We start from the raw sequence: 115260 nt of genomic DNA, 5'->3' as shown, positions 1-115260 counted from the left end.
TATCCAAGCCAGCATATTACAGTTCAGGGCAACCCTATCCTATACACTTTGAATCAATCAAGCATGTGTCTTGTAATCCATGAATGTAGGGTGTAAAGTGAACATACTCAAAATTCACCCATGTCCACGTGGTGCCCCTTTTTTTAAACTATAGGATCGTTCCACAAAATAAGTCCCTTTTTGAGTAGTGTAACTTGATCAACTTAATAAAAAACACATTTTCCAATCTCAATGGGTGAAATGAAAGAAATTACTATAGTAATTGCCTATTAAGTGCCAAATAAGTATCTTAGATCAGCCATACATCCCCTTGTGACAGGGGGAATTAGAAGCTTATTGTGTGCAAACAGGGAGGGACAATTGAATGCAAAAATGTAATTGTCATAACTTTCTAGCCTGTCTGACTATGGGTTACAGGGTTGACGACGTGTTATGCTCAACCCACTCAGTTTTCCAACACAAAACACCAGAAAATGGCCAAAAGAAGTAGAAGCAGGTCACCTGCTATTAGACTATGATTTGACTGATAATGTTTAATGTTCCTTTTGAAAAAGGAATAGTTTTCCTATATTAAAACGAGAGTTCAGTTCATGTAACAGGGTTGACCTTAAACTGAGGGACAGGTTGTTGTTTTTTTTACTTTAAAATGAATCACTAAAATGAATCACTAAACACTGTGGCTTTACAATGGTGAAAATGTATATATTTTGGGGTTCTAATTCACAGAGAAGTCACATAGAGGCACTAAGAGACATGTCAAAATGCTTTAGCAAGTCTTTATTCATATTAAAAAACATATTTATGGAATTTCCATGTGGTCTATATTAAAAGGCACTTAATTTACCGTTTTTTTACAATCGCTAGGACTCATTTCTCAATACTTAGGTCACTTTTTCAAAACTCTGCACACAGTGAGCACAACAGCAGTCTGATGGCTAATCTGTGGATCATGTTACATTGCTTTGGCGCAAAATGCATTCAATGACTATATCTTTCAAATTTCATGAATTCTTTTCTCACTCATACACAACCGCCACCAAAAATCTTATGTACCTACAGGCCAATTTGCACATGTTTACATACTCAATTCAAAACTCTTACATTTAAGTTCAAAACCTAACATAACACAAAATTGAATAAGAAAGCAATTTGCTACATTTATACAGTAATACCGTATTGAAATATATTCCAAATCTAAAAAATGAAATACTATCAAAACAATTTGACCAACCACAGCTGATTCCCATTGTAGCTGAACACCTACCCAGGTGTTGGTCTTTCAATATCATTACCATCTATACAGAAGGGGACATCTTAGGAATAATACTGTACTGCAATATAAACATGGACTCAGCCAGAGATAGAGAAGTGGCTGACAGAGGAAGAGTGGCTGGGAGAGGGAGAGAGGTACAGAAGAAGACTGAGAGGAAGATCAAGAGCTGTAGTCTCAGATGAGATTAGGGCTACTATAACTGATCCTGTAATAAATCATGGTCTATCAATGAGAGAGGCTGGTCTGAGAGTGCAGCCAATGCTCAACAGTGCCATCTATTGTAAGACATTTCCAGCAAAACAACAGGTAAAATGTGCATTCTGCAAGGCCATCTGACTGAACTGCACATTACAGAACTAAATTGAGCAAAGCCTCCAAACCCACTTGGGTGTAATTGTTTTTGTATTTCTGCTTAGGACCCAATGGTTATCTCCCACAGGCAGGAGAGGTAGGATGTTCACTGCTATGCAGGAAACTGCAATCGTTGATATGATCATTAGAAGCAATGGCATAAAACTCACAGGGATTCGGGACAGAGTGTTGGCAACCAACATTACATTTAGAAATATTCACAATGTAAGCATAACTATTTCTAGAGTCCTGAAACAACATCAAGTCAGGATGAAGCAGTTGTACACTGTCCTCTTTGAGAGGAACTCTGAACGAGTCAAGCAACTCAGGAACCAATATGTCCAGGTAAGATGACTATAAAATACAGACCTGGTTTTGAACAAAACCAAACAGAGCAGAGGCACACAATGGCATGTTTTTAGGTATAATGTAAACTACCGTAATAGCCTTACTCTTATATTGCCTTATGTTGCCTTATTTTAGAGAGTCATAGAGATTGAAGCCAGGCAAACACGCCACATATACATCTTTGTGGATGAGGCTGGTTTCAACTTGGCCAAAACACGGCGGAGAGGAAGGAATGTGATTGGGGAAAGAGACACTGTGGATGTCCCGGGCCAGAGGGGTGCCAACATCACAATGTGTGCAGCAATATCCTCTGATGGATTGCTGTTACACAAACCGCAAATTGGGCCATACAACACTGAGCGTCTCATTTCATTCCTGGATGACCTTTATGGAAGGCAATTACAAACGGTTCCTGAGTTGCTTGTGCCAGGTGAGGAAAGGGTTGCAGTGAGGTGAAATCGGCCAACGTTTGTAATTTTATGGGACAATGTGGCATTTCACCAGTCCCGTGCAGTCACAGAGTGGTTTTCAGCCCATCCCAGGATGGTGTCACTTTTCCTCCCACCTTACTCTCCATTCCTCAAACCCATAGAGGAATTTAAGGTTTATGACCACCATCCACATGATCAAATGTCCCTCCTGGACACAATGAACGCTGGATGCCTGAACATATCTGCAGAAGATTGCCCGGGATGGACCAGGCATGCCAAAATATTATTTCCTAGGTGTATTGCCCAAGATGACATAAGATGTGATGTGGATGAGAACCTGTGGCTAAATGCAGAAGACAGGGTTGACTAGCATTGCTACTGTATCTGTATCTGTAGATGGTGTATATACAAATTCTTGATTTTGGAATCATTCAATGCCAAAAAATGACATAAAACATATTGAAGCATATTGCATCATGTCTGATACATTCCTGTAACATATACTGCAGTGAATTCTAAACAGTAGAGAGGTGTCATTCTTGTTTTGTAATGAAAACATTGTGTAATGCTACCTGTTGTTTAGGTCATTGTTTTATGAGTGACAAAGTGTGCTTGTTGGGTGACAGCCTTTGCTAGTGTTATGGAAGAATGAGTTGATTTGAGACATGTATGAAGTGTTTTGGTAGTTTTAGTGCATTTTGGGTGTGAAATGAACTGCTGTGCCAAGCTGAAAGTTGGTTAGGAGAACTGTGTGAAGAGTTTTGAAAAAGTGACCTAAGTATTGAGAAATGGGTTCTAGCGATTGTAAAACACTGTAATATAACAGGCACAATTTCTACTTAAACTATCAAAGGCATGCGAAGGGAACTCATTTCGTGGAACGACCCTCTAACCTGAAGCTTTGGACGATTTCTTGCGGACGATCAAATAAACAAAAGGGATACTCCAGGTTCTCGAACTCAGGTCCTGTGAATACATAATTTATACTTGTGTGCTGTAGATGTCATGTAATGTATATTAAACGTTGTACATATTGACTCTTTATTTCTCAAATACAGACAAGACATATGCAAATACACAACTCACTTCATACACGCACACTATTCCACAAGTCCAGAGATACACTACATGACCAAAAGTATGTGGACACCTTCTTATCAAACATCTCATTCCAAAAACATGGGTATTAATATGGAGTTGGTCAGCCTCCAATCTTCTGGGAATGCTTTCCACTAGATGTTGGAACATTGCTGTGGGGACTTGCTTCCATTCAGCCACAAGAGGCCTGGTTAGACCTGGTTTGCAGTTGGTGTGCCAATATATACCAAAGGTGTTCGATGAGGTTGAGTTCAGGGCTATGTGCAGGCCAGTCAAGTTCTTCCACACTGATCTCAACAAACCATTTCTGTATGGACCTCACTTTGTGCATGGGGGCATAGACATGCTGAAAAAGGAAAGGGCCTTCCACAAACTGTTGCCACAAAGTTGGAAGCACAGAATTGTCTAAAATGTAATTTCATGTTGTAGTGTTACTGGAACTAAGGGGCCTAGTCTGAACCATGAAACACAGCCCCAGACCATTATTCCTCCTCCACCAAACTTCACAGTTGGCACTATGCATTGGGGCAGGTAGCGTTTTATTGGCATCCGCCAAACCCAGATTCGGACTGCCAGATGTTGAAGCTTGATTCATCACTCCAGAGAACATGTTTCCACTGCTCCAGAGTCCAATGGCGGCGAGCTTTATACCACTCCCGCCGACGCTTGACTTTGCGCATGGTGATCTTAGGCTTGTGTGCGGCTGCTCGGCCTGACAAACAGTTCTTGTGCTGACTTCCAGAGGCAGTTTGGAACTCGGCAGTGAGTGTTGCAACCGAGGACAGATTATTTTCACATGCTATGCGCTTCAGAACTCTGCAGTCCCATTCTGTGAGCTTGTGTGGCTGAGCTGTTGTTGCTTCTAGACATTTCCATGTCACAATAACAGCATTTACAGCTGACCGGGGAAGTTCTAGCAGGACAGAAAGTTGACGAACTGACTTGTTCACCGTTGAAAGTCACTGAGCTCTTCAGTAAGGCCTTTCTACTGCCAATGTTTGTCTATGAAGATTGCATGTCTGTGTGCTCAATTTTATACACCTGTCAGCAACAGGTGTGGCTGAAATAGCAGTATCCACTAATTTGAAGGGATATCCACAGGGCTACTGGAGGCGTTACTGGCTAGCTACAGTGGCTAGTTCATGCTGAGTTCAAAACTACTGGGAACTCGGAAATCAACGACTTCCGACTTCAGTGTGTTCAAAACAACTGGGAACGCAATTTATTTCTTTTTTAAATATACGGGAACGTTTTTGTTCCAACTCGGAATGCTAAGTTGGAAACGTTGTCTTCTTTCTAGAGCTCCCGACTTTCCGACTTGAAGATTGACGTCATGATTTGAATTAGTTTTCCCAGTTGTATTGAAAGCACCATTAGCTGACAAACTAGATATTTCAGTCATGACCAGAATGAAACCCCATTTGTGTTAGAAAATGTAGAAAGAGGTGGCACCGTTTTTCATACCCAAAGTTGACTTTCAATAGTAATGGTGTGGAAGAACTCAAATGGCCCTGACTTCAACCCCATCAAACAACTTTGGGATGAATTGGCACACCAACATCAGTGCCCGACCTCACTAAGGCTCGTGGCTGAAGGGACATAAGTCCCCTCAACAATGTTCCAACATCTAGTGGAAAGCCTTCCCAGAAGAGTGGAGGCTGTTATAGCAGTAAAGAGGCGACCAACTCCATATTAATGCCCATGGAGCAGGTGTCCACATGCTTTTGGTCATGTAGTGTATCTCTAAGGATAATAATGAATAAGATTATCTGGTCAGATCCTAGATCAGTACTCCTACTCTGAGATGCTTTGTAGATACTGGCCCAGGATTCAAACAAACTACAATACAGACATCGCATTTAACTTTTAAAAAGGTTATGTTTGACTAAATGCAATTTCTGCACAGTGCTGTTTGTTTTAATCCCGGGCTGTGCAGTTATTGCTCTACCCATTATACACAAATCAATTACTTAATTCATTGTGTTCAGCAAGAGTGAAGACAAAATATGTATTAGTGCACACTGCAGTAAATAAAGACATAGCACATACATCTCCACTTTAATTTTCTGTTTTCTACATCAAGCTGCACCAGTGTCCAAAATGAACACATTCATACTGCGCTGTAAAAATGTTTGTTTTTTGTTGTTGCTACAATATGTTTTCATTACAAGTTCATATACAGAGGGGGATTTTTTTTGGGGGATCCATCTATTCTCAAATGGTCATTAAAAAGCTCCATGAATCACACAACAGAAAGATGGTTGGGGGGGAGTGGAAGATTTAATAGCGAATATGTGGTTTTTTTTTTATTTGACAGTCAGTGCCAAACAGTTAGTCCAAAGCCCCTCTCAGAAGTTTATGAAATGGGGGGGCCTTGTGGTACAGTAGTAAATGTACTGTGCCTGTAAAACACACAAGTAATTATCCCAGACAAGTCAAGAAACTAAATTAGCATTGCAGGGCACTCATCAGTATACACACACACACACCAGTGCTGTATTCAGATCCTCAGATTTAAAAATTAAATACTTAATTCATAGGTGTAAATTAAATAAATCAAGCCTTGGAATATAAAGAATGCAAATTTACAGTAAATGACACAAAACATGTTTGTTTTTTAAAGTTTTTTTTACAGGCACATTGAGGACAAAAGACCGTTTACCATGTCCTCATGTCTTCACCGAATCATCCAAGCCGTGAAAGATGGCCAAACATCGCAGTGCACTTCAAATGACAAGATTCGAAGCCGGCCATCCTCTGTGCCACGAAGCAGCAGAGAACAATGTGACAGAAACACAAATGTGTAGATATTAACCAGTGCAAAACATTATATATATATTTTTACAGACCAGGTGTGTGTAATCATGGCTCTCCGGGATACCAAAAACAAACTATTCTGCCTCAAAAAGATATCCACAGGTAAAAAAATGAAAGACAGTCACAACCGAAAAATTACCTAAAAGAAAAAAACATGAAGTGTATCATCCCCCACCATCATTTCCCTAGCTCTAATATCCCCTCCATCTTTCAGGACTTTAATCTTCACAAAAACTTACTCAAAACCATTTCTTCATCACAATACCTGTGATAACACCTCAACAAAATAAAAAATAAAAATGGGTCCGTTTGGTATTTATTGTCTAGTTTAGCGGTAGAAACCGGCCTCTTGTGAAGAGATTTTGTGGTGAGAGAAGGCTGTTGCCTCTCCCCGGCTGACAAGTTTGGCGCTATGGCTGCGTCAGGCAGAACTGGGCGGTGGGGGCCCATCACTCGTCTGAACCAGCAGAGCGCTTCTGTGTCCGCTTGCGGGGAGATCGTCTGGGGGAAGCCTTGTCTGGGGAAACGACAGGAGAGGTTTAGGGAAGGTTTGCAGGTGGTGTCCTTTTTAGATGTCACTTTTTGCATCAGATTCTTTTTGCATAGGCACTTTCTACAATCAACACCTAGCAGCTTGTAGATCTGTAAGAATTGGATGAGTTATGGTAGAACTCCACATAAGCAAATATGGCGATGAGGTCTATATCAAATTGACCCTTTCAGACCTATGAGGAGTGTCTCTAGGGACTGACGTCAGTGACCATAGCCAATTGACTGACCATAGATGCTACAACAGAGAATAACATGAATCAATGATTGAGATATCAGTGCTTCTGAATATGCTAATTTAATTCACTGTTGAGTCGAAAAGATGCGTTCTTTAGGACTACAACTAGAGCAAACTTAACATTTAGCTAAACTACTACCGCTCACTCCTGATAGAAAGGGAAGCCTCACCTCGCCGACTCTGCACTGAAGACGCAAGGAAAGAGGGAGAGAGAGAAAAGAGAATGAACCCATGCCCAGAAAGAGAACAGGTAGTTTTGAAACACCAGACAAACAGAGAGAATTCTAGAATAGTTAAATATCCCCAAAGTTGACAACAGGCATCTATGGAAACATTGCAACTTACAAAGCTGACAGCAGTTGGTGAACTAGAGGGGATTGCACAATAGAGGAGCATGTAGGCTGTAGAAAGAGGACCACAGCAAGGACGGGGCATAGCAGCTAGGATGTGCTTACACTTCAGTCATCTTAAAAGCATTTCATTTGACACTGTAGCTTAAAAAAAAAAAAATCCATGCAGCCCAATCTAAGATATACCCATATATTTCACTTTATACTGTTAGTAACCTAGGCTCAGCTGTTGCTGGCACCCCGGTGGCTAATGGCTAGCATAAACAGCTTGCTCCCCTATGGTTACTAGCTAGCATAATGACCTGTGGCTAATGGCTAGCATAAACAGCTTGCTCCCCTACGGTTACTAGCTAGCATAATGACCTGTGGCTAATGGCTAGCATAAACAGCTTGCTCCCCTATGGTTACTGGCTAGCATAAACAGCTTGCTCCCCTATGGTTACTAGCTAGCACAATGACCTGTGGCTAATGGCTAGCATAAACAGCTTGCTCCCTAGCTAGCACAATGACCTGTGGCTAATGGTTATAAACAGCTTGCTCCCCTATGGTTACTAGCTAGCACAATGACCTGTGGCTAATGGCTAGCATAAACAGCTTGCTCCCCATAATGACCTATGGTTACTAGCTAGCATAATGACCTGTGGCTAATGGCTAGCATAAACAGCTTGCTCCCCTATGGTTACTAGCTAGCATAATGACCTGTGGCTAATGGCTAGCATAAACAGCTTGCTCCCCTATGGTTACTAGCTAGCATAATGACCTGTGGCTAATGGCTAGCATAAACAGCTTGCTCCCCTATGGTTACTGGACCTGTGGCTAATGCTATAAACAGCTTGCTCCCCTATGGTTACTAGCTAGCACAATGACCTGTGGCTAATGACCTGCTAGCATAAACAGCTTGCTCCCCTATGGTTACTGGCTAGCATAAACAGCTTGCTCCCCTATGGTTACTAGCTAGCACAATGACCTGTGGCTAATGGCTAGCATAAACAGCTTGCTCCCCTATGGTTACTAGCTAGCACAATGACCTGTGGCTAATGGCTAGCATAAACAGCTTGCTCCCCTATGGTTACTAGCTAGCACAATGACCTGTGGCTAATGGCTAGCATAAACAGCTTGCTCCCCTATGGTTACTAGCTAGCATAATGACCTGTGGCTAATGGCTAGCATTAACAGCTTGCTCCCCTATGGTTACTAGCTAGCATAATGTCCTGTGGCTAATGGCTAACAAACAGCTTGCTCCCCTATGGCTACTAGCTAGCATAATGTCCTGTGGCTAATGGCTAGCATAAAACAGTTAGCTCCCCTGTGGCTACTAGCTAGCATAATGTTGAATGAGTGAGTGGTGAGGACTTACTGATCTGGTTAAGGGTCTCCTGGGGAATCCAGCTCATGTCCACATCATTGTGGCTAGAAGTGCCCATCTCCACCTTGGCAGCTGGCCGCCTCCTCTGCACGGGGTGGGGGAGAACACAAGAGTGACCGAACCGTTGAGGAAGCCACAAAACTTATACTCACTAGACTTCTACATAAACAAAACCCTAAAATTGTCTTTAACTCTTTATCCCCCTCAGTCTTCTGAAATGTTCTAGTGTGGGTTACACTTGAACTTTATCAATACAACATTGAAACAATCTCCAAAACCCATCTTCCACACCCTTTTCAACATTGTTCCCCTAGTCCTTATACTTTAATTCATTTCCTAGTAGTAGTGATGGTGGAGCATACATACATTTTGCCCTCATTCTTGCTTTTCAACAAAATAGCTAAAACCGAACAAGCCTCTTTCCCTATCTACCTCCATGTTCCTCAGAAAAGTAGTGGTACTAGCTCGAATCCTTTTCTGACTCTCACTGTGTTCAACCTGAAAAAAGGACATTGACTCATCAACTGACAATCATCTGAACTGGGAGAATCCCACTGATGAATGTGAAGAGGCATCTCCTAATTCCTCTCTCTCTGGACTGCTCATCTACCAACATTCTATGTAAATCAGGTCATGGTGCATTGCTTCAGCAAAGCTATCGAAAGTACATATCTTTCGGTCTTCGTATCACTCTCGGAAAAACGAGGAAAGCACACAAAGGAAAAATATGCTTAAAAGTTGCACTACGCAGAAATAGCTCCGCAACTTCATGGTAGCTAAAATTCTAATAGTTCAAGGAATTCCAGTTAGTGACAAAAAAAGCAAGTTTAGTGTTGAGAATCATTGTACCATCTAAACCACTGTGAAATACATTAACCATAACCAAAAATATTGTATTTTCAGCTGGTGTTCAAAACAGAAAGTAGAAGACGCAAAAACAAAACTTAAGAATGGGAAGCATAGAGAAAGTGCACATACAACAGATCTACCGCTTCTTAGACCTGCTTTCAATGAGAATGACAGAACTACAACTAATTTCTATCTGAATTTGGTCAGGTCACCCAAAAAGTTACATAGCGCAGCTTTAATCTATTATTCTTCTGCATTCAGTGGCGTCGGCTTTGTAGCTTTACCTTTCTGGACTCTAGCAGCTGATGAAGGCCTACCACCACCAGCAGACCCAAACCAGACAGGAACACATACATGAAGATCCTAGAGATACAGAAGACAGAGAGGAGTTAAGACACCTGGTGTGGCGGCTGTTTGTTTGGCAGCCATCCCCAATAGAGTGGTTTCATTTAGCCCTTCTGAAAGTCTTCCAACACAGGGCTAGCCCATCTAGTCTCACTTACGTCTCTCCATCCAGTCCGTCCTCTCTCTCGGTGATGGTCACTGTCTGGTTGAACACAGCATCCTGGAACAAGTTACCCTGAGAGAGGCGGAAGGGAGAGGCTCAGATATCACCTCCAGCTAGTGAACTATCATTCATCTTTCCCCATTTCATATGAAAGTGCAACCTCACAAGCAAAGGAAAGACGTCAGCCACACACCACTATATAAAATGAATGAAAGAAGCTTCACAGCTATAAGTTATATCTCAACACTTGCCAAGAAAAAGGAAACTGAAAAACAACACCCATGACCATTCTTGATAGTCTTTTTCACTAATGATTGCCAATCAAGAATGGCTGACTAATCACAGACAAGAGCCGAGGCCCACTTACGTTGCTGTCCTTGTAGTTGAGGTTGATAACCAGGCCGAAGGGGCGCCCGCCCATGGGCTCGGCAGGGATGAAAGAGTACTCAAATGTGGCCTGGCGCCCGGCAGGCACCACTATGCCCAGCTGCAGGGCTGTGAAGTTCTGGATGTAAAACTGGAAGTCCTGCGGGTAGCGGAAGGATGCGTCCAGCGACTCCACCACAAAGTTGTCGCTGCCTTTGTTGGTGAAGCCCATCAGGAACTTCACAATGTCGTTAGCTGGGAAGTCTGAAGGAAAAAGACAGGAGAAAGAGCAACAGAAGAGTAGGAGTGGTGGCTTTAAGGTGAATTTGAAGCCCACAGGCTTGTCAGAATCAGATGAATTCCTTTTCATTCAAGTAATTGAGCAGACATTTGTTCAGTGTAATGTGCAATGAATGCACCAACAAATGAGGTTGAAACATGTATCTTAAGCATCGTAGCTAAGTCAACCCATCTACAAATACAAGTCAGTCTTAAAATTGAAGTGAAAACAAGCAGTTCAAAACAATCATGAGGAAATTATGTGCAAAATTCAACATGCAGATGTTGAGACGAGCCATAGTCTGTGCCCATTCTCCTACCATCTCCCTTGACGAAGAGGATGGTGGTGTCAGCATTGGGGGAGGCTTTCACATCTCCTCCTACGGCTTCCTCCTCCTCTTCCTCTTTTTCTTCTGTCTAAAATATACAAAAGAGACATTGCGTTTGTTTATTTTTACACAAAAAAAGCCTAGGGAGGTAGACAAAAGTAGCCTAATCTCTTACCAATTCCGTATTTTCATCATCTTCAACTTCGGCCTCGTCATCCTCATCCTCTGCGTTCACGTCAACATCATCCACAGCATCTTCATCAGCTGCCTCCTCGTCCTCAGTAGCATCCTGGGCTGCCACCAATGGCCCTGCATTGATTGTAAGGAAATAAATCAAACTTAAAATCTCACAAAATCAAATTTTGTGAAAACTAACTTGAGTTAGAGAAGTCATGTTCACATGTTCACATCACCAGACCTACCATGGCTGCAGCAAGGGCGTTTAGCTACATAGCGAATATCTTAACAAGGGACTAAAACTGAGGTTTAACAAATCTTGTGTTCATTACAGTCACAGGTTTTAGGCCTAGCAAAAGTCATTGAATTATCAAATTACTCATATCGCAAGCTTCTAACATTGAACCACTCAAGCAAAACACTGCTGGCTACAATGTCAGAACAACAGATACGATTTTCAGGCTTTGACAAAAATAGAGGGCTGCTTGTCCCATGTTGAAATCATGGTTTTTGATGTGAATTGAGTGACAGGAGATGATGACTAGGCATAGAATGGTGAAGAGGAGGAGTCTACAGTGTCTAGAAGCGACTTCACTATACATTTTTTGGATTCAGGTTCACTCAAACATCGTTTTAAGAGTAGTTTTACTATTGGCAAACACAGCTGATTTTGGGTTTATATATGGATTCGCTCTCAAATATTTGTCATCTGATGTATTAGTTTCCATCGTTTAATTAAAACTTTGCTGCCAGATCCTGATATCAGGGCATAAAAACTATAATCGGTGTCCTGAATTAGTCTAGTGTTCATGTGCGTCCAGCTATATTCTGTCAGAGTTTGTTTTCCCTGGATAAACTAGCTGAACTATGCTAGCTTTTCATCCTCATTGCCAAACTTCATAAATACTGCACCCTCAACTTCAAAACTCCTTTGCTAGTTATACAATCATGTAAATAAGACATTATCTAGAAAGAAACAAATGATTTGTTTGTGGAATAGTCATGACTGGTTCAAGCCATCTGTCGTGTCGTCAGACAATGGTGGCGAAGGATATCATTGCTACTTAAGTTCAGTTTGGAGATGCACCAGCGTCATTGGCGCCGGGTTAGCTGGAAGTTTCTGACTGGTCTTGGAACTGTGAAAACGGGCAGCCTTTCCCCTCTTGGCTCGATGGGATATATAGTGATTTTGTCAACATAGCCAGATATGTACCTTTAACCTTTTTAATCTGACTACCCAATTTGTTGATTAAATCAGACTATTAATATACTGAACAATTTTTTTTTTAAAATGCAACATGTAAAGTGTTGGTCCACTTTTGTCCACAAAGGCAGAAAAAGCTAATTTCTCTCAAATTTGGTGCACAAATTGATTTACATCCCTGTTAATGAGCATTTCTCCTTTGCCAAAATAATCCATCCATTTGTCAGGTGTGGCATATGGCATATCAAGAAGCTCATGAAACAGCAGAATCATTACACGGGTGCACCTTGCTCTAGGGACAATAAAAGCAACTAAAATGTGCAATTGGGTCACCCAACGACACAGATGTCTCAAGTTAAGGGAGTGTGCAATTGGCATGCTGACTGCAGGAACGTCCACCAGAGCTGTCGCCAGAGAACGTACTGTTCGTTTAAGAGAATTTGGTAGTACGTCCAACTGGCCTCACAACCGCAGATCACGTGTATGGTGTTGCGTGGGCAAGCAGTTTGCTTATGTGAACGTTGGTGGCAATATGGTTATTGGATGGGCAGGCATAAGCTATGGACAACGAACACAATTGCATTTTATCGATGGCAATTTGAATGCACAGAGATACCGTGACGAGATCCTGAGGCCCATTGTCATGGCATTCATCTGCCGCCATCACCTCATGTTTCAGAATGATAAGGCTCGTCCCCATGTCGCAAGGAACTGTACACAATTCCTGGAAGCTGAAAATGTTGCAGTTCTTCCATGGCCTGCATACTCAGATATGTCACCCATTGAGCATGTTTGGGATGCTCTGTATCAACATTTAAGACCGAGTGTTCCAGTTCCCAACAATATCCAGTAATTTAGCACAGCCAATGAAGTGGGACAACATTCCACAGGCCACAATCAACAGCCTGATCAAATCTAAGTGAAGGAGATGTGTCGCGCTGCATGAGGCAAATGGTGGTCACACCAGATACTGACTGGTTCTGAGCCATGCCCTCCCTACTGTTTTTTAAAGGTATATGTGACCAACGGATGCATATCGGTATTCCCATGTGAAATCCATAGATTAGGGCCTAATTTAATGTATTTCAATTGACTTATTGCCTTATATTAACTAACTCATTGAAACCTTTGAAAATGTTGCGTTTCTAATTTTGTTCATTATCGACAACGTTAACTGCTAGCTAGTAGTACTAGCTAGACACATTCCACCAAAGTGCACACGTACAGATTGTTAGCTAGATTAAACAGACAATCAGCACAACAGAAATAAACTTAACTAGGTGATGGTGTAGATACAAATTAGCAACTTATTTAGTAAACCGAGATAGCTGGCTACATGAATGACTGGTTGGCTGGTAAGGACACGTCAGTCTACCTACTGTAGTTACCGTAGCTTCCACTTTTGACTGAGCAAGAATCTATTAAATTACATTTGAAACGAATAGGTACTAAAACACGTAGCCAGTATCGAAAGCGATAAAAACTTATTTGAGAAGGACAGTAGTTACAATGCCGTACTAGCAGAAAATAATATTTGCATATGTCAAAATGCGCATGGGACACTGTCAGACAGTGGCCTTCCATAAAGCTAACGTTAGCTGTAATAACCAAAGCTATTTCAATTCAGCTAGTCAACCTAATTCCAGTTCGATAGACTCACCTTTCATGATAATCGTTGCTGGGAAAGCTAGTAATACTAGCAAAAGCAGTTTAGGTAGAAATGTCATCATTTTGATGTGAAATCAGTAAGCCTCCTTCACTATGAAACGTAGTGATTCCCTGAAGCCTAGCTGCTACTTCTTCTTCGATTAGGTTTAACAGCGGTTGACGTCCAATAAACGTTGCATTACTGCCACCTACTAGACTCGAGTACAACTCCCTTACACTTTTATTGAAAAAATAAATAAACAAACAAATACCCTACCATCTAACACTACACTCACCCCCAAAAAATATTCCACTATTTAAATATATTTAGTCCTACCTCAGGCCATCAACCTGAAAGGATGGGGCACCACTACCACCCGAGTGGCGCAGTGGTCTAAGGCAATGCATCTCAGTGCTAGAGGTGTCACTACAGACCCTGGTTTGATTCCAGGCTGTATTACAACCAGTCAGGATTGGGAGTCCCATAGGGCGGCGCACAATTGGCCCAGCATCGTTAGGGTTTGGCCGGGGTAGGCCATCATTGTAAATAAGAATTTGTTCTTAACTGACTTGCCTGGTTAAAAAAAGAAAACTCTGTCAAGTCTCACACACCCAAATACCTCTCTGCAGCTGCCACCACAACCTCAATTTTCTGCGACTTATGTTCCATCCCTGCAGTACAGTTGATAACCATTGCTACAAATGGTAAAAATCCAATTTTACTGAAACATAAACTCAGCAAAAAAAGAAAGGTCCTTTTTTCAGGACCCTGTCTTTCAAAGATAATTTGTAAAAATGTCAAAATAACTTCACAGATCTTCATTGTAAAGGGTTTGAACACTGTTTCCCATGCTTGTTCAATGAACCATAAACAATTAATGAACATGCACCTGTGGAACGGTTGTTAAGACACTAACAGCTTACGGATGGTAGGCAATTAAGGTCACAGTTATGAAAACTTAGGACACTAAAGAGGCCTTTCTACTGACTCTGAAAAACACCAAAAGAAAGATGCCTAGGGTCCCTGCTCATCTACGTGAACGTGATTTAGGCATGCTGCAAGGAGACATTCGGACTGCAGATGTGGCCAGGGCAATAAATTGCAATGTCTGTACTGTGAGATGCTAAGACAGCGCTACAGGGAGACAGGACGGACAGCTGATCGTCCTCACTGTGGCAGACCACGTGTAACAACACCTGCACAGGATCGGTACATCTGAACATCACACCTGCGGAACAGGTACAGGATGGCAACAACAACTGCCCGAGTTACACCAGGAACGCACAATCCCTCCATCGGTGCTCAGACTGTCTGTAATAAGCTGAGAGCGGCTGGACTGAGGGCATGTAGGCCTGTTGTAAGGCAGGTCCTCACCAGACATCACCGGCAACAACGTTGCCTATGGGCACAAACTCACAGTCGCTGGACCCGACAGGACTGGAAAACAGTGCTCTTCACTGATGAGTCGTGGTTTTGTCTCACCAGGGGTGATGGTCGGATTTGCGTTTATCGTCGAAGGAATGACCGTTACACCGAGGCCTGTACTCTGAAGCGGGATCGATTTGGAGGTGGAGGGTCCGTCATGGTCTGGGGCGGTGTGTCACAGCATCATCGGACTGAGCTTGTTGTCATTGCAGGCAATCTCAACGCTGTGCGTTACAGGGAAGACATCCTCCTCCCTCATGTGGTACCCTTCCTGCAGGCTCATCCTGACATGACCCTCCAGCATGACAATGCCACCAGCCATACTGCATGGCTACCACAGTATTCTGAGTGATACACCATCCCGGCTGGTTTGTGCTTAGTGGGAGTATCATTTGTTTTTCAACAGGACAATGACCCAACACACCTCCAGGCTGTGTAAGGGTTATTTGACCAAGAAGGAGAGTGCTGGAGTGCTGCATCAGATGACCTGGCCTCCACAATCACCCGACCTCAACCCAATTGAGATGGTTTTGGAGGAGTTGGACTGCAGAGTGAAGGAAAAGCAGCCAACAAGTGCTCAGCATATGTGGGAACTCCTTCAAGACTGTTGGAAAAGCATTCCAGGGGAAGCGGTTTGAGAGAATGCCAAGAGTGTGCAAAGTTGTCATCAAGGCAAAGGGTGGCTACTTTGAAGAATCTCAGATATTTGTTTGACACTTTTTTAGTTATTACATGATTCCATATGTGTTATTTCATAGTTTTGATGTCTTCACCATTATTCTACAATATGGATAATAGTAAAAAATAAAGAAAAACCCTTGAATGAGTAGGTTTTTCCAAACTTTTGACTGGTACTGTATACACATCATCATCACATCTGAAGGGATTTACCTGAATTTACTTTTTGTGAGAGGAAGTGGATAGATATCTTCATTTTGTAAGCCTATATTTCTTTAAAACAAATGAAATTACAAATTACAAATTACATTTCCCATCAAATAGTACACAGAGGCATTTAGATGTGTGACTTGACCTTTATTGTACACTCCCGGGTTATAAAGTGGAAGTGAAGTCAGATGGTGTTCAAAGGAGAATGAGTCAAGAAATACATATTTCTCTGCATGTCTTCAAAAACAGTCATTTCTGCAGTCACAGTGTTTCACAGCTGTCGTCCACTTAAACAGCCTATGGAGAAAGAAGATGTAGTGAGAGATGGATCATTTGCTCAAACGTATGATGGGAGGGATAATGGATGAATGAATATGCCTACAGACCTCAACAAAGTCCTCTTCAATGAATTCAGACTCCTCAAGTTCTTCTGCTTCTTCCTCCATACTGTCTTTAGTGCATGGAGAGCCTTTCTGATCATCCTTAATCACATATTCCACTTCATCGTCTATCTCTCCTCCTTTCAATGTTTTATGCAATTTCTCCAGGCTGGCACCAAAGTTCCAGATGGCTTGGTTCCTGCTTGCATCAGTCTTACCCGGACTGTAGACTTCGGTCTCTAGTTGTCTTAGAAGAAGGCACACTTGAGCCACACCTGGCCCCTCTGAACTCAATGGAAGCTGCATCTCAAAGCACGGATCCCCGCCGCTTCTTTTGAGGTGTAGGTAAAGACTGTAGTCTGCTATAGAGTTGCTGTAGAGCTTCACCTTCTCACCCACCCCCTTCTCGTGCAGAGAGCCATTCTCCTCCACCGATTTTGGAGGCTGCATAGCACATTCCTCACTTTCCTCACCTCCCTTATTTCCATGGCCCAGCAATGACCTCCTCTCCCCTTCCTCCACAAACGGTAGCATTCTCCCAGGCTTCCAACTCCGCTTGTTCTGGCAATCCACCAGACACCTATCCTTCTCCCGGCAGGCCTTTCTCAGCCTGTCGGTGGTGAGAGCCAGGACCCAGTTGGCCTCTCTCAGGTCGTGGATCTCCTGGTCCTTGTGGCGGCGGCTCTCCCTGGCCAGCCTGAGGCCTCTCTCACTGACCTCGGCCCTCTCTAGCAAGTCCGACTCCATGTTCCTCAGCTGGGAATTCTCCAACTCCAGCCGAGTCAGCACCCGTTCGTACTCGGCCAGACAGTGGCTCACCTGGCGCAGGTGGGCGATTTCGTCCGACACGTACAGAAGCTCACTCCACAGAAAATGTTTGGATTGGTCATTGCCAGGGACAGGGGTGGGGTCATGAGCAGGGGCATGGCAAACCAAATCTGTCACAGTCGTTTGCATCTGTGGACAGTTTATGGGGTTGAAAGATATAAAGACCTACTTATCTAGGCTATTGAGGAATGATCACTTTCTAGCTCATGAAGTAAATCAGGTGATTAGACGGATGAGAAAACAAAATGACTGAGTACATACAGAAAATGAAAAGGAACTTTTGCTATTGAACAAGTCAAGGTAGTTCCTCCCTGTTTCAGGTTTTCTTCTGTTTGACGCCTAAACACAACCAGGGTGTATTATACCACTAACCCTAGCTTCCGGTCCACATCCCGGTTCAACCCTAACCCTAACTTCATCCACAACTCTAACCCTAGCTCCATCCACAACCCTGACCCTAGCTCCATCCACAACTCTAACCCTAGCTCCCGGTCCACATCTCGGTTCAACCCTAACCCTAACTTCATGCCCACATCCCGGTTCAACTCTAACCCTAGCTCCATCCACAACTCTAACCCTAACTCCATCCACAACTCTAACCCTAGCTCCATCCACAACCCTAGCTTCATGTCCACATACTGGTTCAACGCTAACCCTAGCTCCAACCACAACCCTGACCCTAGCTTCAGGTCCACATCATGGTTCAACTCTAACCTTAGCTCCAACCACAACCCTGACCCTAGCTTCAGGTCCACATCCCGGTACAACCCTAACTCTCAACCACAACCTAGCTTCATAGCTTCTACCCCCAGACCATCAGGCTGCAGAATAGTCACTAGGCTCTTCCTGTCCTGAATAGTCACTATTCTCTTCCTGTCCACCTCCTGCCCCGACTTCCTACCCCCCCCCTCCCACACACAATTACATGTGCATCCCTGTACATGTGACTAATAAACTATCTATCTATCTATGACCACATCCTGGTTTAACCCTAAACCTAGCCTCATCCACAACCAAATCAAAATCCAACCACATCAAATCACCACAACCCTCACCCTAGCCCCATGTCCACATCCTGGTACAATCAATATGGTTCCTATATAACCTATAAACTTACGGGTGAGGATGAAGCCATCTCAGGTTGTGTTTGAGTAGTAACAGCGTGATTCCCATTTATTGGAATGTTCCGCCCCCGGTGGACACATTGTGAGTCTGTGATTAGTTCATTTGGAGGTGCTGATGATACGTGCTCTGATGATAGGTGCTCTGATGATAGGTGCTGGCCTAGGTAGTCCACAGGATCTGTTTGGTCTAGGTCCATTCCGTTATACTGTTCAATGACAAGTGTATCAGGGCATTTTACGTGTTAGTCCAATTACACACTGATTCCCTCACTCACTGTCCTTTTAGACCTGATGAGAGTCCACCCAAAATTACCTGATACATAAGGCATGATTCATTCTGGATATTTTCATGTAACATTTGTATGGATTTTTTAAAACCAGAATTGATTGAAACATTAGGTGAATATTACAATTATTGCTGAGATGATCAAATGGGGCAGGTGAGTTGTGCTATATTTATGGAAAATAAACATGCAGTATTTAATCATCTAAACAAGTAATGAATTCAGGTTGTGAATTTTTGGGATAATAAATCCTTACAACTTGGCCTATCCTTGACATGATATCATCATAACTGTCATCTCTATTTTTCTACAGTAGTAGTGCATTTCCTACCTGTTGCTCCCATGTACATAAACGTATGGCCTAGAAATGATGCAATGTGGATGGATGTCATTGTGATGCGTCAATTATGATGCATCATCAGTGCCTGCTGTGATCTTTTGCACTTAGCTGTCAATATACTAGACATAGTAAGATATATAATAAGTCACGCTACAACCAACATTTATGCACAATAACCTTAAACAAACGGTGGTATTGTTAAATGTAATACACTGACCATGTATAATCCTCCGTAGCTTGTCAAAAGGTGTTTAAATTAACCAATTACAAAATCATTGTCGACAAAGATTTTTATTTTTCTCTCGTGACACACTGCAATTAATGATCCCCCAAAAATGTAACAAATGGTTAACTGAGGAAAAAGTGACACCTCGATAAAACTCGGTGTTGGTGTACAAACTGAGTAAACATTTTTTTAGAGAGACATAAAAAAAATAAAAAAATGGAACTACTAGAAGCAAAAACCTTTGGACAAAAATGGCTTTATGAATTGAATAAGCAACACACCAAGCTTGAGGTTTCTTGCTGTTCCGTTATTGTCTCTTAAAGGCCAATAAATATTAGCATTTCACAACATTTTAATTTGTTACCACTTTCAGTAATAAAATGTAATGTACAAAACCACAGTAAAGAGAGAATCCCCAGCTACCATGTACCCAGAAATGAAGTCCTTGAATGGTCACAATGGTGTGCATGGATTTTGCATGCCTTAGGATATTATAAACCATTTATAACATGCATACTCTTAGAAGAAAAGGTGCTATCTAGAACCAATAAGGGTTATTTGGCTGTCCCCATAGGAGAACCCTTTGAAGAACCCTTTTTGGTTCGAGGTAGAACCCTTTCCACAGTGGGTTCTACACAGAACCCAAAAGAGTTCTGCCTGAAACCAAAAAAGGGTTCTACCTGGAACCAAAAAAGTGTTCTACCTGGAACCAAAAAAGGGTTATCCTATTGGGAAAGCCAAAGAACCCTTTTGAAGCCCTTTTTCCAAGAGTGTACTGTCATTAGTGTTTTTCTTATAGGGGCTTATGAATCAAGTGTTCACAATAGTTTAGAAATCTTAAGATTTACAATCCAACTTCATATACCATTCTTACTTGACACTGTTTAGATGGCAACATATGACAACCATGTTGCTAGTTAGCGCGAAGAGGACATAATCTAATTAAAACCTGTGTGAGGCTAAACTGGTATTTGAGATGTAAACACTCCACTGAACTCAAAGCAAGAGGTGAGATGGTGTGACTCAATTAGAGTTTGTATCAACTATATTTACTTGTGGAGCTGGTTTAAACCTTTATGTCATCAGACCGAAACGGAATGAAGCTGCGTGTTAATGATATAACATACAGTGCCTTGCGAAAGTATTCGGCCCCCTTGAACTTTGCGACCTTTTGCCACATTTCAGGCTTCAAACATAAAGATATAAAACTGTATTTTTTGTGAAGAATAAACAACAAGTGGGACACAATCATGAAGTGGAACGACATTTATTGGATATTTCAAACTTTTTTAACAAATCAAAAACTGAAAAATTGGGCGTGCAAAATTATTCAGCCCCTTTACTTTCAGTGCAGCAAACTCTCTCCAGAAGTTCAGTGAGGATCTCTGAATGATCCAATGTTGACCTAAATGACTAATGATGATAAATACAATCCACCTGTGTGTAATCAAGTCTCCGTATAAATGCACCTGCACTCTGATAGTCTCAGAGGTCCGTTAAAAGCGCAGAGAGCATCATGAAGAACAAGGAACACACCAGGCAGGTCCGAGATACTGTTGTGAAGAAGTGTAAAGCCGGATTTGGATACAAAAAGATTTCCCAAGCTTTAAACATCCCAAGGAGCACTGTGCAAGCGATAATATTGAAATGGAAGGAGTATCAGACCACTGCAAATCTACCAAGACCTGGCCGTCCCTCTAAACTTTCAGCTCATACAAGGAGAAGACTGATCAGAGATGCAGCCAAGAGGCCCATGATCACTCTGGATGAACTGCAGAGATCTACAGCTGAGGTGGGAGACTCTGTCCATAGGACAACAATCAGTCGTATATTGCACAAATCTGGCCTTTATGGAAGAGTGGCAAGAAGAAAGCCATTTCTTAAAGATATCCATAAAAAGTGTCGTTTAAAGTTTGCCACAAGCCACCTGGGAGACACACCAAACATGTGGAAGAAGGTGCTCTGGTCAGATGAAACCAAAATGGAACTTTTTGGCAACAATGCAAAACGTTATGTTTGGCGTAAAAGCAACACAGCTCATCACCCTGAACACACCATCCCCACTGTCAAACATGGTGGTGGCAGCATCATGGTTTGGGCCTGCTTTTCTTCAGCAGGGACAGGGAAGATGGTTAAAATTGATGGGAAGATGGATGGAGCCAAATACAGGACCATTCTGGAAGAAAACCTGATGGAGTCTGCAAAAGACCTGAGACTGGGACGGAGATTTGTCTTCCAATAAGACAATGATCCAATACATAAAGCAAAATCTACAATGGAATGGTTCAAAAATAAACATATCCAGGTGTTAGAATGGCCAAGTCAAAGTCCAGACCTGAATCCAATTGAGATTCTGTGGAAAGAACTGAAAACTGCTGTTCACAAATGCTCTCCATCCAACCTCACTGAGCTCGAGCTGTTTTGCAAGGAGGAATGGGAAAAAATTTCAGTCTCTCGATGTGCAAAACTGATAGACATACCCCAAGCGACTTACAGCTGTAATCGTAGCAAAAGGTGGCGCTACAAAGTATTACCTTAAGGGGGCTGAATAATTTTGCACGCCCAATTTTTCAGTTTTTGATTTGTTAAAAAAGTTTGAAATATCCAATAAATGTCGTTCCACTTCATGATTGTGTCCCACTTGTTGTTGATTCTTCACAAAAAAATACAGTTTTATATCTTTATGTTTGAAGCCTGAAATGTGGCAAAAGGTCGCAAAGTTCAAGGGGGCCGAATACTTTCGCAAGGCACTGTAAGTTAAACAGCTGACTGTCTGGCAATCACTCAGGATTGTCCTGAAAATGTCATTTCTCCTTCACTCCCTCTCCCCTAATTTGTACATGAAACAAAGTTAGTATTGATGTCCAAATGCTAAATATAATAATTGAAATACAAAGGAGTACAAGAAGAAAGCGGGTCCCTCCCTATTCCGGGGCTGGAGGACTGGGTTGGGCGCTATTCAAGCAAACCCATTAACCACTTTTCCAGGATAAGTCGAAAACATTATTGATCTTGTGCTGCAAGAATGCACGTTTGGAATCATGAAGTCAACACAACGTTTGTGTGAAAAAATTTGAAACTGCTTAACGAATTCAAATGTGGTTTCAAGTGTGGGAATCATGATGTTTTCGACTTCTCCCAGAAAGTGGTAAATGTATTCCATTGAATAGGTCATTTTTTTGTCAGCTAAATGTTGTCTATTTGAGGGTTACAATTCTCTGATTGAATTATATATATTTTTTCATTAACTGTTCACGTGGGACAAGCCACCAATGCTTTAAATTAAATCTAAAGCAAAACGTATTATTACATGATACACTTTTCCATGACCATTTTCAGCGGGTAATGTACAGTAGCTATGATAGTTTGGGTCTGTAGTCTAGACAAGAGTAAACTGAACAACACCACCCAGTTCCTTTATCTCTGCTCATGTACAGTAGCCCTCCAGGACCAGACTTCAAACAGACACTTGGGGAGAGGACTCCACCAAACCATGGTAAGGCTAGCCCCTTGGGTGCATTTCAATAATCTAGAATGGCCTCCTTTCCTCATCTCCTCTCCTTCAACTGTCCTGAAATGAAATTAAAAGAACTGGTGGAAGTCAATTTCCCAGTAGGCATCCAGTCCGCCTTATCCCTTCCGCCTATCCAATCTTTTTGTTTTCACATCAGTGCTGATGGAGGAGAGGAGACAAGGGGAGAGGACAGGAAATCGCTTAAAGACTATTGAGATGCGGCCCTTAGTTGAAGCACTCCACGTAGTTGGCAGGGAGCATGCCTGATTTGCCGGTCCTCTGAACGGTGCCGTACATCCAGCCCTCATCGATGGGCTGAGCGTTGACGATTACATCACCGTCGCGGAAGGACACCTCGTCATGGTCCTGCGCTGCGTAGTCGTAGAGCGCCCGGTAAACTCTCTGAATGGGAGGTATGGCAACAATGTTAATCGTGTGTTTGTGTATACAAAGTTAGTTGTACAACATAAATATCAGGGCACACAAGTCATTGATTGTGTGAATTCCCAAAAACAATTGTAAACAAATGAGTGACATATTTTGGATAGTTTCCTAATTAAATTGGCCATGGCATACAAATACGATCCTGTATGAATTAACAAAACCTACTGTAGAAGAATAGACTGCTTGCGTTGGAACTCACCATGGTGACAGATGGGGGGGACTGCTGAGACCTCACAGAGGACATGCTGGTCTGGTGCATGTAGCCGTACCCCGGCTGTTGCGGCTGGGCACTCTGATGGTACGCCCCAGGTAGCACAGGAGCTGGTAGTCAAAGACAGACAGGAAGATACAAAGACATTCATGACAAATATTTAAGACCTTTCATTTAGTGCTCAAACTGTTTTTGAGCAGAAATACCATATCCTTAGAGTTTCACTGTGCATATTAGGTGATAGATAGAACATCACATCACAAAGGAATCAGAATGGAACCATGCCATCCCCTGTTGACCTGGACATGAATCAAAAGGTCACTGACTTAGGTATTTATGTGGGTAGAGAAGAGAACAGAGAGAGTTCGGGTTAAACACCACAACCATCTCCAAAACCCTTGGAGTCTTTCAAATATTGGGTTAGGGACTTCTGTATACAACATATTAGTGGGCTGTTGGTCAGGTGATAGAGAGACGGGGGAGAGGTCAGGTGGTAGAGGTCAGGTGGTAGAGGTCAGGTGGTAGAGAGACAGGGGAGAGGTCAGGTGGTAGAGGTCAGGTGGTAAAGGTCAGGTGGTAAAGGTCAGGTGGTAAAGGTCAGGTGGTAGAGAGATGGGGGATAGAGTAAGGTACTGATAGTAATGGATGAATTAATGAATATATTAATAAATTATGTCTTCTCCTTCCACCATGTGTTTTTATTTTTCTGACAGAGCTTACTACTTCTGTCCTGGGACTACAGTGAGGAGCTGCTGCTGCAAACAGACAGGCTTTTGTCCCACAGGTCAGAGGCAGAGGCCAGCGAGCTAACTGACTGGGCCTGCGAGAGCACCGACTGCTGAGATTGCTGCCGGGCACTGCCACAAGAGGGCGAAAGAGACAGTAGGAAAAATAAAAGTCAGGAAAATAACAGAGAGGCAATGGAAAGAACAAAGAGAACATGAGGAAGATGAAATTCAACTGAACGTAGAAGAGATGAGTGGCGTACTCAGGTAGAGAAATAAAGGTCTAGTTGGAGGGTGACATACAGTTGTCTAGATAAGGTGTGAGGGGAGATGAAAACATCCCGTAAAGTTTGTAGCACCAGACTGTCTCTGAAAACTTTTAGACTCAACGTTATCCTGCACAAGTTCAAAGATGGAGCCAGGGTCCGTCCACTGATCCTTAAGGTCATTGACAGGGGACATGTCATTTAGAGAGAAAAGACAGCAGGGAAAACAGGAATACGAAGGAAAGGAAACAGAAGTCATGTAGATTACATACGTCCAACTTGGAACTTCTGCCCGCAGAGTGATAAACCTGTCACAATGGATATTTTCTTTTTCCACAAATGTAACTACATTTCCCTTTTATATCAAATACAATCTTTGGTAAATAGTTATTGTAAAGTGTCCATTTGAATTATCTGGGCATCAGCATGAAAAAATTAAAACAAATCAACTAGTTCTGGGCTTGTATCAGTAGAGGCTGCTGAGGGGAGGACGGCTCATAATAATGGCTGGAACGGAACATGGAAATCATGTGTTTGATACCATTCCATTAATTCTTGCTCCAGCCATTACCACGAGTTCGTCCTCTCCAATTAAGGTACCACCAACCTCATGTGGCTTGTATCCTGACTGACACTGAACAACCCATAATTGATACACTAGACAGCAATTTCATTGTAACTTTGTTTGAAGGACATCACAAATTCTTAAAAGATGAGATGAATGAATGATCAAATTTCCCGTACTTTAAGGTCCAATCCTTTTTGAGGACGGGTGGTACCCGCCATTTTGTGTGCCACTCACCTACGATGATGCCTCCAGGTCTCCTGTCCATCTCTACCACCTGATGGTGTACTCCCTTGTAGGCTGCCTCGCTCATCATCAGGTTGTTCCGGTGGTGCATTCTCTCCATGTTTTGGTCCTCCATCACTGGGGTGCATCCTCGGCCCTTCGTCCGCTCAAAGTCCTCATGGTACTTTGCCTGCCAAAGCAAAAATGGGTGGTACACTTTTAGTATCACGATAACAACTCAGAGTTGTGTGTGGCAGCTTAATGAGAGGAACATTATTGATGTACATTTACACATTTGTGGAATCGTGTTACACCAGGCAAATCGGCTGTCAAGCACACACACACACACACAACAAACACAACACACACAACACACACACACACACAACCTTTGTGCATGTTGGTCAGAGAGCAACGGGTGTATTTTGGTCAGTATGCAAAACAATTCATCACAAGAAACCATGTAAAAATCACTTTATTAGTAACGCACACACAGACACGCTCACAGACACAGTACAGTACATTCATGATGGCTCCCTCATAACAAGGAAACAGCCATGCTGTTAACTATTTAGCTGTGTGGGTTAAAAGTGCAGCAGTCCCACATGCGGTGCGCTTCAGTTGTGTTAGATGTCGTTCTGTGACTCCCTGACACTACTCAGTCCGGGCGTGTCCAACTCGCCGCAGGATCGCCCCTTCATCTCCTTCTTCCCGCGCTGGTACTTCACCTGCAACGCACAAAAGTAGGTCGGGTTGAATCTCAATAATCTAAAATAGCTCAAAAGTAATTGGTGGTCATACTGACTAGCACACTCCCACCTAGGCCATTTCCACTACATAGTAGTGGTAGTACTTTTGGTCAGAGCTAACATATACTGTAGGTTGCCATTTCAGATGCATCCTATGTGACTTGCTGAGCTGATGTTCTCCTGGTTCTGACGGACTCTCTCCAACTCTGAGGTGACTCCCACACTGGGGGCCTGGAGCTGCTTTTTATGCTTCACCTGTGGACACACAATATTCACACAACATTAAAACACTCACAACTCAGAGTTTATCCGTCTCTGCAACCAGAAAACCAGTTTGCAACCAGAAAATGACATCATTATGACGTCCCATGAGAAATTTAGCTTGCTGGGTATCATTAGTGATTGGCATCTGGGTGAAAACAGTGTCCCGGTTAAGTCACCATGGCGCCAGAGATCCTGCCTGGGCTGCCAGGCTGGGCCCCCGTGTCCCTTCAGTCTGCTCCACTCCCTCAATGGGGGATTGTTCAGCAGGGTCCACTAATGGCTGTAATGACTTAGACTGGACCAGGGCCAGTGTGAAAGGCTGTCTGTGTCAGGCAGGACAGGACAGAGTTTCAGACCAAATTAGTGTACAAAAATCATTGTGGGCTTGTATCTTTCAGGAGTTTACATGGAATGGAGTGAATTAAAATGTTGAATTGTAAAATAACAACCCAGGATTTGACTGAATGGTTGTTCAGTGTGTCTGCGGTTTGTGATTTTTAGTTAGCTGTCGAAAATCCAAACAAACCCAGATGAAAAGGGACAGGCAGACACAACAAAGAGGCCTGTTTTCAAAACAAGCTCTTCCTGTGAGGTCAAAGGTTAGACAAGGTTTAACCTCTCACCAAGCTGATGTTCTCCTGGTTTCTGCGGACCCTCTCCATGTCAACAGTTTCCATGACTACCGTCCCGCTCCCCACCCCGTCTCTGTATTTCACCTGGACATGGAACAGAGTCGTCACACAATATTACAGTGGCCCTGTTTACGTGCTCATTGTACAAATGACACCATCACTCATCCTCTTGTTGATAGTTGAAGACCTTGTTACGATAAGAAAAATAAGTAAATTGATTTAGGTACAGCCTTTTCTGCTAGAGGCTGAACATACCCTCACAGCAACATACTGGAGTTCATCCAGCCCAACGAGTACATGTACGGTACATGGTTGTGTAGAACAATGGATCACATCTTACGTCACTGATTTTCTTTGTTCTCCCTGGCGAAGATGATTTCCGGAGTGTCGGTGACAGAAGACATCAGGCTTTTCAGCAGCTTTGAGTCCCAAGTGTACTGACACTGGAGGGGTAGAGCAAAAGGGTAACTGTGTTGACAGATAATACTGCATAAAAGTGTGTGTGTGTGTGTACTGTGTCCCTCACTGAGCTGATGTTTCTCTGGTTGTTCTTCACTCTCTCAATCTCAGGGGTGTCGAACACATATGAGCCCTTCAGTTTCTCCGCCTCATCCTTGTACTTCTTCTGCATAAAGTTGAGGGAGATTGACACACCATCCAAGCACATATCCCATTCTGTGGTGTAAAATAAAGTGCAATGCGTGGTGGGATGCTGTACTGAGAGTTATCCCTAACTGACTGTAGACAGCTTTCAGGTAGGCGGCGTGCAGTAGTTCTGATGTGTCTCGGACACTGTTCAATATGAGTTCTCCCTCAGCAGGGCTGTCTGCTTGCAGGAGGCCTGGAAGAGTCAAACACAGACTAACACGTACACTGACAGACTCAGGTCAGCTTGGCAACAACAAGACATCAAAAGGATCATGACAGAAATACTTGTTTTTGTTCCCTGTTGCAAAACGTTTTGCTACTGTGTGCCAAAGCTGAAGAACATACTCACATCCTGGTACTTTCCGGAGGTGCTGGAGTTGTAGGCAAACTCATGGAAAACAAAGGAAAACACTGCACACTGTTGCTCATTCTCCAGGTGATATTTATTTACAACAACATTTCAACGTCTAGGTCGTCATCAGGCATCCATATCCCAGGTGGTGGAAGGTCCTATATATAGGGGCAATACTCAGTGACATCACTTCCTGAAACAGGAGGTTAAAAATATATAACATAGGTTCACAATATTAACATTCAATGTATCAAAATATATGATCATACACAAGGAATGTGATCAATATTTACAGTAATATACAGTTGAAGTCGGAAGTTTACATACTAAGGTTTAAATACATTTAAACTGAGTTTAAATACATTTAAACTCAGTTTTTCACAATTCCAGACATTTAATCCTAGTAAAAATTCCCTATCTTGGGTCAGTTAGGATCACCACTTTATTTTAAGAATGTGAAATGTCAGAATAATAGTAGAGTTAATGATTTATTTCAGGTTTGATTTCTGTCATCACATTCCCAGTGGGTCAGAAGTTTATATACACTCAAATAGTATTTGGTAGCATTGCCTTTAAATTGTTTAACTTGGGTCAAACGTTTCAGGTAGCCTTCCACAAGCTTCCCACAATAAGTTGGGTGAATTTTGGCCCACTCCTCCTGACAGAGCTGGTGTAACTTAGTCAGGTTTGTAAGCCTCCTTGCTCGCACACACTTTTTCAGTTCTTCCCACAACTATTCTATAGGATTGAGGTCAGGGCTTTGTGATGGCGACACCAATACCCTGCCTTTGCTGTCCTTTGTCCTTTGAAGACCCATTTGCGACCAAGCTTTAACTTCCTTACCCATGTCTTGAGATGTTACTTCAATATATCCACATAATTTTCCAGCCTCATGATGCCATCTATTTTGTGAAGTGCACCAGTCCCTCCTGCAGCAAAGCACCCACACAACATGATGCTGCCACACCCGTGCATCACGGTTGGATGGTGTTCTTCGGCTTGCAAGCCTCCCTCTTTTTCCTCCAAATATAACAATGGTCATTATGACCAAACAGTTCTATTTTTGTTTCATCAGACCAGAGGACATTTCTCTAAAAAGTATGATCTTTGTCCCCATGTGCAGTGCGTTGGACTAGTAGCCGGAAGGTTGCAAGTTCAAACCCCCGAGCTGACAAGGTACAAATCTGTTGTTCTGCCCCTGAACAGACAGTTAACCCACTGTTCCTAGGCCGTCATTGAAAATAAGAATTTGTTCTTAACTGACTTGCCTGGTTAAATAAAGGTAAAATAAATAAAAATGACGGTTTTGGAGCAGTGGCTTCTTCCTTGCTGAGCGGCCTTTCAGGTTATGTCGATATAGTACTCGTTTTTACTGTGGAAATAGATACTTTTGTACCTGTTTCCTCCAGCATCTTCACAAGGTCCCTTTGCTGTTGTTCTGGGATTGATTTGCACTTTTTGCGCCAAAGAACGTTCATCTCTAGGAGACAGAACGCGTCTCCTTCCTGAGCGGTATGACGGCTGTGTGGTCCCATGGTGTTTATACTTGCGTACTATTGTTTGTACAAATGAACGTGGTACCTTCAGGCGTTTGGAAATTGCTCCCAAGGATGAACCAGACTTGTGGAGGTCTACAATTTTTTTTCTGAGGACTTGGCTGATTTCTTTTGATTTCCCCATGATGTCAAGCGAAGAGGCACGGAGTTTGAAGGTAGGCCTTGAAATACACTCACAGGTACACCTCCAATTGACACAAATAATGTCAATTAGCCTATCGGAAGCATCTAAAGCCATGACATCATTTTCTGTAATTTTCCAAGCTGTTTAAAGGCACAGTCATCTTAGTGTATGTAAACTTCTGACCCACTGGAATTGTGATACAGTGAATAATAAGAGAAACAATCTGTCTATAAACAATTGTTGGAAAAATTACTTGTGTCATGTACAAAGTAGATGTCCTAACAGACTTGCCAAAACTATAGTTTGTTAACAAGACATTTGTGGAGTGGTTGAAAAATGAGTTTAAATGACTTCAACCTAAGTGTATGTAAACGTCCGACTCCAACTGTATGTACATACACATGCAATATTTCTTTAGGATAAAAAACACAATCATTTGGACATTTTGAAACTATAAAAACGGTTTCAAGTCAAACTCCTTGTTAAGGCCAAGAGGAGGCAGTGTGTTCAGCCTGTGGACCCAAAAAGATTCCCTTTGAAGAAGTTTCCTCTCATTGTCTCCTCCCCTGCGTGACACCTTGACCATTTCTATTCCAATGTATCTCAGAGAACTAATAGAATGTCCAGCTAGTACAAAATGAACAAAAACTGCATGCTACTGTGTGCCCTAATGAACTTGACCAAGGTCTCAAATGAAGGCCTTGACAGAACATAGACAGGCACGTTATAGTCTCTAAAATTAATGTTTAATGAGGCGGTTTCATAAGAGAGAGATGAAGACAAGCGAAGCTTGGGCCCATCTATAAGTGATGAGGGAGGGCCATACGTAGTCTGTGAGCGTTGCTGTTGTGTAATGGAGCCCTGAGGCTGAACGGGTCCTGACAGTCCATCTGCTGCCTGTTAATTTGCCTGATTATAATGACTCTGGGCTGATTAGTATTAGTGTAAAACAGAGTGGGTGTTCTCAGATGATTTTGTTTTTCTTACAAAACAGATGTGATTCTTTAGCTGTGTGTCACATTTAAAGTACTGAGAACTTAAAATATGACAAATGTGTCTGGTTCCATTTCAGCCTCTACCCCTTTGGTGTCTCCTGTCTACATTTACTAAAGGTTTTGAATAGTAAGCACTATGATGACGGCTCTACCTAGACTCTAGTAAGACTAAGTGGCGCTTCCACTATAATGTTTTTTACCTGTGCAGTCCTCTGTGCAGAACCAAGTTATTGGGGAGAGAAAGCGAGCTGGGCCTAACAAGCAGTATCGGTTGAAACCTGCCTGGCTGGTTAACAAGCGCTAAAGGTTTGGCTCTACCTGGCTGGTTAACTAGCAGTAAGGGTTGTGCCCTACCTGGCTGGTTAACTAGCGGTATGGGTTGGGCCCTACCTGGCTGGTTAACTAGCGGTATGGATGGGGCCTACCAGGTTAGTTAACTAGCGGTAAGGGTTGGGCCCTACCTGGCTGGTTAACTAGCGCTATGGGTTGGGCCCTACCTGGCTGGTTAACTAGCGGTATGGATTGTGGCCTACCTGGTTGGTTAACTAGCGCTAAAGGTTGGGCCCTACCTGGCTGATTAACTAGCGGTATCGATTGGGCCCTACCTGGCTGGTTAACTATAGCGCTAAAGGTTGGGTTGATATTTAAGATTTTTTGGGGAATATATTTGCAAAATTTTTTTAAAAACCTGATTTTGCTCTGTCATTATGGGGAATTGTGTGTAGATTGATGAAAATAAAATGTCATCAATTTTAGAATAAGGCTGTAACGTAACAAAATGTGGAAAAAGTCAAGGGGTCTGAATACTTTCCGAATGTACTGTATGTTTTATTTTACCTTTATTTAACCAGGCAAGTCAGCTAAGAACAAATTATTCTTTTCAATGACAGCCTAGGAACAGTGGGTTAACTGCCTGTTCAGGGGCAGAACGACAGATTTGTACCTTGTCAGCTCGGGGGTTTTGAACTTGCAAACTTCTGGTTACTAGTCCAACGCTCTAACCACTAGGCTACCCTGCCGCCCCAATGTGATCTCTGCAGGGAGGTGAACCCACAACCTTGCTTATACCAACAGAGACACATAGGATCATTATCTTTAAAAAAACATCCAGTGTTTTTTAGCGGGTACTGGAGATAAAAGAAAGCACTGCTCCCATGTGGTTTATTGATATGTTTTGACCGAAAACTCCATGGGGGCATAGATCCCAGTGTCTGGATTATTCTTTTACAATACTGACCTGGCTGTGTAGTACCTCATTCTCTTGCTGTTCTGTTGTGTCCAGTGCTATATAGTAGTGTCCGTTAGACCGCTCGTACTTCTTCTTGTACTTTACCTGAAAAGACAGAGAGCACAGGTGTGTCACACTGTGATCTGTTTCACCTGTCTTTGTGATTGTCTCCACCACCCTCCAGGTGTCTCCCATCTTCTGCATTATCCCCTGTGTAGTTATACCTGTGTTCTCTGTTTGTCTGTTGCCAGTTCGTCTTGCTTGTTAACTTCATTGGGGGCAGTATTTTCACGTCCGGATGAAAAGCGTGCCCAAAGTAAACTGCCTGTTTCTCAGGCCCAGAAGCTAGGATATACATATAATTGGTAGATTTAGATAGAAAACACTCTACAGTTTCTAAAACTGTTAAAATTATGTCTGTGAGTATAACAGAACCTATTTGGAAGGCGAAATCCCGAGGACAAACCATCCAGGATTCTTTTTTTGAGGTCACTGTGTTTTCAATTGGTTTTCTATGGGAAACTATATTTATGTATATTCCGTCTTAAATTGTATTGATTATTTATTGTGAGCGGACCAAGTAATTGGGCGTCACTCTAAAGCGGGAAGGTGGAATAAACGAGTCAGGAGTAGGTTTTCTTGATTGAACACAGTTCTCTATTGAGGGCATTTGGTCAACACAAACACTCCAACATAATCAATGAAAATCTTCTAAGGAAAAACATACATCTTCTTCTCCAGATGAAACAGGAACACAATAGGATTATCTTTAAACTACAACAAAAAGTCACGGGATTGTCACCGTCTTAGTGGTTCTTCCTGGATAGCTCCTCTCTCTCGGTGGCCATCTTCCAGAGATAGTTTCCCCCCCCCATCTCTGTTGGTTCCATTCTCTCTCTTATAGGGGAAGGAGAGTATGTCATTAGTACCGTCAGCTGTGCTTAATTGCCTCTGGTTACCTTGTCTCCCATGCCTTGTTGGGCTACTATCCATGAGCCCAGCCTGCCCTCTGGTGGTCCTTCCACATACCTTCCCCCCCCCAGGACCGAACCGGAGGGTCGGGCGCCAGACGCACCGTCTTGGTCGCGTCGGGACAGCGCGTCTGCATTCCCGTTCCTCGATCCGGCCCTGTGGATGACATGGAAAGAGAACGGTTGTAAAGACAAAAACCATCTGGCTATTCTGTTGTTATTGTTTCTCTTACCAGCCATCCACGTGAGGGGCGCATGGTCAGTAACTAATGCAAACCTCCGACCCAGTAGGTAGTACCGGAGATAATCGAGGGCCCACTTGATGGCTAAGGCCTCTTTCTCTACGGTCGCATACCTCTGTTCCCGATCGCTGAGCTTCCTACTAATGAAGAGAATCGGCTTCTCTGCTTCACCTTTACCCTGAGCTAGTACGGCCCCGAGCCCTGTATCCGAGGCGTCGACCTGCACAATGAACTCGTGAGAAGTCCGGAGCCTGTAGAACGGGATGAGAACACAGGCCATCTTTTAGCAATTGAAAGGCCTCTTCCGTCTCGTCTTTCCACTCTACCTGGTTGGGCAGGTGTTTCCTGATGAGGTTTGTGAGGGGGTTGGCAATGGTTGCATATCCCGGGATAAAACGGCGATAATATCCTGTTATCCCTAAGAAGGCCTGAACGTCTCACTTGGTCCGGGGTCGAGGCCAGTCACGAATTGCCCTGGTCTTCTCTGCCTGTGGGCGTATTTTCCCATTCCCCATGGTGTACCCCAGGTATTCCGCTTCGGACAGGCCCAGGCAGCATTTATTTGGATTGGCTGTCAACCCTGTGGCTTCCAAACTCACGAGCACCGCCCGTAATCGCAGGAGGTGACTATCCCAGTCCTCGCTGTGGATGACCACATCGTCTATGTACGCCGCTGCATACTCTTGATGGGGCCGTAGAATGGCATCCATGAGGCGTTGGAAAGTTGCAGCGGCACCGTGCAGTCCGAAGGGCATCCTCACATACTGGAAAAGCCCCTCTGGGGTGGCAAAGGCAGTCTTTGGGCGATCCTCCGGAGCCACCGGCACTTGCCAATATCCCTTTGTCAAATCCAGGGTAGTGATGAACTTGGCCTTTCCTAAGCGCTCCAAGAGTTCATCCACACGGGGCATGGGATACGCATACAATGTAGAGATGGCATTCACGCCCCTAAAGTCGTTGCAGAGTCTCATACTACCATCGGATTTGGGGACCAGGACTATGGGACTGGACCACTCACTCGTCGAGGGCTCGATCACGCCCATCCTCAACATCTCCCTCACCTCTTTCTTAGCGATGACTCGGCGAGCCTCAGGAATCCTGTAAGGGCGGATATGCACCTTCTTGCCGGGTTCAGTGTGGATATGGTGGAACAGGACATCTGTTTGTCCTGGGAATGGAGAGAATATTCGACCGAAGTTCATAATCAGCTTGTCTAGCTGTCTTGACTGCTCCGGTAGGAGAGTTTGGCCACGGCGCACCTGTGGTAGAGCCTCCTCTTTTCCTTTGCCCTCCAGGGCCATCAAAGCCACCTCCTCCTCTCGTCCATGGTACGTCTTCAGCAGGTTTATGTGATAGAGTTGGACCTTCTTCCTCCTGTCAGGTTGCTTGATGAGGTAATTGACCGGTGAGACCCTTTTCATTACCTCGTAGGGCCCCCTCCACTGCGCCAGCAAGCGATGTTCGGCCGTGGGCAGAAGCACCATCACTTTCTCTCCCACGGTGAACTCACGGGGGGTCGCGGACTTATCATAGGCCCGGCCTTGGGTTCTTTGGGCCTTCTCCATATGCTCCTTGACTATAGGGCCACACTGCTGACAGGCGGTCTCTCATCAGGGTAACGTGTTCTATTGTGGATCGAAAGGGGCATGGTTGGGTCTCCCAGGTCTCCTTGGCTAAGTCGAGGATTCCTCGACAGGGTCTGCCATAGAGCAATTCAAACGGAGAGAATCCAGTGGATGCCTGGGGTACTTCTCGCAGGGCAAACATTAAGTGTGGGAGAAGCATGTCCCAGTTTTTCCCGTCTCGGGACACCACTCTTCTCAACATGCTTTTAATCGTTTTGTTCAAGCGTTCACACAACCCGCCTGTTTGAGGGTGGAATATGCTTGTACGTATCTGTTGAACCTGATATAACCGACACAAGTCCTTCATCAACCGGGACATGAACGGGGTTCCCTGATCGGTTAAGATTGTTTTTGGGAGGCCCACACGAGAGAACATCATGAATAACTCCTTGGCAATTCCCTTTGACGACATGTTACGCAGGGGTATGGCCTCCGGGAACTTGGTAGCGTAATCTATAACCACTAGGATGTACTCGTGTCCTCTGGCGGATTTTGGGAGGGGTCCTACGAGGTCCATAGCTATGTGTTCAAAGGGAGTCTCTATGATGGGGAGAGGAATCAAAGGGTTACGTAGGTGTGGCCGTGGGGCTGTACGTTGACATTGATCACACGTCCTACAATACCTGGCCACATCCCGGGTGACCCTGGGCCAATAGAATCTCTGCATAATTCTGTCAATAGTCTTGTCTCGTGCCAGGTGTCCTCCTAGGACGTGGGAATGGGCTAACTGTAGAACTGTATCCCTGTATGGCCTAGGCACCATTAGTAATTCCTGGTTTTCCCCCCTTCGTCGTGCGACCCAGTATAAGAGACCCCGCCTGATTGCATAGTAAGGAAGAGGGGGCTCACCTGATCCGTCGACGTACCTCCCGTCGATCACCTTCACCTTCCTCATGGCCTCCCTTAGGTCTGGGTCTCTATGCTGCGAGGTGCCGAACTGTCCCTTTAATTCCTGGGGCAGGTCGACCTCGGTAGAGGGATGTGGAGGATGTTCCACATCCCCATCAGGGGTGACCGAGGAGAATCCCTTCCAGGTTCCCTCCTCGGATGGAGCTTCAAATATATCCCTTAGCGCCTGGTTGCTCCTTCCTTCCTGCGTTGTGTATAACCCTTCACATGTGTCTTCCTCAGTGGTTTCCTGGAATATCTGTCGTAAACGTTGGGTCGCTATTTCTTCCTCTGCTGCAGAGGACGAGGACACGGCTACGTCTCCTTGTAGGACTACTACCTCGGGCTTGGATTTTCTCTTCTTTCCTGTCCCCCTTCTTCCCGTGCATAACGTCATCTGCCGAAGCTCCTTATATAGGGGACAGTCTCTCCCGATCAATAATGGCACCTTCAGCTGGGGCACTTTCCCTGCCCTGACTGTACACCTTCCTTTTGGAGTGAGAATAGGCAGATTCACAGTGGGGTAATAGTGGGTGTCTCCATGGATACAGGATACGGCTACTTTGTCTGGTAGCAGTGTTGCGTTGGTCACCATCTGCTCCTCTACTAACGTAACCATACTTCCCGAGTCGAGAATAGCTACCACATCTTGTCCTTCGACTCGCACCGGAATCTCTGAGGCTGGGGCTATCTCTGCTAACCAACAGTGTTGATCCTGCCCCCTCAAAACGGGATGTGTGGGGGTAGGCAGTGATGACTCCGTGACCATGGGCTCATCCTTGCTAGGACATTGTGGGGCATAATGGTTGGGAGACTGACATTTATAACACCGACCCTGCTGTGTGGTGGCTGACTTCTCCCACCTCCGGGGGCTTGGACGTTTCGGTGGCGAGTCGTGGTACGGGATTGGAAGACTCCTTCTGTTCCTCTTTGTCACTTTTTAACAACTCCCCTGTAGACCGATATGTTTCCACCGCCTGGGCTATGTCGTCGGCTGACAACGGGTTGGCTTGCCCCACAACCCTTTTTAAGTCACTGGGTAATTCTCTCAATATCTTGTCCACTACGAGAGTCTCTATCACATGTCCTACTCCCTTTCCAGGTTCTAGCCACTGTTTCGTCAGTCGTATTAATGCGAAGATCTGGGCACGGACGGGTTGATCAGCTGTATAGGTCCATTGATGGAACTTTACAGCCCTATCTCTGGCAGTCAGCTGGTACCGGGACAGGATCTCGGTTTTTAGTCGCCCATAGTCCGCAGCTTCGCGGGAATCCAGGTCAAAATAGGCTTCCTGAGCCACCCCGGTCAAAAGAGGGGCTAATGCGCTCGCCCATTCTGTGGGCGGCCACTCTTCCAAGGTGGCCGTCCTTTCGAAGGTCATGAGGAAGGCCTCAATATCATCCTCCTTGGAGAGACGAGGTAAGATGGCGTGAGCAGCCGCTCTTGGCTTAACTCTAGGTTCTTCTCGTCGGCTCAGCTGTTGTTGCAGGAGTTCTATGGTTGTCTGCTGTGCCGTGATCAATTGTTGTAGTAGGGCGTTATCCATCGTTCTTGAATGGTTCCTCCGGGTCTACTGGAAGAATCTTGATTTACTCACTTATCCTTGTGTCACTCGTCCACCTAATGCCCGCATTCTCCACCAATGTGAGCGGACCAAGTAATTGGGCCTCACTCTAAAGCGGGAAGGTGGAATAAACGAGTCAGGAGTAGGTTTTCTTGATTGAACACAGTTCTCTATTGAGGGCATTTGGTCAACACAAACACTCCAACATAATCAATGAAAATCTTCTAAGGAAAAACATACATCTTCTTCTCCAGATGAAACAGGAACACAATAGGATTATCTTTAAACTACAACAAAAAGTCACGGGATTGTCACCGTCTTAGTGGTTCTTCCTGGATAGCTCCTCTCTCTCGGTGGCCATCTTCCAGAGATAGTTTCCCCCCCATCTCTGCTGGTTCCATTCTCTCTCTTATAGGGGAAGGAGAGTATGTCATTAGTACCGTCAGCTGTGCTTAATTGCCTCTGGTTACCTTGTCTCCCATGCCTTGTTGGGCTACTATCCATGAGCCCAGCCTGCCCTCTGGTGGTCCTTCCACATTATGTTTTAGGATATTTAAGGTTGGATTAGGAAAGTTGTTTGAAATGTTTGGACCAAGTTTACAGGTAACTTATTAGATACTTTGTAGTCATGTTGGGCGAGTTGGAACCGGTGTATTTCTGAATCAAACGTGCCAAATAAATGGATATAAAGAAGGAATTTATCAAACAAAAGGACCATTTGTGATGTTTCTTCTGTGCCAACAGAAGAAGATCTTCAAAGGTAAGGCATGAATTATATCGTTATTTCTGACTTTCGTGTCGCAACTCCCTGGTTGAAAATGGTTTGTTATGCATTTGTGCGCTGTCCTCAGATAATCGCATGTTTTGCTTTCGCCATAAAACCTTTTTGAAATCTCACATGGTGGCTGGATTAACAACAAGTTAAGCTTTATTTTGATGTATTGCACTTGTGATTTTATGAAAGTGAAAGTCCTGTCTCTGAGCCTGCCTGCCTGACCACTCTGCCTGCCCCTGACCCTGCCTGCCGTCCTGTACCTTTGCCCCACCTCCGGATTACCGACCTCTGCCTGACCCGACCCTGAGCCTGCCTGCCCATTCATCGCCATTTACCCATTGTTGTTGTTGTCTTAGCTGTTTACCTGTTGATGTCTTACCCATTGTTGTCTTAGCTCTCCCAATCAACACCTGTGATTGCTTTATGCCTCTCTCTAATGTCAATATGCCTTGTATACTGTTGTTTAGGGTAGCTCTCATTGTTTTATTTTACTGCAGAGCCCCTAGTCCCGCTCAACATACCTCAGATAGCTCCTTTGTCCATCCCCCCACTCATGCGGAGACCTCACTTAGCTTAACTGGCGCCTCCAGAGATGCAACCTCTCTCATCGTCACTCAATGTCTAGGTTTACCTCCACTGTACTCGCACCCTACCATACCCTTGTCTGTACATTATGCCCTGAATCTATCCTACCACGCCAGAAATCTGCTCCTTTTATTCTCTGTTCCCAATGCACTATACGACCAGTTCTTACAGCCTTTAGCTGTACCCTCATTCTACTCCTCCTCTGTTTCCCTGGTGATGTAGAGGTTAACCCAGGCCCTGTGTGTCCCCAGGCGCTCTCATTTGTTGACTTCTGTAACCGTAAAAGCCTTGGGATCATGCATGTTAACATCAGAAATAAGTCTCTCACTGTTGCCGCTTGTTATAGACGCCCCTCAGCTCCCAGCTGTGCCCTGGACACCATATGTGAATTGATTGCCCCCCATCTATCGTTAGAGTTCGTACTGTTAGGTGACCTAAACTGGGATATGCTTAACACCCCAGCCGTCCTACAATCTAAACTAGATGCCCTCTATCTCACACAAATGATCAAGGAACCTACCAGGTACAACCCCAAATCCGTAAACATGGGCACCCTCATAGATATCATCCTGACCAACTTTCCCTCTAAATACACCTCTGCTGTTTTCAACCAGCTCCGTCTTATCTCAGTTCACTGGTCACCATAGCAACACCCACCCGTAGCACGCACTCCAGCAGGTATATTTCACCGGTCACCCCCAAAGCAAATTCCTCCTTTGGCCCCCTTTCCTTCCAGTTCCCTGCTGCCATTGACTGGAACAAATTGCAAAAATCACTGAAGTTGGAGACTTCTATCTCCCTCATTAACTTTAAGCATCATCTGTCAGAGCAGCTTACCGATCGCTGCAGCTGTACACAGCCCATCTGTAAATAGCCCATCCAACTACCTACCTCATCCCCATATTTGTTTTTGTTTTTCTGCTCTTTTGCACATCAGTATCTCTACTTGTACATCCTCATCTGCACATCTATCACTCCAGTGTTAATTGCTAAATTGTAATTAATTCACCACTATGGCCTATTTATTGCCTTACTTCCTTACTTAATTTGCACACACTGTACACAGATTTTTCTATTGTGTTATTGACTGTACGTTTGTTTATCCCATGTGTAACTCTGTGTTGTTGTTTTTGTCGCACTGCTTTGCTTTATCTTGTCCGGGTTGCAGTTGTAAATGAGAACTTGTTCTCAACTGGCCTACCTGGTTAAATAAAGGTGAAATAAATAAAATTAAAAAAGTGGTGAGGGTGGTGCGGTAGAGAGGGTGGTGCGGTCTGCCCAACGTATCACCGGGTGCAAACTACCTGCCTTCAAGGACACCTACAGCATCAGATGTCATAGGAAGGCCAAAAAGATCATCAAGGACAACAACCACCTGAGCCACTACCTGTTCACCCCGCTACCATCCAGAAGGCCAGGTCAGTAAATGTGCATCAATGCTGGGACCGAGAGACTGAAAAACAGCTTCTATCTCAAGGCCATCAGACTGTTAAATAGCCATCAGTAGCACCTAAGAGGCTGCTGCCCTATATACACAGACTTTAAATCACTGGCCACTTAAATAACGGAACACTGGTCACTTTAATAATGTTTACATATTTTGCATTACTCATCTCATATGTATATACTGTATCCTATACTATTCTACCGTATCTTATTCCGCTCCGACATTGCTCGTCCAAATATTTCTAGATTCTTAATTCCATTCCTTTACTTTGGATTTGTGTATATTGTTGTGAAATTAGATATTACTGCACTGTTGGAGCTAGAAACACAAGCATTTCGCAACAACCACAATAACATCTGCTAAATACGTGTATGTGACCAATACAATTTGATTGATTTGAAACAGAGAAGAGGTAAACATTAGGTTGCTCTGCAGCTTGGTAGCGTGTAGCGCATACTCCAGGTGCAGAAGGTTGGGCAGGTCCATGGATGCCTCAATCACCTGGTTCTGATTAGCCTTAGACTTCACCTACAGATAACGAACAAACCCAGAAAGAAACCTCTGATAAATGAGTGTTGTCCTTCACATGTGGTGGGTTGCAAGAAAAGGAGGAGGAAGCAAGGTGAGGATTCTATGAGATAAAAAATACGGCATTTACCTCACTCATCCCACAGTGGTACAACACGTTTGGGGTCGACTCCCGTTTCAATTCATGTCAATTAAAAATGGTCCTTTGTTGTTACTGTGGATATCTTCAACTCAATAAGTTCAATGTCAATCCACCTCCTGAATTGACTGAACAAAAATGTGGAATTGACCCCAACCCTGGTGAATACACTGGCGATTTGTTCTCAAGTCCTAAGACGTCTGACGTGCTTCTCATCCAAAAGGACCCCGCTTCAACTCTTTCTAGTTTACACCAAACCCTCAATTTGCCTTTAAAAGGTTCCCATGGTAACTGCTAACGCAGCAGCCTGAATTTTTAGCTAAGTGCACGTTGAGAGAAATAAAACAGAGGAAGCTCAATGGAACAAACCCCAGAGACAGGAGAGGAGCTGAGGGGGTGTAGCATTTACAGGTTGTTTTGTAGGGACATTGTAGGAGGGTGCACTGTAATACCCCACTACTGAGCCAAGCAGAGCTGAGCTGTGGCTATGGCCACTTTCAGCGGCCAAAACGTTGTTGAACGCTGCAGATAGAAAGGCCACAAATAGAATGATGTGATTCCTTATTCTACATGATTGTTCTACATAGCATACTTCTTTCTCAACACATCCTGCTGAACCCATCCACCATAATGGAGAACTGTGTTAGAAAGGACAATGTGGGGAACAAATCGGAGCCAGCACATTACAGTTTGGGTCCGTGCGATAGTGTGAAAAGGGAATAAGTGCATGTGACTGGGGTGGGGATGGACAGGACATGTTGGAGACCCACCTGGCTGGAGAGGCCAGCCTGTGTGTGTTAGAAGGACACATTCGCTAGTGGTTGTACTGGGGATTCTGACCCTTAAACTCCCTCTCAAATGTATCATTGTACTGCAGCTGGTATGTGTTATGAGTGTGTGTGTGTGCATGTGTGTGTGAGAGAGAAAGAGCAAGAGTGTGTAAGAGAGAAAGAGAGATATGTGAGTATGCACAGGGTCAGTAGAAATGATTAGATAGACACCCACATAAGGTAATCAAAGTCAAGGCCATTACTTCTTCCCCTGCCTCACCTTTCCCCTCAGCAAAATGCAAATGAATTACTTAAAAATCATACAATGTGATTTTCTGGATTTTTGTTTTAGATTCCGTCTCTCACAGTTAAAGTGTACCTATGATAAAAATCACAGACCTCTACATTCTTTGTAAGTAGGAAAACCTGCAAAATCGGCAGTGTATCAAATACTTGTTCTCCCCACTGTATATCTATCCTACCCTGCCTTTCTAAGGTCTTCGAAAGCAAAGTTAACAAACAGATTACCAACCATTTCGAATCCCACCGTACCTTCTCCGCTATGCAATCTGGTTTCAGAGCTGGTCATGGGTGTACCTCAGCCACGCTCAAGGTCCAAAATGATATCATAACCGCCATCGATAAGAGACATTACTGTGCAGCCATATTCATCGACCTGGCAAAGGCTTTCGACTCTTGTCAATCACCGTATTCTTATCGGCAGACTCAACAGCCTTAGTTTCTTTAATGACTGCCTCGCCTGGTTCACCAACTACTTCTCTGATAGAGTTCAGTGTGTCAAATCGGAGGGCCTGTTGTCCGGACCTCTGGCAGTCTCTATGGGGGTGCCACAGGGTTCAATTCTAGGGCCGACTCTCTTCTCTGTATACATCAATGATGTCGCTCTTGCTGCTGGTGATTCTCTGAATCTACCTCTACGCAGACGACACCATTCTGTATACTTCTGGCCCTTCGTTGGACACTGTGTTAACTAACCTCCAGACGAGCTTCAATGCCATACAACTCTCCTTCCGTGGCCTCCAACTGCTCTTAAATGCTAGTAAAACTAAATGCATGCTCTTCAAACGATCACTGCCCGCACCTGCCCGCCCTTCCAGCATCACCACTCTGGACGGCTCTGACTTAGAATATGTGGATAACTACAAATACCTAGGTGTCTGGTTAGACTGTAAACTCTCCTTCCAGGCTCACATAAAGCATCTCCAATCCAAAATTAAATCTAGAATCGGCATCCTATTTCGCAACAAAGCATACTTCACTCATCCCGCCAAACATACCCTCGTAAAACTGACCATCCTACCAATCCTCGACTTCGGCGATGTCATTTATAAAATAGCCTCTAACACTCTGCTCGGCAAATTGGATGCAGTCTATTACAGTGCCATCCGTTTTGTCACCAAAGCCCGATATACTACCCACCACTGCGACCTGTACACTCTCATTGGCTGGCCCTCGCTTCACTCTCGTCACCAAACCCACTGGCTCCAGGTCATCTACAAGACTCTGCTAGGTAAAGCCCCGCCTTATCTCAGCTCACTGGTCACCATAGCAGCGCCCATTCGTAGCACGCGCTCCAGCAGGTAATATCACTGGTCATCCCCAAAGCCAATTTATCATTTGGCTGCCTTTCCTTACAGTTCTCTACTGCCAATGACTGGAACGAAATGCAAAAATTTCTGAAGCTGGAGACTCACATCTCCCTCACTAGCTTTAAGCACCAGCTGTCAGAGCAGCTCACAGATCACTGCACCTGTACATAGCCAATCTGTAAACAGCCTATCCAACTACCTCATCCACATACTGTATTTATTTATTTATTTTGCTCCTTTGCACCCCAGTATCTCTACTTGCACATTCATCTTCTGCACATCTATCATTTCAGTGTTTAATTGCTATATTGTAATTACTTCGCCACCATGGCCTAGTTATTGCCTTAACTCACTTATCTTACCTCATTTGCACTCACTGTATATAGACTTTTTGTTTTCTTTTTTTCTCCTGTATTATTGACTGTATGTTTTGTTTATTCCATGTGGAACTGTGTTGTTGTATGTGTTGAACTGCTATGCTTAACTTGGCCAGGTCGCAGTTGCAAATGAGAACTTGTTCTCAACTAGCCTACCTAGTTAAATAATATATATATATATTTTTTTTAAATCTCCTTTTCATTAACAGTGACTAAAGGGGAAGGCCAGAACAGTATCGAGATGCATGGTCTTGTCCCAATACTCGTAAATCATCTCCTACCATTGTCTCCTTTCCTCATTTAATTTCCTTAATGGTTGGAGACAAGCTAATTCTCCAGTCAATGGTACAATACCTGGTTTTAAAAAGACAACAGTAGTTGACATCTTACCTGGCTAGTGAGTTTGGAAGCCACATTGGCATGCTCGATATCAAACCTTCCCAGGACATCATTGTAGATGTAATGCTTAGTTTTACTCCTATAGGCCACCTGTGAAACAGAGAAACAAGATAAGCAAAGGTATACAGGCACACACATGCATGCACGCAGGCACTCAGACACATACAGAGATCAACAACAGACCACACAATCAAAACATGACCCCAATATATGAAAAGGCTAACTTCGCTCTATTCTCTGCTACATACTGTTATGTACATGGGCCTCCCTCTAAATGATGCAGATTGTGTGTGTGTGTGTGTGAGAGAGAGAGAGAGAGCACAGCTGGGGACTGGGACTGTTGTTGTAGTGGTGGTGTTGAATGTTTTATGAATGTTACTACCCACACACACCCTCTCCTTCACACCACCAGCAAAGTTGTCTGTCCCACTGTAAACTAACTACCACTTTGAAGGCTTAATGAAGCCTTCATAAACCCTTTATAATGCCTATATACAGTGAAGGAAAAAAAGTATTTGATCCCCTGCTGATTTTGTATGTTTGCCCACTGACAAAGAAATGATCAGTCTATAATTTTAATGGTAGGTTTATTTGAACAGTGAGAGACAGAATAACAACAACAAAAAATCCAGAAAAACGCATGTCAAAAATGTTAGAAATTGATTTGCATTTTAATGAGGGAAATAAGTATTTGACCCCTCTCAATCAGAAAGATTTCTGGCTCCCAGGTGTCTTTTATACAGGTAACAAGCTGAGATTAGGAGCACACTCTTAAAGGGAGTGCTCCTAATCTCAGTTTGTTACCTGTATAAAAGACACCTGTCCACAAAAGCAATCAATCAATCAGATTCCAAACTCTCCACCATGGCCAAGACCAAAGAGCTCTCCAAGGATGTCAGGGACAAGATTGTAGACCTACACAAGGCTGGAATGGACTACAAGACCATCGCCAAGCAGCTTGGTGACCAGTGACAACAGTTGGTGCGATTATTCGCAAATGGAAGAAACACAAAGAACTGTCAATCTCCCTCGGCCTGGGGCTCCATGCAAGATCTCACCTCGTGGAGTTGCAATGATCATGAGAACGGTGAGGCATCATCCCAGAACTACATGGGAGGATCTTGTCAATGAACTCAAGGCAGCTGGGACCATAGTCACCAAGAAAAATTGGTAACACACTGCGCCGTGAAGGACTGAAATCCTGCAGCGCCCGCAAGGTCCCCCTGCTCAAGAAAGCACATATACATGCACGTCTGAAGTTTGCCAATGACCATCTGAATGATTCAGAGGACAACTGGGTGAAAGTGTTGTGGTCAGATGACACCAAAATGGAGCTCTTTGGCATTAACTCAACTCGCCGTGTTTGGAGGAGGAGGAATGCTGCCTATGACCCCAAGAACACCATCCCCACTGTCAAACATGGAGGTGGAAACATTATGCTTTGGGGGGAGGTTTCAGCTAAGGGGACAGTACAACTTCACCGCATCAAAGGGACGATGGACGGGGCCATGTACCGTCAAATCTTGGGTGAGAACCTCCTTCCTTCAGCCAGGGCATTGAAAATGGGTCGTGGATGGGTATTCCAGCATGACAATGACTCAAAACACACGACCAAGGCAACAAAGGAGTGGCTCAAGAAGAAGCACAGATCCTGGAGTGGCCTAGCCAGTCTCCAGACCTTAGTCCCATAGAAAACCTGTGGAGGGAGCTGAAGGTTCGAGTTGCCAAAAGTCAGCCTCGAAACCTTAGTGACTTGGAGAAGAGCTGCAAAGAGGAGTGAGAAAAATCCCTCCTGAGATGTGTGCAAACCTGGTGGCCAACTACAAGAAACTTCTGACCTTTGTGATTGCCAACAAGGGTTTTGCCACCAAGTACTAAGTCATGTTTTGCAGAGGGGTCAAATACTTATTTCCCTCATTAAAATGCAAATAAATGTATAAAATTTTTGACATGCTTTTTTCTGGATTTTGTTGTTGTTATTCTGTCTCTCACTCTTCAAATAAACCTACCATTAAAATTATAGACTGATAATTTCTTTGTCAGTGGGCAAACGTACAAAATCAGCAGGGGATCAAATACTTTTTTCCCTCACTGTAGATGCTACAGAAATGATTAACAAGCAAATACCTGTCGTGTCTTTGGCTATGCCGGATTAAGTGATATGACATGCTATTCTTTAAAATAATTTATCCATAATTAATATTACCTGATTGAGCTAATAATGTAAATGTAATTAACTAGAGAGTCGGGGCACCACAAAATAATATTTATAGAGCTGTTATCTTCCGAATAAACTCTTAAAGACCTAGTAATATTTTACATCAATAGCAGTCAATATTAATCGTCACCTTAATTCAGTCTCATCTGAAAGTTGTAAATTCTTGGTTATCTTCACGAACCCTGGCTAACAAGTTGAATCAGCAATGCAAAATTGTGTTTAATTATTTCTTCACTAAATACCTAACTAATCACACAGAATTACACATACACATAATTAATCATAACTTGATTACAAATTACGTCATAAAGGAAAACGTCCCTAGCAGATATGACAGCTTGTTACACAAAAAGGGTCTGGGTTTGAGTGAAGGAGCGGGAAGACTGAGAACCAAAGGAAGAAGCTGTGCTATCGTAAATACAATATTTTATGCACTCTAAATTACCGCCCATTTGGAAAAGGAAAATGCAATAAATATTTACTCTGAGCTGCGCTTCGGTAGGTTGGTGGTAGATGGAAGGCCATGTTGCCAAACCGAGTCCTTTGAAGAATGTCTCTGGTTGTCCATTGGATACATTGTAGTAACGTTATTGTGTGATAGACGGGATACTCTATCTGTTCCTTCCTAACCCTCGTTTGCAGCTGCTGTTGCTAACTCAACGGCCAGGAGGTATCACTTCTGTAGTGAATAAAAGTTAAAAGTTACCATACCATTCGCAACCAAAGCTCACGCTGATGTTAGCTTCGTTCTGTAGTTATTATCTGAACCATTCTGACATCGGACCGTCGTCCTCACATCCTCGGAACAGGAGGTTATATTGTCGTCAAAGCTTTATATAGGAAGGGAGAAAAGGGGTGTGTTTCATAGTTTACAACCTATGTCTCTTCACGTGGGCGGGCCACTGAGTCGGACCTAATTCATATTCGAACATTTAAATTGAACAACAATTCCATGTGAATCCGATAACTCTGATGTGTAGACTTTCCACTGTAGAGTTTATGTCATCTTATTATTGATGAGAATGTCTCAGAAGACAACCGAACTGACATCATATTCATTAAGTACCACCGCTTATGTTCAATTGGTCGGATTACCAGAACATAGTTAATTTCCCCCCACCTTCTGACGTTCCCAGAATCTCCATGTTAACCAAGGTGTTTGCAAATGTAACATCAGTAGGGTAGAGAGAGGAAAAGGGGGGGAAGAGGTATTTATGACTGTCATAGACCTACCCCCAACGTCATGACCTACCTTATGCTATATAAAGGGTGCTGAAAAGGTTGAAACATAACATGTAAGGATGGTTTCAGGGAGTTGTGCGTACAAGCAGATGGACAGTTCCTGCGTGTCACTTTTGTAATTTTGCTAAAGTTTTGCAAAACTCCCCACAAAATTAAGTGTTTTTTCAATATGAAAATCAAGATGAGTGAATTCAAAGAGACAAATTATTCCTATAGTAACATATTCTAAATTAATAACTACACACCAGTGGAGGCTGCTGAGGGGAGGACGGCTCATAATAATGGCTGGAACGGAGCAAATCGAATGGCATCAAACACATGGAAACCATGTTTAATGTATTTGATACCCTTCCACCATTCTGCTCCAGTCATTACCTCAAGCCCTTCCTCCCTAGTTAAGGTGCCACCAACGTCCTTGAAAATAAAAGAGAGCCGCACACTCTAGGAGCTCAGATGCAAAAATGTAATTACCAACATTTCGACAGTCAAGCTGTCTTCACCAAGGTATAATCACAAACACTGTGGGATGACTCGTTTATGTAGTGTCAAAAGACACAGGTGTCTGTAATCATGGCCAAGAGTGGCCTAATATCATTGGTTAATTATCAAATATTAAAATGGCATACAAAGAACAGCATACAAACAACAAATGGATAGCATACGATCCTAAATTCCTTTTAGACTACACAAGCTTACAAACAATTACAATGGCAAAGTCACAATAATCACAAGAATGGCTTCAGATCAAAGTCCACGTTGAAACCGAAGGGAGCAAGGGTCTTTAAGTTAAAGATCCAGGCAGCCTCTCGTTTTAACAATAAATTATCAAGGTCACCCCCTCTCCTAGGGAGGGTGACATGTTCGATGCCAATATAACGCAGAGACGAAATCGAGTGGCCTGCCTCCAAGAAGTGCGCTGCAACTGGGTGAGTAAAGTTTTTACACCTAATGGTTCTACGATGCTCTGAGATACACTTTTAATTCGCGCGCTGTTTTACCCACATAATTTTTTTACCACAAGGACAAGTTATAAGATAAATAACTGCCTTAGTGGAGCACTTAATAACACCTTTGATTGGGATCGATTTCCCTGTTTGTGGGTGTTTGAAGGATCTACATTTATAAGTGCCATTGCATTGAGCACAGCCATTACATTTGTAATTTCCATCCAATAGAGGCGCAAATAGACGTTGTTCAGGAATATCTTGGGGTGGTAAATCAGAGTGTACCAATTAGTCTCTGAGATTTCTGCCCCACGAGAATACAACCAAGGGAAGGGGTGAAAACACATCACCGAGACTATCATTGGATTTTAGAATGTGCCAATGTTTGTGAACAATTCCCTTCATTTGTTCAGAACGCTTTGAATAGCTGGTAGTTAGAACACAAGAATGTCTTTTTGCGAGACTGACCTTGAAAAAGGTCATTTCTCGTTTTGTTTTTAAATTTCACAATGGCAATATTAATCTGATAATTTTTGTAGCCCCTCTCCCTGAGCTTTCTTTGCGTCTCAGCCATATTTCTGTCGAAATCTGATTGTTTTTTTATTCGTTTTTTTATTCGACAGAATTGGCTGTAGGGCAAACTATTTTTCAAGGGAAGTGGATGACAACTATCAGCCCTCAACAAACTGTTACGATCAGTAGGCTTCCTGTAAAGATCAGTGTATAGAACATTATTTGTTATTTGGTAACATTATTATTATTTATTATAATTATTATTATAATTATTATAATTATTTATAATTAATTAATTATTATAATTATTATAATAATAATTATTATTATTTGGTAACATTTCCTTTAAATTGCTTAACTTGGGTCAAACGTTTCATGTAGCCTTCCACAAGCTTCCCACAATAAGTTGGGTGAATTTTGGCCCACTCCTCCTGACAGAGCTGGTGTAACTGAGTCAGGTTTGTAGGCCTCCTTGCTTGCACATGCTTTTTCAGTCCTGCCCACAAATGTTGTATAGGATTGAGGTCAGGGCTTTGTGATGGCCACTCCAATACCTTGACGTTGGTGTCCTTAAGCCATTTTGCCACAACTTTGGAAGTATGCTTGGGGTCAATGTCCATTTGGAAGACCCATTTGCGACTTCCTTACTCATGTCTTGAGATGTTGCTTCAATATTACCACATAATTTTTAATCAGCATGATGTCCTCTATTTTGTGAAGTGCACCAGTCCCTCCTGCAGCAAAGCACCCCCACGACATGATGCTGCCACCCCCGTGCTTCAAGGTTGCGATGGTGTTCTTCGGCTTGCAAGCCTCCCCCTTTTCCCTCCAAACATAACGATGGTCATTATGGCCAAACAGTTCTATTTTTGTTTCATCAGACCAGAGGATATTTCTCCAAAAAGTACAATCTTAGTCCCCATGTGCAGTTGCAAACCATAGTCCGGCTTTTTTATGGAGGTTTTGGAGCAGTGGCTTCTTCCTTGCTGAGCGGCCTTTCAGGTTATGTTGATATAGGACTCCTTTTACTGGATATATATACTTTTGTACCTGTTTCCTCCAGTATCTTCACAAGGTTCTTTGCTGTTGTTCTGGGATTGATTTGCACTTTTCGCACTAAAGTACGTTCATCTCTAGGAGACAGAACGCGTCTCCTTCCTGAGCGGTATGACGGCTGTGTGGTCCCATGGTGTTTATACTTGCGTACTATTGTTTGTACAGATAAACGTGGTACCTTCAGGCGTTTGGAAATTGCTCCCAAGGATGAACCAGACTTGTGGAAGTCTACAATTGATTTTCCCGTGATGTGAAGAAAAGAGGCACTGAGTTTGAAGGTAGGCCTTGAAATATATCCACAGGTACACATCCAATTGACACAAATGATGTCAATTAGCCTATCAGAAGCTTCTAAGGCCATGCCATAATTTTCCAAGCTGTTTAAAAGCACAGTCAACTTAGTGACCCACTGGAATTGTGATACAGTGAATAATAAGAGAAATAATCTGTCTGTAAACAATTGTTGGAAAAATTACTTGTGTCATGCACAAAGTAGACGTCGTAACCGACTTGCCAAAACTATAGTTTGATAACAAGACATTTGTGGAGTGGTTGAAAAACGAATTTTAATGACTCCAACCTAAGTGTATGTAAACTTCCGACTTAAAAAACTGTATATGTTATGGTAAATGTGTAAAAAATAAACTCATTGAGAGAAGCCTCTTTGGCGTGCTGGGTAAGGTGGCATAGAGAGCACAGGTTGGTGGCACCTTAATTTGGGAAGACGGGCTCGTGGTAATGGCTGGAATGATATCAAACACATGGGTTAATGCCACTCCATTAGCTCCGTTCCAGCCATTATTATGAGCCGTCCTCCCCTCAGCAGCCTCCACTTGTAGAGAGAGTCTCGCTTCTCTACTGCCTCCTTATACTTTTTCTAAAACACAAAGTTAAGTTTGTTTTGTTTCCAAGGTCTGCTACATCGTGACATTTTCCCTGAAAATATCCCATTCAAATCTTGAAAACGTTGGTTGGTACATTGGTACATGGTACATTTTACGTAGACCATCCGTCATGAGCTACATAACATTGTCACAAGCACGACACAATAGATGTTATTAACAGTCATGACAGTTGATGTCTGCTTATGAAAACTGACATTACACTGACCTACATTAGTTTGCTAATGATAGTTGAGAATAAACACTTGTGGAAAGAGTATTTTTCCCGTCTTCTTAATACTTGTTCTGATGGACGTTAAAAAAAAGACATTACACCTATACCTTTAGGTGATGTAATCACATGATGATATGGATTGCATTGGTGAAGATAAGCCTATTGTGTCAGGAAGTTGAGAATACAGCGAGGTTTAAATCTTATTTTTGCATCCCTCTTTATACTTATTCTGAAAACAGAACAAAAGAAAACTAGTGTGTCCAAAATGTTAAGCAGTACTGAATCTTGTAAAATCATATCATCAGCCAAAATAAGACATGATGCAAAAAAGCCCTGGTAGCATGTAAAGTACAGGGCCTTCAGAAAGTATTCAGACCCCTTGACTTTCACATTTTGTTAGGTTACAGCCTTGTTCTAAAATGTATTAAATTGTTTTACACACACAACTCCATAATGACAAAGCAAATGTAATTTATAAAAATATGAAAACTGGGGGGGGGGGAAATCTCATTTACATTCAGACCCTTAACTCAGTACTTTGCTGAAGCACCTCTGGCAGCGATTACAGACTCAAGTATTCTTGGGTATGATACTACAAGCTTGGCACACCTGTTTTTGGGGAGTTTCTCACATTCTTCTTTGCAGATCCTTTCAAGCTCTGTCAGGTTGGATGGGGAGCGTTGCTGTACAGCTATTTTCAGGTCTCTCCAGAGATCGGGTTCAAGTCCGGGATCTGACTGGGCCACTCAAGGACATTCAGAGACTTGTCCCGAAGCCACTCCTGCGTTGTCTTGGTTGTATGCTTAGGGTTGCTGTCCTATTTGAAGGTGAACCTTCGCCCCAGTCTGAGGTCCTGAGCGCTCTGGAGCAGGTTTTCATCAAGGATCTCTCTGTACTTTGCTCCGTTCATCTTTCCCTCGATCCTGACTAGTCTCCGAGTCCCTGACGTTGAAAAACATCCCCAAAGCATGACGCTGCCACCACCATGCTTCACCATAGGGATGGTGCCAGGTTTCCTCCAGACGTGACACTTGGCATTCAGGCCAAAGAGTTCAATCTTGGTTTCATCAGTCCAGAGAATCTTGTTTCTCATGGTCTGAGAGTCTTTAGGTGCCTTTTGGCAAACTCTAGGCGGTCTGTCGTGTACCTTTTACTGAGGCGTGGCTTATGTCTGCACCACTGTCCCCTCACCACAGATGAATTCTAGAGCTCTGTCAGAGTGACCATCGGGTTCCCTGACTAAGGCCTTCTCCCCCGATTGCTCAGTTTGGCCGGGCGGCGAGCTCTAGGAAGAGTCTTTGTGGTTCCAAACCTGATGGAGGCCACTGTGTTCTTGGGGACCTTCAATGCTGCAGAAATGTTTTGGTACCCTTCCCCAGATCTGTGCCCTGACACAATCATGTCTCGGAGCGCTAGGGAAAATTCCTTTGACTTCATGGCTTGGTTCTTGCTCTGACATGAACTGTCAACTGAGGGACCTTATATAGACAGGTGTGTGCCTTTCCAAATCATGTCCAATCAATTGAATTTACCACAGGTGGACTCCAATCAAATTGTAGAAACATCTCAAGGATGATCAATGGAAACAGGATGCACCTATTATTTTTGTAATACATTTTATAATAAAGCTGTAACGTAACAAAATGTGGAAAAGGGGTCTGAATACCTTACGAATACACATCATATGAAAACAGACCCTGTTAATCCTGACTGTGTGTGTGTGTGTGTGTGAGACTCACCACGCTCTGTAGCTGGGAGGCCTCTTTGGCGTGCTGAGTCTCCAAAGTCTCTGGAAGCTTTGAGTAGAGAGGAGTAGAGAACTGCTGCTTCCCTGCCTCCTTGTACTTGGCCTGCCGCCCACGCCTACGCACACACACACACACACACACACACACACACACACACACACACACACACAAAAAACAGTAGAGTTGAAAATGCGATGGAAGTTTTTAAATATTCACATGAAAATCTGTCACCAAATGGATGGAAACCTACAGTCGTGGCCCAAAGTTTTGAGAATGACACAAATATACATTTTCAAAGTCTGCTGCCTCAGTTTTTATGATGGAAATTTGCATATACTCCAGAATGTTACGAAGAGTGATCAGATGAATTGCCAAGTCCCTCTTTGCCATGCAAATGAACTGAATCCCCAAAAAACATTTCCACTGCATTTCAGCCCAGCCACAAAAGGACCAGCTGACATCATGTCAGTGATTCTCTCATTAACACAGGTGTGAGTGTTGACAAGGACAAGGCTGGAGATCACTCTGTCATGCTGATTGAGTTTGAATAACAGACTGGAAGCTTCAAAAGGAGGGTGGTGCTTGGAATCCATGTTCTTCCTCTGTCAGCCATGGTTACCTGCAAGGAAACACATGCCGTCATCATTGCTTTGCACAAAAAGGGCTTCACAGGCAAGGATATTGCTGCCAGTAAGATTGCACCTAAATCAACCATTTATCGGATTATCAAGAACTTCAAGGAGAGCGGTTCAATTGTTGTGAAGAAGGCTTCAGGGTGCCCAAGAAAGTACAGCAAGCGCTAGGACCGTCTCCTAAAGTTGATTCAGCTGCGGGATCGGGGCACCACCAGTATAGAGCTTGGTCAGGAATGGCAGCAGGCATGTGTGAGTGCATCTGCACGCACAGTGAGGCGAAGACTTGGAGGATGGCCTGGTGTCAAGAAGGGCAGCAAAGAAGTCACTTCTCTCCAAGAAAAACATCAGGGACAGACTGCAAAAGGTACAGGGATTGGACTGCTGAGGACTGTGGTAAAGTCATCTTCTCTGATGAATTCCCTTTCTGATTGTTTGGGGCATCCGGAAAAAAGCTTGTCCGGAGAAAACAAGGTGAGCGCTACCATCAGTCCTGTATCATGCCAACAGTAAAGCATTCTGAGACCATTCATGTTTGGGGTTGCTTCTCAGCCAAGGAAGTGGGCTCACTCACAATTTTGCCTAAGAACACAGCCATGAATAAACAATGGTAACACATCCTCCGAGAGCAACTTCTCCCAACCATCCAGGAACGGTTTGGTGACGAACAATGCCTTTTCCAGCATGATGGAGCACCTTGCCATAAGGCAAAAGTGGCTAAGTGGCTTGGGGAACAAAACATCGATATTTTGGGTCCATGGCCTGGAAACTCCCCAGACCTCAATCCCATTGAGAACTTGTGGTCAATCCTCAAGAGGCAGGTAGACAAACAAAACCCCACAAATTCTGACAAACTCCAAGCATTGATTATGCAAGAATGGGCTGCCATCAGTCAGGATGTGGCCCAGAAGTTAATTGACAGCATGCCAGGGCGGATTGCAGAGGTCTTGAAAAAGAAGGGTCAACACTACAAATATTGACTCTTTGCATCAACTTCATGTAATTGTCAATAAAAGCCTTTGACGCTTATGAAATGCTCGTAATTATACTTCAGTATTCCATAGTAATATCTGACAAAAATATCTAAAGACACTGAAGCAGCAAACTTTGTGGAAATTAATATTTGTGTCATTCTCAAAACCTTTGGCCACGGCTGTACAGTAGCTGTTGACATCAATGCATGACTACAGAAAATAAGTAGAAGTTGGGGTTCACGCCCAAGCTCTTATTTCATTAGCGGTGCTACTGATGAAACAGAGATGTCCTTTAAGTGTGATGAGTGGTGGTCAGCGCTGTAGGGCTACTGTATTGTACCTGGCTCTGGAGCTGGGAGACCGCTTGGCATGTTGGGTCTCCAGAGTCTTTCGCATCACAGAGTAGAGAGACCTTGCCTTCTTCTTCACTGCCTTCTTGTACTTCGTCTGAAAGACAATTATTGGAACCAATGTAGGGATTCAAACCAACACAGATAAATTACATAAACTATGATTGACTTCAGTCCGTATCAGAGGTGTAAACATCTTAACAGTGTAAAAATCTGTAAGCTGCTTGTCTCGCTAACATTGTCATTAAAGTAAGAACATGTATGTGAACTGTGGGTGAACTATCCCCCAAAAGAGAATGGCATACCTGCTGCTCTTTTCACCTGACTTTGCAGTTCAGACACATTTCTGACAGATTGGGTATCCATGGTATCAGCTAGACCAGATGGGAGATATTTATCTTAGATAAATAGATATACTATCTTTGTACTTGGAAGGTAGAAGAAAAGACAATGAATACATAAAGGATTTGGATACTTAATATTATAAATTGGGTGGTTCAAGCCCTGAATTCTGATTGGATGAAAGCCATGGTATATCAGACCATGTACCACGTGTATGACAAAACGTTTATAATAGCAATAAGGCTGCTCGGGGGTTTGTGATATACGGCCAAAATACCACGGCTAAGGGCTGTGTCCAGGCACTCCACATCGTGTCGTGCATAAGAACAGGCCTTAGCTGTGCTATATTTGCCATATACCACACCTCCTCGGTCCTTATTGCTTAATTATACAACCAAAAATGTGTCTGGCATGTTTGGGGATACTGTCATATATTCATAAAGATTTTATAACTAGTCATATAAAACTTGCAATGTTCCCATTAGCATTAATATTCATGTCCCCGAGGAAAATTTGTGCTCACCTTGCTCTGCGTCTTTGTGAGCGCTTGAGCTCTCTCTGTCTCTGTCTCCATCGTCTCAGGGAGTTGAGAGTAAGCCGAACCAGAGGAGACTTTCTCACCTTTGTACTTGATAAAGCAAAGAAATGGATTTGAGTTGAGGTCATCCTCTGTGGTTCAGCAAACAAAGGAGAATAGGAGGAGTGCTGCACAACAACAGAAAGAGAAATCCAAAAATAAGTCATACCCAAATAAACTTCTGACAGTGAACTAATTCATGGTAAAAAAAAAGCTTTGGATCAGTCAGATAACAAAGGCAGAGATTTGCTTCATTTTAGAAAGCTCAGACTTTATTCCATTAGATGGACAGGTACACTGACGTTTAATACTGATGTAATGAATGTATTTGTCAGTAACAAAGCGTTTCCTCTGAATTACAGTGGGTATCATAAGTATTTTGTTACAAATTTAGGATTCTGTCATTTTTTGTCAACGATCTACACAAAATAATCTGTAAATGTCAAAATGTCAAAAACATTCTAACATTTCTTACAAATTAATTATACCTTGATATACCTTGATTAGATAAGTATTCCCTCTAGTGGTGTGGGGACTGTGCTTTGGCAATGTGGGTGGGGTTATATCCTTCCTGTTTGGCCCTGTCCGGGGGTGTCCTCGGATGGGGCCACAGTGTCTCCTGACCCCTCCTGTCTCAGCCTCCAGTATTTATGCTGCAGTAGTTTGTGTCGGGGGGCTAGGGTCAGTTTGTTATATCTGGAGTACTTCTCCTGTCCTATTCGGTGTCCTGTGTGAATCTAAGTGTGCGTTCTCTAATTCTCTCCTTCTCTCTTTCTTTCTCTCTCTCGGAGGACCTGAGCCCTAGGACCATGCCCCAGGACTACCTGACATGATGACTCCTTGCTGTCCCCAGTCCACCTGGCCGTGCTGCTACTCAGTTTCAACTGTTCTGCCTTATTATTATTCGACCATGCTGGTCATTTATGAACATTTGAACATTTGTTCTGTTAACATCTCTGGCCATGTTCTGACATTATAATCTCCACTCCAGTTTCAACTGTTCTGCCTTATTATTATTCACCATGCTGGTCATTTATGAACATTTGAACATCTTGGATGTTCTGTTATAATCTCCACCCGGCACAGCCACCCCCCACATAGCCTGGTTCCTCTCTAGGTTTCTTCCTAGGTTTTGGCCTTTCTAGGGAGTTTTTCCTAGCCTAGCCACCGTGCTTCTACACCTGCATTGCTTGCTGTTTGGGGTTTTAGGCTGGGTTTCTGTACAGCACTTTGAGATATCAGCTGATGTACGAAGGGCTATATAAATAAATTAGATTTGATTTGATTTATTCACCCCCCTGAATCAATACATGTTAGAAATTACTTGGGTAAGTCTCTAAGAGCTTCGCACACCTGGATTATGCAATATTTGCCATTATTCTTTTCAGAATGCTTCAAGCTCTGTCAAGGTGTTGGGGATCATGGCTAGACAGCGATTTTCAAGTGTTACCATGGATATTCAAGCAGATTTAAGTCAAAACTGTGACTTGGCCACTTAGGAACATTCACTGGCTTCTTGGTAAGCAACTCCAGTGTAAATTTGGCCTTGTGTTGTAGGTTTTTGTCCTGCTGAAAGGTGAATTCCCCACTCAGTGTCTGGTGTAAAGCAGACTGAAGCAGGTTTTCCTCTAGGATTTTTCCTGTACTTAGCTCCATCGCGTTTCTTTTTATCCTGGAAACTCCACAGTCTTTGCCGATGACAAGCATACCCATTCCATGATGCAGTCACCACCATGCATGAAAATAAGGAGGCAGTTACTCAGTGATGTGTTGTTGGATTTGACCCAACCATAAGGCTTTGCATTTAGGCCAAAAGGTTTATTCCTTTGCCGTGTTTCCTTGTAGTATAACTTTAGTGCCTTGTTGCATACAGGATGCATGTTTTGGAATATTTTTATTCCACTGTCATTTAGGTTAGTATTGTGGAGTAACTACAATGTTGTTGATCCATCCTCAGTTTTTCTCCCATCACAGCCATTGAACTCTGTAGCTGTTTCAAAATCACCATCGGCCTCATGGTGACATGCCTGAGAAGTTTCATTCCTGTACTGCAGCTCAGTTCAGAAGGACGACTGTACCTTTGTTATGCTGAGGAATGTATTGTGTCTGTTGCTTGCCAAGGTGACAATGTGCCAGGAAGAGAGAAAAGAGAAGAGAGAGAGAGAGAGAGAGAGAGAGAGAGAGAGAGAGAGAGAGAGACAGAGAGACAGAGAGAATTATGCCAACTCACCTCAGAGATGAAAGCGCGGATGTTCTTGGAATGCTGCAACTCTTGGAATGCTGTTCTGGACCTTTGGATTTCTCATAAACCTCCCTGTACTTCACCTACAGGATAGCAGGAGAGAGTTGTTATTTTGTCTTTCTTAGGCTCACCACCACCCACCTAATTCGATGGACAACTTTATTATTTTAATAACATGGTGCCATGACAAACAGTAAAATACTGGTCAATACAAACATATTGTTTTCAACATAAGAGATATCTACACAGGCCTGAAGAAAGGCTGCTTTTCTCCTAACCCTTTACAGGTGGCTACGATCCATTACTGGACACTGCAGTGAAACCTGCCACAACCTCCCACAATAACAACAGGATGTATGTATCAGAGAACACAAGAGGATAAATCTTACTTATGTCACTTACCAGAACACTGCACCTACTGGCAAAGACAGGTTTTGTGCAAGGCGGGCTTAAGCAGCCGAGGCCTGACAGAAGAACACAGCACATAGTGTAGCTACAGTCTGCAAACAGTTAAACACCTGGAGTGTGTCAGCTGATATGTCTGGCTTCATAATGGTTCCAGATAAGCTTATCGCAATCTAATTAGGTAATGACAAATGACTAATAAGGCAATTTCTATAGGTGACTGCGCACTAAGAGCTAATTATTAAAGAATACAGTCATTTAAGCGTATGGGTCTGCTTGGCACATTGTCAGACTGTACCGGTTGTGTTACAGTGTATATTGTAGCTATAGCATAAAGGGGACAAAAGCTCAGCTAGCCAATTGTTCCTTGGGCTGATACTGCTTATCAGTGCTTTTCCATATGGACACTGACGCCAACCACTGGCATTGCATTACAATGGGGGCATATACAGTATTTGACCCTTGGCATTTTGTCAGCATCATTAGTTGGCACAGTAAAAGTCTCCAGAACAGGGGGAATAGAGATGGCCTTTCCATTTATTCAACTAGGGAACTCAGAAGCTGAAGAGAGGAAAAGAGACCCCTCTTGAACATGCAACAGAAGAAAGCTACACTGAAGTAATATAGTGTTAATCCTTTATGTCCTGCAACAATGTCTTTCATCCTGCCAAAAGTATTCAAAAAGCCAGAGTGCCTCTCCACTCTGGTGTTACATTTTATGGCCAGCAGTTGCTAAAAGTTTTATCTCCACTTAGTTGTGGGTGTCTTAATTAGGGAGCACGTTGAGACATGTCGGAATTGTTCTGCATCACAGATGGACACTTTGTAATTAAGCAGATTCATGTTGCAAACTAATTGGTCTATTATGTTGAGAGACAATGAGGAAATATTCAAACGGCCATTTGAAAACCTTTCCTGCCCCCCCCCCCACACACACACTTTTTTCTCAATAAGTTAAGAGGGGAAGTGAGGGGGATGGGGACTTCTGAATGATAAGCAACTGAAATCCAAAATAGCTGCCTACATTATACTTCTCTAGATCTCGTTCTTCTTATTTAATGGGAGGGAAGCACACACTCCTTCACTTTGACAGCCATTAAGAACATCAATAATTTAAAGCATCGTATCACGATAGTTACTCTAAACCTTCTGAGTTGGAGTAGAGGGACGGAATTATGATCTAATCTACACATTTCTATGCTCGTTTGGTTCCCAGTTGCTCTCTAGCTATAGAAGAGACAGTCCTCTACCACTGGGCAAACACTGGTTGAATCAACGTCATTTCCACGTAGGGGTGCTGAGGATGCTGCAGCACCCCCTGATAAATCAGAATGTTACATTTTTTAAAATGTTTTATTCTTCACAAAAGTAGTGCACTGGGCCTTTACTACTCCTGTATGAGCGCACCGAAGTAGCCGTCTCCATATTTTTTGGTTCACATTAGTTGACAACTGAACCAAATGCTAATCTAAACTAGATGTTGAAATTACGTCTGTGTGGGCTGTATTGCCTACAGTGTACATTTTAGGACCCCTTCAGCCTCCAGACACACCTCTCTTTGAGTTTACCTTCCAATATAAACTCTCTCTCCTAGTTGTGTTGAACACAAAATAGGGCTCACACTCATTTCAGTCCAGATGAATTATCCCCAGATTAGGCAACACGCATCTTCATCTGTGGTGCTGAGGTATAGGCATGACTAAATCCCTCAAGGGCTTTCCTCCAAACCCTTTACAGGTGGCTACATCTCATTACAGGACACTGCAGTGAATCCTGCCACAGCCTCCCACAACAACAACAGGATACATCAGAGAACACAGAGGAGGAATCCTACTTATGTCGCTTGTCAGAACACGGCACCTCCTGGAGACGTACACACTGGGTCTGCGCAAGACGTGCTTAGCAACCGAGGTCTGACAGGAAAACAAAGCACTTAGATACAGTAGGTATAATTCCCCCCGCAGCTTCATCAGAAAGACACACAGGCCGGGGCAATGCCAACCGGTGTTCTCACATCAGCTTCACCACCTGCGCCACATTCACTCAGCGCTGCATCTCCCGACAATGTTTCCTCCAACGTTCCTTCCATCAAGGTGATCGTTTCCTCTGATATTCCTTCCATCAAGGTGACCGTTTCCTCTGATGTAACTTGCATCCAGGTGACTGAAAACAAAAGTAAAACACACAAAAGCGGTGGTTTTGAGGCAGGTGATGGACATGACCAGCCTAAGAGCCTCCTTCAAAGCCTCCTTCACTCATGCTGCCAAACATACCCTCGTAAAACTGACTATCCTACCGATCCTTGACTTCGGCGATGTCATTTACAAAATAGACTCCAACACTCTACTCAGCAAATTGGATGTAGCTATCACAGTGCCATCCATTTTGTCACCAAAGCCCCATATACCACCCACCATTGCGACCTGTATGCTCTCATTGGCTAGGCCCTCGCTACATATTCGTCGCCAAACCCACTGGCTCCAGATCATCTATAAGTCTTTGCTAGGTAAAGCCCTGCCTTATCTCAGCTCACTGGTCACCATAGCAACACCCACCCGTATCACGCGCCCCAGCAGGTATATTTCACTGGTCATCCCCAAAGCCAACACCTACTTTGGCTGCCTTTCCTTACAGTTCTCTGCTGCCAATAACTGGAACGAATTGCAAAAAAGCTGGAGACTTATATCTCCCTCACTAACTTTAAGCATCAGCTGTCAGAGCAGCTTACCGATCACTGCACCTGTACACAGCCCATCTGTAAATAGCCCACCCAACTACCTCATCCCCATATTGTTATTATTATAATATTTGTTTTGCTCTTTTGCACCCCAGTATCTCTACTTGCACATCATCATCTGCACATCCATCACTCCAGTATTAATGCTAAATTGTGATTATTTCGCCACTATGGCCTATTTATTGCCTTCTTACTACATTTACATTTACATACATTTACTTCTTGCCTAATCTTACTACATTTACACACACTGTACATATATCTTTTTCTATTTCTATTGACTGTATGTTTGTTAATCCCATGTGTAACTCTGTGTTGTTGTTTTTGTCGCACTGCTTTGCTTTATCTTGGCCAGGTCGCAGTTGTAAATGAGAACTTGTTCTCAACTAGCCTACCTGGTTAAATAAAGGTGAAATAAATGTTTTAAAAAATAATAAAATTTAAAAAAAGAGTCAGAACGCTTTTATTTTCTGGCTCAACTCTCCCTCTCGACTCGATGTTGGGTACTCCTTATCACCCCTGCTCAATTCTCCCTCTCGACTCGATGTTGGGTACTCCTTATCACCCCTGCTCAACTCTCCCTCTCGATTCAATGTTGGGTACTCCTTATCACCCCTGCTCAACTCTCCCTCTCGATTCAATGTTGGGTACTCCTTATCACCCCTGCTCAACTCTCCCTCTCTCGACTCGATGTTGGGTACTCCTTATCACCCCTGCTCAACTCTCCCTCTCCCACCCCTCTCACTCCCTCTCGATGTTGGGTACTGATGGGAAATGTATCACCCCTGCTCAATTATCCCTCTTATTCATCTCATATGCATACGATGTTGGGTATCTCATGTATCACCCCTGCTTTGTTTAATTCTCTCCTCTCGACCATCTACTGATGTTGGGTACCATCACTTTCATCACCCCCCCTGCTCAATTCTCCCTCTCGATTAACATCTGCTAACCATGTGTATGTGACAAATAAAATGTGATTTGATTTGATTACTCCTTATCACCCCTGCTCAATTCTCCCTCTCGACTCGATGTTGGGTACTCCTTATCACCCCTGCTCAATTCTCCCTCTCGACTCGATGTTGGGTACTCCTTATCACCCCTGCTCAATTCTCCCTCTCGACTCGATGTTGGGTACTCCTTATCACACCTGCTCAACTCTCCCTCTCGACTCGATGTTAGGTACTCCTTTATCATCTCTGCTTTTCCGATTTAGACCCCACTTGGGGCATTATTGTTGGTGATACTGTACATGTGTATCAGAGGGCCAGTCTTAAAGGTAGGAAGTTCAGATAAGGTGTCGAACTCTGGAAGGAATATCTCAATCCAGACAACCCCTCTAAAATGTCAATCGTCACACTAGTTTTTGGTCTCAATTTTTCTTTTTTTTTACAATTTGAGATAACAAGTGCAAGTCCAAAAAGGCAACACCCTCATTAACCTTCAGCAGCCTTAGCTGGGTAACAATGACAGCATGAAGAGACCACGGGAGGGGAGTGAACTGTTGAAGTCAATAAAGCAGATTTGGAGGAGTTGGCATGAAAAGAACATGACCAGACTCCCATCCTCACACTCAAGTGTCCAAATAAGCTGTTTGGATGCAACAGGACACAAATAATGGATTTTAACATTCAATATCCCTCATTTAGACTTGACTACTATAGGGTTGCATTGGGTTCGTATGGCACAAAGAAAGCTAGATTTAACTGGATGACAGACTTATTTGGAGTCCTGACATCACAGTGAGTCTATTGAGGAAATACAATTCGGCCCAGTGACTCATGTTGCAACAAGCAACACTTGTCGTTATTATGTATCCTGCCAAGATGTAATATGAGGAAATCCACTTGTAGGTGTAAAGTCGTCAGCAATGACAATTCTCAAAAAGACAAACAAATCAAGTTGTTCTGCATTGTTCTCAGTGCCCTTGCTTTCATCCATTTAAATTACACCGAAAAGTGAAAGAGATGGCAAACGAATACAACACATGGACATTCTAATCTGAAAAAAATGCAATTGTTTCAAAACTAGATGCTGTGGGCATAACATTTAGCCAGTCAATAGCTCTAGCACAATGTCTGCACTCCCTATTGGCAAAATGAAAGTCAATGGGCAGTCAGAGGAGGCTCTATTCTTGCTGCGTGCGGCCATGTGCCTCGGCTCTTATCTCGAAGGCACTGAGCAGAGCTATGGTAGCTGATTTAGAAGACACAAAAAGGCTCAAAACAATGCAACACTGTTTGTCGAGCATGCAATGGCTATTAGTGGGGTCAATTCAAATCAAATTGTATTTGTCACATGCGCCGAATACAACAGGTGTCATTACAGTGAAATGCATACTTACGAGCCCTTAACCAACAATGCAGTTTTAAGAAAAATAACACATCTAACATATCTAATACAACCACATGCTTTCACTGTCAATTTTATAGGATACTGTTAAGGGTTAAGTTTTTCTGACTGAAATCCGTCATCACCATCAGTACCTCATGTCCACCCTCCTAACCACAACTGCTACTCTGCAATCAGCACTAGATTCTACTAAACAGCAGGAAAAGCTTTGGGCAACTCAACACAGACAAAGCCGTTACTGTGGAAAACCGTCATCACTGACAGCCAAGTGACATTGCTGGCCAATCACAGACTTTTACAATTCTGCCACAACTTCCAACAAAGGTAAATTGGGATGATATTGCAAGTTCATCAATATTCATTTACAGTTGAGTTGGGCTAAACCTCCCTCTGTCATTGACCGTTATTCATACGGCCCAGAGAAGCCAATTGAGTGGCAATACAACCATCAATCACTGTAGTTAATTGGCTGTAGTCCTATGGAGCAAAGAACATCTTAGCAGAGGAGGAACCTTATAGATCTGTGTTTCGGTTCTCCTGTGCTGTTTGGGTTCTCCTGCGACACACAACATTCCAGAGATAGATGAGCCCCACAGTGACAATCATTTATTAGACTTCTCTCCTACATTGCACTACAGGTCGCTTCGGCAGATTATATGTTGGAGGTAATGATGTTTCGGTAATGTGGCTCACAGTATGCACTGCTCTTTACAGGGTGATTTATGAAGACAATGAGATTGCACGAGAATTGGGTTCAATCAGTATTTGTTTTCTTACCAATACTTTAGCTGCACCTGATTGAGCTTGCCCGGCACAATGGAACCAGTGGAATAGTCCCAAATGTGCACTACAAACCCCATCCACCTGGCACTCCAGACAGGCTCAAAGTATTTGGAAGAAAACAAATACTATTTGAACCAGCAGGTCTGGATTGTACATTGTGGACGGAGGTTTGGGCCTTAGGAATTGTGCCTGTCAATACAGGAGCATGAACAGGGTGGCATGAGCCAAAAGGATTTGTATTAGCTTTTTAGGAGGGCATCAGATGTTGGCTAAATAGGTCAACCATCTGGCCGCAACGTTTACTCAACCATTTTATAGGGGCAACAAACAGCCAAAATCGAGAGATCAAATGTAAAAGTTTTGACCCATCATTATGTCTCATTTGAAGCTCTGTCAACATCATTTGGAGAAAAACAAAACAAAATCCCTTAGGGATGATCATGTGGTCAGTGCTGCACATTGCATTTAGTCCCATTTAACATCAGAACCATAAAAGTCTGTGCTTTCGATCACGTCAGTACTACTTACTAAGTACTGATGGTAAATGCACTGCCTTGGTCTGTTAGCAGTACATTGGGGATGGCGTATGAGAAGAGCAGGATTAAGAAATCATAGGCCCGGGGCTTGGATTTTTTTAGAGCCTAGTCTTATCGTAAAAACATGTCAATTAAATGTAAAAATGTATTACCTTTTAATGTGGCATGAACAAGACCATTATGTTTTTTAATGTTCAATGATTGTGATAGACGCATGTTTCACAGGTAGGACTACGGGGTACCCCCACTATTTATTTTGCTGGGACTCCGTATCACCCCTGGTACACTTACATCTGTGCCCTAATTGGTTAACAGCTATGATGTTTTTTCTCTCTTTTTTTCTCTAATAAATCATGCACCCAACCAAGGCAGCAGGTTCGTGGAACCCACTTGGGCCCCCTGCCTCCTCACCTCTCCCTGACTGATGATCAGCAGAGCGGCAGTAGGCTATCTACTGTCATTAAAGGCCCTTTATGTTTTCAAGTTTTCTCAGCCTCTGTAAGCCTCTGGGTTAATATGGCTCTGCGTATGAGAAGCAAGGATTTACAGCAACCAAAGTTAACCTTGTGTTTGTTTCTTGATAGTACTTGGACAACAGCTCAAATTTATTTTTATTCATAATTTATTAATCCTGTATTCACACAGGTGATCCTATTGAGATTGAAATTATATTTTAGAAGGGAGACCTGTCCTAAATGCCACACTGCAAACTAGTTGCTGGGGGTAAGAGGAGAGTTATGGGAAAGGAATGCATTTAGAGTAGCCATAGAGATCACTGAGGGGGGAAACAGGGATGGGACAACTAGTAAGACTAGCACCCATCCTATGGACAGCAGCACAATAAACAACCAATCCCAAAGCTGTTTTTGTATCTTGGTTACATTGAAGGAAAAGGAGTCCCATAAACTCAATGCAACATGAGAAGGATTTAGTTGCTAACTTGCTGTCCAGGTATGTTCAAATTAGGGATAACTCATAACAGCTACTGTATGTATGTGTATGTATGATGAAGTTGTTGTTGCATGTGTGGGTGTGGAGGGGGTGATAAATAGCCGCATTCATGTTTTCCCATGATGTTTGGGATTTGATAACAGGGTAAGACTGGTAGGCGTGGTGCTTCTAAACACAGACTGTAACAACCAAGACGTGGTTGAAATCACACCAGAGGATTCTGGACCGATTCTGGGGAGTGGATGTGTATTTTGTGTGGCCACCACTGTATTCTTAGCTTCATATTAGCCATGGTGAAGAAACAGAAGCCATTCAATCCTGTCTCAGTACCACCACAGCATTCATATTGTTACGGATACCAGTATCGTGTGTGTGTGTGTGTGTGTGTATCCTGTGTTCTTTTCTCTCCTTCTCCCCTCACAGGTGAAAATCATCACTCCCCAATCAGTCACCAATCAATCATCAATCAGAAGACACACCTCCTGTTTCCTACCCAATCACAGTTCCTTTCCCTTGGTTTAAAAACCCTGTCAGTTGTTTGCTCTAGAGCTCAATCTCTCTGTAAATGCCATGTCTGTAGGTCTCTGTGGTTCACGCTCTCGTTGTGTATTAACCTCTTTTGTTTGAGCACCTCCATAGCACTTTGTCATCACCTGTGAGTATTGTTTTTGGTTATGGTGTTTGTGTTTGATTGCTGGTGGGAAAAGGGGAAACCAAGACAAGTCGCCCATGGGCATACACTACCCGTAGGTAGACTTTGTTAAATACACTAGTTAGAACTGGGCGGACCACCCACTGTATTTTTGGTTAGTTAGCTGTTGTTAAAGTAGGCTAGTCTAGCTTAGGGGTATTTTTGAATACTTATTGTTTCTTTCCTTGGGTCCAGCTCAGCCCCTTTTCCTGCTCCCCCCCCCATTACCGTGTGTTTATTAATAAACCCTGAGTTTGACGGTAGATCTCAGTTGTCATAGTTATTTCGTTCTCACTTTTACTTTTTTTAAAAATTTGTCACAATTATAATTTGCATGAGTTATGTTATGGGTCTCATTACCATCCCCCCTAGACTGTCGGGCCAAAAGGGATTCGTAACAATATACAAGTCAACCATGTAGTTGTTCTTGTGTGAAGGGTAGGTAAATAAACTAGCATTAGCAACTAAACCTGAAGCTAATGTAGCATTAACTACTAACTAGCATTAGCAACTAAACCTGAAGCTAATGTCGCATTATCCACTAACTAGTATTAGCAGAAACAAAGATTTACTACTTCAGGCCCTGAGAACCTGCCAAGTGATAGATGACACACAAAGGTATTCAATGGATGTTGAATGAGAGCTTTATTAGGCTTGTATTTGGATTAATTATGAAATTGCCTGCTTTTAAGTTCAGCAGCATTAACATATTTGAAACCACTTTTCAGGATACCTCATCAGTGAACAACTGACAGAATTTTCTAAAGCCTCCAGAGGTAATATGAAATTTTAAAAAGTTAATTAAAATCAAACCAAACTGCCTTGAAACGTAAAATAAAATGCCACTTTGGCAATAAAAAAACCTCTGCAGACTAACATTTCATTCAATGTGACGCTCCTGCTACACAGAAACCAACCAAAATCAACTGTATTTCTCATTATTTCAATTCACAAGATAAAATTAACGCGAGCGTCAGCCATCGAACTGAACCTCTGCGATTCTTGAGCTTGGCGCTGTCGACGCAATGAGAGCAAAACAGCAGCTTTCATTGATTTCAATGCTGGACGCCCAACGCCTGTAGTGCTGCAGGGCCTTGAGACTCACTCTTCACTGATTTCTCTTCTAAGCAGCCGAAGGCAACACAGACGTCATACCAGAGTCTATGATATGGTCCTTATGAACCAGCACTTCACTGACCTAAAGGGGCCTGATTAAAAACCTCCCTCCTTTCTATCTTCCTCCCTCCTCTCTATCCACGTTTCCTTTAGTTCCTTACCTCCCGGTCAGGTGAGCCTTGTGCGAGGGCTGGCTAATAACAGAACCACACGTAGGTTTCAGATTGCCCTCCTCGCTCTCTGATGTGTTAGCTAATGAAGGAGGTAGATGTAGCTATGGTAATACCCTCCGGGTGGGTTTACACAGTGGAATAACGCCATCATGCAGTCAGGAGTTCAAATCAAACTTTATTTGTCACATGCGCCGAACACACAATGTCACATTTCACCTTACCGTGAAATGCTTATTTACAAGCCCTTAACCAACAGTGCAGTTCAAGAAGAGTTAAGAAAGTAACACAATAAAATAACAATAACGTGGAAATATACAGGGGGTACCGGTACCGAGTCAATGTGCGGGGGTACAGGTTAGTCAAGGAAATATGTACATGTAAGGTAGGGGTGAAGTGACTATGCATATATAATAAACAGTGAGTAGCAGCAGTGTAAAAATCTAATGGGGGGGTCAATGTAAATAATACGGTGGCCCTGGGCAGTGAGTGGGGCTCGCTTACCTGGTTCAGCAGTGGGTCAATGTGCCTCTGGGACGACGGCGTCCGTAGCACTCTCTTTCCCCAGAAGGACCTGTGTGCACTTAAATCAAATCGCACAGGATAAGTGAGAGCACATACAGTATGGGGAAGGTTAAGAGTGTGTTGTATTTAAAGGGATACTACACCATTCTGGCAATTCATTTTGTCTCTACGTTTTTATGTCTGCTTGCAGTATGAAGGAAGTTAGAGGCAGTTTCGCGAGCCAATGCTAACTAGCGTTAGTGCAATGACTGGACGTCTACAGGTACGCTAGCGACCCAAGACCAGCGGTGCATATCATCAGTTTAAAGCAGTGTCCTCTCCTTTGCACTGATGTGAAAACACATAACAGCAGAAAGTAACTCCCTGGTAGGAATCCACCATGTGCATTCACCCACTCTATCTTATGTAGCTGATGGAGACGAAGAGGAAGCCACATTATACTATTGAGATGCACCTGAGGTAACTGAAGCACTTGAGATTTCTCACCTGATAGAAGTGTTGAATTCGTTTAGCAACACATTTGGTCTCAGCACACTCTTGATTGGAGGGAATGGACAAGGATGTTCACTCGCACCGCTTACATGTTTTGTGTCATCTACATAAACTGATACAGGCCGTATGAAGGCCCCTCGTGCACGTACCAGTACTGTAGTGTGTGTGTCATTATGAAAAAGGTAAACAGACATTCTGTTATTGTATTATTTCAATGGAGTCTGCAATACAGAAGAGAGATTAGGAGACAATAGGAGCCGATAAGAGGAGCAAACACTGAGTGTTCAAAACATTAAGCAAAACCTGCTCTTTCCAAGACAGACTGGTCAGGTGACTCCAGGTGAAAGCTATGATCCTTATTGATGTCACCTTTTAAATCCACTTCAATCAGTATAAATGAAGGGGAGAAGACAGGTTAAAAATTATTTTTAAGCCTTAAGACAATTGCGACATGGATTGAAGTGACTTTGAACGGGGTATGGTAGTAGGTGCCAGGCACACCGGTTTGAGTGTGTCAAGAACTGTAACCATGCTGGGTTTTTCAAGCTCAACAGTTTCCCATTTGTATAAAGAATGGTCCCCCACCCAAAGAACATCCAGTCAACTTGACACAACTGTGGGAAGCATTGGAGTCAACAGCATCGCTTTCAACAGCTTGTAGAGTCCACGCCCCGACGAATTGAAGCTGTTCTTTTTTTATTTATTCATTTCTTTTTTGAACTTTAACCCCCTAATGTGGTGATATCCAATTGGTAGTTACAGTCTTGTCTCATCGCTCATCGGGAGAGCCGACGGTTGAGAGCCATGCGTCCTCCGAAACATGACCCTGCCAAGCATCACTGCTTCTTGACACACTGCTCGCTTAACCCGGAAGCCAGCCGCACCAATGCGTCGGAGGAAACACCATCCAGTAGGCAACCGAAGTCAGCTTGCTGGTGCTCAGCCCACCACAAGGAGTCTCTAAAGCGCAAAAGGAAATCCTGGCCGGCCAAACCCTCCCCTAACCTGGACGACGCTGGTCCAATTGTGCATCGCCTGATGGTTCTCCTGGTCACGACTGGCTGTGACACCGCCTGGGATCGAACCTGGTTCTGTAGTGACGCCTCAAACACTGTGATGCAGTACCTTAGACCAGTTCACTACTAGGGAGGCCCAAATTGAGATTGTTCTGAGGGCAAAAGGGAGTGCAACTCAATATTTGGACAGTGATCCTAATGATTTGTACACTCAGTGTATATTGAGTGCTTATGTGGTGAAAACCCGTGATTTCGCTCAGTGACCAAAATACACCCTCTGATTCACACACTGGTCCAGCTTTCAGGCTCCACTTCCCAGCAGGCTTTCGTTCCACACACACACTCACACACACACACTTTCCTCTCCTCCATTCCTCCACATTATGTAACATTGTAACAGACTCCCCACAGCAATACAAACAGGACACCCACACCCGGATAAGGTCAGGGGTTTGATGAGGTAACACAAGGATAGGAAGAGGAAGGAGGGGTAACCATGGTGACCAAGGGGTATAGAAAACGTGACCTCACGAAGCATACATTACTGATCTGCTCCTGTGTCTTTCTCAGTCTCTGCAGCTCTGGCGTGTCCGATACAATGCTGAAGCCTCTGCCTTTGCTATCCTCAAAGTCCTTTTTGTATTTCACCTGAAACAAGAGACAGGGATGAGGTTTGAAAACAGTGCTTATTTGTAAAACTATGCCATCTGAAAATGCTGCCTTTCGACAGTGATTCTAAACTTCAGCACAATAGTCTGGCAAGTGTTGTGATGGGAAAGTGGAGAGCCTACTGTTCTGAAGTGAAGATACCGGGGTAAAAAGAGCTTAGTCTAAAAAAAAATACATGTTTTGTTTGGAAATAAACTGGTCAATTTAAGTTTGTTCTTGGTTCCTTTTATCACTGAAGAGCAAGACAACAATTCCAACAAAATTATTATTGATTCAAAGCCTTTCATGTTGTAGAAACCCACATGCTATAGAATAGTTTTCTGTAGGGAACATATTAAACACAAATTAGACCAATCTTCATCCTTGACTAGCCTATTGGAGTTTCAAGAGCTTTAATTCTCCAACACTTTGAAGTCTCACATAAGCTCTGACATAAAGTATTAATGTTCACACCTGATCGTTATCTTAATGTGCAGAATAATTATACTTTGTCAAGGGCACACTAGGAATCATTTATACATCACTAGACTGCTATATAGGATTGTAAAGAAACTTAACATGATTATATAGCCTCAATTCACAATAACTTTTTTTGTCCCCGAAGGGCAATTTGGGTGTGGTGCAGGACACATGAAAACATTTGACATACACTCCCCCACATATATATTTTGACAGTGAAGCTAAAACTTTCATTTTGCTCTATACGGCAGCATTTTGGATGTGATCAAATGATTTCCATGAAGTGACAGTACATAATGTCACCTTTTATTTGAGGGTATTTTCATACATATCTGTTTAACCATTTAGAAATGAAAGCAATTTATCTATCTAGTCCTCCCATTTGAAGGTGTCATGAATATTTGGACAAATTCACTTCTAGTGTATTACATTTAGTCAAAAGTTGAGTATTTGGTCCCATATTCCTAGCACACAATGACTACTCTACAAACTTGTTGGCTGCATTAGTAGTTTGTTTTGGTTGTGTTTCAGGTTAGGTTGTGCACAATGTAAATAACATGTCATTTTGGAGTAATTGTTATTGTAAATAACAATAGAATATGTTTCTGGACACTTCTACATTAATGTGGATGCTACCATGGTTACGTATAATCATGAATAAAATCATGAATAATCATTAGTGAGAAAGTTCTAGAGCAATAAATATCATATCCCCCAAAAATGCTAACCTCCTGTTATTGGTAAGGGTGAAAGGTTAGCATGTTTTGGGGGCACGATATTTGTGCAACTAACTTTCTCACGGATTTCACTCCAAAGTAGCCTATCATTGGCGATATTCTGTCCTTCAGTATTAATAGTCTTTTATCCTGGTGCTTTGCTACCGTTATGTAAGGCTCAACCAGTGAGTTCTTACTCATATCATTAGCCTATCAAATTAGAGCTTGAAAAACACGGGCTGATAAATATGCCCGTCGTTCATGTCATGTCATACTGACAGCACAAGGAAACAGCTGGGACGCAGGGGCAGTTCGTTCCTCTGAGATTTCACACATAGCAGGGCTGGAGCAAAAGTCTGCATACCGACTACCAGGAGCTAGAAGCTCACATAAATACGGTCTATGTTACACATCATATGAATGAAATACGTTCTCAGGTCCTCTCATAAGATTATACCTTTATTGGTCAATTGTATCCAAGGTCCAACCGAAATTTGACTTCTGGTTTTAACCCAACCTCTCACATACACATACAGGTTTTGGAGAGGTGCGGGAGCTGCCACGCACTGGGAGCTGTTGCTGTGGGAGGTTAAGTTTCTTGCTCAAGGGCAAAATGTCATCTAGGAATTGATACCAGCAACCCTCCGGATGCCAGCTCACTTCCCGCCAGATTTGAACTGGCATCCCTCCAGTTGATGCCTCTAATCACTAGGCTACCTGCCACCCCCAGTCTTCTCAGCGCTTGCTTCTGCCAGGTGACTCACTGATACACACATTAAAATGTCACATGTACAAAACTCGTACATTGCGTAATACATCCATTATTCAGACATTTCAAAGTGTACCAGTGTGCTTTGATGGAAACAGATATAGACACTAACAGGGCATCTCAGTTGGTGTGAAGAAGCTTGTGTCTATTGGGTAGTGATGAGAAATGCTCTGCTTTGCTCCCCTGTTACAGTCAGTAAGCACAGAGAGACAGAGAGCGCGAGAGAGGAATGTAGCAGACAGACAGTGTAAGGTGTCTAGGTGTAGCAGGTAAGGCGGAGTCAGGCGCAGGACACAGAGATAAATAATTCACGTAACTTTACTCAAAACAACAACATTCCAAGAAGGAAAATAATCAAGTTCACAAATACAGACCAACTTACAAATGAACAAACACGCACAAAACCATGGGGGAGCCAGAGGGTTAAATAAGGAACCTATAATTATGGGAATGGAAACCAGGTGTGTACAATGAAGACTAAACAAATGGAAAATGAAAAGTGGATCAGTGGCGGCTAGAAAACCTGTGACGTCGAACGCTGCCCGAACAAGGAGAGGGACCAACTTCGATGGAAGTCGTGACAGACAGACAGAGAGAGAGAAGTTGTGGAGTAAAAGTAATCAAAAATATAAATTAGTAGAGTACAGATACCCCAAAAAACGACTTACATTTTTTAAATTAAGTACTTAACAGGACTGCAAACATTCCATAACAAAGCCATCACTTACAGAGAGATGAAGCTATTTGGCCCTAAACAGACCACTGTGAATGACCCAAAATGAAGGAAAGCTATGCACAGATTCTGTGAGGATAGCCTTGCTATTGAGAGAGGCCACCGTAGGCAGACCTGGATCTCAAGAGAAGACAGGCTATGTACACACTGCCCACAAAATGAGGTGGAAACTGAGCTGCACTTCCTAACCTCCTGCCAAATGTATGACCATATCAGAGATACAAACTCAGTAAAAAAAAAACATCCCTTTTTCAGGACCCTGTCTTTCAAAGATAACTTGTAAAAATGTCAAAATAACTTCACAGATCTTCATTGTAAAGGGTTTAAACACTGTTTCCCATGCTTGTTCAATGAACCATAAACAATTAATGTACGTGCACCAGTGGAACGGTTGTTAAGATACTAACAGCTTACAGACAGCAGGCAATTAAGGTCACAGTTATGAAAACTTAGGACACTAAAGGGGCCTTTCTACTGAAAACACCAAAAGAAAGATGACCAGGGTCCCTGCTCCTCTCCGTGAACATGCCTTAGGCATGCTGCAAGGAGGCATGAGGACTGCAGATGTGGCCAGGGCAATAAATTGCAATGTCCGTACTATGAGATCCGAACATCACACCTGCGGGACAAGTACAGGAGGGTAACAACAACTGAGTTACACCAGGAACGTACAATCCCTCCATCAGTGGTCAGACTGTCGGCAATAGGCTGAGAGAGGCTGGACTGAGGGCTTGTAGGCCTGTTGTAAGGCAGGTCCTATGGGCACAATCCCACCGTCGCTGGACTAGACAGGACTGGCAAAAAGTGCTCTTCACTGACGTGTCATGGTTTTATCTCACCAGGGGTGATGGTCGGATTCGCGTTTATCGTCGAAAGAATGAGCGTTACACCGAGGCCTGTACTCTGGAGCAGGTTCAATTTGGAGGTGGAGGGTCCGTCATGGTCTGGGGCGGTGTGTCACAGCATCATCGGACTGAGCTTGTCATTGCAGGCAATCTCAACGCTGTGCGTTACAGGGAAGACATCCTCCTCCCTCATGTGGTACCCTTCCTGCAGGCTCATCCTGACATGACCCTCCAGCATGACAATGCTACCAGCCATACTGCTCGTTATGTGCGTGATTTCCTGCAAGACAGGAATATCAGTGTTCTGCCATGGCCAGCGAAGAACCCGGATCTCAATCCCATTGAGCATGTCTGCGTGGGACCTGTTGGATTGGAGGGTGAGGGCTAGGGCCATTCCCCCCAGAAATGTCCAGGAACTTGCAGGTGCCTTGGTGGAAGAGTGGGGTAACATCGCACAGCAAGAACTGGCAAATCTGGTACAGTCCATGAGGAGGAGATGCACTGCGGTACTTAATGCAGCTGGTGGCCACACCAGATACTGACTGTTACTTTTGATTTTGACCCGACTTTGTTCAGGGACACATTATTAAATTTCTGTTAGTCACATTTCTGTGGAACGTGTTCAGTTTATGTCTCAGTTGTTGAATCTTGCTATGTTCATACAAATATTTACACGTTAAGTTTGATGAAAATAAACGGAGTTGACAGTGAGAGGAAATAATTTTTTTGCTGAGTTTATTTCTTTTAGATTACACAAACCCATAAATAATTATTTATTGGGTGAAAATACCACAGTGTGCCATCACAGTAGCAAGATTTGTGACCTGTTGCCACAATAAAAGGGCAAACAGTGAAGAACAAACCCCATTGTAAATATAACCCATATTTATTTTTATTTATTTTCCCTTTTGTACTTCAACTATTTGCACATTGTTACAACACTGCATATAGATATAATATGACATTTTGAAATGGAACTGTTGTGAGTATAATGTTTGCTGTTAATTTTATATTGTTTATTTCACTTTTGTTTATTATCAATTTCACTTGCTTTGGCAATGTAAAAATATGTTTCCCATGTCAATAAAGCCCTGTGAATTGAATTTAATTGAGAGAGAGAGGGAGGGAGGAAGAGAGAAAGAGAGAGAGGGAGGGAGGAAGAGAGAATGAGAGAGAGGGAGGGAGGAAGAGAGAAAGAGGCCGTTATTACCCGACACTGGTCGGTAAATGCCAATGATGGGTAATAACGGTCCCTTTTATTACTGCAACTGTGGACAGCACCGATAGAGACAGCAATAACAAACAAAGACATGGCTGCTGAGGATGCTGCTCTCCACAGAGGATGCTGTTTTACACTGTGGATGCTGCTCTCCACAGAGGATGCTGTTTTACACTGTGGATGCTGCTCTCCACTGAGGATGCTTCTCTCTACAGAGGATGCTGTTTTACACTGAGGATGCTGCTCTCCACTGAGGATGCTTCTCTCCACAGAGGATGCTGTTTTACACTGAGGCCGCGCTCGGTTGGTTTTAAGGACTGGGATCAGTATAAGTTGGTAACACTGACTGGGTTTGCAAAGAATTGTGGGCTGATTTTAGAGGGGTGGATGGCTACCTCACATGGTTTCTCTGACTCCTAGCATTTCAGATCGTCTGGTCACACAGAGTGGTCTACACAGCCATTGTGGGGGGTGCTTGGCCGCCAGACAATATGAGCAGGGGCAAATATGAGCTCAGTGACTGTGTCAGGGTCACTCATCCAGCTAGGGGACAGAGAGGGAGTATTGTCCTCGGCCAGTTAACGGACAAAAGCTGAAAGTGCACCAGGCACGATGCCAGGACAGTGTCTCCTCTCTCACATGGAGAGAGAAACGAGCGTATTTAACAGACACACTCATAGGACAAAACACACATGAAGATGAATCAATGACAGATGAACACTCAACGTGCAAGAGCTAGTTCTGAAAGTGAGAGACTGGAGTGATTGAAAGACATCTGTATTTCATGTACTAGTGTGTGTGTGTGTGTGTGTGTGTGAGTGTGTGATGCCCCTCTCCCTGGTCTGTGACATAGCTTGACTCCTTTAGGAAACGACTTAGTGGATCTCTCTCTCTCTCTCTGTGTGTGTGTGTGTGTGTGTGTGTGTGAGTCCTTCTGTCCCTCCCCTCCAGTATGCCAATAAATAAATCAAATCGTATTTGTCACACACACCGAATAAAACAGGCCAAACCGTGATTTAAAAAAAATAAGTCAGTTAAGAACAAATTCTTATTTTCAATGACGGCCTAGGAACAGTGGGGTAACTGCCTTGTTCAGGGGCAGAACGACAGATTTGTACCTTGTCAGCTTGGGGATTTGAACTTGCAACCTTGCGGTTACTAGTTCAACGCTCTAACCACTAGGTTACCCTGCCGCCCCATGATTACTGACAAGCCTGTAATTAACCAACAATGCATTTTTAAGAAAAATAAGGGTTAAAAAAATATTCACCAAATAAAGTTGAAAAAGTAAAGCAATAAAATAACAATAACGAGGCTATATATACATCGGTACCGGTATTGAGTAAATGTGCAGAGGTACAGGTTAATTGAGGTCATTTAGGTAATTTGTACACTACCGTTCAAAAGTTTGGGGTGACTTTGAAATGTCCTTGTTTTTGAAAGAAAAGCTAATGTTTTGTCCATTAAAATAATATTGAATTGATCAGAAATACAGTGTAGACATTGTTAATGTTGTAAATGACTATTGTAGCTGGAAACGGCTTTTTATGGAATATCTACATAGGTGTGCATAGGCCCATTATCAGCAACCATCACTCCTGTGTTCCAATGGCACGTTGTGTTAGCTAATCCAAGTTTATCATTTTATAAGGCTAATTGATCATTAGAAACCCTTTTGAAATTATGTTAGCACAGCTGAAAATTGTTGTTCTGCTTAAAGAAGCAATAAAACTCTCATTCTTTAGACAAGTTGAGTATCTCGAGCATCAGCATTTGTGGGTAGGATTACAGGCTCAAAATGGCCAGAAACAAAGGACATTCTTCTGAAACTCCTGAGTCTATTCTTGTTCTGAGAAATGAAGGTTATTCCATGCGCAAAGGTTTCTTGGCAAATCTTCAGGTTTCTTGGCAATTTCTCTCATGGAATAGCCTTCATTTCTCAGAACAAAAATAGACCGACGAGTTTTAGAATACGTTTTTTGTTGTTGCTTCTGGCCATTTTGAGCCTGTAATCGAACCCACAAATGCTGATGCTCCAGATACACAACTAGTCTATAGAAGGCCAGTTTTGGAACACAGGAGTGATGGTTGCTGATAATGGGCCTCTGTACACCTATGTAGATATTCCTTTTTTTTTTATCTGCCGTTTCCAGCTACAATAGTCATTTACAACATTAACAATGTCTACACTGTATTTCTGATGAATTTGATGTTATTTTAATGGACCAAAAATGTGTTTTTCTTTCAAAAACAAGGACATTTCTAAATGACCCCAAACTTTTGAACGGTAGTGTACATGTACAGTAAGAAGTGTTAAAGTTACTATGCATAGATAATAACAGCAAGTAGCAGCAGCGTAAAATAAATGCAAATAGTCCGGGCAGCCATTTGATGAACTGGGGGGGTAGAAGCTAGAGCCTTTTGGACCTAGACTTAAGCACTGCTTGCCGTGCGATAGCAGAGAGAACAGTCTATGACTAGGGTGGCTGAAGTCTGTGGCAATTTTTAGGGCCTTCTTCTGACACCGCCTGGTATAGAGGTCATGGATGGCAGGAAGCTTGGCCTCAGTGATGCACCACAGGACAGGCTGTTTTGGTGAATTTTTTTCAACTAGCGGTCACACCCAGAGAGCCTATCTTATTTCAGGCTAAAAGCTAACAGTTAGCTAACGGTCACACCCAAAGAGCCCAGCTTATTTCAGGCTAAAAGCTAACAGTCAGCTAACGGTCACACCCAGAGAACCTATCTTATTTCAGGCTAAAAGCTAACAGTCAGCTAACGGAGACACCTAGAGAGTCCAGCTTAGAGGGAGTGAGTGCTGTATGACTGTCCCCTGACATAGAAGACAACAACTTGTTCTGACAATGTCCTCTATACTACATAATCTCCCAACCCGCCCTTAATGGGCTGTCTGATGTTCTAATGTAGGCCCAAGATACAGCAAATATTATACCACATTTTTGTTACCAAATGAAGGTTGAGAAAACCTATTGGTAGAAGATGATTGATTGTAGACGGTCTCTCACAATATTGTAGTGGGGATCCTGGTTCGATCCCCTGTGAGCCCTACGCACTTCGTGCTCCCTCTACTCTGTCTCCCTACTGCTACTCCTATCCTGTCGTAATTCCGTTATCCTTTAAACAGAGAAAGAAACAGGTGTATCCAGCGACAAAGGTTGGCGTAGTTAGAAACAACATTAAAAGATTAGAATGTGATGTATAAGACTAGATGTGTATCCAGTATGCCCATCTATAGCTAGAAGCAGAAGGATAAAAAGAGATACTCCTTTCTTCAACAACTTTTGATTTTCAACATGATCTCTCTTTACACTTTGGGGCCATGTAAATAGAGCCATACGTTACTCAGGGAAATCTTCAGCGGAGCCAGAGACCCTATTGGCCCCTCAGATGAGTTACCTCAAGCTTAAATGACCTCATTACTGACGTGCCGCTGCCATTGAGAATGTGCTCCGAAAAATAGGTCAAAGAATTAATTGCTTGTGTGCGAAGCAGAGACAAGGTGTTATTATCCCATCCACACAGTGTGTGTATGTGTGTGTGCACAGCACAATTATAAACCCTGATCCACTGATAAAGTTGGATGAATGTTGACAAACAGTGAAGGGGCTGTGTATGGCTCAGATGCATGGTAATTGCAACGTCAGGATTGTGGGTTAGATTCCCTCTGGGCCACCTATACGAAAATGTATGCAGGCACTATAAGACTCTTAGGATAAAAGCCTCTGCTAATTGACACTTATTAGTAAAACAGTAAAACGTATGCTCCCAGGTTATTTAATTGACACATTAGTAAAACAGTAAAACGTATGCTCCCAGGTTATTTAATTGACACATATTAGTAAAACAGTAAAACGTATGCTCCCAGGTTATTTAATTGACACAATGTTTCGACCCGTTGGTCTTCATCCGCATCCATTTAAGTGATAACGGTGTTGTGCCAATATATCCAATATATTCTCCAAGCACCGGCTTCGAGGGCATTATCACTTTTATACAACAGGTTACCAATGATTTACATATTTTCATTAAAAACGTTTTTTTGATTAATTTATTCAAACTATTTCGTCCTTCCACAAAATATAGTCCCGACACAAATCTAGGGTTGCTACCCAAGCTGGATGGTCGTTCGTTTTGTTATGTCTTTGTTTTAAGTATGGTCAGGGTGTGAGTTGGGTGGGTTGTCTATGTTCTTTTTTCTATGATTTGGGATTTCTGTGTTTGGCCTGGTATGGTTCTCAATCAGAGGCAGCTGTCAAACGTTGTCCCTGATTGAGAACCATACTTAGGTAGCCTGGTTTCACTTTTGAGTTGTGGGTGCTTATTTCCTGTTTAGTGTTTTTGTCTTTCACCTTACGGGACTGTTCGTTTGTTATTTATTGTTTTGTTCAGTGTTCTAGTACGTCATTAAAAGCTATGAACTCTTACGACGCTGAGCATTGGTCCGATCTCTCCTACTCCTCCTCAGAGGAAGAAGACGAGTGTTACAAGTAGCTCCATTTGCTGTTTTCTAGTGACATTTATTTGGACACATCCATAACAATGATCTAATGATGCGTGGTTTCACCTGGCATTGAAAATGTGCTCTCTCGTCAGGACACTGTTGGTCGAGAGCTAGCCAACAACACAGCTAACACAATCACTTCAAACTGAAGCTGGAGAGACTGCAAACTAGCTGCACGTTTTGTTCTATATTTTTTTAATTGACATTTCTTTGTATATATCCATAACAATTATGCTGATTCATGATTTCGACTGGATGAGAAACGCTGTTTGCCTGTCTGTCTCATCCCGATATGTGTATTACTAAGGGACAGCTGGAGATCGAATTTGAATATTTAAATAATGTTGCAAATGTCGAAGAAACAGACAGCAAGGTTTATACAAATCTCTGCTGTTGAAAACTAAATGTTAGTCTAAAAGAAATGTGAGATAATGTGAGTAATGCTTTTTATAGTGGAGATCAAGTTTATAACTTGCCTGGCTGGGCTGATGAGACCGTGGATTGCTCAGTCAGATGGAACAGAGTAAATAGGCATTTTAACATCATAGATTAAGTTGGTGGTAACTTGTGGAATAGACACCGGCTGGAATGTGGTTTTAACCAATCAGCATTCAGGATGAGACCCACCCATTATATAAATCAATTATGAAAACCTAAGGGCCGAAATGTTGTATCAATAAAATCATATGGGAGCATGAACAGCAGTGTGCAGCGTTTTCATTTGTATTTATATGTATATGTAATATATATATGTAACTCCAGTACCTGCAAAATATTACCTGGATGTGTGTGTTTTCTTCAGTTTGTGTACATATTAGTAACTAACAATCATCATCTGCAGCTATAGATTACATAATTTGATCAGCAGCTATGAATACGAGCCCATATGAGAGTGGGGAAATGAAAGCAGCTGATGATTAATAAAAGTGATACAATCCCTTAGTCTGTGTAAAGAGGATGATGAGAGTGCCTTGATGATTCTGACAGTCAGAAGACTAATCATTACAGAGGAATTGCTGAGAGCCTTGTTTGTGATCAGTGATGAAACTTAAAGGTGAATGAATAAATGTAAAGCTATCTATCTGTGGATCCAGGCACAGTGTATATGACTGTAGAATGAAAGATATACAGCTCTCTGTACACCAGAGATTCAGGGTAAAGCAAACCAAACAGATTCTGTGAGTGAGCTCTCCTCCTCTCTGCAGCACTCCTACTCCTCACTCTCTTTGACGTTCCTGTCTCCTGCACTAGGCTGTGTGCTGCCCAGGGGCCCAGCATGTGGACACCCTGTGTGTGTGTGTGTGCTGTGTGTGGTGTGTGTGTGCGTGTGGTGTGTGTGTGTGCTGTATGTGGTGTGGTTTGGTGTGGTGTGGTGTGGTGTGTGTGTGCATGTGGTGTGTGTGTGTGTGCTGTGTGTGGTGTGGTGTGTGTGTGTGTGTGTGTGTGTGTGTGTGTGTGTGTGTGTGTGTGTGTGTGTGTGTGTGTGTGTGTGTGTGTGTGTGTGTGTGTGCGTGTGGTGTGTGTGTGTGTGCTGTGTGTGGTGTGTGTGTGCGCTATGTGTGGTTTGGTGTGGTGTGATGTGGTGTGTGTGTGTGTGCGTGTGGTGTGTGTGTGTGTGTGTGTGTGGTTTGGTGTGGTGTGGTGTGTGTGTGCGTGTGGTGTGTGTGTGTATCTCTGACAGATGGGCACTGGCTGCATGTCCCTGTACAGGTAATATGGGCTCTGCCTGTCAAATACAAGGAGGAAGGGAGGGATAACAAAGGAACAAAATATAGGTGTGGCTTTTCACTGGTGTGGCTACAGATGTAGGATCTATTTTGACCTATGTTGTCATAGCACAACAGGATTTGAATGTTTAGTGCATAATGTTTCTTAATCTGTGGTTAAATGTAGGCTACATGAAAAGTGAAATACTGTTAGTTTAACTGTGTGTTAGTGTGGGTTTTCAGTGAATTTATGTAAATACCAAGCTACTCTGCAAGAACATTCTCAGGAACAAGAGAGTGATCAAATTAAGATCCTACACCTGTACATATTATACTTCTGTGATGACAAAGTCTGGATCCTAGTTCCTTCGTTATTACACAATGTATCCAGCCCCTCAAAAGTGTTGTGCATTTGACGACATGTACCAAAATGCAGGGAGTCTCACCTGGCTCTGTAACTCACTCTGATGTCTCAGCCTCAGGTTCTCTGGGGTGTCAGTCACAATGGTGAAGGACTGCTTCGGGTAATGCCTGGAGTGAGAGAGAGAGAGTCATTGTATCATTGTCATCATTAGTTTTTTACAGAAGTGGATCATACAGCCCTGAAAAGTAAGAGCAACACCAAAAGCAGCTAAATGAAAACAAATGACTGCTAAGATAAGACTTTTCCTCACCTCTGCATACATTATTCACTCTTATATTCTAATGGCAAAGAATGGAGACAATTTAATGTTTACCGTCCTGATATTCAAGTAGGAAGTCACCGAATTGATTTCCAAGAGTTACGGTACCGTGTCTATCGAGTGCAAGGGTGTCTCTTACATTTGGGTTATTCACAATAATCTATAGCTTGTCAGGCCAAGAAATGACAACAACTGAGTCCTATTGGCATATGGCCAACTTTTAGAAACAATTATCAAAAATGCTCCCATGGAACAACCCCCCCCCCCATTTTTTTTATTTTTAAAACCCAAGCACTGTTTTGTGAACAGAATGGGAATGGAACGTAATAGGTGCCGATGAAACTTCCTAAAACAATGGCCTATTGAAAAGGACTAAACAAAACCTCAGGAAAGTTCAGCTATGACCCAATGACGTTTATCTCATAAAACAGACAGCATTGACAGAGGAGTCATTGAATGAATTGAACAACAGTGACAAACATATCCCTGTTTCCTGGGAAACACTATAGGTTCTTCCCACAACCTTTTGATATGAATTATGGAAAGACAACTCAACTAAGCAAACTACACACACACACACAAAATATCAGTCTTCTTGCAAGTTTGGTTCATTAAAATGTTTTAGTTGGTCTATGTAAAGTGCAAATTGGTTGAATAAAGATTATTTTAAAACAAATGTATAATGCAAATGTAATGAGGATGACAAGGGGAACTGGTTGAGCACCTGGTCGTGCTGTAAATGAGGATGTCAGGCGGAGCTGGTTGAGCACCTGGTCGTGCTGTAAATGAGGATGTCAGGAGGAGCTGGTTGAGCACCTGGTCGTGCTGTGAATGAGGATGTCAGGGGGAGCTGGTTGAGCACCTGGTCGTGCTGTGAATGAGGATGTCAGGGGGAGCTGGTTGAGTACCTGGTTGTGCTGTGAATGAGGATGTCAGGGGGAGCTGGTTGAGTACCTGGTTGTGCTGTGAATGAGGATGTCAGGGGAGCTGGTTGAGCACCTGCTCGTGCTGTGAATGAGGATGTCAGGGGGAGCTGGTTGTGGGGACCTGGTCGTGCTGTGAATGAGGATGTCAAGGGGGAGCTGGTTGAGCACCTGGTCGTGCTGTGAATGAGGATGCCAGGGGGAGCTGGTTGGGGATGGGGTGGTAGAGGTAGAACGGGAAGAGAGGGACAGATAGAGAGAGCGATTAGTTGATTGTTGTAGATGACTGAGGGAGATTAGTAGGCAGAGAGAGAGAGAGAGAGCAACCGAGAGAGAAAAAGAGAGAGACGTAGCGACAGAGAGAGAGAGAGACAGAGCAACCGAGAGAGAAAAAGTGAGAGACAGAGCGACAGAGAGAGTGAGAGAACGAGAGAGAGGGATGGAGAGAGAGAGACAGAGCGACAGAGCAACAGAGAGACAGAGACAGAGAGACAGAGCAACCGAGAGAGAAAAAGAGAGACAGAGCGACAGAGAGAGAGAGAGAGGGATGGAGAGAGAGAGACAGAGCGACAGAGACAGAGAGACAGAGCAACCGAGAGAGGAAAAGAGAGAGACAGAGCGACAGAGAGAGAGAAAATGATAAAGCGTGTATAGAACACAGGGGCGGAGCTAATAACATGGAACCCGGTGCAAATATTTGTCACGGGCCTCCCTACCCTGGCAAATGCCAAATGTTTCTTTGTGAAGTTTCAGAGAAACACAGATGAACTCTGATTCAAGGACATACCAAGCAACACTGTTGTGTGTGCATATTGTACGCAGGCAAGGCAAGATTATCTCAGGAGGGAAATGAAAAAGATGCAGAATCTTCAGAACACAAAGTTTAAAAAACCCACCTGCATCATGATCATCAGCATGTTTTCATTTCTGGCATTCACCATGACTACAAACTCTACTCTGACACGCCCTGATCTCAGAAACTCAAGAGATAAATAGATATGATCAACTAAAAGTCTTGTGACGACAGAGTCAAATATACTGGACAAAAATATAAACACAACATGCAACAATTTCAATGATTTTACTGAGTTGCAGTTCATATTAGGAAATTAGTACATTTAAATTAATTAATTAGGATTTCACATGACTGGGCAGGGGAGCAGTGTGGGGGGGGCCTGGAAGGGAGCCAGGCCCAGCCAATCAGAATTTGTTTTTCTCCAACAAAAGGGCTTTATTACAGAATAATATACTCCTCAGTTTCATCATCTGTCCAAGTGGCTGGTCACAAACATTGCACATGTGAAGAAGCCGGATGTGTAGGTCCTGGGCTGGTGTGGTTACACGTGGTCTGCGGTTGTGAGGCCGGTTGGACGTACTGCCAAATCCTCTAAAACAATGTTGGAGGTGGCTTACGGTAAAGAAATTAACATTAAATTATCTGGCAACAGCTCTGTTGGACAGTCAGCATGCCAATTGCACACTCCCTCAAAACATCTGTGGCTATCAGGAATCAAGGTAAGACCCAAGTTCAGACCGTGTGAAGTAACAATGTTTATTGTAACACCAGGGTCAGGCAAACGACAGGTCAAGGCAGGCAGGCTCAGGGTCAGGGAGAGTTCAGTGACCCAGAGGGGGAGCAAAGGTACCGGACAGCAGGCAGACTCAGGGACAGGCAGAGTTCAGTAACCCAGAGGGGGAGCAAAGGTACAGGACGGCAGGATCAGGGTCAGGGACAGGCAGATTGGTCAGACGGGTGGGTACAAGGTCAGGACAGGCAAGGGTCAAAAACCAGGAAGACAAGAAAGAGAGAGGCAGGGGAAAAGGCAGGAGCTGACAGGACGAACGCTGGTAAGCTTGACAAACAAGACGAACTGGCAACATACAAAACAGAGAACACAGGAATATGAAGAGGACTGGCCACCCCACATAGCCTGGTTCCTCTCTAGGTTTCTTCCTAGGTTTTGGCCTTTCTAGGGAGTTTTTTCCTAGCCACCGTGCTTCTACACCTGCATTGCTTGCTGTTTGGGGTTTTAGGCTGGGTTTCTGTACAGCACTTTGAGATATCAGCTGATGTATGAAGGGCTATATAAATACATTTGATTTGATTTGAAATACACAAGGGATAATGGGGAAGATGGGTGACACCTGGAGGGGGGTGGAGACAAGCACAAAGACAGGTGAAACAGATCAGGGCATGACAGTGGCATTATGTTGTGTGACAAAATTGCACATTTTAGAGTGACCTTTTATTATCCCCAGCACAAGGTGAACTTGTGTAATGATCATGTGGTTTAATCAGCTTCTTGATATGCCACACCTGTCAAGAGGATGGATTATCTTGGCAAATGAGAAATAACCACTAACAGGGATGTAAATACATTTGTGCACAACATTTTTGAGAAATAAGCTTTTTGTGCATATGGAACATTCCTGGGATCTCAGCTCATGAAACATGGGACCAACACTTTACATGTTTGCGTTTATAGATTTTTTCAGTATATAACAGAAATCACTGATATAAGATCACTGGCTTGATTGTGTGCCGACTTAAACAGAAGCAGAGACAGCAGCCGACAGATATCTAGAATGACGTCGGTCATAAAGCTCAGCATTCTACTGGCTATTCTAGTCAGGACCTTACATACCGATACGTTTCATTTTGAAGCACCAGGGAAACAATATACCTTTGACATTATTCATCATAAAAAAGACTACCGTTTGTTATTCAGTTCGACAGCTGAAGAGAGCTTGCTGCTGTGGAGCACTTCTAACAGTTCACCTGAGAATTCCCCCTGGCTGCAGGACTACGGGGCCGACTACAACTGACTACTTTATCTCCCTGGATCCAGAATCTCACTCATTCAGACTCTGGACGCTACAGTGTGCAGTGTTGGACAGATGGCAAGGTTTTTAGCAAGATCGGAGGATATTCAGCTGCTCAGTTTGACCACTCTTTTCAACCGGAGCTCTAGATGTTTTGAGGGGTGCTCCTTCCCACTCTCTTTCAGTCTCATTCCCTGCCATCTCTCTCAAAGGGTGATGCTGCCGATATACAGTACATTGCAGAATAATAGTGACGACATCAAAACTATGAAATAATACATATGGAATCATTTTGAGATTCTTCAAAGTAGCCACATAACAATCCTTTTTTGTGTTTTTCCGTCTTACACAATATAGAATTTGATGGATGTGTTGTCCTGCTACCTGTCTAAAATTCTAGACCCTTCTGATCACATGATCAAATGACCTAAGTATGACCTTAACGACCGCACAGAACACTCACTCAGCAAGAGCCAACTTGTGTTGTAATGAAACACCCCAGGCTTTGTCACTTTTTTGGGGGTTATGCCAATAGTATGTCGGTATGTAGCCTCACTATCCCCACAGCAATTACTTCCTGTAAACAATGCTAAACAATATAGGGGGAGGAGCAGGAACAAGAGGACCAGGAAGTGTATCTCTGACTCATCCTCTATTCCCATACCATTTGCACCACTGGTACTGCACATGAGAATTCAGTATTGTTCCATCCCTGGCTATTCAACTCCAGGCCTGGAGGGTCAACATTCTACTGGCTCTCTTTTCTACCACCAGTTGGTGTCCCAGGTCTGAATAAGTCCCTGACAAGAAAGGTTTGGCCCCTCAGACCTGGAGTTGAATAGCCCTGCCACGGGGCATCTAGAAGATGGCAAGAAAGACAGGTAAACCACAGTAAACAACTTGGCCCAAGTGGAACTCTTCCGGAAAACCGAACTTGTAGCTAGAGTACCTTCAAAACAAGCATTCTCTCTCTGTCACAGGAGCAGAGGCTCAGAGAAAGGTTTCATGTGGGGCTTTGGTTACCGTCTCTTGGGCTAGTTTAGCTAAAAGCCCTGGGGAGAGGAGAGAGGGGCAGTGTGTGTGTGTGTGAGAGAGTGGGCTCTGTCCCTACCTCCCCCTCTCCAGGCCTAGAGTTACACTTCAGTGGCCCCAGTCTCCATTGGCAACTCTGGACACTTTGTTCGGGCGGTGCAACCCAATCCCCTGAAACAAAGGCCCACTCTGTGGGATGTCATACACTCATTCAGCAGCCAAGGTACCTCTTCCTCAGCCAGAATAAAAATGAGAAGTAGGCCTACAATAAGCTGTTTATCCCTGGACTACACCATTAAAAGAACACTAAAAAGCCTCCTGAAATGTGAAGTCCCTCGTTTTCATCTACTTTGAGGTTCTGACAATGTCTGTTTTCTCCCCATCTGGTGGTAATATTGCTTTATTGGAGCAGAATGGAGACAAAGAAATACATGTTGGCACAACAAAATAGTCTGGATTGCAGCTGAGCACAAATCACCTCTGTTGAGGGAACAAACTGGATTTACGGACAGCAACATACAAGCACAAAGCACATCCACTCACAATGGTAACACTGTTTTTACTTCAGCACCCACTGGGCACAGACGTCAATTCAACGTCTATTCCACATAATTTCATTGAAATGACGTGGAAACAACATTGATTCAGCCAGTGTGTGCCCAGTTCCAACCACACGTTCCAACCAGACTTGTAGTTAAACCTCCCAGCATAGCTGCTGTCTCGGGAGCAAGGTGTGGATTTCAACATCAACTGCATGCTCACTATACAAAATATCATAGTAGGAATTGAACATTTGCTCCTTGTTTTGGGATGCTTCAACTAGGGCTGTGGCGGTCACAAAATGTCATCAGCTGGTGATTGTCAAGCAAATAACTGTCGGTCTCATCGTAATTGACCGTTAATTAACATAACCACATTTAGCAACTCCTGGCTTCCAGACATAGCTTACAAGCCATTTTAAAAAGTCTAATAAATCCATGTAATATAACCTACACCTTCACAATAAATCCATTATTTACTTTAGACAGTTCTAAACAAGCATGATATGAAGAAAATGTAGTCTATTTCAGAAGAAAATAATAGCATACTCTGTTACTCTGAGTTGTCCTTATGTTAGGTTCAGATGTGGCTATGCCAAATGGCTGTGGGCTACACTAGTTCAATAGCAGAAAATATTTGCTTATAATTCCGTGGCATTATTTTGTATTATTTTATAGTATGAAGAATACAATTGAACAAAGCTGAATAAAATAGAAAGGATATTTTCTCCAAATGATTTGAGGGAGTGCACACATGCAAATCTTCTGTGTAGTGTGGTTAACAGGGAAACAGGTTCTCCTATATGCTTAATTTAGAGTTATTAATGTAACTTATTTGTTCTACAACCGTTGGGCTATATGTTTTGATGTGTAATACATTGTTAGGTTGCATGATGAGACTCTAATGATGATTTGAAAAAAGTCATTTGAAAGTCATGAGCTCTGCTTCATTTTTTTTGCGCAGGCTGTACACACTTCATCAGTCTCTCATTCACAATTTGACAAGCACTTGATAATGCCTCGAATTTCATGGAGCCATTCCCTTTGTTGCCATAATGCACCTTAAAAAAAACAAATTCAACTTTATTTGTCACATGCCGGCGAATACAACAAGTGTAGGTAGACCTTACTGTGAAACGCTTACTTACAAGCCCTTAACCAACAGTGCAGTTCAAGAAGAGTTAAGAAAATATTGAAGTAAAATATAATAAGAAGTAACACAATAGCATAACACTAACTGCAGGTAGCCTAATAAGTTTGAGCGTTAGGCCAGTAACCGAAAGGTTGCTAGATCGAATCCCCAAGCTGACAAGGTAAAAATTGGTTGTTCTGCCCCTGAACAAGGCAGTTAACCTGCTGTCATTGAAAATAAGATTTTGTTCTTAGCTGATTTGCCTAGTTCAATAAAGGTTAAATAAAAAATATAAATAAATAATGAGGCTATATACAGGGGGTACCAGTACCGAGTCAGTGTGCGGTGGTACAGGTTAGTTGAGGTCATTTGTGCATGTAGGTAGGGGTGATAATAAACAGCGAGTAGCAGCAGTGTACAAATGGAAGGGGGGGGGGCAATGTAAATAGTCCAGTGGCTATTTGATTAATTGTTCAGCAGTCTTATGGCTTGGGGTAGCTGTTAAAGAGCCTATTTGGTCAGGCTCTACACCCCTTGTAAAGCTTAAAGTTATTTGGCCACTTTAGTTGTGATACAAACCTTATTAAAACATATAGGCCTATAGGCTAGGCTACATGAGGTGTGTGACTATGATTAGAACAAGTCGCAAAAAAGGCATAGTTTCTAATGCTGGGCATCATTCACAAGTGATAATATATAATTCACAAGTGATAGGCTAATATTTTCACTCATCAGACTATTCTTGATTTAATCTGGTCTTTACATATACTAAATAATACATATATGTGACATTTGTTTTGATTTTGAATGGACCATTATCATGCACCTGTATCAAAACAGGGCCAGCAGGAAAAAAATACATACCATCTATGCACTTAAATAGCGAATGGAGGATGCTTTCCCCGTGGTTCATGTTCATGCCAGCCAGGTAGGCTATTGTAAATATAAGCAATGTGCTTAATATTAGGAAAGTTGAGAAATAAATATACTAGGCCTAGCCTATAGAAAGCTGATGGGATCCTCCTCTTTTTAATAGAGGCCATCAGTCAGTTCTCACACATTTGCATAGCCTATAGAAATGTTGATTCAATTTTTGATTACATTTGTATTGATGTCAGAGTGAGTAGAGGAACAATAGAGTGCTGAGTACCAGGCAGTTAGAAGGCTTTGTTGGCTACTAATGACCATCAGCAGAATCAGAGCTTGGAGAAGCCTAATTATGGTGACTAAACGGTCACATGGAATTTGACTGCCTTCATGACTCGTGACCGCCGGTGTGGCGGTAATGGCGTCACCGCAACAGCCCTAGCTCTAACTCAGTGAATCTCTAAATTGAACTCTGTACATTGGGGGGAGTGTTATGTCGAGGGACAGGTTTACCAAGCTTGTCCAATAGAGGAAAGTACACCAAACCAAAGCTCCGTAATTTCCCGTATTTGATATATTTCAGTCCTAGGACACCTGATTCAAATCATTCAGGGCTTGATGACCTAGTCCTAGATCAAACAAGTGTAACAACAGGGTTTACTGGGGAAGTTTGGGAAACGCTACAGTATCTAATAGCGGTCTTTCAATAACAAAATCATAGGTTGTTCTTTAAAAAGAGAAAATAACTGTTCTCAATCAACTGACCTTGTCAAATAATGTCTAATGCATACTGTGTTGGCTCAGGACAGATTCAGAGAAATGGGATGGTTGCAGAGTATGGAAAGATACGATGACTTGGCTTGCTGCCCTTTACCGTGGGAGAGTTTCTTAACCACCCCAGGAAACAGCTAGTCAGTTCAATTGACGCACAAGGGCACACACATTTCATGCTGGCTTAAGCACAGACATATTGCTTACTATAGAACCATACAAATATGCACTAAGTAGCATGTCCTCTATCAGAAATTGACACACACACAGTATTATTCTGAGTGCTGCAGCCTGCATTATATTGCTTATCCACAAGGGCAGATGTGGAAGTCAACAAGGCATTAAAATGTAATTATTCCCAGGGTCTTATTTATGGTGTTTAGAAGCCAGGTTGTATGATGCTTAGTGTTCAATATTGGACTCTGCAATACATCTGCAAACCAGAGCTGGACATTCAAAATGGATCATCAGACCTTAAGGAGAACAGTCACAAATAACGATTGATTGATAATCCTGACAATGGAAGTAAAAAGGTCCTCAAAGAGAGCTTATTATCAGGGTCACTTACCAACCCAATCAATGGTCCAGATGTGAATTTGTATCAAGAGGCATACAGTACAATTGATTGTTGATTGCCGTTGTAGAAGTATACTTCTCAAATGAACACTAAGTGAAGAATGATCGGGATGAAAGTGGTCTCCGTAGCAACGGCACACACACACACGCACACACACACGCTCATGTCTCTTTCAACCCTGAGAATTAGAGTGTATCCTGAAAGGGACTATTTTAGAAGCAAGTTTATTGGGCAGGTTAGGGGTGGAGTGGATTACGTGGGGGGGTTCTAAGTCTCTCTTGTACCTCTCCACACACAATACAATATTTGCTCCTCTCAGCAGGGCAGAAAAACATGGCTGCCAGCCAGGAGAGTATCAGAAAGCCATTCCCTTCACATTCAAAATAGTCCATTTTATTTTACTGTCCAAATGAGCCTCCTAATCTTAACCTGCACAAAAGCTGGATAGGGTTGACAAGAATGAAACCTAGACGCAGGTGTGTGTGTGTGTGTGTGTGTGGGGGGGGAGTCTAATTAGAGGAGTTTGGATCAATGTGGGCTGCTGTTGACTGGGTGCTGCTCACTCCAGAGTCACTCTCTCCTAGTGTCTGTCTTTTCCTCTGTCTCGAGGTCATTCATCTATTAGGGCTGACTCATTGCTCAACTCTTGTGTGTGTGAGGGCAGTAGTGCCAAGCTGCAGTCATGAATAAGCCTGCTACTCGATATAAACCAAATTGGGCAACCCGTCTACCTCTGCCCAAAACCCAACACCTTGGGTTTGCATCTCCCCCTTCCCCTTAGAACAGCCTCAATTCATCAGGGCATGGACTCTACAAGGTGTCCAAAAGTTTCCACTGGGATGCTGGCCCACATGGACTCCAATGCTTCCCACAGTTGTGTCAAGTTGGCTGGATGTCCTTTGGGTGGTGGATCATTCTTGATACATACGGGTGTTCTTAATGTTTTCTGTACTCAGTGTATTTCTCATCTCCAACATGTAAAAACTGTGCGTCATCATAATCTACAGGTTCATTACTCTGGTTGATAATTGGCACTGGAGGGGTGTTTCAGCTAATTGCACAAAATGCACCGCTTCAATCGGATAATGTTATACATTTAGACTTCAATGCTTGCACTCATAATCCCTGGTAAATAAATAAATCAAATCAACACTGAGTAAATGAGAAAAGGCTAAATGGGTCTTTGCATCCCCCCTGGTAAGACAGAAACCGCTTGGTTTACATGACTGAAACATTTGGTTCTCACATGCGCGTCAGGCCTAAATATAACCCCCATGTATTTCCAAACAATGTTTCCAATAACACACTCGGAGACATCCTGTTCACATTGAAAGTTTCTTTGTCCTTCCGGTGAAACGGCAGAGATTTACAATGCTCTGAGGCTGCCGGATTGTGATGACCGATGTGGAGGACATTGTTTAAATGTTACTGTGGCATTATCATGCTGTCTGTGGGTGACCCTCCCAGTCTGCAGCAGCACTAGGTTGGTCCTATTCTTGGATGTTTTGTTTTGTTTTCCTGTGTGAAAGAGAAACAATGGTTGCTTTGATGTCTAGGGGTGGGGGTTCCAACTTCCTGTTCCCTTGGCCTGCTGGGAGATAACAGAGGAAGCGACAGACAGCCATCCCTCTTAATGTTCATTTTTGAACACACACACACACAAATAAATGCATGTACACCAAAACCATCATCCATACCTTGTTAAGCAATGCTGAATGAATTGAATCACTAACAGGCAAAATCTGTGCTCTCCCTCTCTTGGCTGTTCTGTGACTGTGCACGCTGAAACAGCTTATTACGATCTTAATGCTGTTATCGCATGTATGGAATATGATTTTCACATCCATCCTGACCAGTCACCCTCTGTATGCTTCCAGCGGCTGAAATAGAACCTCCCAAGGACGTGTGGTTTACTCCGGCCCGTTCAAGATGCTCTCTTTCTACTCCTCTTACAAGTGAACCCCTCTCGTCAGTTGTGTGATGCTCAGCCAAGCGGAATAAACATGGGGTCAGCTCCAAGTGTCGTTATGCTGGTTGCTGCAAAAAGCATAGAAAGACCAGAGCATCGTCTTTCCTCTCATCAGCTATCGACAAGGACTTGTAGCCCTTTCCTGCCATCACATGACCTAGTTGCCTCATGGGTGGAATACAAATCATATTTTTCATGTTTGTCACAAATAATATTATTACTATTTATAATTCTAATATGGTTGATTTTTTAACCCGCCAAAAATCCGGTGTTTCTATGTCAAACAGTTTTTCTTCTGTGATGTATATGAAGAGTAACATTGAGGTGCAAACTCAAATCTCAACTCTATATCTGACATGGTACAGGTCTTCTTTTTTGATCCCATAACCATGTGTGTGAGGTGCATACTTTTGTTTGAACGTAGATTTGTTTATGACTACCATGACCCTGATTTAGCCCACTGCTGTAAAAGGTTTTAAACTGGCAGCCGTGTAACTAACCTCAACACAAAAACGTGGACACTACAGACAGTAATCCTCCTGAATGTTATACTGCCTGAGGGGTATTTCACCAAGCAGGAATGCAGGCTAATGCTCAAAAAACACTATTGTGATAAAACCCTACATTGTCTGGTACTGTATAGGGTACATAGTAGATAGAATGGACTAAGGGAGGACTATGCCTCAGCCACACTGTAGACTGTACATTACATATAAACATGTATTATATCCCATCAGGCTTATAGCCAGCAAACGTGCCCCCCCCCCAAAGGGTGAATCCATGGCCTCTGTGTCCTTTCCCCCACAACGGAGCTGTTGAAGCTGGGCTGTATTCCCCCTGACAGGACAGGTCTACTCTGGAGCTATAGCTACTCTGTGCTGGTCCATATGTTCTACAACAGCATCTCATCCCGGCGATGACCCCCAAAACAGACATCTCAGGACCTCCACTTATACAACTGAATAAGAAAGTTGCATGCACTAATTTCTTCTTGATGTGAGTTTCTATTTGACCGTGTTGTTTGCTAAAGAGCCTTCATCAGGGTATGCACTTCCCCTTCAATATCCCTACTCCATCTATAGAGTAGATTTATGGCCATTTCAAAAACCATGTATTCCCACAGATAAAATGAGAACCTGTGGTGCATAGACAGGCTCTCTTCTCGAGGCTAACCAGGTACAGTAACGTACCCAAAAGGATAAAAACAGTTGAATGTCATTACTTTACAGAAAAGCTTTGGGGAGCCAGAGAGACCTATTATTATCTACACAGCTGCCAAGGTGATTAAAAGCTGTTTTGGGATGATTTACTCTGAGATAAGAGGTTAAAATGAAGACTTTCACCGAATAATCCATCTTGCCCTTGGTGCCTGCTGAGTACATCCTTTCCCTTACAGCACATCACAACCTCAGCAGTTGCAGAGAGAGAGAGAGAGAAAGGGGGGTTCTAAATAGGGTTCTTAGCACTTACACTGATGGAAATTATTTAAGAAATCTATTTTAAAAAGGGTCAAATTAAATTGGTATTTTATTGAGTTGGTCTTCATCTGTGATTGAAATTCACTGTATACAAAATTGTGTACTGCACACAATAAAATATATTTTTGTGTGCCTGTCACAAATTTCTAATAAGCAATTTGTGTATATTTCACAATAATCTGTGATACTGGGTTTGCTATTCATTGTTAAGATTGCATCATCATCATCATCATTAAAGGCACCTTAGCTAATACTGTTAACTGAGACTGTTGATTTGAATAAATTAATATTCAACAAAAAAATATGATATATACTTTCTATATGATGGGATTTAACATTCCAGATTCTGTACATGTTTGCCAGTGTTCCCCTTTGAAAGCAACAGAGAAGGACGTTCGCTATTCATATAGGCTTAGCCGAGAGGCTTATTCTAAATGACACTACTAGGCCTACTGGAGCAGCCAGTAAGGGTGGTGACATGACATTATCTTGGACATTCTGGGCCAAATCTTCAAATCAAATCAAATTGTATTGGTCACATACACATGGTTAGCAGATGTTAATGCGAGTGTAGCGAAATGCTTGTGCTTCTAGTTCCGACAGTGCAGTAATATCTAACAAGTAATCTAACACATTCAGAACGACTACCTGTAACGTAATTCTGATCACCTGTTCACACACCTGTATGTCATTATCACACACTATTTAGTTCAGTTCTTTGCACCCCATCATTGTGAGGAATTGTTTGTTTTGTGACACACTTCTATTCGGAGCTCTGGTTTCCCCGCAATTTATTCCTCCTGTGTATGATAGTGATGCAGGCAAAAACTAACGCCGCCTTTTGCCTATTTCCTGCCTGTACTTTATCAGATTTCCTGTTATCAACCTATTGCCTCCCGGATGACGTTACTAGCCTTTTCCCTGCCTCTACTGTTGCCTTTTTGGACCCCCTGTGTATGACCTTCTGCCTGCCCCTGGACCCAGCTACCTGCCTCCTCCTGTGATCCTTTACAATAAACATCTGCTGCGCCCTGTCTTGAAACCAGCTCTCTGTCTCCCATCGTGTTCATTACACTACCTTACACACACAAATGTAAAGGGATGAATAAGAATATGTACATATAAATACATGGATGAGCGATGGCAAGTGTGGCATAGGCAAGACACAGTAGATGGTATAGAATACAATATATACTGTTGACATAAGTAATGTAGGATATGTAGACATTATTGTGGCGTTATTTAAAATGACTAGTGATAAATGTAATAAATTGATTTAAAAAAGGTATTTAAGTGGCCAGAGATTTGAGTCTGCATGTTAGCAGCAGCCACTCAATGTTAGTGATGGCTGTTTAACAGTCTGATGGCCTTGAGATAGAAGTTGTTTTTCAGTCTCTCGATCTGAGCTTTGATGCACCTGTACTGACCTTGCCTTCTGGATGATAGCGGGGTGAACAGGCAGTGGCTCGAGTGCTTGTTGTCCTTGATGATCTTTTTGGGCCTTCCTGTGACATTGGGTGCTGTGGGTGTCCTGGAGGGCAGTTAGTTTGCCCCCCGGTGATGCGTTGTGCAGAACGCACAACCCTCTGGAGAGCATTGAGCTTGTGGGCGGAGCAGTTGCTGTACCAGGCGGTCATACAGCCCGACAGGATGCTCTCGATTGTGCATCTTTAAGGGTTTGTGAGTGTTTTAGGTGACAAGCCAAATTTATTCAGCCTCCTGAGGTTGTCCTTCTTCACCACGCTGTCTGTGTGGGTGGACCATTACAGTTTGTCTGTGATATGTATGCCGAGGAACTTAAAACTTTCCACCTTCTTCACTACTGTCTCGTCGATGTGGATGGGGGGGATGCTCCCTCTGCTGTTTCCTGAAGTCCACGATCATCTCCTTTGTTTTGTTGATTTTGAGTGAGAGGTTATTTTCCTGACACCACCCTCCCCTCACCTCCTCCCTGTAGGCCGTCTCGTCGTTGTTGGTAATCAAGCCTACCACTGTAGTGTCGTCTGCAAACTCGATGATTGAGTTGGAGGCGTGCATGGCCACAAAGTCATGGGTGAACAGGGAGTACAGGAGAGGGCTGAAAACACACCCTTGTGGGGTCCCAGTGTTGAGGATCAGTGGGGTGGAGATGTTGTTTCCTACCCTCACCACCTGGGGGAGACCCGTCAGAAAGTCCAGGACCCAGTTGCATAGGGCGGGAACGAGACCCAGGGTCTCGAGTTTAATTACGAGTTTGGAGGGTACTATGGTATTAAATGCTGAGCTGTAGTCAATGAACAGCATTCTTACATAGTTATTCCTCTTGTCCAGATGGGATAGTGCAGTGTGCAGTGTGATGGCGATTGTGTTGCATTTCCCCAATAGGTCTGTGGACCTATTGGGGCGATAATAAAATTGGAGTGGGTCTAGGGGTTCAGGTAGGGTGGAGGTGACATGGTCCTTGACTAGTCTCTCAAAGCACTTCATGATGACAGAAGTGACATCTACAGGGCGATAGCTTAGGTAACTGAACTAAATGACTATCTTGGGAATAGGAACAATGGTGGCCATCTTGAAACACGTGGGCACAGCAGACTGGGATAAGGATTGATTGAATATGTCCGTGAACACACCAGCCAGCTGGTCTGGGCATGCTCTGAGGACGCGGCTAGGGATGCCGTCTGGACCGGCAGCCTTGCGAGGGTGAGATCTGCACTTACTTAATTCATTGACACACAACTCTTACTGCCGGGGCCTCCCGATTGGTGCAGTGGTCTAAGGCACTGCATCGCAGTGCTAACTGTGCCACTAGAGATTTGGGGTTTGAGTCCAGGCTCTGTTGCAGCCGGCCGCGACCGGGAGACCCATGGGGCGGCACACAATTAGCCCAGCTTTGTCCGAGTTAGGGGAGGGTTTGGCTGGCAGGAATGTCCGTGTCTCATTGTGGCGGGCCGGGCACAGTGCACGCTGGCACGGTGGCCAGGTGTACAGAGTTTCCTCCGTCACATTGGTGCGGCTGGCTTCAGGGTTAAGTGGGCATTGTGTCAAGAAGCAGTGCGGCTTGGTTGGGTTGTGTTTCAGAGTACGCACAGCTCGACCTTCACCTCTCCCGAGTCCATACGGGAGTTGCAGCAATGAGACAAGACTGTAACTACCAATTGGATACCATGAAGTTGGGGAGAAAAAGGGTACAAAAAAAAGAAGAAATATCATAAATAAAAACAACTCTCACTGCCATTAATGCAAGATTTACCTGCAAGTTTGACATTTGGTTCCTTCTCCCTTAAGACATTAGCTTAGACATTTAGACCTGCGGTCAGCAGAATAAATTAACATAACATTAAATGAACTAATCTTTCCCATCAGAAACAAGCTGCAATGTTAAATCCAATCATACAGTTGTAGTATCTTAATTTGATCACTCTGTTGAAGGAAATTTCCTGCACAGCAAGAAATGCAACCTTGTACTGTATTCAAGGTTCAAAACGGCTTCTAAATGTTTTCATTTTATTTTACTAGGTAAGTCAGTTAAGAACAAATTCTTATTTTCAATGACGGCCTAGGAACAGTGGGTTAACTGCCTTGTTCAGGGGTAGAAAAACAGATTTTTTTTTTTTACCTTGTCAGCTCAGGGATTCAATCTTGCAACCTTCCGGTTACTAGTCCAACGCTCTAACCACTTGGCTACATGCCATTTGTAATTTCCACTTTTAAATGTCAGACTTGATTTGCCCAAACAAAAAATATAATCAACCAATGTTACGGCTTTCTTCCGTCGAAGGAGAGTCGGACCAAAATGCAGCATGGTTAGTTTGATACATGTTTAATGAATGAATAAACACGACAAATACAAGAAATGGAACGTGAAAACCTATACAGCCTATTTGGTGAAAACAAACACACTGAGACAGGAACAATCACCTACAAACACACAGTGAAACCCGGGCTACCTAAATATGGTTCCCAATCAGAGACAACGAGAATCACCTGACTCTGATTGAGAACCGCCATAGATTCTGCTAGAAAACCCCACTAAGCCACAATCCCAAAACCTACGAAAAAACCCCATACATAAACACAACACAAAATAAACCCATGTCACACCCTGGCCTGACCAAATAAATATAGAAAACACAAAATACTAAGACCAGGGCGTGACAATACAATACAAAAATGTCCATTATTATCCACAAAATAATTCACATTTCCTGACACTGCAGGATTATTTTCATGCTGTGAGAAACTGGTCAAATTAAGATTATACATATGTAGATTAAAAAAACTCATTTTCAAACCCTTGCGGCAAAGCCCCTATGCCTTCCTTTTCAATGGCTCGCTTGTCACCTGTTTTCTCAAATTTCACACAGATAGGAAAGCGCTGAGCCTGCGTCTCTGATGTTTTCTGGGCTGTTGGATGGTTTTGCGTTAGGTGTTGCTTTAATGAGCTCAGGCCTCAGTAATCCAAATGAACGATACAGCACTCTATTATATAGACTCTCTGATCATTGAGCTCAGCCATCAAGTGAGCCACTTCACTGGTACTTCTTTTAGTCCCCAGGTGTTTCTCAATTGTCTTAAGTGGCTTTCTCTCCTCGTCTCCTTTCCTTCATCTTTGCTGATCTGAAAAGATAGTTGTATAGCAATATGGAGGATGCTAGAATGGAATGACCTGGAAATTGCTTTCACCTGTCTCATTCTTTGATGTTATAATATATAATAATAATAATAATATATATTCCATTTAGCAGCATGTTAGTTTAATAAGTAGAGGAAAAGAGATGAGGTGAGGATGACTCTTTTGACTATTGAGATGCACCCGTTGTGCAGCAGGAAAGCTTTCTGACAGAGATTGGGGGGATAATATCAAATAAATAAAGAGCAACTTGGCTGTATTTGATCAAATACCTAATTGGGTCAGAATCACATACTTTGATGCAACACATAACTAATGGCTTTGCTTTCATTTGTTCAACTATTCATGCATAACATTCTGGAGCGTATCTTCTCTAAAAAAGATCTCTGCCTTTTCACAGCTTTTCAGTTCTGGGTTCTCTCCTAAAAGATTAGTCAGAGAGTTACATAAGTTTCCCTCATATCTCTTGTCTGTATGACAAATGGCATTGTCAACTCCTGTATGTGTGGTGAACAATGACATTTGAAATGCTACTTTTGGGGCATTTGTCATATCCCTCAATGGCAGTAGTTGAAAATCACTAATGTCATCATCACCATTCTCATACAATTGATATTACATTATCACTGGCTCATATGGTAGAGTTATGGTGTACTGTAGGCATTAAATAAAAAATATATTATGGAAATACAATATTTGGTTTGGTTTAAAACTATAAGGCACAGTACACCAGACAGACTCGGAAATGGGATTCATCTTTGCATCACCACTTTCTATTGAGAAGTCAGATTACATAACATGATCTAATTATTCTAACTTAAAAAGAGATGTTAATTTAATATAAATATTTTATAGAGAAATTTGCATTTAAAAGATGGAATTGGCATGACTGAACATAAGCCTTCCTCTACACTGCAATAATGCTATGCAGGAGTGGATGCTTAAATATGAATGATGAACTGGGAACTCAGTGTCACACAGCTTCATTTAAAAGAGCCATGAATGGCCGATGATACATTTTCTCATCCCCTGACATGTAATTAACCTCGCAGTATTCCTTGACCTACGCTTAAGCGGAGGTGAACGCTGGAGTGAGTGACTCCTGGGTCTCATACCAACCCAGGACTGACTGTTAGTCACTCAGTATGAGACTAAAATATGCCAAAAATGTAAATGCAATGCACAACCTGTAAGATTTGAGAGTTTATTACAGCCCATCATGACCTAAAACGGGACAAACAGATGCATGCATATAGGGAGATACTAGAGAAACCAAGGGCTTATAATACCTAGACACAGAGGAAGCCAGTGGGAAAAGCATCCACTCTTGCAATTTAGTAGATTCTGTCCCGAGACTCTTGAAGAGAAGCTTTACCCTGGACGTCAAAGGCTAAGTAGCATTACTTTTTCCCAAAAGTTTGAGAGAGAGTGAAAGAGTGAGTAAAAGAGAAAGAGAGAGAGAGCAAGAGAGCGAGAGTCCCAAGAACCTTGGCTATTATAAGAACCTTTAAGGTACTGACCCAAGGTTTGAAAACCGTGGGGGTGATGCTTAAAAGAGTGAACCACTCCAACATATTGAGTAACAGCTTCATTTCACTGACACTAATCACCATGACAAAGTGTGTCATGCACAGACATACACAACATTTGTTTGTTTTCAGGCACAGTTCAACATCCGTTGCTATGATCTTTCTATTGGCCACGTCACGTAGGGAATATAGTCAGAACACTAAAGGCTTCTAGAGGCTATGGAGAGGTATCATAATTAAATAGGTGGGCTTGGGTGAAACAAAGTATTAGTCTCCCCCACTGGGAGAAGAAACAGCTTTATGGCCCTAAAAGTCAGAGTCATTTTCACCCAAAGCAGCCATAAAGTAAATGCTATTGGGTGTGTGAGGAGGGTAGGACAAAGTGTGTTCTGTTTGCAGACTTAGAGGCTGTGTTTCAGTACACTCACCTGTATGGCTCTATAACACAGTATTTTCTTGGGGACTTCTCTAAACAAATATGTTGAAATGACATAAAACAAGACTTTGATGAAAAACAGTTTGGGCATTTCTAATGCAGCAAATATATATTGTCTATGCCGTATATATTGTTCAAATGAAGGCTACAATGAATCTGCTCATTGGCAAGAGTGGTATGGACCACCTTTACACACAACCCTATCAATGACAACACAAGGATAGCAGATTAAATTCACTTTAAAATGTTATTATTGAAATGCTGGAGGTGTTCTTCTTGAACAAACTGCACTATACATCCACACTTCCACACTAGCACCAGAATCTGACCCTTAATCTCACCCACACTTGTTCAGCTAAGTGGGCGTGCATACTCCCCTTCCCTGCAGTTTGGAACAAGACCTTGGTAGAGGTAACCCTGCAGTTCTGAACCACAGCTTGGTAGAGGTAACCCTGCAGTTCTGAACCACAGCTTGGTAGAGGTAAACCTGCAGTTCTGAACCACAGCTTGGTAGAGGTAACCCTGTAGTTCTGAACCACAGCTTGGTAGAGGTAACCCTGCAGTTCTGAACTTGAACCACTGAGACTTGGTAGAGGTAACCCTGCAGTTCTGAACCACAGCTTGGTAGAGGTAACCCTGCAGTTCTGAACCACAGCTTGGTAGAGGTAACCCTGCAGTTCTGAACCACAGCTTGGTAGAGGTAACCCTGCAGTTCTGAACCACAGCTTGGTAGAGGTAACCCTGCAGTTCTGAACCACAGCTTGGTAGAGGTAACCCTGCAGTTCTGAACCACAGCTTGGTAGAGGTAACCCTGCAGTTCTGAACCACAGCTTGGTAGAGGTAACCCTGCAGTTCTGAACCACAGCTTGGTAGAGGTAACCTTGCAGTTCTGAACAAGAGCTTGGTAGAGGTAACCCTGCAGTTCTGAACAAGAGCTTGGTATAGGTAACCAAGCACATGGGCTGTGCTTTATATAGAAAGAAGAAACAGTAATTGCACTCCTGTAATTGTGTGTATATCCATCCATCCATCCCTCTATCCATCCCTCTTTCCCTCCCTACCATCCATCTATCCCTCCCTCCATCTATCCCTCCCTTTCTTGCCTCCATCCCTCTCTCCCTCCCTGTGTTTGAATCGTGTGCTACAAGAGCCTGTTATAAGCCAGGGGCTGTTTTTCTGAATGGTAAAGAGAAACACAAAGCAGAAAACTAGGCAGAAGCATTGGCTCTCCATCTCCTTTCATGCTGGGGGACTGAAATAGACTTGTTGTGCTCTCTGATAGAAGGACCTAGTTTCCATGTTGTTCTATGCAACAGGCCAATCTCCAGCCTACTCTTTTATTTCTCATCTGAGAGCTTTGCCCTAAAGAAGAGCCAGGGAAAACCAGACACATCATGTGTGTGTTTCAGATGTAACAAGCCTGAGATTACTGGTAGATCACCCAGGCTTTGGAGACGAGGACAGGGCCTTTTCTCTCACATGCATGAACTATCTCTCCTGTACTGTAACACTGACTTTTTTAGGATATTCTCATCTGGACTCGCCTCCATTTTCTATGTTCATGTGTAACTGGTGGGAATTGAACCTGGGTTTCAAGCTCACCAACCCAACGCCTTAACTATTAGACCAAGAGGACACCCTCAGCATCTGAGGGCGACAAAGTGTCAGGCAGGCCCACCTCATTCCGAGAGCATGATTCCAAATCACCTACACTATACATGCATTGCCCATTAATTCCCATGTGTCCATATGCTACATCTACCACTTAATCAACAAAACTATTTAAGACCCCTGACAAGCCCAGAAACCAAAGCAAATAATTAGCTATAGCAACAACACTCACGCATTGCAGTAGGGCTTCTTATCGTAGCCTTTGTAGTTCTTCATGTTCAGAGTCATCTTACACACCTCGCAGTGGAAGCATCCTTTATGCCAATTCTGGAAAAGAAAACACAAATTATATTTCAAGTCAGTTTGACCTTGCACTTGTGCTCAAATCTGATCATTGTGAATGAATAATGGCTTTTATTTTAACTAGGCAAGTCAGTTAAGAACAAATTCTTATTTACAAAGACCGTCTAGGAACAGTGGGTTAACTGCCTTGTTCAAGGGCAGAACGACAGATTTGTACCTTGTCAGCTCGGGATTTGATCTAGAAACCTTTTGGTTATCGGCCCAACGCTCTAACCACTAGGCTACCTGCCACCCCTCAATTAGCTGGGAGGCGCAGAGATGACCGATATTCCAGATTTCTATTATCACAACCAAGTTGTTCTAAACAGAATCGACCAGTTTGTGAATTAATAAGGTCCTCAAGAAGAAAGGTTTATTAACTAAACAAAGGTTATCTATTTCAACTCATTCTGAGGAAATTACTGATTCTAAATTGAGTAAATAATTTTACTGAGAATATATGTCTCTGATGTATAGGGTTCTGAGCTGTCGGCCTACAATAGGACATGCATTTGGTTGCAGATATACCGGTGCTACGACTGTCCACTGGCGTTTCCGCCATGGATTCTTTTTCCGCCACATGATGTGTTCACGTGGATTGCATGTGCGTGATGTAATGTGTGTTTGACGTCCACAGAAAGTGGGCCACATGGGTTCCATAGGGCCATATGGCCAGGACAATGGTTTGGGGTTTAGGTAATGGGTAGGCCTGCGGAAAAAGTAGAGCCAAGGGTTGATGGTTTACAAAAGGGGTCAAGATAAAGGGGTTGGGTTTGACAACTTCGACATAAGACGCTCACTCCTAAAGGACCTTTTTATTATTAAACTGTAATAGTAGTAGTAGTAGTAGTGGTAGTATAGACCTAGGTCTGACATAGACAAAAATAATGCAAAGTGCAAGTGCAAATAATGCAAAGTGGATATTAAATCGATAATTAACTAGTTGTAGGCCACATTCAACCATAAACCAGAATTCATATTTTGTTCAAGTGTACAAAAAGGAAGAGCAGGTAAAAATAAATTAAAGGATCAGATGCAAGAAAATGCCAGTCATTCCCTATTGAGCAAATCTGAGAATATGTCCTTCAGGGGATAAAGGGTAAACTTGTAGGCTATCCCATCAATATCCTCCAACACTCCTAGGGGGAAAAAGGTGCTATCTAGAACCTAAAATGGTTCTTCAGCTTTCCCCATAGGAGATGGAACCCTTTTTCTGAGAGTGTATACTACAATAGATATGCTATTGTAATACACATATCATGAGAGTAACACAAGCTAAGCAAAACCACACTAAAAAACTTTTGGTATAGTCAAATAAATGTAGGCTATTCTGGTTTCGTGCTTAGCAGTGCACTCGCTGTTTTGTATAATTAGACTATGTGGCCAAAGAGAAGTTTGAATCAAAGTTTTTTTTAAATCCACCAACAGGCTGCTGAAATACACTGTAGTCAATTCTGATATAGACATAATCATGTGAGTGCATTGAAATAGTGATAATCTCACCTTATCAAGGCAGTTGACTTTCTCCGTCGGATAGACAATTTTCCCACAGCGCGCACACGGAGGGTTCATTTTCAAATATGCGTCTTATTCCCCGCGACAATAAATCAAATGTATTAGTGTGAAAATAGTTATTTGAAATCTGGTAACAGCTTTACTTCACATCCCGAGGTCAAGTCGGTAGAAATAAACAAAGTAGCGCGTCTCTGAGAGTTCGCACAGTCACTATCCTGTCCTGAGTGGATGCCGCATTACAATTGAACAGACGTGACTGTGTCTGCTTGTGTGACACAGCACCTACCACGATCCAAGCTGCTTGATTCAGCGACAGCGCCAAGCCAGGACCACATGATGTTCCTGCGTTCCGTATGAGAGAGAGAGAGAGAGAGAGAGAGAGAGAGAGAGAGAGAGAGAGAGAGAGAGAGAGAGAGAGAGACCAAACTAGGCAGCAAATGAAATTCAACATAAGCCTATTCAATTTAATGTACTGTTGAAAGCTGATGGGTAGGCTAAAATTGTTGTCGTAGGCAACCAAAGATAAGCAATTTTGACTTGTTTATGTTGTGTCAATGACCAAGCATCCCATGAACGGTTATCTTCACAATCCTTCATTCTATATCTTTTACTTTGCAATCTTTTCATTTAAAAAAGACTCATAATTCTCTGTAGAACCATCCTTTTTTGTTTACATCATCCATGACAATCCTAAATCTGTGGACCAGCAGCACAACTGAAACATGAGCACAGGCAGAAAATGTCCCATGGTAATTTGTGTGAAGACAAAGAGACTGGCAGCATTACATAACAAATTCAGTGGGAAGAAGATCAAAGGATCCCATACTGAGACTTTTGTTTGTATGAGTGCAAGTTAGTCACGAAATATACGCACGACCACATACACAACAGATCTAGAAATCCCATTCACAACAAACCACTTGAAAAAGTGGGTGTGCATCCCCATGTGCATTTGTAATTTGCAATAATTTCCCATTTTAAAAACATTTTCAGTACAATACCCATACCAAATTACTCACTCTCTCATTATGGTCGACTGCAAACCATTTCCACCCCACAGGTCTGTCCTGAAGTGACATAACAGCAGCAGTCAATCAATGAAGTGTTATGGGAAATAGAGGTTCTTGAGGAATAGAGAGGCCCATTGATTGTAACAGGCTGACCTGTGTTTCAATCATTTGGGGAGTGCATGCCAGGCACACTGGACCCACTCCAATTTCCCTACCGCTCCAACAGATCCATGGAAGATGCCATTTCCATCACTATTCACACGGCAGTAACACATCTGGGCAAGAGGAACACCCACAGTGGCTTCGGAAAGTATTCAGAACCCTTGACTTTCCCCACAATTTGTTACAGCCTTATTCTGAAATGGATTCAATGTTTTTTTTTTTGCTCATCAATCTACACACAATACCCCATAGCAAAAAAGCAAAAGGAGGTTTTTAAAAAGAAATCAAATAAAAATACGGAAATATTACATTTACATAAGTATTCAGACCCTTTACTCAGTACTTTGTTGTAGCACCTTTGGCAGCGATTACAGCATCAAGTCCTCTTGGGTATGATGCTACAAGCTTGGTACATGTGCATTTGGGGAGTTTCTCCCATTATTCTCTGCAAATCCTCTCAAGCTCTGTCAGGTTGGATGGGGAGTGTTGCTGCACATCCAACCTTGGTTTCATCAGGCCATAGAAACTTGTTTCTCATGGTCTGAGAGTCTTTAGGTGCCTTTTGGCAAACTCCAAGCAGGCTGTCATGTGCCTTTTACTGAGGACTGGCTTCCGTCTGATCACTCTACCATAAAGGCCTGATTTGTGGCGTGCTACAGAGATGGTTGTCCTTCTGGAAGTTTCTCCCATCTCCACAGAGGAACTCTAGGGCTCTGTCAGAGTGACCATCGGGTTCTTGGTCACCTCCCTGACCAAAGCCCTTCTCCCCCGATTGCTCAGTTCAGCCAGGTGGCCAGCTCTAGAGGAAGAGTCTTGGTGGTTCCAAACTTTTTCCATTTAAGACAGATGGAGGCCCCTGTGTTCTTGAGGACCTTCAATGCTGCAGAAATGTTTTGGTACCCTTCCCCAGATCTGTGACTCGACACAATCATGTCCAATCAATTGAATTTACCCCAGGTGGACTCCAATCAAGTTGGAGTCCACCTGTGCACCTGAGCTCAATTTCGAGTCTCATAGCAAAGCGTCTGAATACTATCAGTACCAGTCAAAAGTTTGGACACACCTACTCATTCCAGGGTTTTTCTTTATTTTACTATTTTCTACATTGTAGAATAATAGTGAAGACATCAAAACGATGAAATAACAGAATCACGAAGCAACCAAAAAAAGTGTGAAACAAATCTAAATATATTTTATATTTGAGATTCTTCTAAGCAGCCACCTTTTGCCTTGATGACAGCTTTGCACACTATTGGCATTCTCTCAACCAGCTTCTTGAGGTAGTCGCCAGGAATGGATTTCAATGCACAGGTGTGCCTTGTTAAAAATTCATTTGTGGAATTTCTTTCCTTCTTAATGCATTTGAGCCAATGAGTTGTGTTGTGACAAGGTAGGGGTGGTATACACACACACAAACTGCAGCAAAAAAAGAAACGTCCTCTCACTGTCAACTGCGTTTATTTTCAGGAAACTTAACATGTGTAAATATTTGTATGAACATAACAAGATTCAACAACTGAGACATAAACTGAACAAGTTCCACAGACATGTGACTAACAGAAATGGAATAATGTGTCCCTGAACAAAGGGGGGTCAAAATCAAAAGTAGCAGTCAGTATCTGGTGTGGCCACCAGCTGCATTAAGTACTGCAGTGCATCTCCTCCTCATGGACTGCACCAGATTTGCAAGTTCTTGCTGTGAGATGTTACCCCACTCTTCCACCACGGCACCTGCAAGTTCCTGGACATTTCTGGGGGGAATGGCCCTCACCCTCTGATCCAACAGGTCCCAGACGTGCTCAATGGGATTGAGATCCGGGTTCTTCGCTGGCCATGGCAGAACACTGACATTCCTGTCTTGCAGGAAATCACACACAGAACAAGCAGTATGGCAGGTAGCATTATGCTGGAGGGTCATGTCAGGATGAGCCTGCAGGAAGGGTACCACATGAGGAAGGAGGATGTCTTCCCTATAATGCACAGCGTTGAGATGGCCTGCAATGACAACAAGCTCAGTCAGATTATGCTGTTACACACCACCCCAGACCATGACGTGGACAGTCTGAGCACTGATGGAGGGATTGTGCATTCCTGATGTAACTCGGGCAGTTGTTGTTACCATCCTGTACCTGTCCCGCAGGTGTGACGTTCAGATGTACCGATCCTGTGCAGGTGTTGATCAGCTGTTCGTCCTGTCTCCCTGTAGCGCTGTCTCACAGTACGGACATTGCCATTTATTGCCCTGGCCACATCTGCAGTCCTCATGCCTCCTTGCAGCATGCCTAAGGCATGTTCACGCAGATGAGCAGGGACCCTGGGCATCTTTCTTTTGGTGTTTTTCAGAGTCAGTAGAAAGGGCTCTTTAGTGTCCTAAGTTTTCATAACTGTGACCTTAATCGCCTACCATCTGTAAGCAGTTAGTGTCTTAATGACCGTTACAAAGGTGAATGTTCTTTAATTGTTTATGGTTCATTGAACAAGCATGGGAAACAGTGTTTAAACCCTTTACAATGAAGAAATGTGAAGTTATTTGGATTTTTACAAATGATCTTTGAAAGACAGGGTCCTGAAAATGGGACGTTTCTTTTTTTTACTGACTTTTTTTATATATATATCCCTATTTGGTAAAAGACCAATTCCATATTATGATAAGAGCAGCTCAAATAAGCAAAGAGAAATGACAGTCCATTATTACTTTAAGACATGACGGTCAGTCAATCCAGAAAATGTTATGAACTTTGAAAGTTTCTTCAGTGCAGTCACAAAACCAAAAGGCGTTATGATGAAACTGGCTCTCATGAGGACCGCCACAGGAAAGGAAGACCCAGAGTTACCTCTGATGCAGAGGAGAAGTTCATTAGAGTTACCAGCCTCAGACATCACCAATTAACTGCAACTCAGATTGCAGCCCAAATAAATGCTTCACAGAGTAACTGAACAGTTGATGTTGCGATGTGTCTGAGGAGACCGCGTGAAATCAGGCCTTCATGGTCAAATTGTTACAAAAAGGACATCAATTAGAAGAAGAGATGAGCTTGGGTCAAGAAACAGGAGCAATGGACATTAGACCGGTGGAAATCTGTCCTTTGGTCTGATGAGTCCAAATTTGAGACAGCCATGTCTTTCTGAGATGTAGAGTAGGTGAACGGATGATCTCCGCATGTGTGGTTCCCACCGTGAAGCACGGAGGAGGTGGTGTGATGGTGTAAGGGGTGCTTTGCTGGTGACACTGTCAGTGATATATTTAGAATTCAAGGCAGACTTAACAAGCATGGCTACAACAGTATGCTGCAGCAATATGCCATCCGATCTGATTTGTGATTAGTGGGACTATCACTTGTTTTCAACAGGACAATGACCCAAAACATACCTCCGGGCTGTGTAAGGACTATTTGACCAAGAAGGAGAGTGATTGAGTCCTGCATGAGATGACCTGGCCTCCACAATCACCCAACCTCTACCCAATTGAGATGGTTTGGGATGACTTGGACCGCAGAGTGAAGGAAAAGCAGCCAACAAGTGCTCAGCATATGTGGGAACTCCTTCAAGACTGTTGGAAAAGCATTCCAGGTGACTACCTCATGAAGCTGGTTGAGAGAATACCAAGAGTGTGCAAAGCTGTCATCAAGGCAAAGGGTGGCTACTTTGAAAAATCTCAAATATAAAATATATTTTGATGAGCTTTTTTCCCCCATAGTTTTCATGTCTTCACTATTATTATACAATGAAGAAAATAGTAAAAATAAAGAAAAAACATTGAATAAGTTGGTGCGTCCACACATTTGACTGGTACTGTATATGTATATAAATAAAATAAAAATATATACATGTATAAAAATTATTCTAATAGCAAAGGTATAGATTGGCAGTTGAAAACATCATTGGCATTGTTGAATTTTATTTTTTAATGGGTTTGTTAGCTAAACTAGCAAGTCTATTTCTCGGGGCCCTTGCATTATTTGGAAAATAATGCAACTCCGTGGAAGGTCAGTTCCACTCCGCTAGCAAGTCGTGGGGCACATCTTCCACGTTGTTCATTATTTTCCATAGAACGAATAGCCCCTCATTGATTATCCCTTAACATAACGCACTAGACAGATAGGTAGGTGTTGTTTAAGCTTGTCTAAAGTGTCCTTATCCTTCAATCTCCCTCCTCTATTGCCATATACATTGACTTGTTTAACCAATTTTTCACTAGAAATCACACAAGATATCTACAAGGAGAATATATATTTTTTATAGCCTATATCTGGAGAAAAGTTATTGTCAAATGAAAACAACGTACTGTGTGTACAAAGGCAGGGCATGAAGCTAGCTACATCTTGAGTGGAATTATTAAACTATGTATCCTGCAGCAAAACAGCAATAGAGTAGCAACGTACATAGAAGTTTATAACCATATTAAATAAAAGAGTAAACTATAAAGAATATACTAACTTTGTTCCAGGTCTAAATTCCACGTTCACGTGTTATCGGAAGCTCGTAGTTCACTGGGATGTCCCAACTCCAACCCTAAACCTAACCTTAATCATAACCCGTACTTAACCATTTTCAATTTCTACTTCAATGGTGTAGGGATGTCCCAAGAATCCCAGATAGCAAGGACTGTTCCCAGCGGATCATTTCACTTGAACGACCCTTCAAGTGAGGACCTCTGAGAAAATGTTGTTATCCTACTCAAGTTGCAGAGTTGTGACGTTTCACCACTGACCTTTACCCTTTAAACCAAAAGATGACAACAAATCATTATTTGACAATTGCAACCTTATCAATGTGGAGAATGTTGCTAGTTTAAGCAAGCTAGCTAACTTTAGTATTAGCTATCTTGCTACAATCTTATTTTTCGGACTTCAATGGAAGGTGAACACATTCATGTCGGACTTCCCACTTCCCCATTTCCTACGAGCAGATGAAGTCACCCTTATCTTTAAGCATGAAATTCATTAGCTTCCACTGAGAAAATAAATCACAGTGATTAGTTAGGACTTGCATGAAAGTGGTGTCGATTTATAAGTTTTGAACACCTTTTCATATAATCTTAATAAGCCTACACCACAACTTCTCAGATGAAGGAAATGTGTAGTCTAGGTTTACCCATCCCTCCTTCTGAAGAGGTACCCTCCTGCAAGCTTTCTCCCCAACCCTTAGCTAGGACACATGATTCTACTGCTCATTAGAACCTTGATTAAAATTAACGAGGTGTGTAAAAGCTTACCTACCCAGTAGCTTTCCAGCAGGATCCAGAAGAAAAACAAACTCCATCGCTGGGATGAAGCATTGCAGGGACACGTCTTTGTGCTGCAGAATCAAATTAATGATCCTTTGGTGGACAGTGTCTGGTGGGGATAATAAAATGCTCATCAGTGATTTGCAATCATGGAATTTACATTGGATCTTTCTTATGACACTAGTCCAACCATACAATGTCACACAACTCCAATTTATGTCCACGTCACAGCTCATAATATAGTGATGCATCCAATAAAGCATCACAGAAGATGAGGTCACCGTAACTCACTGGTACAGTAAAAGCTCGCTGTTTGTCATCAGATTGTATAATCCAGTCTTCCCCAACCCTGGTCCTACAGAAATACGTGACATGCAGGCCTTTTTGCGGAAAATCAGTTATTTTAGGGCTGGGAAAAAAGCCTTAAACACCTTGTGGGTCTCTGGGACCAGAGCTGATTGATTGGTCAACATGGTTAATAGTAGTGGAGAAACCAGACAGTTCGACAGAGAGAGCTGTACAAGATTAATCCTGTGAGGTCCTAAAGTGATATAAGAGCAGAAGTCAATCCATGAAGTGTTATGGTAAATAGAGGTTATTGAGGAATAGATAGGCCTACTGATTGTAACAGGCAGCAGGATCCAAGCCATGGAAGAGGATGCAGCATGGCAAGGGCCTACTAAGATGTTATATTATAACCTATTGAAAATCAAGGCAAAGCAAAGTCTATCCCTATATTATTTTAAGCCACCTGTTCCTAAAATGTTAATTTGTCATTTGACTCATCACTCATGACACAGCACTGTAGCCCATGATAGTGATAATGCCAGAGACGCTAGAAACCAGTGTTCTCAGAAATAACACGGTAATGGTGCGCTCCCGAGTGGCTGATAATGGTAAAATAATTGAGTCTGATACATCGTATACGTCAGTCGGTTACATTATCTGTTTCGTTCAACAACTCAAATACGGCACCTTCTTATTTATATATCTCGGAAAAATTGCATTAAAAAAGTTGGGAATTCATTGTGATAGTTCACGAAGTCTGTTCTGCTATTCAATTCAACGTGTGCCTTATGATGTCTCGGCTGTCTATGGTAGGGGCTTATTTCTAATGCACTGTCAAGTTCTCCAAATAATAGATCACAAATATTTCAAAACAATATTGTATCAATTTCAGCTAGCAATAATTGTACTAAATGCAATGGTGGAACAAATATGTAGTTTCCATACTGGTTTTTACAATTTCACCAACCATGACGAAAAACGAACTATATGCGTCCCATGTCCATTTATAAATATGCATGGCAAAGCATTGGACTCTCAACTGGTCAGATTGCAGTGGGTTCATACGATTCATAATTGTCAGTCAGGAGTGCTTGATATGGACCCCAATCCGCTCTCTACAGAATTTGATTTGGTCTTGGTCGTGCTTCTACACCTGCATTGCTTGCTGTTTGGGGTTTTAGGCTGGGTTTCTGTACAGCACTTTGAGATATCAGCTGATGTACGAAGGGCTATATAAATAAATTTGATTTGATTTTGATTTTGATTTGGTCTTTTGGAAAATAGAAGTAACCGGTTTCACGTAACTTGCATAGACGGATATTTATATTATCACACACCTTGTAAAACTTAATAGTTGTAACCTCAGAAAACAATATATAGTCAAATATTTGCTTGCATTAAATCTCCCAAAAACGAACTAAACCCAGAACCATATGTAAAGGTCAAGCCGTCAATTTATCCCCACTAACAACGAAACCGAATTTGTATTTCGCTAATTTACTTTACTAGCCAATGCAAACGCTTGTATTTTTTTCAGTTCATGAATATTCAACTTTATTCCCAGCATGCAACGCGGTTGTATGGTTGTGTTTGCAAACGCATTCCTAACATGCAGTTAACCATAAATTACGTAAGAGCGTAAAAATAAAATGTGAAAATATCCAATTCTACACACAATGTGCGAAATGTACAGTCCCTAACCATTATCCAAAACGTGAAACGCTGCAGAACGGTATAAATAGCATAAGATGACACCTATTTCCTGGCTGGTCCGAACGCAGTGGGTATTACACTTGATTGGTTCAGTCAGTTACAGAAATCCTTGTTTCTTCTCTGCCCCCTCCCACTGTAGACCTTGACTAGCCTTTTGGTTGGGCAATAACTATTGTTACATTACCACTATAAAAACCCATTAAATAGCGTATGAAAGGCATATTTACTCATACTAGGAGCATTATCCAATATTTTGCCTTCTTTGTCTCTTCTTCTATAAGGTCCTTTGGTCTGTCCAGCACCAACTGTGCGTACTAATTAAAAAGGATGTCTTTGCTATTACAAGATAACATGCATTTGACAGACAGGTAGCTCATCTTTTACAAGGGGCAAAGTGTCCTTATCCCCCAATCTCCCTCTATTACCATATATAATTGAACCAATGTTTCACTACATTTAACACAACAAGTGATCAACAATACATACATAACAAGACAAAAGTTATTGTCAAATGAAAAACAACGTACTGTGTGTACAGTGCCTTGCAAATGTATTCATAACACTTGGTTTGTTACATTTTATTGTTACAAAATGGGATTAAACTTTACTTAATTGTCAACAATCTTCATAAAATACTCTTGAATGTTAAAGTGGAATACTTTTTTTAAATTACATTTTTTAAAAGATGAATAGAATTAAATAACTAACTTATAGTCGTTGAATAAGTAATCATGTCTCTGAGTCAATACATGTCAGAAACATCTTTGGCAGCAATTACAGCTGTGAGCCTTCTTAGGTAAATCTCTAAGGGTGGGTTGCACCAACATGGATTAACTCTTAAACTAGGTTAAATCAAGGTTAATCTATTAATCATGTTGCACCAAATGTTAAACTTAGTTTTAAATTAATCATAGTTCAATTAAATCCTTCCTCTAATATAAGTTGTTTTCACTTTAAACCTAGATAGATTTTACACCTAATGCTCAATAAAAAAAAAGAATATACATTTAGATTGGAGATTAATTCTAAACTGCCACTTGATATGCTTTAACTGCTAAAATGGCAGCATATCTACTGCAGAGAGACCAAAACGATAGAGTTCCTCAGAGAATATTTAGAAACAGGTTAAATCCTGTTGAATTTTATGATAATGATGAGTTTTCAAGGAGATACTGCTTCTCCAAGGACTCTGTAATGCAACTGGAAAGAAAGGTTGGATCAACCATTAAGCATGGGAGTGATAGGAACGCAGCTGTACCCCCACTACTTCAGCTCTTGGTGGCCCTACGCTTCTATGCAACTGGATGTTTCCAGATGGTGGATGGGGACCTTTTTGGATTCCACAAGTCAACTGTCTGGAGGATTGTAATCAGAGTGTCCAGTGCTATTGCCAGTCTGAAGAATCAGTACATAAGGTTCAATCCTACAGAGAAAACAGCAGCTGGATTTTACAAGACAGCTAGATTCCCAGGTGTACTAGGGGCAATAGACTGTACACACATTCCTATTACCAACCCTGGTGGCGAGAATGGAGAACTATTCTGTGACAATGGATATGCCTGTCCTGTGGTACCTTAGCCTTCCCTTTTTAAACCACCAGACATCTGAAGAGAGAGAATACAACACATCTCATATCCTGACAAGATGTCTCAGAGTTTTTGGAGTGTGGATTTTTTTTTCTTTATTACAGTGCCTACAGGAGGGGCTCCGCACGAAGATGGACACTACACTGACAATCATTATTGCAGTAGCAGTTCTGTATAACTTTGGCAGGAGACTGAGGAGGACATACCTGAGGAATTTAAATTCATAAAAATTAAGTGGTACAACAAATCTCTGCTTAATTATAAACCTAGATTTACAAAACCTACATTAGCTCTAATCATAGATTAATTTAAACCATGTGGGTGCAACCCACCCTAAAAGCTTTATACAACTGTGTTGTGCAACATTAGTTCATTACAGAAATATAAACAAAGCATGTAAAGTGTTGGTCCCATGTTTCATGAGCTAAATTAAAAGATCCCAGAAATGTTCCATATGCACAAATATCTTATTTCTCAAAAATGTTGTGCACAAATATGTTTACATCCCTGTTAGTGAGCATTTTACCATTGCCAAGATAATCCATCCACCTGCCAGGTGTGGCATATCAAGAAACTGATTAAACAGCATGATCATTACAGAGGTGCACCTTGTGCTGGGGACAATAAAAGACCACTCTAAAATGTGCAGTTTTATCACACAACACACAATGCCACAGATATCTCAATTTCTAAGGGAGTGTTAAATTGGCATGCTGTTGCCAGAGAATTTAATGTTAATTTATCTACCATAAACCGCCTCCAACGTCATTTTAGGCACAGTGTAACCACGCCAGCCTAGGACCTCCACATCCAGCTTCTTCCCCTACTGGATTGTCTGAGACCAGCCACCCAGACAGCTGATGAAACTGTGGGTTTGCACAACCAAATACTTTCTGCAGAAACTGTCAGAAACTGTCATAGAGATTTCGTTACAAGACCCTGAGGCCCATTGTCATGCCATTCATCCATCACCA

The 115260-nt window shown here is 42.8% G+C and overlaps 2 protein-coding genes and 1 long non-coding RNA gene across 7 annotated transcripts; all 3 read right to left on the bottom strand.

The window, feature by feature from the left end:
- Positions 1–5542: 5542 nt before the first annotated feature.
- Positions 5543–14418, bottom strand: ssr1 (signal sequence receptor, alpha). 2 transcript variants are annotated; one of them, XM_024374342.2, is made up of 9 exons: positions 14194–14418; positions 11328–11461; positions 11144–11240; positions 10546–10808; positions 10174–10250; positions 9955–10033; positions 8813–8906; positions 7276–7290; positions 5543–6835 (listed from the first exon to the last, which is right to left on the bottom strand). In XM_024374342.2, the coding sequence occupies exons 1-9, from the start codon at positions 14261–14263 to the stop codon at positions 6768–6770; spliced, it is 897 nt and encodes a 298-aa protein (XP_024230110.1). In that variant the 5' UTR covers positions 14264–14418; the 3' UTR covers positions 5543–6767. The 2 variants fall into 2 exon arrangements, with proteins under 2 accessions (XP_024230110.1, XP_024230111.1); XM_024374343.2 differs by lacking the exon at positions 7276–7290 and having other exon boundaries at positions 14194–14409.
- A 7927-nt stretch (positions 14419–22345) lies between these two features.
- LOC112215362 (LIM zinc-binding domain-containing Nebulette-like) lies at positions 22346–104651 on the bottom strand. The gene is made up of 7 exons (XM_024374340.2): positions 104289–104651; positions 102676–102770; positions 81908–81992; positions 70364–70471; positions 25639–25816; positions 23834–23955; positions 22346–23592 (listed from the first exon to the last, which is right to left on the bottom strand). Exons 1-7 carry the CDS (start codon positions 104355–104357, stop codon positions 23416–23418), a joined length of 834 nt encoding a protein of 277 aa, XP_024230108.1. The 5' UTR covers positions 104358–104651; the 3' UTR covers positions 22346–23415.
- Positions 26086–69147, bottom strand: LOC112215364. Of its 4 annotated transcripts, none has more exons than XR_006079027.1 (13): positions 68295–69147; positions 60469–60617; positions 58038–58132; positions 55754–55858; positions 55194–55262; positions 54879–54985; positions 52924–53047; positions 32184–32279; positions 27798–28464; positions 27612–27714; positions 27263–27355; positions 26446–26630; positions 26086–26354 (listed from the first exon to the last, which is right to left on the bottom strand). It is a non-coding gene; the product is annotated as an uncharacterized LOC112215364 (long non-coding RNA). The 4 variants fall into 4 exon arrangements; XR_002948216.2 differs by having other exon boundaries at positions 26086–26630; positions 27798–28112; positions 28269–28464; XR_002948215.2 differs by having other exon boundaries at positions 26086–26630.
- Positions 104652–115260: the final 10609 nt, after the last annotated feature.

Source organism: Oncorhynchus tshawytscha, linkage group LG16, assembly GCF_018296145.1.
Source record: "Oncorhynchus tshawytscha isolate Ot180627B linkage group LG16, Otsh_v2.0, whole genome shotgun sequence".
In the NCBI taxonomy this organism is placed as follows: domain Eukaryota; kingdom Metazoa; phylum Chordata; class Actinopteri; order Salmoniformes; family Salmonidae; genus Oncorhynchus; species Oncorhynchus tshawytscha.
This window is presented reverse-complemented; position numbering and strand designations above follow the sequence as displayed.

What these genes read in the sequence shown, in the direction of transcription:
- LOC112215362 (XM_024374340.2), bottom strand. Translation starts at nt 104,357, where the DNA reads ATGAACCCTCCGTGTGCGCGCTGTGGGAAAATTGTCTATCCGACGGAG. An exon ending in CACAGGAGCAGATCAGTAAT is followed by an intron (nt 25,817 to 70,363) that starts GTATGCTTCGTG and finishes TTGCTTTGGCAG; the next exon opens with GCAAAGTACCATGAGGACTT. An exon ending in ACCTGGAGGCATCATCGTAG is followed by an intron (nt 23,956 to 25,638) that starts GTGAGTGGCACA and finishes TTTGACTACCAG; the next exon opens with CTCCTGTGCTACCTGGGGCG.
- ssr1 (XM_024374342.2), bottom strand. Translation starts at nt 14,263, where the DNA reads ATGATGACATTTCTACCTAAACTGCTTTTGCTAGTATTACTAGCTTTC. An exon ending in AGCAACGATTATCATGAAAG is followed by an intron (nt 11,462 to 14,193) that starts GTGAGTCTATCG and finishes CAATCAATGCAG; the next exon opens with GGCCATTGGTGGCAGCCCAG. An exon ending in GACGGACTGGATGGAGAGAC is followed by an intron (nt 10,034 to 10,173) that starts GTAAGTGAGACT and finishes CTGTATCTCTAG; the next exon opens with GATCTTCATGTATGTGTTCC.